The following is a 120,048-nucleotide window of genomic DNA, read 5'->3' as shown; positions in this document are numbered from 1 at the left end:
CTGGCAGCTTTTAAAGATTTCATATCAGCCCCCCCATTTAGTTCCCACTAAGCACCTCATTATATTTAACAGTTTCTTGTATTTGTCTATTAATTTCTGAATATGTACTGTCGATGTTACCCTTTCATCAAACCATAACCCCAGAAATTTAAAATGTTTTACCCTTTCTCATTCTTGTTCATATAATCTGACTTTGATTTCATCCCCAACTCTTTTCCTTGTAAAAACCATTGCTTTGCTGGCTGAACAGTTAGCAGCCTAGTCTTATCTACTGAGAATTTAAACCCCCACTTATATGACCACTGTTCTACTTCTGTGATTACCCCCTGTACCTTACTCTTCTTAAAAACCAGACAGTATTTCATACCGCCACCTGCTGGATCGGAGTGGGGTTTGTCAATCGCAATATATATGGTAAATGGCCTGTATTTATATAGCGCTTTTATGGTCCCTAAGGACCCCAAAGCGCTTTACATATCCAGTCATTCACCCATTCACACGCACATTCATACACTGGTGATGGCAAGCTACGTTGTAGCCACAGCCACCCTGGGGCGCACTGACAGAGGCGAGGCTGCCGGACACTGGCGCCACCGGGCCCTCTGACCACCACCAGTAGGCAACGGGTGAAGTGTCTTGCCCAAGGACACAACGACCGAGACTGTCCGAGCCGGGGCTCGAACCGGTAACCTTCCGATTACAAGGCGAACTCCCAACTCTTGAGCCACGATCGCCCCGTTATACAATACCCCAAAGAACCACTAGATGTCAGTAGCAGCAAGGCTGGTGACGTGTGTATAGCATCGCTGTCTTCTGTTTTATCCAGAAGTGCTGCTACTGCATAAAAGAACACTAATACTAATTTGCAGTGTTTTTTTTTTTTTAATAAATAGAATCGTTGCAATGGTTTCAATTATTCAAAGTAGACTAAAGAGATTCAAATAAAAATATTAGAATGAAACTTGTATAAAAATAACAACACAGCACAACACAACTTGATTTCTATTTTATTTCACCTTCTTTTTAACTTTTCAACAAATTAGTTGAAAATAGCATCCGCAATACAACAAGCTCAAAAAATTTCAGAGAAAAAAAATCACTAGTGTTGAAAATGGATAACAAAATAAATGCATAGATAAAACTTAGATATATAGTAAACAACATTTTACAACCAAGGTTAGACCTTCATTAGACACATATCTAGTTTGCCAGTTTGGTTTGATTAGGAAGAAGCAGTGTATCTAGTGGTGTTGACATCCTAGATTGACTAGCTTGCTTGAGGATTTCTGTAAAGTCGCATAAAAATGTAAAAGCATAAAATAAAGGTTTGTGACTGAATTTTTGCCATCAACATGCATTGTATCATTTTGGGTCCTCTCTGTTAATAGGACTTCACAATATTTGAAAGCTTTGTGCAAGGAAAGAGACAATAAAGGAGAGGCAGAGAAAGCAATGGTGTGGCACCTAGGTAAGACAAACCTTCATTCATTAAATATCAGTTTGAATATATACGTTTTGATTTGTATAAGTTTTCATAAATTCAACATTTTGTGCATTTTACTTCTCACAGTTTTATTTTAAAGATATACGGGAGTTAGGATTAAGAAAAAAAAAACACACACACTATCATGTCCTGTGTCATGGCCCAGCTTTTAAGATTTGATTTTAAGTTTTGTTATTTAACCGCTGTGTTGTCCTCGGGTCAAAAATTACTCCACGTGCATGGCAAACAAGTGTTTGGGAATCCCGAGGACATTACAAGGGTTAAATATTCTATCTGATTTGGGGGTTGTTTAGTCTTTATATTCTTTTCTGTATTTTCTCCCTCACTGTATTTATCCTTGAGCTTAGTTTCAAGTGGTTTAAGAGTTTGAAGAACCTTTGGGGGAAGATTTTTTCTTTGTCTTGTGTTTTTGTGACTAATCACAAATACACTTCAATACATAAAACTGACTTTCTATTTACAAAAATCTGGTTGGGCAAGTACAGATTATTTTTAAAAATGTAAAAAGAAAAGATGTTGATCCTGAAGCATTTATTGATAGTACTGAGCTGCTCGTTTAACTTCTCCATAAGTTCTCTGCTAGAGTTGGCCTTCAGATTGTGAATTTAGCATATCCTACTAAATAAAAGGTTTTTATTTAAGTTTGTTACAACTGTATCTTGAAAGAAAATAAGATTCTTTGCTAAGTGGCAGACATTGCATTCCATTGGCTCTATGGTGTGACGGATCAATGTGATAGAAAGAGTTTCCTTCTGTTGTAGCTGATGAATCACACAGAGTATCCACAGCCTCATTTACAAATTCAGGTTGACAATGGGCTCTTCGGTGAAATTGTTCTTTGCTTGTCTGACACAAACAAGGGTTAACTTATAAAGTTCTACAGCTGTGTACACCACCAATAATAAAATAAAACCATAAAAAATTCCAATGTACACCTAGGGAATTTCCAGAGAAGATTTTAGCACTTACTGGATGATGTAGTGGTGTGTTTACATAAGTAGCTGTCTCTGTTTAAAATGGATACATAAGCAACAAGTTTTTGATCAACTCAGAAGATCCTCATCTTTTCTAAATTTTGAGGTTTCACTTGCTAATTGCTTCTTTTACTGAGCATATCAAGAGAGCAAAGATGAGGGGTTCAGCAGACAGATCAGATGTTGAAACTAAACGTGGTCAAACATTTAACCAAGAGGGCTCCTATCTGAGTGAAAAGACCAGGAGGTATCTGGGCTGCAGCCATAATAAAAGCCACTTGTATTTATTACTAGATTACTATGCTAGAGATAAAGAGGTTATTCAACCCTTGCTTATTACCTCCTTTATCAAAGAATACACTAAACCGTCCTTTATGAAAGGAAAGAAGATAATGTCACCCCACAAGTCAACGGACTATTGGACCATCATTAGTAAGATGAAGTTAATAGATTGTGTAAGTGTTAATTATCAACATGTTTCTTTCATGGTCCTGGGCTTTGACCCAGTGTTTTAAGTTTGTTTTGTATTATGTGTTTTGCATCGTTTGGTCTTGTTTACTCTTTGGGGAATTATGTGATTCTTATGTTGTGTTTTCAGAGCCCTGATGCAAGTTGTTATTGCAGAGTTTTGTCCCCTTTCCTGTCCTATTTCTTTTGGTCTTGCCTCTGTGTGTCAAGTCTCTGTCTTGTCTCCATTTCGCTCTCGCTCTCCCTCTGTCCCTCACTCTCTGTATTTAGTCTCACTGAGTATTTTGCTGTTTCCTCTTTTAATGTGATATTCTCTTGTCCTCTGTGAATTATGTTTACTTCTACTTCCCCTGTCTTGTCAGTCAGACTTCAGCCGTGTTCCCCAGGTGTTTCCTCTCTGCCCCGATTTCCCTTTTGTGTAAACATTGTCTGTGTCTCCTCCTGTCTGCTGTCGATCGCCATCATTCTTCCAGCTGTGTGTTCTATCAGTTTAGTGTTTCCCAGTTTAATTTCCTTGTGCCTTCATTGTTTTGTTATTTGTTATTTGTTAGCTTTCATGACAGTTTCCTGTGTGTGAACCTTTATGAAAAGCTGAGAGAAACCCAATATATGAACTATACAGGGAGTGCAGAATTATTAGGCAAATGAGTATTTTGTCCACATCATCCTCTTCATGCATGTTGTCTTACTCCAAGCTGTATAGGCTCGAAAGCCTACTACCAATTAAGCATATTAGGTGATGTGCATCTCTGTAATGAGAAGGGGTGTGGTCTAATGACATCAACACCCTATATCAGGTGTGCATAATTATTAGGCAACTTTCTTTCCTTTGGCAAAATGGGTCAAAAGAAGGACTTGACAGGCTCAGAAAAGTCAAAAATAGTGAGATATCTTGCAGAGGGATGCAGCAGTCTTAAAATCGCAAAGCTTCTGAAGCGTGATCATCGAACAATCAAGCGTTTCATTCAAAATACTCAACAGGGTCGCAAGAAGCGTGTGGAAAAACCAAGGCGCAAAATAACTGCCCATGAACTGAGAAAAGTCAAGCGTGCAGCTGCCAAGATGCCACTTGCCACCAGTTTGGCCATATTTCAGAGCTGCAACATCACTGGAGTGCCCAAAAGCACAAGGTGTGCAATACTCAGAGACATGGCCAAGGTAAGAAAGGCTGAAAGACGACCACCACTGAACAAGACACACAAGCTGAAATGTCAAGACTGGGCCAAGAAATATCTCAAGACTGATTTTTCTAAGGTTTTATGGACTGATGAAATGAGAGTGAGTCTTGATGGGCCAGATGGATGGGCCCGTGGCTGGATTGGTAAGGGCAGAGAGCTCCAGTCCCACTCAGACGCCAGCAAGGTGGAGGTGGAGTACTGGTTTGGGCTGGTATCATCAAAGATGAGCTTGTGGGGCCTTTTCGGGTTGAGGATGGAGTCAAGCTCAACTCCCAGTCCTACTGCCAGTTTCTGGAAGACAGCTTCTTCAAGCAGTGGTACAGGAAGAAGTCTGCATCCTTCAAGAAAAACATGATTTTCATGCAGGACAATGCTCCATCACACGCGTCCAAGTACTCCACAGCGTGGCTGGCAAGAAAGGGTATAAAAAGAAGAAAAACTAATGACATGGCCTCCTTGTTCACCTGATCTGAACCCCATTGAGAACCTGTGGTCCATCATCAAATGTGAGATTTACAAGGAGGGAAAACAGTACACCTCTCTGAACAGTGTCTGGGAGGCTGTGGTTGCTGCTGCACGCAATGTTGATGGTGAACAGATCAAAACACTGACAGAATCCATGGATGGCAGGCTTTTGAGTGTCCTTGCAAAGAAAGGTGGCTATATTGGTCGCTGATTTGTTTTTGTTTTGTTTTTGAATGTCAGAAATGTATATTTGTGAATGTAGAGATGTTATATTGGTTTCACTGGTAAAAATAAATAATTGAAATGGTACAGTACTCCACCTCCACCTTGCTGGCGTCTGAGTCGGACTGGAGCTCTCTGCCCTTTACCAATCCAGCCACGGGCCCATCCATCTGGCCCATCAAGACTCACTCTCATTTCATCAGTCCATAAAACCTTAGAAAAATCAGTCTTGAGATATTTCTTGGCCCAGTCTTGACGTTTCAGCTTGTGTGTCTTGTTCAGTGGTGGTCGTCTTTCAGCCTTTCTTACCTTGGCCATGTCTCTGAGTATTGCACACCTTGTGCTTTTGGGCACTCCAGTGATGTTGCAGCTCTGAAATATGGCCAAACTGGTGGCAAGTGGCATCTTGGCAGCTGCACGCTTGACTTTTCTCAGTTCATGGGCAGTTATTTTGCGCCTTGGTTTTTCCACACGCTTCTTGCGACCCTGTTGACTATTTTGAATGAAACGCTTGATTGTTCGATGATCACGCTTCAGAAGCTTTGCAATTTTAAGACTGCTGCATCCCTCTGCAAGATATCTCACTATTTTTGACTTTTCTGAGCCTGTCAAGTCCTTCTTTTGACCCATTTTGCCAAAGGAAAGGAAGTTGCCTAATAATTATGCACACCTGATATAGGGTGTTGATGTCATTAGACCACACCCCTTCTCATTACAGAGATGCACATCACCTAATATGCTTAATTGGTAGTAGGCTTTCGAGCCTATACAGCTTGGAGTAAGACAACATGCATGAAGAGGATGATGTGGACAAAATACTCATTTGCCTAATAATTCTGCACTCCCTGTACATTTTTGCAAATAGTTACCGTATTTTCACGACCATAAGACGCACCGTACTAAAAGGCGCAGTCTCAGTTATGTGTGCCATTACTGTATTTAACACACACACATAAGGCGCACCTGATTATAGGGCGCATACAAGTATGCGCATTTAAAAATAAAGCGGGAGCAAAACTGAGTTTGGTACTCACATTTTTATTACCGGTAATCGTCATCAATCAAACCCATCGAAGTCCTCATCCTCTGTGTCTGAATTGAACAGCTGTGCTAAATCGCCATCAAACATTCTAGATTCACTTTCTTCACTGTCAGAGTCACTTTCCGTGCCGTGCGGCTCCTCGGAAATGATGCCGGCTTTTGCGAAAGCTCGAACAACAGTGCCAGCAGACATGTTAGCCCAAGCATCTACAATCCATTCGCAAATTGTGGCATAACTCGCCCGGCGCTGCCTAGCACTCTTAGTGAAACTGTGGTCTCCATCGGTCATCCATCGCTCCCACGCCGCTCGCAGCCTTACTTTGAACGGCCGGTTCACACCGATGTCCAGCGGCTGGAGTTCCTTTGTCAGGCCTCCCGGAATGACAACAAGCTCACAGTTCATTTGTTTCACTTGTTTTTTCACATCGGCTGTGAGATGGGCACGCATAGAGTCACAGATCAACAGCGATGGTGATGCGTGGAAAAAACCACCTGGTCTCCTTACATACACCTCCCTCAGCCACTCTTTCATCATTTCCTCATCCATCCAGCCCTTTTCATTTGCCTTAATGATGATTCCTGCTGGAAACTTCTCTTTAGGCAAAGTCTTTCTCTTAAAAATCACCATAGGCGGCAGTTTCTGTCCATTAGCATGGCAGCCAAGCACAACAGTAAAAGAAGACTTTTCATGCCCCGTTGTGCATATCGCTACCATGCTGGTCCCCTTCTTCTCCACAGTGTGACTCACCGGGATGTCGAAAGTGAGCGGCACCTCGTCCATGTTAGTGATGTGGCTGGGCTGGATGTGTTTGTCGGCGATGTGTTTGCTGCAGTAGGAGCGGAAGATGGCCAGCTTTTCATTATAATCCGCTGGAAGTTGCTGCGCTACCGTAGTCCTGGTCCGGATGGAAAAATGGCACCGTTTCATGAAGCACCAAGACGGGCCTCCTTGGAAATGTTCAATTTCCATTTCTTCTGCTAGCGAAACCGCTTGTAGCCGAATGGTGACCGTCGAAACGCTTCTCCCGCTCGTTCTTTGCTCGATGATCCACCGCTCGAGTCTTTCCTCCAACTCGAGCCACCTCACCTTATGTCCGCGGAAACTCAGCTGCGTTTTCTTGACCTGCCGGAGCTTGTTTTCCAGCTTCCTCCACTTGCGAACCATCGATTCATTAATCTTAAATTCTCTCGCGGCTGCTCGATTTCCATGTTCCTCTGCGTAGCTGATGGCCTTCAGTTTAAACTGTGCTTCATAAGCGTGTCTCTGCCATTTTCAGGGTTGTTAAAACAACGATGTTCTGCATAACGCACATACCTGTTCTTTTATACAGGTATTGTGGGATAAGAAGGGGTATTTTACTGTTATTTTATCATCAGCATTATCATTGCATCAGAATCATATCACAAGCATTGCATTAAAGCATTTATTGAAGCTATTGACATTACATTAAAGTTTGTATTACAGTGATTGTTATAACCTCAAGTTAATCTTCTATTTACAGGTGTCAGCATAATCATATAATCTTTCATTGCAGGGGTAACTGTGATCATCTTTATACATATTGCAGTTTTGTGCTTATTATAGAGTTGTGCTCAAGTTAGTAAGGGTTAAAAGCTATAGTCAGCGGGATGTCTGGCTGATCTATTGAGGGGAGTGACTTCGAGCATAGAAGGCCGCACGCGCTTACAAAACACTGATATCATGTTAGTTTTTGTGATCTTTTATTCAGTTATATCTTTTGTTAAGTTTTAAGTAGTGGCAGTTGATTAAACAACATTCATTTAATATTACATACCTGATTCAGATTATTACACACGAGCTAAGAGGTAAAAGAGGGTGCAGTTTGAGGTTAGGACACACACACACAGTTAGTGAGTTCAGGGTTAGGTAAGAGACCAACTAACAATCTGCAAAAACCTTGTAGCTGCAATGTTGTGTCTCCATAAGGGACAGTTGGCTTCAGGAGATAAGTGGGAGTCAGTGCCTGCCCTCGAGACGGAGAGAATGTTCCCTTGTTGTGTCAAGAGTTGTCAACATTGCTTGTACTGCACCTGCTTTACGCATGAGGGGGCGTTCTAATACCCTGATTTCATAAAACTATTGTTGTGTGGTTTTTTGACCAGAGATCTCATGCTGTCTGCGTACAGTGTCCATCTCCCACACGTGTGTTCATTAAAATCATCGTTTGACTCAACTCGGCCGGACCAGTGTTGTTATTGTGGTTTTCCTCTTGTATCCATCTCCAATACTTTTGAACCCGTAACAGTATGTATGTGCGATTGTATATACAGTCAACGCCCACACTTCACCCTTTAGCGTTCTCATGGTGTTCTCTACTACGTCCTCCTTACAACACACACAGGGCGCACTGCACTATAGCGCACCGCACTTTTTGAAGAAAATCTAAGACTTTTATATGCGCCTTATAGTCGTGAAAATACGGTAGCTGTTATTAGTTTTATTTATTAGATTTTTTTACGCTTTAAAAAAATTCTAACAGGATATGAATGTCCTTAAAGAGTAAGAGAAGTCTGGAATCTCTAAAACTGAAACTTTTCAAGGACTTAGGGAGGTTGTGCAATTTTTTGAAAAAAAAACCCCCAAAACAATCAAAAGTGAAGAATTATACACATACAAAAACTTCATTTAGAAATCTCGCTGGCAGAATATTCAGTGCACACAAAAAGGGCTGCATTTTATTAATCTCCACTGTTAGATTCCCCAAAGATACACTATGAGGGCCTGTAAGCTGGAACACATTCATAATGTGAAAATACATTTTGCATGGCATTGTTTAATATTATTTAATTAAATTAAAGTTAAATGTAAAAGTTACTGTACAAAAACAGTTGAGATGCACAGATTTTTCACTAAAAACTTGTGAAAATTAATTATAGCCCCTAATTTTCTTTTCTATGACAATGTTTTCACCTTTGCTGAAAGTGACCAGTGACTTTATAACAATAACTTCTCAAAAACTATAACTCAATATAACTATAACTTAATGAGTAACCAATAACTTATTCTAGCATAAATGCTATTGTGACTTCCAAACTTAAAAGTCCTTCTTTCATCAACAACATAACATTTATTTAATTTGGTTTGATTCTGAATTTTTGGAAACATCTGGCTTGAGTTCTTCTTATTATAGCCTACAATAGTAGTAGCAGTAGAATGGACTATGAGAAACATTAACAATTACAGGCAAAGCAATAACTATGAAAACATTGCTCTAAGTAAAACAGAGTGCAATATGTAACTACAACCAGTTCACTGATGTTCTCTTAAGGTCATCTATCCATATTTGATGCACTTAAGGTGGTTTTTGAAGAAATGAAGCTGCAGTTTGAATTCAGAGTCATCCTTTCTAGGATTTCTGAACTTGCTATAGCGAGCACTTCTGGCTACATGTTGATGGCCAATGGATACATCACCACAAGTGGCAACCAGTAAATAGCCCAGTCCATCCATAAAGAACTCTAGATTTACAAAAAAAAAAAAAAAAAAAAAAAAGAGTATTTCAAAATAAAACATTTTGTTATCATAGCTAAGCAAAACTGGAAACTTGCTGCTTTTGTCACTTGTAAACCAAACTGAAATCTGGACCTACCTGAATGTGCTATCCGCTGTAGCTTAGGGTCAAATCCCACCCTCTGTACAGCATCTGTACGGGCCAGGAAGAAGTTGACCACTCCACTGGCCAAAAAGCATTGTGGGTAACCAGGAACTGAATGGAATTTCTTATTAGACTTCCTGTATAAGCAGCCACCTTCAGTTTCTTCTCCTTCTTCATAGATAAGAGAGAAATAAAACTGATTCTCTTTTACTGACCCACCAACCTAAAAAAAAGAGAAACCGAAGATCGAGCTATAAATATTGTCATGAACAGAGATGGGCAATAACGTGTTGCTCTAATCCGATTACTTTTTTCAAGAAAGAGTAAAGTAAGGGATTACTATTGCAAACAAAGTCATTAGCACGTTATTGTGTTACTAAACCATGATTTTGTTTGTGAGAGTGGCTCATGACAATGACGTAAGAGCGTGCAATGTCCGTGGCAGCAACAGACATGTGTAGATCAACAATGAACAATATGGAGTGCGGGAGAGAGTACGACCATGCAGCATTTAATGCTGCATTGCCCACCTGCACATTGGTCACTCAATATAATATATGTGACTGTGGCTTATATGTTACATGCTGTACAGAAGCTTAGAAGAATTTTATCTTATTCCTGTTCCCGTAAAAGTGCAAGATTTATGTTCAGTCTTATGAAAAGGGAATGAGCCTTGGTGGTGATGGTGGAACGGGCGCATTAGGTCACACTTAGAATGCTAGAATCAGTTACATCTGATTTACCTAAAGAAGAAAACAAGTGACAAAATCACAGAGGATTCTCCAATTGATTTAGTGTAGCAGGAACCTACAGTCGTGGCCAAAAGTTTTGAGAATTACATAAATATTGGAAATTGGAAAAGTTGCTGCCTAAGTTTGTATAATAGCAATTTGCATATACTCCAGAATGTTAGGAAGAGTGATCAGATGAATTGCATAGTCCTTCTTAGCCATGAAAATTAACTTAATCCCAAAAAAACCTTTCCACTGCATTTCACTGCTGTCATTAAAGGACCTGCTGAGATCATTTCAGTAATCGTCTTGTTAACTCAGGTGAGAATGTTGACGACCACAAGGCTGGAGATCATTATGTCAGGCTGATTGGGTTAGAATGGCAGACCTGACATGTTAAAAGGAGGGTGATGCTTGAAATCATTGTGCTTCCATTGTTAACCATGGTGACCTGCAAAGAAACGCGTGCAGCCATCATTGCGTTGCATAAAAATGGCTTCACAGGCAAGGATATTGTGGCTACTAAGACTGCACCTAAATCAACAATTCATAGGATCATCAAGAGCTTCAAGGAAAGAGGTTCAATTCTTGTTAAGTAGGCTTCAGGGCGTCCAAGAAAGTCCAGCAAGCACCAGGATCGTCTCCTAAAAAGGTTTCAGCGGCAGGATCGGAGTGCCACCAGTGCAGAGCTTGCTCAGGAATGGCAGCAGGCAGGTGTGAGCGCATCTGCATGCACAGTGAGGCGAAGACTGTTGGAAGATGGCCTGGTGTCAAGAAGGGCAGCAAAGAAAACACTTCTCTCCAAAAAAAGAAAATCAGGGACAGATTAATCGTCTGCAGAAAGTATGGTGAATGGACTGCTGAGGACTGGGGCAAAGTGATATTCTCCGATGAAGCCTCTTTCCGATTGTTTGGGATATCTGGAAAAAGGCTTGTCCGGAGAAGAAAAGGTGAGCGCTACCATCAGTCCTGTGTCATGCCAACAGTGAAGCATCCTGAGACCATTCATGTGTGGGGTTGTTTCTCATCCAAGGGAGTGGGCTCAGTCACAATTTTGCCCAAAAACACAGCCATGAATAAAGAATGGTACCAAAACACCCTCCAACAGCAACTTCTTCCAACAAACCAACAACAGTTTGGTGAAGAACAATGCATTTTCCAGCACAATGGAGCACTGTTCCATAAGGCGAAAGTGATAACTAAGTGGCTCGGGGAACAAAACGTTGAAATTTTGGCTCCATGGCCTGGAAACTCCCCATATCTTCATTCCATTGAGAACTTGTGGTCAATCTTCAAGAGGCGGGTGGACAAACAAAAATCCCACTAATTCTGACAAACTCCAAGAAGTGATTATGAAGGAATGGGTTGCTGTCAGTCAGGATTTGGCCCAGAAGTTGATTGAGAGCATGCCCAGTCGAATTGCAGAGGTCCTGAAAAAGAAGGGCCAACAATGCAAATGCTGACTCTTTGCATAAATGTCATGTAATTGTCGATAAAAGCCTTTGAAACGTATGAAGTGCTTGTTAATATATTTCAGTACATCACAGAAACAACTGAGACAAAGATCTGAAAGCAGTTTAGCAGCCAACTTTGTGAAAACTAATATTTGTGTCATTCTCAAAACTTTTGGCCACGACTGTAGATCACATTAGTGATGCAAATGATCAGCAGACTGGGGAAAAACAAAACCTTACATCTGTTAACAGAAATAACTATATAATTTATCTACATAGTTCAGTTTATTTTACTTTTAGTGTTCTATTTAAAGAAGAAAACACAATCATGTAACATGAGCCATTTCATTCTCACCACATCCAGTTCAGGGACCGCCTCCATCACCTCCACAAGCTTCTCTATCTTTGTCTTTTCTGTAAACAAAAAGTCATCATCCACCCACAGGAAGTACTTGGTGGTTACCTGGGAAACAGCCAGATTTCTGCCTGCAAACCAGCCCTGAGGATGAAAAAACATCTTTTACAGTCTGTTGTAATGGTCCTTTGACCCCCTAAGGTGTAAGTAGTCACTTGTGACATTCATTACTTCTAGATTTGACTATTGTAATTCATAACTATCAGATTGTTCAGAAAGTTCCTAAAAACACTAATGCAAAACACTGGAGACTGATATTAAAAGCTGCAATCTTTTGTTTTTTACCCAAAAGCTTACAGGTAGGGCTGGATCAGGTCACACTTGACTATCCTCAGACTGCGGAAGGATTTCATGCGATGCACTGAGCATTTCCTCTCCACTCTTCTTCTTCTTCCCATTCAATTCCTCACCTTTGTATACCACTGGAGCATGTGATTACATTTTTTTCTTCTCTGTCCCTTATTCTGTGTTTTGTCCTGTCTGTCAGTGATCTCTTTTTCAATTCACTTCTCTTTATCTTCTCTTTCCACAGCTGGTTATGGCAGATGAGTGTCCCTCACTAAGGCTGGCTCTGTTCGAGCTGTCTTCACGTTAAAAGGGAGTTTTTCATTTTTATCATTGCAAAATGCTGACTGTTGGGATTTCTTCACAATACAATTTCTTTCTTTTTTATTTATATTTCTAAATTGTTCTGCATTAATCCCATTAATCTGAGTTTCAAGTGAGAATAATAGATAACTTGCAAACAAATTAAGTTTATATTTAGGGGAAAAAGAAAAAAAGAAAAAGAAAGAAAGAAAGAAAAAAAAGCATAGAATTTTATATTTTACTATTTGAATAAATCTTTCAATAATTATACTGCTATGTCTTAGACGTCTGATAAAACTCAGTATTAATTTTAAAAAAAACAACCACAACCTTAAGTTCTAAATGTCTATGCATACCTGTGCTGGAGGCATGATGTAATGCTGGATGTTTTCTCCGGTAATGTGTTCTGGTTCAAAGCTGTCATCTGCAACAATGACTTTTATGTTGCTATAGAATTTTCGGATGCTGTCCAACAAGACCTTCAGCTGTTCGTACCGCAGGAAGGTCTTTGTGGCGATGGTAACTTGAGAGCTAATATCTGACAGACAGAAGCCAAGAAACGTTTCAAGAAAATAAGACAGATCATCTGCTACAGAGTAGAATGAGTTATTGGCTTCATATAGCAGTGAATGAATGTAGAACATTTTCAAACCCAATGAATTCTGGTGTTCTGGTCACACCTATTATCTCCGACTGGGGATTTAGCTTTTGTTGAGTCAGCTAAGGCAAATAAAGCCTGACTTCATAGTACACCTCTCTGTTCTGCTGTATTTGGTCCAACTTGCTTTTGTTAGAGGAAGCTTGATAGTAGTTCTCTCCCACTAAACATTGTACGTCAGATAGACGTGCAGAACATGTCGATAATGAGTCCATCTTTTCATGACGAATGCTGGACAGCTATACAACGTGAACTTGGTCCACAATTTGGACATCAATATGAAGTTCAACATATGAACTTTACACTGGGTAATTTTTTTGGAAGTCATGTGGATGTCTATGACAGGTGGAGGAAATTTACAAAGACGCCGCCTGGTAACATTGGGTCAGAACGACCCATGTTCAGCACTTCCATTGCTGAAGCCACTGCACTGAGATGCAGCAGCAAGGTGGTTGTTGCCTCTTGTTGTGGTAACCCCCAAACCAATTGGTGGACACCAGAGGTGAAGGGAGCCACCAGGCTGAAGAATGAGTCCTATCGGGCTTGGTTAGTCTGTGGGGACTCCGGAGTCTGTGGGGCAGTGGAAAGAATACTTTGGAAGGAATACTCCTAGGACCACTTTAATCCCACTGGCACGTCTTCCGTGAAGGAAGTAGAGTCTAGGGACGAGGGGGACGACTCACCTATCTCGGGGGGGCGATGTCACTGAAGCAGTTAAACAGCTCCTTGGTGGCAGAGCCCCTGGGGTGGATGAGGTTAGCTGGAAAGGAGTCTTTCTGTTAGTCGAACCTCGGATACAAGAGTAACAATGGGGTTTTCGCCCTGTTCGTGGAACACTGTACCAGCTCTTTACCCTCTCAAGGATACTTGAGGATGCATGGGAGTTTGCCCAACCAGTCTACACGTGTTTTGTGGACCCGGAGAAGGTATTCAGCCGTGTCCCTCGAAGTGTCCTGTGGGAGGTGCTTCAGGAGCATGGGGTGTCTGGCCCATTGCCATGGTCCATTCGATCCCTATACAGCTGTTTCAAGAACTGGGTCCATAGTAGTCGGACTTGTTCCTGGTGGGTGATGGGCTCCACCAGGGTTGCACTTTGTCACCGATTCTGTTCGTAATTTTTATGTACACAATTTCTAGGTGTAGCCAAGAGGTGGAAGGCTTTCGCTTGGGTGGTCTCGGAATCTCATCTCTGCTCTTTGCAGATGATGTGGTTCTTTTGGCTTCATCGGGTGATGGCCTCCAGCTCGCGCTGGAACAGTTTGCGGCCGCTGTACCGATCGTGGTGAAGAGAGCCAAGTGTAAAACAGAAGCTTTCAATTTACCAGTCGATCTACAGACCCTTTCCAAAAAATTACAATATCATGGAAAAGTTTATTTATTTACATAATTCCATTCAAAACGTTAAACTTTCATAGATTATAGATTCAGGCCCCACAACTTAAATGATTACAAGTACTTAGTTGTTTATTTGTACATAATTTGGGCTTCCAGCTCATAAAACCCATGAAAACAGGATTTCAAAAAAATAGAATACTGTGACGACATCACCATTTACTTCTCAGTTTTTGCAGGAAAAAAAATAGAAATTAGGATCACATCAAATCAATCAAATGTGGTACTTTCAAAATGATACGTCAATCTTCAGTACTTGGTTGGGAATCCCTTCACCTTATTCAATGCCTCGATGCGCCATGGCATTGAGGCAATCAGCCTGTGGCATTGCCTGGTAGTTATGGAAGCCCAGATTTCCTTGATGCTTTCTGTCAGCTCTTCTTTGTTTTTGGGTCTGGTGGACCTCATTTTCCTCTTGATACCCCATAGATTCTCAATGGGGTTTAGGTCCGGCGACTTGACTGGCCAGTCAAGTACTGTGATGGCATGGCAATCAAACCAGGTTTTGGTGCTTCTGGCGGTATGGGCGGGGGCCAGGTCCTGCTGGAAGATGAAATCTGCATCTCCATATAGATCCTCAGCAGAAGGAATCATGAAGCTCTCTAAAACATTCTGGTAGACTGTTGCGGTGACCTTTGATTTCAGAAAGCAGTTTACCAACACCTGCACCAGACATTGCACCTCAAATCATGATTGACTGTGGATATTTCACACTGGACCTCAAGCAGCTTGGGTTCTGTTCCTCACCCATCTTCCTCCAAACACTTGGACCTTGATTCCCGAATGAAAGGCACACTTTCATCGGAAAAGGGGACCTTTGACCACTGGCCAACAGTCCAGTCCATCTTCTCCTTGGCCCAGTTGAGTTGCTTCTGACGCTGGCTCAGGCTCACAAGTGGTTTTGAAGCTTTGACTCCTGCCTCATTCCACTCTTTCTGGATCTCTGCCAGATTCTTGAATCTTCTGTCTGATAATCTGCTGAAGGCCACAGTCATCTCTTCTTATGGTGCATCTTCTCCTGCCACATTTTGCCCTTCCACTAGACTGTTCACAGAGTGCTGTATCCAAGCATATCAATGGAAAGTTGACAACTTGACAACTGGCCAGAAGAGCATCACTGGTACCCTCCATAAGATGGGTAAGCCACAAAAGATGCTCTTCTGGCCAGTTGTCAAGTCTGCAGTCTTCCCCATATTGAACCTAACTGAGAAAATTGGATCAAAGTGAAGCAATTTAATGACACCTGGGAAAACCTGTGTAGGTGCTTTGAGTTTAGTAGATGAGTTATGTGTGACACTCAGTTTAAAACATTCATGCCCTGTAAAATTTGGGCTGATGTCTTCATAGTATTCTAATTTTTTGAAATCGTGTTTTTGTGGATTTCATGAGCTGGAAGCACAAATTATGTACAAATAAACAACTAAGTACTTGTAATCATTTAAGTTGTGGGTCCTGAATCTATAATCTATAGAAGTTTTATGTTTTGAATGGAATTATGGAAATAAATAAACTTTTCCATGATATTCAAATTTTTTGGTAAGGGTCTGTACGTTACTAACCTCACCTATGATCACGAACTGTGTATAGCAACTGAAAGAACGAGATAGTGCGCAACATCTCTAAAATTAGAAATATCCTGTCTCAGAGTGACGCTGAAAAACTAGTTCACACATTTATTACTTCCAGGCTGGACTACTGTAATTCATTATTATCAGGATGTCCTAAAAACTCGCTGAAAAGTCTTCAAGAGTACTGCTGCAGCAAGAGTACTGACAGTACCTTCATTGGCTTCCTGTTAAATCCAGAATTGAATTCAAAATCCTGCTCCTCACATACAAGGTCTTAAATAATCAGGCCCCATCTTATCTTAACGACCTTGTAGTACCATATCACCCTATTAGAGCACTTCGCTCTCACACTGCTGGCTTACTTGTTGTTCCTAGAGTATTTAAAAGTAGAATGGGAGGGAAAGCCTTCAGTTTTCAGGCCCCTCTTCTGTGGAACCAGCTTCCAGTTTGCATTCAGGAGACAGACACTATCTCTACTTTCAAGATTAGGCTTAAAACTTTCCTTTTTGCTAAAGCATATAGTTAGGGCTGGACCAGGTGACCCTGAATCCTCCCTTAGTTATGCTGCAATAGACATAGGCTGCCGGGGGATTCCCATGATGCATTGAGTTTTTCCTTTCCAGTCACCTTTCTCACTCACTATGTGTTAATAGACCTCTCTGCATCGAATCATATCTGTTATTAACCTCTGTCTCTCTTCCACAGCATGTCTTTATCCTGTTTTTCTTCTTTCACCCCAACCGGTCGCAGCAGATGGCCCCGCCCCTCCCTGAGCCTGGTTCTGCCGGAGGTTTCTTCCTGTTAAAAGGGAGTTTTTCCTTCCCACTGTCGCCAAAGTGCTTGCTCATAAGGGGTCATATGATTGTTGGGTTTTTCTCTGTATTTATTATTGTACGATCTACTGTACAATATAAAGCGCCTTGAGACGACTGCTGTTGTGATTAGAAATGACATTTCATATTTTACAATATATTATTCCCGCTAATTTGTAGTAAGATACAAAATAAAACCAAAGAAATAATTGGTACTGCGAAAGAACCTTCATAAAATTCAAGGTTTTACTGCATTGCTCTCTCTCTCTCTCTCTCTCTCACTCTCCCTCTCTTTTTTAACCCTTGTTGAAAAGTAGACTCCTACCTGTCCCCATGTCATACAGGACTGGTATATGAGGCTGCTTGATGGCAATAGGGAACACAGCTTCATGGTTTTCAAACTGGAAAGTTACTAAAAACAGAAAAATAAAACATACTTATTGTACACTAAAAAGAAGATTCTTGGCTTAAAAGACAAGGCTCTGAGTTCCCAGACAATGCTGACCAAGGTCTCCAGTGTTGATATGGTACACTGTGCTAGTATAGGACACTTTAACCAGCACGTCGTTGAGCAGCTCCAAGCTTCTGGACTTGATTATCATTTCTTTCTCACGAAAACCTGTGAATTACAATTTCACAACATTTCATTCAAGTGTCTTCTTTAGATTGAAGTTTGATTGTGAAGGTCAGAACATGTCAAACCCATCATAACCCTCCATCCCCTATTCATATTTTCAGGACATAAATGTGCTACCATAGAATACAGTTAATGACTCAGAACATATTTGTTCCTGATTTGCAGTGACCCATCATTTGAAGGGATATATCAGACACAAATCAAGCCAACAAATTTACCTCCACAACATAACAGATTTGTTTAGTATAGGAGTTATAGCTTTTATTTGTCACCAATTTATATATAAACTGATGAGAAGTGGAATCTCACCTTTGACTGTGACCTCTGCTGGTGGAATATCTGTGGTAAGGATACCTTTAGAGACTTTTAAGACCACCTAGAATAGAAAAATCTGAATAAACAAAAAAAGTACTCAGAGTATTCATACTTACACAGACATCTGTGACATCATTCATTTTAATCACATTGATAATAAACTCTGGATATAAACTTACATACAATCATTTTTAATTTCCCTAAATTCTTGTGGTATTTGATTTAGATGTATTATCTTACATTTGAAAGCTGGCCCCAGACCACAACCACAAAACCAGACCCAGTGTCATGGCCTGATGTTACTGCAGGGCTTTATGTATACAGCTAGCAAAATGCTAAAGAGAGCCTAGGGGCCATCCACATGGGAAGGACATGACATCCAGAGACCAAAAAAAGTTAATAATGTAAATAAGTGACTTCAAGTGTCAATGAATGAAATAAAGCACTGGCGGGGCAACTGGATAGTTCCTGAGTTAGACTTTATACATTATAGTAAACATATTATTTGAAAAAAAGCTTTGGTTTAATAATCTTTTAACAAATTATAAAATTCATATTACTAACGTTCTGACTTTCAATATCAAAATCATATTCAGCAAAGTACCTAGGGCCTGACAATTTTGTTTACAGTATAGTTTCTGTCTTTAACTCAAACTCAACACCAAAATGGCTGCATTTGCAAATGACAAAGAATTATTCCTAGAACATAAAGAATGCAAATTCAGCATCCTTGTTTCTTTAAAATCTCTATGATAATAGTATTAAAATTAAAGTTACCAAGCGCTTCTAAGGTCATCACAATTAGTGTAAGGAAATTTAAAGTTTCACCAAGTAGAAACAATACAGTGGCAGCCTTGAAGTTCACTGTTTTTTAAATAAAACATACAGGCCTACCTTTGGAGTCTAGAAATATTTGATACCCATCTTGCACCTCTATTATTCTAACAGTTAGACTTTGGTGAGATTTCCCTATCAAGCTGAACTGTTTTATGACACTAACCTTGTAGCTGCTTCTTTTTCCTGCATGCAGCTGTAAACCTAAAATTAAAATGAACACACTGTGACAGCATCCCATGATGGAAAGAAATACATTCATCAGTGGGTATATTGACCTTATAACAAAGAAACTTAAAAAGGCAAATGATCAAGGAAGTGACTGAACATGTGAAAATCGAGATCCACCTTCCTTTCTGTAACCATGGTAACTGTACCCTGAAATTGTGTTTGATAATATATGTCATGCTGCAGTGCCTTTTTTGTGTATCTTATTTGTGTATGTATTTGCGTGATCTCTTTTATTACTCATTACCTCTGTATTTCTTCATGTCTCACCTGGTATGACAAAGGAGGACAAGGGCTGCACTGTATAACCCTGGATTGGATACTGCAGAGGAGAGTTGGGCAAAGCAAACAGCAGCTTGGATAGGACAGAAGTTGTCCTGTGGAAGAAATGAGGTGTATGCAAACACAGATCATTTTGACTAATCTGACTTCAGGTACAAGTCTCAGTCATGCCATCTGCAGAAATTCTCTGATGACTCTGCCATCGTGGGCTGTATCAGGGATGGACAGGAGGAGTACAGGAGTGTGGTGGACAGCTTTGTCGAGTGGTGTGAGCTAATCCACCTACAACTTAACATCACAAAGACAAAGGAACTGATTATGGACTTTAGGAAGCAGGCTCCTCCTCCTACCCCTGTCACCATTAGTGGGGCTGATGTGGAGATCGTTGAGGACTACCGGTACCTGGGGGTACACTTGGACTGTAAACTGGACTGGACCAAGAACACCAATGCTATCTTCAAAAAAGGGCAGAGTCGGCGTTTCCTACTGAGGCGGCTCAGGTCCTTCAATGTTGGTAGGAAAATGCTGACCATGTTCTATCACTCGGTGTTGGAGAGCGTCGTGTTCTTTGCAGCTGGGGAAGTGGGGTGAAGACAGCTGATGCCAACAGGCTGAACAAACTGATTAGAAAGGCTGGTTCTGTCCTGGGTGTCAGACTTGAGAACCCGGAGGAGGTGTCTGAGAGAAGAATGCTAAAAAAGCTTCTTTCTATCATGGACAACCCCTCCCACCCCATGCACGCCCCCATGATGGACCATCGGAGCAAACGCAGCAAAAGACTCATTGCCCCGAAATGCAGAACTGACCGCCACAGTAAATTCTTTGTGCCGGTGGCAATAAGACTGTATAACTTGTTAGAGTGAATTGTTAAATGTTTGTCATTTTTATGCTTACCATCCATTTCTACATTGTTTAACTGTAGGATGAAAGGAATTCCACTGTCCCCCTCCCCAGATTCTTGAGGTTCTGGGTGAGAGGCTGTAGTCCTTTATTACAGGCAACATCCTTGTGAAGGTCTTTTTGATGTAAGCTTCCTGCCCAGCAGGAGGTCTCACCACACACACACACACACACACACACACACACACACACACACACATTCCTACTTACATATAGAAGTTCACACATATACATACAATGCCTTAGAACCATGTGGGCGTTGCTTGCTGTGTTTTGTGTGAACTGTCTCTCAATAAAAGGCAGCGAGAGGCCATCGTTGGGGTCATTCGTGATGAGCTAAGATACCAACGAGGCCTCCCTTGCGCAAGTAATCGATCAATCAACTGTCTTGTTTTCTTTCATGATGAATAAGTCTCTAGAACTAGCGGGGTTTGTGGGAACAGACCCAACATTTATTTGGTCCTTCGGAGCCGGAACCTAACACATAGCATTCACTGAGGAGAGGGAGAGGACGCCACCGCAGTCTGCTAGCAGCCATCGTCTGGGACGATGGCAGACGACAGTTTGCGCCTGAACTCTCCTCGGGATGGATGGCGATTGACGGGACACAGAGACTCTTCCCATGAACGGAAACAACACGAATAGTGAGTACAGAAGGCCTTAGAGAGCGGCTACGTGCCCGTGCGTTAAAGCAGGTACGTGAGTGCGCAAGCTGTGCGTGTAGACGCAAGCTGCCTGGTTTCCCCGCCAGTGTTTTTGTTTTTAATTTTTTTGATTTATTTAAGGAGGGTTAAGTCGGTTTCTCCACCGAAGGAGGTTTAAAGAGGTTTCTCCACCGAATAGAAGGAGGGTAAGGACGGTTTCTCCACCGAAAGGAGGATAGAGCTCTATAAAGATAAAAAAGGTTCTCCGCAGTTAAGGGCATTGAGTGTATGGTTTCTCCACCAATGGTAAGGAGGAAAGAGCTCGCCGCGGTAAGGGGGATTATAGGCCCAAAAAGAGTGTGAATGAGCGTATATGTGTGTGAGTGCCAGTAAGTGAACGCAGCAGCACAGAAGAAAAGCGGTGTTAATGGATTTCGGTGACCTGTTGTGTACACGTAGCCTGGGTTTTGGTGTAAGTCGCGTTGCCTGCTGCAAATTTAAAAGAAGTCTGCCTTGAAAGAGGATGAAATACACTGCAAAGTATTTATTGGGCAGCACGTGGTGTGTGGATCGTTGAAGAATGAAGTGAAATTGTGCTCTAAGCAGAAGTGAGTGTGAGCGTGTCTGACGTCACGGTGTGTGTGAAAAGGTATCCAGCTGGGGCAGACGTGATTCTGCAGGTCACCTGCCCAGCGGACAAAGAAATAACATAGTTGTGTGGTGAATGATAGCACGAAGAGTGTTTGGTGTTTCTCAGCCTGAAACAGCTGTAATGCTACTTTCTGTTTTGGAGAGAAGGATAGTTTAAAAAAGAGAGAGAGATGTGTGTTGTTTTAAGCAGTGATGAGAATAATGAAAATGTGATGAGAGAGGCACACAAAAACATACAGAAAATGGATTAACTATACTAACCCTACATGCATATACACAATAAATGATACTCATGAAGACCAGACAGCATCTTAAGCATGAGATTCTGTTGTCATCTGTAGAATTACAGGGATTATTTTACATAACCATCATCTTTATCATTGCATTAATTATCATTTCATCCAAGCATTTATTGAAGTTGCTGGCATTATGTTATAATTTGTATTACAGGGGTTATCATAATCAAATATTAACATGTTTATTACAGGTGCAGTTATAACCACTTTAAATCGTTGAGTTAAATCTATAATCTTAAAAGCTTATATGCTGAGTATATTGTTACAGTAAAATAGTAGCTGAGCAAAGGCCTGAATGTATTCAGCTTCTTGTTGCATTTGAGTTTGCCTAGTAACAGGTGACAGAAGGAGGACAAGTCCATGGGGACCTCATCACCATATTTGGAAAAGGATGCCAGAAAGGGGAACTCCTGTCTCTGCATTTATCTCTTAAAATTGATCATTATCTGTAGAAGAGGCAAATAATGTTCTTAAGATGCAAGTTATGTGCTTGTAAACGCAAGAGGGGGCGTTATAATACCCTGATGTTATAAAAGCAATCTGAAGTGTATTTTTGGACGGGGATTTACAACTGATGTTTTGCAGTGTACATCTCCCCACGCTGCGTGTATTCATTAAAATCAATTGTTTGACCGACCTCTTCTGGACCATCGTTGTTTTACTCTCGTCCTCAATTTCGGACCCGTAACATTTGGTGCATTGGCCGGTGGTTGAGGGGGGAGAGAGTTGGAGATTGAGATCGAGAGGGTCCGAGGCGCTCGAATGGGCAGACACGAGTCAGTGGTCGAAGTGAGTGGACATAAGCCGGCTTATTCAAAGGTAAGGCACTACCTGTTGAATTATTTCCAAACTGTGCCAGATTGGATATTACAAAATTAAAAGTTTACTCACTGAAATTACTGGTAAATGTCTGTTTTGATTTTGGTGAAAATCTCATGAGAATTGAAATTGAAGTAATGATAATGAAACGTTAAGTGACAGTACTGATTAAATAAAAAGCAGTTGGACTGCTAAGTAAATTTAAAGCAGTTGGACTGCTAAGTGAATTTAGAATAATAGGTAATTGGTCGTTTTGTGGGTTACACTCCCAATTGGTTATAAGGTTGGACCTGCGTCGGTCATACACTTGTTCTGAGGTGTTGATTGTTGTTTCAAAGTATTATAAAAGATTCTAGAATGGCAGTTGGACTGCTAAGAAGTGCATTGTTCGGAGGTGACACTCCAAATTTCCTGGGGACGCTCAGGATTTTCCTTGGGAAGGGATAGTCCGATTGGCAATCGTGGGCAACTGGGGACGGCCCAAAATAGCTACTGACTAGGTCAGTTTACCGTCCGGGGCGGTGGTTTGCACTTTTTTGGGCAGTAAAGCTTGGAGCTTGGGCGTTAGACGCTTTTAAATTGTGTTAGGGACCTTAGGGATTCGACCAGCTACAGTTTGGAACTGATACTGTGTAATTGATAATAAAAAACTTGGAGTTTATCCCTTGGAGGGTTAACTTAAATTTATCGAAATTGTCTAGGTGTTAATAGGCCTGATAATCTCTGCAGTTGTAATTATAAGACGTCTGTGTAATATAAAAGAGACTTGTGTGTGAGAGGAGTCTGTGAGTCAGGCTGGTATTATTTTTAGACTGTGTGTGTGAAAATGCAAATAAGGCAGCTGCGAGGTCCCTAGAGTTTTAGGAAGTTTATAGAGACTGTTACACATTGCTAAATGCCTGTATTTAAGACGCTGGTTTTGTTTATTACAATACTGTAAGTAAAGTTTTATTTCTTGCCATGACTGTATGACTTTTTTGCTGGGTTTTGAGATAGGATACATAAACTGTTGATACTTAGGACCGTTATTTGGGGTCTGAAAATTGAAATTGACTTTGAAATAATTTCATTAATAAAAATGTCTGTAAGTGATGTCTCTTTTGGTGTGTTCAAGTAAGATGTTTTAGGATTCTTAGATGGGTTTTGTTTCAGTTTGAGATAATATATACAGTTACATTTGGTGTTTCTCAGGTATTGTGGTTGACTTTGAGTGATACATATAGGTGTAAGTCGTTTGATGTTTGTTGGGCTAAGGAGGACTTTAGAAGATTGTAAGTGGTTTTTCTTTTAGTCCGATAATATATAAGTAGTTAGATTTGACAGACTTGTTTACATTTTGGCTTTATGTTAATATAGGTTGCAGCGGGCACAGAGGAAACACAGCACAACATCTTAAGGGTTTAAAATAATAATAAATAAATGAATGAAGTTTCTTATGGGTTTTTGTGTGTGTTTTTAGGGATAGTTTTTGTGGGTTTCTAGGGGGAGTGTGTGTTTGTGTGTGTCAAACGGGAGGTCTGAATACAGCTAGTGAGCTGGTGACAGACGCTGTAACATGAAAACAGAGGAATTAGAGACTAGAATGTCCTAGAAAGCAATAAAATGCATTTTAGCAAGCTGTGAACGGGTTAAACCACGGTTGGTTTCACAAATAATGCTGGATAGAAAGTTGAATGCGTGTGTTTAAGACGCCATTTGTGTTTATTAGAGGACATAAATAAATAAATAAATAAAGTTCTGAGTTGCTGTAGTGGATGTATAGTAATTGACTGAGTTTTGATATATCTATATATATATATATATATATATATATATATATATATATATATAGAGTGCACTGTATATACCGAAGACTAACATATTACTTTCAATAGTAACTTCTTTTCAGAAATAAAGGCTGTGGTGTTTTATTTTTTCCAGTTATGCGTGTGCTGTGAGAAGGATTAGAGGTTTCAATTGTTCTTATTTCATTTGCTCCTTCTGAGTTTGAAAAGCATGCCTGTAAAATACTCTTAGGAAAGCGTATTTTGAGTGATTTTAACTGTGTGAATGCTGTCAGTATTTGATTTGAGTGACTCTGTGTGATTTGTACCAAATAGTAAATAAGTAATAATAACACTAGGGAGGTTTATAGTAGAATGAGTGAAAAAGTGGAAGTTTGAGAGAAAAGGCAGTGTGTGTGAGACGATTATGAAAGTATTGTGTGAATGATGTCACAAAAACTGACAAATGCAAAAACTTAGTATATTTAAAAGTGTGTGTGTGAGGAGAGGGTGTATTGTTTTTAGACCAAGACCTAACAAAACTAAAGAGGGTTTGTAGACTGTAAATATGAAAAAAAAAACAAGTGTTTGATTAATCTGTAGAAACAGGAAAGAGAAACAGAAAATACTGTGCTGCTGTGTGTGTGACAGGAAGGTGTGTGTGTGACTGATGATGTCAGGGGAGCACCCAAAGAAATAGACAGACGAGTTAAATTCCAAGAAGATGAAGCGAATGCATGTTTTAAGAAAAAGTAATAAAATTATATTAATTACAGGTTTTAGAAAAGAGACAGACCGAGAGAAATAAATACATGAACTAACAATTACATTAATGAATTGAAAACGCACGTACACAAACTGTTACATGTGAAATTATTGTTGGAAAGTTTAATACACACATGAAATAAAGAAAGCAGTTTACACTCCTTTAATTTCCAGAACAAGTGTGTCCCCTAGACCTGATAACACCCTTGCCCAGTTGGCCCCCGTATCAGGCGAGCATGGAAGGCTGGATAGCCCATGACGGGTAAGATCCCACCTCGAAACCCTGGGACAACCCAAGGCAGGCACAGTCACGACTGCTCCCTAGGTCCCTAAGTGAGCTTGGAGTCACTGGAGGAGACGGGACTTCAAGGGTAAAGCCGCTGGGCACAGGCAGAGGGGAAATGTCATTAACAATGACCAGTGATGAGCCAAAGAGAGAAAACACACCCTGTCAAAAGGAGTCTGAAACACTGCAAAAGAAACATTTACAAGATCACAAAGATCACAAAGAAACATTTATAAAAATCACACATACAAACAGAAAATGCACTAACCCTACAGAGATAAGCTCATGAAGATTAATGCATAGATAGTGATTAAAACCTGGCTAAGAACACAAACATATGTAATTAAATCAGCTTGCTAATTTCATGAGTGTTAAAATGGTGTGAATGTTGAAGAAAATACACTTAAAACACACTTGGATAAAATAGAGTTGTGGAATAACTCAAAAGAAGCTGTATGACAAGGGAGTGAGTTATGGAAAAAAAACAAAAGAGAAGTGATTGAAGTAGTTTAAAAGGGTGACTTAGGAGTGCTCTTGCACTGATTGATCAAAGCAAGTGATTAGTATAGAAAGAAAATGAAAATAATTGAATAATGTGATAAGGTTTAAACATGTATTTCTCTTGCCAAGTTTACTTGTGGAGATATGACTCAGTATGCAAATTAGTTGGAGTGAGTGACGACAGAGGAGCTTCCTGTGTGTGTGTGTGTGTGTGTGTGTGTGTGATTGAGGCCTTGAGGAAAGGAAGCAAAGTAGACTGTTCAGAGGTGCAGATTTGGACAAGAAATTTATAATTTAGTGTTGACACATTGTTATAACGTGTTTATATTTCAGGCTGAATCTAAGTATGGTGAAGTGTCAAAGGGGACATGGTTGTGTGTAAAACGGTGCAGCTTTTTACAAGGTTTTCAGTGCATTGAATGGGTGAAATTTAAGATTGTTTAAGATTTTTTGAGGTTGTTGTTTTCATTTTAATAGAGGGAGTTTTAATAAACATGGACATGTCTAAGGGGGCCCATTGGTTTTGTAACAGTGCACTTAGAAAAAAAAACCTGACAGGTGATTCTGTTTTGTGTTTTGATGAGCTAATAATCAGTTTTCTTTTTCTCATTTTTGTTCTGAAGCAGGCCTGGAAGAGAGTGAACTAACAGTGCTGACAAAATTCTTGGGAAAACAAACGAAAGGTGGGCTTTCCAGATTATAACTGGCTGAGGAAGGCTACCTGTGGGGACCTGATTGGCTGTGAGTCTCTGTCTAAAAGGATTGTAGCGAGCCAATCCAGACAAAAGCGTAAAGAACTATTTTCTAAAAAAGAGAAAACAAAATAAAACAAATGAATGATCTCATTTTGCTGATGTGGAGAATCTGATTATTCGTGCAGGAGTCTCGAATATTGGAAATATGATGTGTGAATGCATGTGAGTGAGTGTGTGACTGGACCAAGGTGGGGATGAATAAAATGTTGACAAACAGGAGGAGTGGAAGACTTAATTCTGGGGATGCTGATGTTTGCTTGGAGGAATTTTGTTTTATTTACTGGGGTTGGATTATGTTATTACATTATGAAATGCTAAATGCTAAAAGGAAACATTTTTGATATAACTCATGTTACCATTAACTGAAGAAACACATGATTGATAACTGTTCTGTTTTAAGTTTAGTTTTTGTTATAACACAGATTGGATCATAAAGGGGGAGAGTTGAGTATGAAATGTAAAGTATAGGTTTTGTTTTCAGGAAATTCCAAGGATCCAGACGTTTGCATGGAGCAAGGAGTTTGAGAAGATTTGACATAATGATTAAATTGATTTTATTCCTTAAACACAGGTTTACAGGGCTGGAGCAGATCTACCGGAGAGGAGGATGGCTGAGGAGTTTGGAGAGATGATATGACTAACCTTTTTCCTTTAATTTACTAAGCCCGGTGATGCATTTTGAGTTTTTGAGTTTTATTTATTTGGACACATCTGGTGTGTCCAAATATAAAGGGGAATTTAAGGGTAATTTGAAATGGGTTCTAGGATCATTTTATGACTTTTGGGGTTTTTGATAATTTAGATATGGTAAAACTGAGGCAGAAATTGTTATTTTTAAATAAAGTTAATTTTAAAGTAAAATGAACTGAATCCTGTTTAGAAGATAAAATGCCGGTGTTCATGAGAAGTTGTACACCAAATTTAAAGGAAAATTGTGGGACATTTTTGAATAAAAGATACGCTTTGGGGAAAACTAGTGAAGATTTTAGGAGTAGAAAATGTTTGATTTCTTTTTTATTTTTAGAATAAGTGGTTATAATGCAGGCTTACACATACAGATATTACATAGATTTATTTCTAGGGTAGAGGAGAGAGTTTCTTAAGAGAGTGTTAAAAGTGTCGCTGACTCAAATGAATAATATTGGAGATTATATATGTAGAAATGATTTTTTTTCTTACACATTGCAATCGTGCTCATTAACAGAGTTGATGTTCGGTCCATTTAAGGTCATAAGCTTCGACGAGCGCGATGTCTCAGTCGATATATTGCGGGGGACTTGGAGCAACAGAAGGATAAACAGCATTCACGCTTACGAACACACATGATTTAAATATAGGCGAGGCCAAAGGCCTGGACTTGATGTAGCTTTTAACTGTACAGCTCCTAACTTGCAGGGATGGTGTGGAGTGTAATGAATGAATGCAAAACATGCTTACAGACACAAACATGACATAGATTTATTTTATAGGGTAAAGGTGGAACACATGTTGCTTTGTTTCTGCTTAGCAACTACTGAGGCGGGTGAAACAAAATGTTGTAGATAATGGAAACTTGTCTAACTGGCATTAACAGTAACTTCTGCATGTTATGTATATGCTTGAAGCAAAAAGAGGCGTAAATCCTGATAGAAATTTTGAAGTGTGCTTTCTAGCGGAGAGTTAGGCTGACATGGGGATGGTATATATTTTACCCTGGGTGTGTTTAATAGAACTAAAAGCATTGGTCACACACATAAAGAGCATTGAGATTAAGTAAAGTTAATATAAAGGATAGAGCCCAGAACATGATATTGTGAACCAACTTTGAATAATTAAAGGAACATTAGATGAATACAGTAGATTAGTGAGGTGTAGCAGAGAGAGGCTGTTTGTTTTCTATCCCTTACAGGAGAAGATTTCAACTAGAGAGGGACCCAGAAAAGGAGCAGAGACCACTTAAGCATGAAGTGTTTTCAAGTGGGAGCTGGCGTTTTATTACTGGACCACCTAGATGACATGAGGCTATTGTCTGATTTGCCGAGTCAGGGGACGGCTAGAGAGGGTCAGAGCGAAGGCAGTGGACCTGGGAATGGTGGTTTCGGTGCCCATGATGCCATTAATGGATCTAGAGGTGACAGAGTGGGTCGAGGAGTGACACAAGAAAACGGTGTGGAGAGGGAATTGTAGAATTACAAGGATTATTTTACATAACCATCATCTTTATTATTGCATTAATTATCATTTCATCCAAGCATTTATTGAAGTTGCTGGCATTATGTTATAATTTGTATTACAGGGGTTATCATAATCAAATATTAACATGTTTATTACAGGTGCAGTTATAACCACTTTAAATCGTTGAGTTAAATCTATAATCTTAAAAGCTTATATGCTGAGTATATTGTTACAGTAAAATAGTAGCTGAGCAAAGGCCTGAATGTATTCAGCTTCTTGTTGCATTTGAGTTTGCCTAGTAACAGGTGACAGAAGGAGGACAAGTCCATGGGGACCTCATCACCATATTTGGAAAAGGATGCCAGAAAGGGGAACTCCTGTCTCTGCATTTATCTCTTAAAATTGATCATTATCTGTAGAAGAGGCAAATAATGTTCTTAAGATGCAAGTTATGTGCTTGTAAACGCAAGAGGGGGCGTTATAATACCCTGATGTTATAAAAGCAATCTGAAGTGTATTTTTGGACGGGGATTTACAACTGATGTTTTGCAGTGTACGTCTCCCCACGCTGTGTGTATTCATTAAAATCAATTGTTTGACCGACCTCTTCTGGACCATCGTTGTTTTACTCTCGTCCTCAATTTCGGACCCGTAACACATCTTGTCCAAGTCACTAGTAAGATGAAAGTGATACATAGACTAGTGGACTGAATATTATAGGAGGACAGATGACTGCATCATAGAGTAAAACAGAATGCTGATGAGGGGTCTTAAATGAGTGAGCTGATTGTGAGTTTCTGGTGTGTGAAGAAGTTTTACCATGGCACACATTTGGATACATGAGAAGAAACTTATTATGTGATGAGACAACAAGGTTATGCTGTATGTTGTGTGTGGCTGATTGGATGAATGTTTGAGATTAAACTGGCTGTTGATTTGTCTTTTGTTACTAAGTTGAGCCTGCCAATTGGGTTGGTACGATTTATCCCCATGGCATGAAAAACATGTGTCATGACTTAAACCAGGCCTTTCTTTCCTTTGCTTTCCTTTGCTTTCCTTTCCTTTGTTTTTATTTTGTTACTTTCATGGTGCACTGAAAGTTTCGGTTGATGATCTCTGTTTGAGCAGATCTGCACGATTAGAACAGAAGCGCTATACGACTCGTCGTCGAGAAAACTGTTGCAAAAGTGAGTTTCTCCAAAAATTAAAATGGGCTCGGGAGAAAGCCACTTATTTGGGACAATCAGAAAACAAGTCCCTGCCAAAAAGGATTCAGCGACGTAATCCAGTCTAAATTCTTTTTTTCTTTTTTTGAAATGACGTCATTGCTGGCAGTAGAAACTTATTGCGCCACGAGAGGTTCTACTGTCAGCAAATAAAAAATGAGTGGAAAAACTGACTGACAAAAGCTGACAAGACTGACTGACTTAACACCATTGTATGAAGTTAACCCCCACCTGACAAAGGTGTGGATGCATCTCTGTGTGTGTCTCTATTGCAGGAGCAGAAGGAGACCACAGGAGGAAACTTGGGTCACATGACTATGTGAACTCTGCAAATTTAACCTTTTAGTTTAAAATTTTCTGTGTCTGTGAATTCACCATGGGTGTGTCATTAACTACTTTGTGTTACTCACAGAGATTACTGTGAGAAAGAGTGTATACAAATGCGCAGCGCTAACATTTACATTTCTTTTTACAGCAGATGGTTAATCATGTGATTCGATCATGTGATTTATAGCAGGACACATCTTAATGATGTTTTTCTATCACAGGATTACTAAGATTTTGTGTGAAGAAAACTGTGGTTACAGGCTGTGTGTTGATGATGAAATTACACTGTGTTGTGGAGAAAATATGAATGTTACAAGGGAGAAGTGAATACAGTGTGACACTGTGTTTGAAACCAGTGTTCTTTTTACAGCAGAGTGTTAACTTTATGACCTTTTACAGCACCTCTGGAACCTGTCGGCCGGCACCTGACCACCAGGATGAACCGTGTGTTTGGCTAATGTTTGTTTTTCTTTAAGAGTGCTTGTAAAGGATTCAGCACAGACAGACAAGTGACAATTGAACAATGTGCAGTGGTTACAGAATAGTTGAATATGGGGCTCATTAGCTGGCCACTATTGAGCTCACAGTGATAAAATGAGTGGAGTGACATTGCTTAAGGAAAGTCACCGATTAAATTGTGGAATAAATTGGGATGATTCATGATTTGGGACAAATTATGATAATAATAGTGATTTAATGATTTGAGAATATCTGCATATGATATTTGTCTTTTATGCTGAATACTTTATTACTCTTATGATCTATAGTTGGTTGAAAATGTGAAGTTTGATTTAACAGACGTTGTCTTCCAGGATATAGGCTCCAGGTGGAGCTGAGAGTTAGACAAGCTAAACATTTAATTGCTGACTGATGTTTTTACACAGGGTTACAGGTTGGAGTGAAGCTGCTCCAAGGGACAAACCCTGGAGATTGTTTTAGGGAGACTGTGCAACATTCTTGTACAGGTCTCATTGGGGTGTTGACACATGGCGGAAGCCATGTGGTGAGAGGAGTGTCATTTTCCTTTGCAGATGTCGCGAGGTGCCATGACAAGAAGGAGTGACTGAGGGGATCGTCCACAAGATGGAAGCTGAGGCCAGGAGAGAGTCTTCAGGAGGATCAGAGATCACCTTCAGCACAGAGAGCTGTGCTACTGGGCTTCCAGGAGATCGTCATGAGGAGACTTTTGCACAGCAAAATCTTAAATAAGATGAAAGACTTTCGACGTTGATGTTGAGGAAGACAACTAAGGTGTACGACGTGCTCTGCCTTTAAAATCTTCAGCAACGTTGAATCATGAGAACTTGAGGGAGCGTGCCAGGCTCCAAAAAGTGACACCGCAGAGGAGGTCCAGCGATGGATTTGTGGTTCTGTGAACAGCACAAATGCCAGGTGACTGTGAAATAACTAACAGCACTTTTTCCACAAGTGAAGCCAGTAACTTCCTATCCTAAAAGATTAGCTCTAGTTGCTTGTGCTTTACCTCCATGCGTGAGATCAGTATGTGCAGCAGTTTAAGCTGTACAATGTTTCAGGATATAGTTTTTCACCTTTTTGACACTGTTAGTTCCACACGAGGTAGATGTCTATTACTGCAGACTAAAATTACATTTCTGTCACCTACAAGACGCTTGTCTTTAATGTTACTGTTACTCTCACAACCACATATTACCATAAAGTGATGCACAATTCTGAATCCGTCAACCCTTTTTGCCAACGAAAGAAGAGGGCACTTTTCATGAGTGTAGAGACCACGTAGAGAAGGAGTTTAAGCCGAGGGATGACTTAATAGATGTGCCACTTGGTGGGGGACAGGTTTGGTTTGTTGATGGTTTGAGTTTTACAACAGTAGAGGGACAAACTAAAACAGGTTTACTGTAGAAGATAGTGAGAAAGGTATCTGTGCAGGACAACTAGCATGTTTCATATAATAATAATAATAATAATACATTTTATTTGAAAGCGCCTTTCAAAACACTCAAGGTCGCTGTACACAGTAGAGTAAAAAGCAACATAAAAGCAAAGAGCAACATAAAAACAAAGAGTTTACACAATCATAAAACATAAACAAATTTAAAATAGCCGAATGGAGAGGTTATGTGGGATAAGCTATTTTGAACAAGTGGGTTTTGAGTTGGGACTTAAAGAGAGAGAAGGTAGAGATATTTCTTAAATCAGGAGGTAGGGAATTCCAGAGTCGAGGAGCAGAGCAGCTGAGAGCCCTGCTCCCCATGGTGACAAGACGGGGGGAGGGGACGGAGAGTGAAAGGGAAGAAGAAGATCTGAGACAACGAGATGGGGCGGTGATGTTAACCAGATCAGAGAGATATGAAGGAGAGAGATGATGAATAGCTTTAAATGCGTACAAGAGTATTTTGAAATTGATACGATACTTGACCGGGAGCCAATGAAGCTGCTGCAGAACAGGAGTGATGTGGTGGATAGAAGGGGTCCTGGTGATGATACGGGCAGCAGAATTCTGGATGCGTTGAAGCTTATGGATGGATTTTTGAGTAAGACCAAAAAGAAGTGAATTACAATAATCAATCCGGGAAGTAACAAGGCTATGGACAAGAATGGCAGTGGCATGTGAGGTGAGAAAAGGACGGAGACGATTAATGTTGCGCAATTGAAAATATGCAGACCGAGTGACATATTTGCTTGAGTAGCAGAGATAGTAGGTTTAACAGAAGTGTGTAATGCTGAAGAGTATCAATATACACTGATAGCCAATATGCATTTGCTACATTACATTTCTTTGTAGTGCAGTGGGTGAGACGAGGTGTGACAGCCTCTACAGGGAAACCTGTAGAACACGCCAAACTCTTGCAAAATCTGCTGGAGGCAGAGTTTTTACCCAGTAGGACTGCCGTTTGTAAATGTGTAGCACACATGTGAGGGAAAGATCCAGTTGCATTAGGGAATGCTTTTGCAGATGAGATCGCGAAAGAGGCAACTTTAGGAGAACATGGTGTTAACATTTTACCAATGCAACACCAACAGATGTTGGCTATTATGCGGGATGCACTGGTAGACATGTATAGCCACTCTCCTACTGCAGGAAAACAGTTGTGACTTACGGAAGGAGCGGGATTGTAGGATGGTTTTTGTTATCTGTGTGATAACCCAATACTGCCTTAGAATTTGTATAAGACTGCTGCTATTTTGCGCCATGGGCTTTGCCATGTCGCAACAGGAGGGAGATAATGAGTAGTTTATACTTTAAGATTAAATACCCTTTTAAAAAAAATTTTGCAGGTCATGTATGATATGTTGCAAGCATAATTCTCGGGGTAATTTGAGACCTAAGAGAGGGAAATTCCCCAGACCCAGTCACCCATTACAAGTTATTCATATGGACTATAGAGCTGTCCAACTGTAATAACTATAAGTACTGTTTAGTGATAGTGTGTCCTTTCTCAAAGTGGGTAGAAATTGTACCAACTAGGGAAGCAGATGCCATTTCGGTTGCCAAAGCAATATGTAAGAATATCATTTGGAACATGGGATTCCCGAGACCATTTATAGTGATAATGGTCCACGCTTTGTAAATGAAGTGATTGGATTAATGGCACAACATCTAGGGATAACACTAAAACATCATTGTTTATATCACCCACAAAGTGCAGGGTTGATAGAGAGAACCAATGGAACAGTAAAGCTAAGACTTAGGAAGTCAATGGAAGAGACAGGCAGGACATGGTTAAACTGTATAGAATTAGTTAAGATGTACATGAGGATTACTCCAACAGAGAATGGTCTGATTCGTTGAGATTGTATATGTTAGAGCATTTAGAGTTCTAGTCTTCTGTAGTGATGATAGGAGAGCAGAAGAGAGAGCATATTAGCAGATTAGATGCTTTAAAATGTTTAAAAGTAAATAAGTCATGAGAACAAATGATCTGCCCGATGATTCTGTTTCTCCGCAGGAGCAGAGTCTAAAGTCTGGAGATTGGATGTTGTCAAAGGAATTTGCAAAGAAAAGCGTCTGGACTTCTTGAGTTGCTTGAAGATGTTTCACCTCTCATCCGAGAAGCTTCTTCAGTTCTAAGGTCAAATGGCCGAGAGTCCCAGATTTAAACCCAGTGGGAGTATCCCCCCAAAGAGGGACAAAGGACCCCCTGGTGATCCTCTAATCACATGAGCCAAGGTGTGAAAGCGGGTGTGGTACCTAATCAGCCAGGGTTTCGGGTGAGCTCATTGTGAAACAAAAAGGCCATCTATGTCCACTGTGAGCGACCATCTTTGAACAGAGGTGGTGGTTTACGACACCAACTGTCTGCCATCTATAATCCAGTTTTGAGTTCCCTCCCCAGACGCCTTAACGCCCACTCACATCCTGGGCCATCTGACCTCAGGAATTCACATGACAAGGTGGGGCCAGGTTTCACAATGAGCTCACCCGAAACCCTGGCTGATTAGGTACCACACCCGCTTTCACACCTTGGCTCATGTGATTAGAGGATCACCAGGGGGTCCTTGTCCCTCTTTGGGGGGATACTCCCACTGGGTTTAAATCTGGGACTCTCGGCCATTTGACCTTAGAACTGAAGAAGCTTCTCGGATGAGAGGTGAAACATCTTCAAGCAACTCAAGAAGTCCAGACGCTTTTCTTTGCAAATTCCTTTGACTACGATGACCTGGATGACTGAGAACCTTCACAGACAGATTGGATGTTGATAAGGCCATGGAGAGGAAGTACTGGTCCAGTCCACGGTGGGAAGGTCCATATCGGATGCTGCTGACGACGACCACAGCAGTGAAGATTGCTGAAAGAAACACTTGGATACATCAAGCGCACTGCAAGAAGGTGACACACATCCAGGCCAGCTCGGGGTAAGTGGCAGGAAGACCGGGTACAAAGGGGGGGGGGGGAAGCCTCCAGGGCCCCTCGTCTCAATCCGGTGAAGAAACCAACTGAGCCACAGGTACTCATCAGAATGGCTGGGAATGTGCTGTGCGCCTTCTTGTGCCTGTGGACCCTGAGTGGGATGACAGGAGCGCACTGGGACAACCGCTCACATAAAGAACAAGACCAATGGTTATGCTTGTGATGCCACTGGCTACACATTCTTCTGGACTGTGGCCATATAGCATCACTGAGAGTGAGACAGTTTGTTTGGTTGCCTTGGCAACACATCCAGGAGTAAACGTACTTGGAACACTGCCAACTTTTCAACTCCTCTGAACCTGAATGGACGGTTGATTCACCAGTAGCTGGGAAGGTGAACTGCTCTGGTAAGACAGACCTGCTAATCCGACTCCAAGTATCTGACTTGCTGCAGGACATTGGACAGCTAAATGAACTGGAAATAGGCCAGTTGCCTATGTGTATGAAGGGCAATGGATTAGTCCAAGTTGGAGATTTACCATGAAATCTGAGCAACATCACCTATTCTTTGTGTCCTCTGCAAGAAGGATGCAAACAGAGAAGCCTTTTATCTACATTTGCATCATGAACACTTTTCTAAGCTGGTTGAGGTTGTGAGCCAAGAAGATCAAAACACCTTGATCCAATTTCCTTTACAAAGCTTTTCCTGTGGTGACAACAGGACAGGAGAAGAGTTGTAAATGCAGATAATTCACCAGTTGACTCTAACCCCCACAGGATGCCTATAGTGAAAAGATCTGGGGGGATTGATAGGAGTCATAAAGAAGGGTGTTGACCAGGCTACAGCTTTGAAGTTAGCTGGGAGCCACATGGACAAACGATAAAGTCAACTGATGTGTTTGAATGTCTATGTCTGTATACAGTTGGATTGTAGTGACATATGATTTTTGAGTATGTTGATTCTTCTTGTTTGACTGTTACATTCAGTTGTTTACTTGCAGGAATACATAATGAATCGCACAACAGGAGTAGATGCACCACAAGGCTGGATAGCTTGGTTAATGTCTGGTTCTTGGTGGCATCTTCTTTTGAAAATATTAATTCCTGTTTTTGGACTGTTGACATTGATTTGCTTACGTATAGGATGCATTTTACAGTTTATAAGATCAATGCTAACTAAAATGATTTCTAATACATTTGTTAATTATGTACTTTTCTAACAATATGAATTGACTGGAATGAATGACATGACAGAAGCCTGTGTATAAATGACGCCTGCGCTGAAATTGTCAAGCAAGAGGTGCAGGGCTAAGAATATACTACACAGGAATAAATTGGAGCATAAAAATCACAAAACAGGAGGGAATGTTAGAGTGAATTGTTAAATGTTTGTCATTTTTATGCTTACCATCCATTTCTACATTGTTTAACTGTAGGATGAAAGGAATTCCACTGTCCCCCTCCCCAGATTCTCGAGGTTCTGGGTGAGGGGCTGTAGTCCTTTATTACAGGCAACATCCTTGTGAAGGTCTTTTTGATGTAAGCTTCCTGCCCAGCAGGAGGTCTCAGCACACACACACACACACACACACACATTCCTACTTACATATAGAAGTTCACACATATACATACAATGCCTTAGAACCATGTGGGCGTTGCTTGCTGTGTTTTGTGTGAACTGTCTCTCAATAAAAGGCAGCGAGAGGAGGCCATCGTTGGGGTCATTCGTGATGAGCTAAGATACCAACGAGGCTTCCCTTGCGCAAGTAATCGATCAATCGACTGTCTTGTTTTCTTTCATGATGAATAAGTCTCTAGAACTAGCGGGGTTTGTGGGAACAGACCCAACATAACTCTTCCTCACTCTGTAGGTGATTCTCCTGAGACTATTACCTATGTTATTCTGTTCCCTCCCAGACCGTGCAATATTACCCAAGAGTACTTATTGAATATTTGTTCTCATCCCCCCATCATATGCTGCTACTCCCTTTATTCTATTGCACAATACTTTGTCACTTTCTAGAACCGCCTGCACTGATAGTTAAGTTATTTATTCACCAGGATATAGTTATATGTATTACTTTGTTAGTGCAGGACATAGTATCGGATAACTGTATCCTACTGTATATTACTGTATACTATTCTTATTGTATATATTGTATATCTTATATCTATTTCATCTGTTTCTCTGTCTCTCCTGCTGCTTTGAGCATGTACATGACAAAAGAATTTCCCTCGGGATAAATAAAGTTGTTCTTATTCTTATTCTTAATCAAGTATAATGGCTACAAAGCAACAAATAAGTACTATGAGGCCAAAGGTCAATCTAAGTAGTGACATTATTGGATAAGCCATACATTCATCCATATGGGAAATAAAGCATGTAATCATGTTTTCAACAGACATGGAATCATTTCAGTGTGCCCCCCCCCAAAAAAAATGCAAATAGTTAAACACCTCTTGAGATTTGGTTTTTTTTTAGCTTTTGAGATTCAGTAATATTAGATTGGTTCCGCCCCAACTGCTGGTCCTTTGCCTTGGATACCTTCCATTTAGATGGTAGCGTAAGGTTGAAGTGCTTCTATGGTATGCGAACTCCTTTTTGCAGTTTGCACAAAATCATGCATTTATCAAGGCTTCCATCAGAGAGTCTTTTGAAATGAAATTTGCCTGCGATCAGTCCTAACAACATCCTTTCTTCTGATTCTTCCATTTCTGTAGCTGTGTGCATCAGTGTAATCGGTATACCAGGAAATCGTGTATTGACAAAAGTTCCCCTTTGCTTGGAATGCAAGTGCGATTAAATGGGTTAATTTTTTTTTTTTTTTTACTCGTTAGCCTTAAGCCAGCAGGTTGGCTGCTGCCTTAAGCCTGGTCAAGATGGCGCCGGGTGTCATGGCATGCCGTCTCTCAGTTTTGAAATGTTTATGTATTGTGTTCATAGTGGCATTCCTGCTAGCTTTAAAAACGCGCTCCTTGTTGGTGTATGAGCGACAGATGCTTCTAAATATCTGTGACTCACTGCTGATGCTTCCCTGCGTTAGCGAGCAATTTGGAGGAGTCCTGATCCAGATCCAGATCTTGGATGCGGCGGGTCCTTGCCATCAGCGATCATGACTGTTTAGAACTTTTTTTTGCCGTCAAACAGCGCTGCCTTCTTCCTGTTTACCCGATGTCATCGGAGCATGCTCACCTGATGCAGTTTTATTGGTCGCCATGCCAACGGGATAGGAGGGGAAGTAATAAGCTGGATGTCATGTTCCTAACTGAGACATAGTTTCGTGCTGGTAAGCGGCACCTTTGCTGGAACTTTGTCCAGGTTGTCTGGGAGGGGAGGTGGTATAGCCTCTATCATCAAAGACTGCTTTAAATGCAAACAGATACAAAGTCCTGGTGTTTTTACCCCATTTGACTCCCAGGTCCTGACTTTAAGCTGTCCTGTGGTTCTAATTATAGTCATCTATCATTCACCTAAATATAATGAATTGTTCATTTCAGAATTCTCAGACTTCTTGACATTTTTTATTGCTCATTACGAAAGGATTCTCATAGTGAGCGATATAAAACAACATAGACTTTAATATTCATCTATGTTGTGAGGATAAACCCCTGGTCAAAGATTTCTTGAATATAATTGAGTCCCTAAATTTGACACAATTTGTGTCTGGGGCAATATGTAAGGGACACACCTTAGACCTTGTCCTGGGTTATGGACTGAATGTATCTATGACTGAAACCTGTGTTTTACCTATTTTAGAACATTCAGCAATTTTATTTGATATTTTAATTCCTACATCTCCAGCTTCTGAGAGGGAAAAATTGCCTCTCAGGTCATCTTGTCACATTAGCCCTGAAGCATTGCTTAGAGTTAATTTACCTGACGAGTTGGATCCCATTTTTATACATGAAGTATATGTGGACACTTTGACTGTGAACTTTAATAATGCACTTCTTGAACCGTTGCTCCTGTAAAGAAGTTAAAATGTTATAGCAGGAACCCTATGCCCTGGCTAAATGAGGAACTGAAGAAGTTGAGAAGAAAATGTAGAAAAGCTGAGCGTCTTTGGCGATGTTCCAGATTAGAAGTATTTCTACAGGATTGGAAAGACACTTTTTTTTTTCAAATCATTGATGTCTGCACCAAAAGCAAATTACTATTCAAATCTCATTATGATTTGAGCATAACTCAAAACTTCTATTTAACATGGTGTCTCAACTTACAGAAAGTAAGTCAGCTAGCTGCTGTTCAAATTCAACAGCTCACGACTTTATATTTTTTTAGAGACAGGGCTGAAAGACTAGAAATCAGATTACTCCCTCCTCGGGCAGTTCGTTAGACTACTTAGCTGCTTTGCCTTTGATGTTGATCAGTTGTTCTCTGGCTTCAAGGCTATTTCCCTGTCTAGATTAACCAAGGTTGTAAACACAGCTTGATGTACAACCTGTTCTTTGGATCCTCTACATTTTATAGGAGCTGTGGTAGGGGTGGGCGGTAGAAACGGTATACGGTAGAAACGATATAAATTTGGCCCACAGTAGAGATTTTGATTATACCGATGGTGGTGTCATCAAGCTGCGCCTGTTTTGGTCGCAAGCAAAATCATCTGCAAATTATGCCGGGTGACAGTAACAGCAAAGAGACGAATCACTTTTGGAATATGGGGAAAGCCAAAAACTGCGCTTCCTCCACTTCCCTGCCATTGATTCATTAATGCTGAATTCCCTAACAACTGCTCTATTCCCATAGCAGAGCTGTACATTTTCAGGACTGAGAGATTCAGGAATATCTCAGTCAGAACATGCTATATCATGTTTAGGTAACTAGCGAAACTAGCGAGCTAACTTCCACTAACTTCCTGCTAACTTCTAACTCCGTTAAATGTAATAAATTCTATTTTCATGGATGCCTGGACGTTAAACTTAATTGTTACACCTGGTAAAGCAGCAACGCTGATCATTTTATTAAAGAAAGTTGTACTAAAACATTTTTGACAGATTTTTGAGCGCCATGTGCTACATAAAATCGGTTCGAGGTCAGTAAGCACAACCAGAATTCATACATATGGTACACTGTCGATTTTTTTAAAAATTAAAGGATTTTAAGTGGGCCTTATAGTGTGTAAAATACGTTACACAGAAGAAAAGAATATATCGCGATATATATCGTTACCACACATGCTTCAAATTATACCGTGATATGGATTTTAGGCCATATCGCCCAGCCCTAAGTTGCGGGAAATGTTTTATCATGGCTGAGATCCTACCTGTCTGGGAGATATCAGACTGTTAGTTTTAAAAATGACCTCTCTGAGACCTGTGCAGTGAGGCACAGGGTCCTTCAGGGTTCTGTACTTGGCCCATTGCTGTTTTCTGCTGCCTTTTGGTGTTCTTGTACGTTCTTTTAATGTAACCTATGTTACTGACCTGCAGCTTTATGTTCCTTTAACCACTGGAAACTGCGTTGACTTGTCTAAATTAGAAGCTTGTCTATCTGCCATTAGTAGCTGGTTATCTGATAATTTCCTGCTTCTTAATACTGATAAGACAGATTTGATGGTCACTGGACCACAAAATTTTAAGTACTTGTCCCAAAATTTCTCCTTGAAAATTGATGACTATGTCATAAATTGCGGGGACAAGGTAAGGTGTGTGGTTTGACACAGTGCTCTCCTTCGAGTCCCATTTGAAAGAGACAACAACGACTGCCTTTTACCACCTAAAGAACATAGCTAAAATCAGGCATGTTTTATCATTGGACACTGCAGAGGTACTTGTCCATGCATTTGTGTCTTTGCACATTGATTATTGTAAAGCTCTTCTTTCTGGGTTACTGAAGGAAAGTTTTAGAGGTTTGTAAATGGTACAAAATGCAGCTGCTCGCATTTTAATCAAAACTGGGAAATTTGAGCACATTACCGCAGTATTGAAATCTCTTCACTGGTTGCCCTGTCAGTTTCGAGCAGATTTTAAGGTCCTGTTGTTCACCTACAAGGCTTTAAATGGTTTGGCGCCTTCATATCTTTCTGACCTTTTGCACCTCTATGTTCTTTCCCATGCTCTCCGATCTCAGGATACTGGCCTTCTAAAAGTTCCTAAAGCCAGAAAAAAAAGACTATTGGGGACCGTGCTTTTTCTTTTCATGCTCCATTTTTGTGGAACAACCTCCCTGTTTTTTCTGTACTGGTTTTATTTTATTTATCTTTTTATCTTCTAATAACTGTTCAGCTCTTTGTTTGAAAGTACTTTATTTATAAAGTTATTAATATTATTCAAATTAATTAATCGCAATTAACATGTTAATTTCCCACCTCTAATTTTTACATTACTCCTAAATCCATTTTTAAAAGTATGCAGTCATGAGTATGTTACTAAAACTGTATTTCTGCAAACTTTGTGATTTACAACCAAGTGTAACTTAAAAATATGCAGAAGTAATTTCTACTTGATGGAATGATCTGACGAGGCAGAATGCATCATGAAATTACTTGTTTGTTTGCTCGCATTCCCAAAGACCTAGCCCAGCATCCATAAAATGCAGCTTAAACAACTGATATGAGTTGCACACCCACCACATCTCTCAAGTTAACACTGGTCTAACACATTTTCTATGGTTGAAAGGTTAAAAAACATTCTCTTTCAACCATAGAAGAACTGGACTGAAAATGATTTAAAAAGCATTCAATGTTCAAAGAACAATACTAAATAGCCTTTATAAAGCCCAGTGAGCACTTAAAGAAAGAAAAACTAAAGAAAGAAAAAACAAAGTCTGGCTGCTCTTGTGCAAAATATAGAGAAATTATGGTTGGCTCAAAATGTTTGCACAATATAATAGTTTAAAGACGTGATAGTTCTTGTGTGCAAGAACATTCTACTTCTGTAAATTGTATCTACTTATTAGATTAGATTAGATTGAAATGGATAAATGAAGAACTGTTTGCTGGAAATAGTTTTGGTGTCTGAATGTCTAAAATTCATAGTTTATCAAGATACTCCTTTATATTAACAGTTTAGTGAGCTCCATCCATCTACCTGGCTTTGTACTGCTGGAATTCCTTAGTTCGCCGTTGCGCCAACTCCTTATATTGATCCTTGGGGAGGTGTTCTTTAAGAAGGCTTGAGCCAGCAGGACAGGTGCATGGGCCAGATGAGGGAAGATGCGTGGGGAGAGATGAACTGGAAGGGTAGAAGGGTGAGGGTATATCAGATGTCTTTAAAGCCTAACATTCATTTCTATGCCACACAATTGTATAACTATAATTAGTACAGAGATTATTATTATACTTCATTTGGTTTGCAGATGTATTTTCTAGAGTTGGATGTCTCGAGACCGGTCTTGGTCTCGAGACCGGTCTCGAGACCACTTTTACGTGGTCTTGGTCTCGTCTTGGTCTCGACGGACTTTTGTCTTGGTCTCGGTCTTGGTCTCGATGGACTTTTGTCTTGGTCTTGTCTTGGTCTCGACGGACTTTTGTCTTGTCTCGGTCTTGGTCTCGCTGTTTCGGTCTTCCATTCTCAAATCGACATAGTGTTTGGGAGATTTGGAGTCAACCATTAGCGGAGCGGGGGGGTGGCTTACTGGGCTTAAGCCCGGGTCATTTTTTTCAGAAGCATGGGGCACCGTCGTAAATTCCCCTAATTTTGGTATGATCCGAGCTCAGGCACTAGGTGACTGAGCACAGCACGCATGTGAGCGATGGGAGAAGCTGCTGCCTGCGAGTTTGCTGCAGACAGAGGACAGCTTAAGTTTGACCAGGTACCAAAGCAAATCATTCGTACTGAACTAATAATGTAAATATGATTGTATCACAAAAGATTGATATCAAACTGATCAGTTGGTTGCGTTACTTGCTCTTCGAGTGAATCAACAAATGGATAAATAAAAAGCCGAACAACAATGCTGATTTTTAGAGAGTCTTAGCTTACATTTCATATTTTCAGTTGTTACCCTCCACGGCTAAACAAACTCTCTAAATCGGTTTCAATTGTGTACTGATGAACACAACAATGGACATAAGAAGCTTCTTTCAAAGAAAAACTCAGGTAGATGTTATTTTATATATTATGCTTTGTATGTTGTTCACTATATCTATGCAAAACAAGAGGAATTTCAATACACAGCAGTATATTCACAGATGAAACAAGATATTTACATACACTTTAGGTAGAAAACATAAAAACTATTTTTTACTGTTAAACATTAATTTAGAGTAAACTTTTGTTTTAGATAAATAAACTAATCTTTTGAATTAGTTTAATGACAGAATAAAGAGAGACAGAGCTGTCTATTTTTATCCCTTTCATCAAATTTAGGAGAACATATACACTAAGTTTATTGTTAATTAATAAGAAAAACTCCAGACGATTCCATTCTGAGCTTAAGAAGCTTCTGATAGGTTAGTAGAGTCCATGTGAGTAAATTGGTGGCACAGCTGTGGATGCATATAAGGCAAAACACAGAGCCTGTTTCTGTGACATGTGAAAATCAAGAGATGTCAACCAAAACACCAGGAACAGAATTGTGGAGCTACATAAGTGTGGCTCAATTTTGAATACAATTTGGTGCCATTTGCAATTAAGAAATACATATAGTTTTTCTCTTTACTCTTAAAGTTAACAAATATGTTTTTATATTTATCAATCTAAAAAATAAACATTTAGTCTGATTTGATGTTACAATTAAAAAGTGTTTGTGTTTTTATCTGAAGAGTATGTAAATATCTGGTTTCAACTGTATATTTGATGATGTTGGTGTTTGGCTTGATTGTCAGCACAAAGAGGGAGAGAGAGGAACAGAGAGGGAGAGAGAGGAGCAGAGAGGAGATGGAGAATGAGGACAGAACAGAGATCGAACAAGAGCAGGTGAGACACACATGTTAGTCAAATGGTTGTTTGCCAAAACTCATCAGAACATGTATCTAGTACCTGTTTCTTTTAGATACCATTTGTTACTTTTCAAATTCTATATTTATTAAGTTATGCAGGCTTGTTTGCACAACAAGGCTAAATAATTATATAAACTTTTCAGAATCTAAATAGTGTACTTTGGTAGAATTAAAAAAAAATAAGTGTAGTGCAGGTCTATGATGATTTTCAGTGCTACTATCATCTAGTTCTGATTCTGGTTCCGTCTTGGTTAAGTCCTAAGTAGTCCTGATTTTGAACTGTTGTAGTCCTGTTTTAATTCCAGATCAGTTCTGGGTCTGGTTGAATTGGGGTTTAGTCCCTGTGTCTTGATACAGGCCCGACTTTGTTCTGCCTTGCTGCTTAATTAAAAACTAGTTTAAGGTGTCCTGCATATGTGATATTTATTTTTTTCCTATATGAAGTCATTCTTTTTGAACAAAACTCAAAACAGAGCCTAATAATCTTTCAGTCATTTCTACCCTCACTTAATTTCCTTTCGCTGCTCAGCTCTCACACAGTGGCTCAGTTATGCTCCAATCCTCCATATTGTTGCCAATCACATGCGAGGATATAGGATAATATCATTATGTGAAAAACAGAGAGGGTGAGAGACGCGACAGTCAAGTGGAGCGTGCGTCTGTCCTCTCAGCAAGTGAGTGAGACAGTAGACAGCGGTGAGGAGGGCTGTGCGAAAGCAAAACACATAAATATGCCTGACACCTGTAAACGAAGCAGCATCTGGCTGCAGTTTAAAGACTTTTTTTTGTCTCGGTCTTGGTTTTGGTCTTGGTCTCGCCTCGACTCGGTCTCGGTCTTGGTCTCGTCTCAACTTGGTCTTGGTCTTGGTCTTGTCTTGGTCTCGATACCCTCTGGTCTTGGTCTTTGTCTTGGTCTTGATACCCTCTGGTCTTGGTCTTGTCTTGGTCTCGGATTAGGCGGTCTTGACTACAAGTCTAGTATTTTCATGGACTGATATTTTTAGTTTAACAGTAAAAAACCTTGCTTTATGAAACAAAATTACGTCCAAAGTGATGATAGAAATAGGCTATAATTGCTTTTATTATTTGTGTTTTCAGTAAAAAAGCATGCCATATTCCAGAGTCTTGTGGCTATTCGTAAAAAAATCTACAAAATTTCTTTGTTTCTTTATATTACCTTTATTTAAAAAGTACAACTGGGTTCTTTACAAGGGAGACCTGGCCATGATAACAGCAATGCGAAAAAATACAATAAATACAGCTTAAATCTGCAGATCATGTAATAAACAAACCCATAACCTGAAACACTAGTGCTCGCTCAAGGAAAACATTTACTTCTCTCTTAATCGGTTTTAAGTTCACAGAACAGATATAGATGTGTTTAAGTTTAGATCTAATGATAATAATACACTGTTCTTTAGATCTATCACAATTCTAGGCACATCAGAAAGCAGCATTTTGGAGGAGAGTACCTGGTAACAAATGGCACTGGACAGTAAAAAGGAAAGAGGTAAACTGAAAGTTTGCCTAGTATTGCTCTGTAGAGAAACATATCCCCGTGCTGTTCTAAGCAAGTGGTCCATGATGGCCAAATCATAAAGAATCTAAATGTGATTCAGAAATTTTGAATTTGAAATGAAACTTGGAGATGCATGGTACAAAAGACTCTACACATTAATTAATCACATTAATCAGTCACTGGCAGAAAATCTTCCACAATTTTTTGCTGGAATAAAAACTTAAGCAAGAAATTTTGCTAAAGTCAAAGGAGTTTGCAAAGAAAAGCGTCTGGACTTCTTTAAGTTGCTTGAAGACGTTTCACCTCTCATCCGAGAAGCTTCTTCAGTTCTAAGGTCAAATGGCCGAGAGTCCCAGATTTAAACCCAGTGGGAGTATCCCCCCAAGGAGGGACAAAGGACCCCCTGGTGATCCTCTAATCACATTAACGCCGTGGATAAAAACATCAAGTTCACCAGGGAAGACACAAAGGACAACTGCTTGCCTTTCCTGGACTGCGCTGTGCACATTGATGAGAATGGCAACCTCAATATTGAAGTTTACCGGAAGCCCACACACACGGACCAGTACCTCCTCTTTGACTCCCATCACCCTCTGGAACACAAACTTGGAGTAATTAGGACCCTACACCACCGGGCAGAACATGTTCCCTCTAAGCCTGAAGGGAAAAAGAAGGAACACACACATGTAAAGGAAGCACTGAAAACATGCGGTTATCCGAACTGGGCGTTCATAAAGTCAGCAAAGAGGCACAGAAAAGAAGATCAGACACCAGCGAGGGAGGATAAGAAAGACAGACGCAACAACGTTGCCATCCCCTATGTAGCCGGTGTATCAGAGAAACTCAGGAGAGTTTTCTCCAAGCACGACATCCTAGTGTACTTCAGACCCAGCAACACACTCAGACACAAACTGGTTCACCCGAAAGACAAAACTCCAAAACACAGACTTAACAACGTGGTGTATGCTGTACAGTGCAGCGAGGAATGCCCAGACCTCTACATTGGCGAGACCAAACAGCCACTTCACAAGCGCATGGCACAACATAGAAGAGCCACCTCCACAGGACAAGACTCAGCAGTCCATCTGCATCTTAAGGATAAAGGACACTCTTTCGAGGATGCCAATGTTCACATATTGGACAGAGAGGACAGATGGTTTGAAAGAGGAGTGAAAGAGGCCATCTATGTCCACTGTGAGCGACCATCTTTGAACAGAGGCGGTGGTTTACGACACCAACTGTCTGCCATCTATAATCCAGTTTTGAGTTCCCTCCCCAGACGCCTTAACGCCCACTCACATCCTGGGCCATCTGACCTCAGGAATTCACATGACAAGGTGGGGCCAGGTTTCACAATGGGCTCACCCGAAACCCTGGCTGATTAGGTCCCACACCCGCTTTCACACCTGGGCGCATGTGATTAGAGGATCACCAGGGGTCCTTTGTCCTCCTTGGGGATACTCCCACTGGGTTTAAATCTGGGACTCTCGGCCATTTGACCTTAGAACTGAAGAAGCTTCTCGGATGAGAGGTGAAACGTCTTCAAGCAACTTAAAGAAGTCCAGACGCTTTTCTTTGCAAACTCCTTTGACTACGATGACCTGGATGACTGAGAACCTTCACAGACAAATTTTGCTAAAAAGAATCTTCATAGAGCTTCCTAACAAGACACAATTTCCCATTAAAGCATGATTACACTGCAGGTCCGTCAGCAAGAAAAGAGCAAAATTGTAACGTACCTATACATATAAGAGCTGATGTGAAACAGAGTGTTAAAAACAACGAACATTGTCCAATGAAGCCACTGTATGTGCTTTTCATGCTGTATTTTTTTTTTATCTTTGAAGTCCCTTCCCCCTTCTCTATTTCGATCCACTTGTCAACCAGTGAACATTGGGCAGACAATTATGTCATCCACATCCAGCAATCCACAGTCAGGACCTTGGGTGACTGCGTGGGAAAGCATCTGGGCAGGTGAAAACTCCTCTCCCCTTTCTGTCCGACCAGAATTGTGTACATGTACGGAGACATTTGCACAACTATAAAAACAGACAACACCTATGGGCAAAAAATAAAAAAAATAAAAAATTACTCAAGCTCCACTAACTGCACGTATTTGGACTGTGGGAGGTAACCGGAGAACCACAAGAGGACCCACGAAAACACGAGGAGAACATGCAAACTCTACACAGAAAGGTCCTGGCCATAGGATGGATTTAAATACCAGGCTCTGGATTGCTGTGAAATTCTTGCTGTGAGGCAAGAAGTGCTAACCACCATGCTACTCTGCTGCACTGCTTTGAATTTCAGCAGGAAGGAACCAGGAATGAACAATTTAGTAGAAATACTGATTTAAAAGTTGCTAAAATGCATAAGGAGCATACTGTATCTACAAGCACATCAAGGGAGGTTGAGTTTTACCTCAGTTTTGGTGTAGTGGTAACATCTTTCGGCAGAATAAAATAGGATGTCGTCACGATGATCACACACACAGCAGCAACCACCTGGAGCTTCCATCTGTCAAATACAGACATCTGTAGAGGTGCACAGACACAGGCACATCCATTATAATCTGGAAGAACATTTTAAAAATCTATAACTGTAAATAAATAAACAAGAGCGTAGAGAAAGAGCACAGTAACAATTCATAAAGATTTGAAGTTAGATCAGGATATCTATATGGTACTGTGCAAAAGTCTTCATCCATCCCTCATTCTTTAATATTTTGCTGTTAAGCATCCAGTAAGTGATGCCAGATGTTCTTGTCATTTTAAAGTGATCTTAAGCAATAGTTTGCCAGACATTTCCAAGGTCTTTCCATTTTGGACAATGGCTGCTTTTCCGCTCATTTTCAGTCCAGATCTTGACCTGACCATTTTCAGAGGATTTTTTTGTTGGATTGTTTACTTGTTAAAAATAACACTAACCTGTGAATCATCCAAGAATTAAAAAAAAGCTCAAAGGATGAACCAGTGCCGTGTCTACACAGAACAGACAACTTAGCAAAGAAACCACTTTAAAGTGTATCTTTAGGCCCTTTGTTACTACGTTTGTGTAGTAACAAAGTGCTATGTTTGTGGAAGGAATAAACATCGGAACAAGTTGGACAGTTCTATAGTTTAATCAGCATCCTAAAAGAAAATCCTGGGCAAACACAAAATGTTGCCAGTTAATTGACACAGCGTGTAGCGTTAAAAATATTAAGTTAACACAACCTTTCACTTTTAAGTTAGTTCGACTTATTTACTTTTCTCCAAGTAGACGTTTTTTTCCAATTCTTGGTTCCACTCATTATTTTTCCTACTGCAAGTTCTCATTACATAATATTACTAATGACAGCAAACAAATATCACCCACAAAATGTGCTGAACAATAAAACAAGCCTCAAAGCATGTAACAAGTCACACTTTCATTTTTTCTACAGAGGACAGGATAAACAGAGCAAAATAAATCACCAAATGAAGGTCCCACAAACAGTCTGATATTCCTGTCAGACAATGAATGTTATCCAGACCATGTTGAAACTGACAAATCACATTTTTGTGACATTACGTGACACTTTGTGACTCAGGAAAGAAGGACTGGAAAAATGGTGAACCCAAACTTAAAGGGGACATTAAAATTCTACATATATAAAGGCTAATTTACACCATTGAGCACTGCTCTCAAAAACTGACAAAGCTGTAACTCTGTCTGTGAAGCTCGATTTAAAAAAATAAGTCCTTGAAGTTTTAAAATCATATTTAACGCCATCTTCTGCCAGTACAGACCGTGACATCATGTGGTTGGTGGCTAATAGACTTTAGACCTCAACTTAGAGGAAATCAGTTTAACAGGATCCCTTTAGTGTTGTCCCTGGCTGCAACAATGAGTTTTATGCTAAGAAACAGAGATATCCTCTTCTGTATCCTCTGTTGTCCTCGTTCACTGGCTGTCTCTTAGCGGCAATTCGCCGCTCGCTGTTTGGCTAGCTGCACTACAACGGGAAAATCCAGCAGGTAGTTGCAATGTTCGAGTTTGTAAAGCACTCTATAGATGAGGACTTTGTGGAGGGGACACAGTTTGAGTCACAAGACCGACAAAGTGTAGTCAGCTTCTTCGGGCTGGGTGTACCAAGCCATTGAAGTTACTGCCTTTCGGCTGTAGACAGTGGCGGTCCTAGCCTGTTTGGCGCCCCGGGCGAGCACTCCCTCTATTTTTTCTAAACTGAGCACATGATGGCTTTGAAAGTTTCTTGTCCATCTTCTATTGGTTTTAATTTTGCACTCCAGTACGAACACAAATCCCCCAACCCAAGGATCACCACAACATAACCTAACAGACCTACATCTTAGTTCACAGATTCACATTGTCTAAGGTGTATTTCTGATATTTCACACAACCCAGGATTCAAATCATGAATACATAATGGGCTTGGATTGACATCATTATGAATGAAATGCGCTCTATTTGGAAGCAGCCGACCCCCTCCCCTTTCGACAGGTTGTGTGTGAGACTTAAATCATCAAACTGTAAATTATAAATTTTAAATTGTTATTGATCCCTTTGTCCCTGATCCTTATTTTCTTACTCTTCTCATATTTATTGTTTGTTTCAAGGGCGTCGATTTGGCATGGACGGAGGGGACACGTCCCCACCAATATCCAGCGATTATTGAATTGTCCCCACCAATAATTTGATCGCTTCTTGTAAAAAAAAAAAAAAAAAAAAAAAAAAAAAAAACGATAGAAAGAAAAAAAATCGATCTGTCAGCGTCTCAGTCACCCAGCGGTGCAGAAAGAGTTAAATTACGTTCTCTACTGGAGTCCGACCTCATGTGACAAATATGGCCAATGTGATTGGCTGAGCTTTTCAGGGAGCTCTGTTTAGTTTCAGCAGCGGCAAGCCTGCGCTGCGAGGAGGAGAGGAGGATGGCAGCAACGAGGAAGAACGTGCATATAAGAAAGTATTTTTCAAAGAAACCTGTAAGTCACTTAAAGCCAAGTTCACTCATGAAATGTGTCCGTCATAATAACGTTACAGGCTATGCTAGGCTTTGGCCCACATCAGTCTAAAATTGTATGCAACCATGAATTACGTGTTTTGGACACTAACTGCACAACAAGCAGCTCTATTAGTTCTCCCAGTCTCAGAGCAACATGTCTAATTTTGACTGAAACTGTAAGAAAAAACGGCAGCCTCGAGCAAGCCAGGATATTAGTTTAAAGAGGCTGTTAGAATTATATGTCTCTCACGTTAAAATGTTGGTGACACAATAATTTCATCCTAGTGGCACTGACATATTCATAGGGTTCATTTTTGAGACAAAATATCATGAGGTAGTCATGATTTTGCAAATATTCCATACCACTTATTGTAGTGCAGTTTGCACTACAATTGTTTGGCTGCTGATGTAAATTGATTGATTAGTGTAGATTTGACAAAGAATCTGAATTGTCTCACTTTTTATATGGCACGAATCAATGTGTTATTTTATCAATATGTCCTAGTGCAGTCAGAGGGGAAAAGCCAGGGCCAAAGGTGAGGCACATCAAGCACAGAATAATAATTTTGTGGTCATCTTAGATGAGTTTTATGGACAAAAACCACCAGTTCATTTAGTGTTCTCTTAGTGCTAATGTATAAGAGAAGTTGGTGTACTATAACTGAAGTAATCGTGTTAAGATAAGATTACCTTTCATTTTGTCACAGCAGAAAGTGGACAGTGCAAAGTTATATAGCAAAATTAGAATACAATAAGAATAATATACTGTACACAACTGTAAAGAATAGAATAAAATAGAATAAAATATACATTAGGATAAAAATAGAATACAAATGTTATATACACCTGAGTAAAAATACAACTTACAACGTCTTATGTGTGTTTGATCAGCTGCAAAAGTCCTTGTTGTGAGTCTGACAGCAGTGGGGAGGAAAGACCTGCGAAAATCGCTCCATCCCACATTTAAGTCCTTAAAGTCATATTCTTTTATTGTCTTGACTGTATTTGAAGCTATTTTTATTTTTGTATGATACCTGATTTATGTGGAATATGGCTGAAGTAAACTAAAGTCTAAAATACTTAGTCAGTCATTTGTTTAATAGTAATTTAACATTATATAATTCACATATAAAACTATGAATTGTAATTTTACATGTTTTAATAGCATGTAGAATAGCATATGTAGGCAAGTATATTTGTCCTTTTTTATCAAGAAGCAAAGACGAAAAGGAGAAAAAAGAAAGAAAAAGGGCGGGGTTCGGTGGTTGAAACACCCGTCCCCACCAATGCCAAAACCAAATCTACGCCCTTGGTTTGTTTACTTGTACTGCTGTAACTGGAGCCTCGTCCTCTCGTCTCTCTATATACTGGACTGTATGTAGCGGAGATGACAAAGTTTACTTTGACTTCAGCAGAGAGCAGGCCACTGACGGCTCTCGCGCTCACTTTTCGCGTATAGAATTTTGAAAAAACATCGGTGCAAATTATAAGTCGGTATCATAATGTCTGGTGTTTTCGTGTTTGTTGGTTTGTTTTTATTTTGTTTTATTTTGCGAGTTGGTTATTAGATGCTGCTCCAGCCAGCGAGTGAATCCCCCGCCGCCCCGCCCTCTCCTCCCTGTGCCGCAAGCAGCCGGCGCACCTCACTAACGGAGGGCGCCCTTACAGTGCGTTCACACCGAACGCGATAGGCGCGAGCGAAAACGCCCCAAACGCCCCTAATTTGACATTCGCACCTCGACGCGTGTCCAACAGAAATCCATCGCGCGTCAAAATTGCATATTTTGACGCGCGTGAACCGGAAATGTGGGCGGGATGTGGGAGGAAGTTGTGCCAGACGGTATCTTTGCAAGATGGCAGCTGTCGAGCTATCGCTTGAAGAGAGAGTTTCCCTGCTTTATCTACTGTGGAGAGCAGAGCAGCGGGGGAAAAGACGTCCTTGCCGTACCTAGGTCCATCAGGTCCTCCAGAGGCGTGAGCAGTTTGGTGAGTTTCACCACTTGCTCCAGGAGCTGCGCCTGGATGACGGCCGATTCCAGCGATATCACCGTCTTTCACTCGGCCAGTTTGAGGACCTGCTGTCCCGCGTCGGTCCCAGAGTCGCCCGCCTGGACACCAACTACAGGCGCTCAATTCCACCTGCAGAGCGCCTGTCCATCTGCCTGAGGTTAGTAAAAGTGTTTAATACGATCGTCCTTTATAGATACCTGTGCTAATATATGCTAAACTATCGTTTATACACTGCTAACATGGATGTGCTATGCTAACAGTGAATGCTCTCGGTGTTTACTGAAAGCAAACTGTGGTACGGTGACGACTGTATTTTTAATATTTCTAGTGATACTCGAAAGTTCTCATCAAGTCCCGATTTAATTCGATTTATGCTGTTATCAGTGTTTGCAATGATAGCATGGCTGTGGTGTCTATCAGTGCATGCTCTCTGTGTTTGCTGATATCAAACAGTGGACCACTGTGCGCTAATCTTTGTTGTGATACTCTCCTTTTTTTATTTAGACCTGGTTTAATTCATGTATAGCTGAAATTTTATATAATCCCGCAGACTGTTTTAGATATTGTCTAATAATTATAGTGTATATTAGATAATATCTAATATATTTGTAATTGAAATCTAACATCACCAAAGTGTTTTGGAATCTGAATAATGTATTTTGTAACTGCAGTACACATCATACTAATTTTAAACAATTTTGTCCAGGTTCCTTGCCACCGGGACTCCTTCAGGACCATTGCGTTCAGTTTTCGAGTTGGTGTGTCTACCGTGAGCCAGATCATCCCCAGGTAGCGACAGCCATCTGGGACTGTCTAGTGGATGATTTCATGGCTGTTCCTTCACCAGGAGACTGGCAGTCCATTGCAGAGGAATTCCAGGAGCGCTGGCACTTCCTCTCTGCTGTGGAGCTCTGGATGGGAAGCACGTCCAGATGAAGGCACCCCCCAACTCAGGATCCATGTTCCACAACTACAAGGAACATTCTCCATTGTTCTCCTTGCGGTTGTGGATGCAAGGTATCGCTTCCGAGTTATTGATGTTGGGGGTGCGGGAGGACCAGCGACGGGGTATTTTGGCCAACTCCACCTTTGGTCAGGCTCTTCGGGCTGGGACTCTCCATCTGCCTCCTGACCAGCCTCTACCTGGTGGAGAACACCATGGAGCCCAGCCCCATGTGTTTGTGGCTGATGAAGCGTTCCCGCTTCGGCGTGAGCTCATGAGGCCATTCCCTGGACGCCTCCTCCCTTTAGAGAAGAGGATTTTTAACTATCGCCTTTCCAGGGCCAGGATGATAGTGGAGGGTGCCTGTGGTGTCCTCTCCTCACAGTGGAGGATGTATCGGCGCTCCATGGAACTCCGTCCTGAAATTGCAGAGAAGTGTGTGAAGGCAACGTGTGTTCTCCACAATTTTCTGCGCTGTTTGGACGAGAGAGGGCACCTGCTGTGAGGAGTGTGGCACCTGCTGTGGTGGAGCCGTTGCAAAGCCTGGGCCGTGTAGCAGCAAACAACTCCTCCAGAGAGGCTGTCCTGGTGAGGGAGAAGTTCATGGCCCACTTCTCGGCGGAGGGAGCTGTGACTTGGCAGCCAAAGGAGTAACCTTGTTTGAAGTCCGAGTGACTTCCCCACAACGGCTCTTTTAAGAGCCACCCACAAACCTGTAAAGAGTGTTCCTGCCTTTTTAACATTTTCTTAATAAATGGAGCTCTACTCCAAAATAAAATAACCTCTCTTTACTCTCTTAAATAACTTCACTATGTTCCTATATACTGTGTGATGCAAAATTTTGGGCAACCTTATTAATAGTAATTATTTTCCTGTATGAATCGTTGTTACAATTGAAAATGTCACTTGCATATATCATATAGGAGAGACACACATTGATATACACTAAATTTTCATTTCATTTGTCTTTTTTAAGTTGCCAATTTATGCACCTGCTTGATTTTGTTTAAACAATTATTCCACACTTTATGTAAATCCAGTGAACTTAATTTCACTTCTCAAATATCACTGTGTGTGTCTTCCATATGATATATTTAACTAACAATTTTTATTGTAACAACCAACGATTTCTACAGGAAAATAATGACTTTTACCAAGGTTGCCCAAACTTTTGCATCCCACTGTATTAGTATATTTTGTCATTAGTATAATAAGAAATACATTCTACATGTGTCAAGTCGGTGCGAATATTTGCTGTGTAGTAAAACTGAGACATTAGTCATTAAAAATGTTTATTTGAAAAAATATATAAATTCAATAACAACAACATTAAACATAAATATATAAAATTTAACTATTTACAGAAAGACAGGAACAAAAAGGACCCAGCTTGGAATAGAAGAGTCTCAGGAGAATGAGGAGAAAAATAAGAACATTGTTTCTGCCCTGGAGAGCCTGCTGCCTCATCAGAAAACTACTGATCGCTAGGGTCCAATGTTTCCAAATTTAACACAGCTGTGCTGCTTTCAAAAAGTAATTTGTGCATTTGGAATTTCACGAATTCTCGTGTCTGAGGCGGCAGGCTCTCCAGAGCAGGAGCAAGGCCAAGGAGGAAATACTCCGTTGGAGACGGGCGTGGCCTCTTCAGTGACTCCAGGATGGCCAGCTCCACCGCCGATGGACCATCCTGGGACCCGTCCCTCGACCGCTTTTGAGCTGTCCTCCTCTGTGGGCCTGTAAAACACAGCACAAAACGCAAAGAATTGAGAAGGCTGCTACTAGATTTTCATTTTCAAAATTGAAAAAAAACAGGATATGAACAGATTGGTTGTGAATATTTAGTAAAGGTGATCACCAGGGAATCCAAGTGACTAAAAAGCTATCAGTGCTTGATGTACATACCTGTGGGTGCAGCAGCAGGAGTGGAGGGACCAGGGACTGTGGAGCTAGGAGAAGCAACAGGGATGGCTCTGCTGCATAATCAGTTGACTCTATCAAGACAATATTAAATGTTAACAGGTTGAAAACAATAGTCATTCGAAATTATATACAGTGGTCCCTCATTTATTGCAGCACATGAACAATAGTCGCAGTTCTCATAAGTTCATTCTCAAAGTGCAAACCTTTGTCGATTTTTAAACGTAAAAGTATTATTATGCCGCGCTTTTTCTCCGTCTGTGGCGCCACTTTTGTGCGCCTTTTTCCCTCGCAGTGCAGGTGTCTATTTCCGAATGAGGGTCATAGTTATGAGTGTCTTTGTGCTGTGTTTTCTATTGGACGTGATGGTTATCAAAACCAAACATGGTAAATTTGGCGCAGGAGACACGACACGGAGGAGATTTGTCAATCAGGCTGCAGAATGCAAGGCACATTGTTGAAAGCTGTACAGTGCACTAAAAAAAATCAGCAAAAAGGCGAGGCATTGACGGATGAACTGCGGGACTACTGTATACTGTTTATTAATAAACAAAATATATTCCTATATGACAACACGCATAAATTAACTGCCTACATTAATTCATTGTAAACATACCTTCAGACTGAAACTCCCTGCTGCCCTCTCCGGCTGTCCCTCGTCCTCGGGGCGAAGTTCTCCACAGTCCGCACCATATTGCCACTAGTCTCCCGTGGGGTGAGGAAGGGGTCCAGAAACCCCATCACCGCGTAAAATTTCCATCTCCTCCCCGATCCTGCTGCAGACCCACTCCTCTTCTCCTTCCATGTCCTCTTCTCCTTACTATACGTGTCCCTGAGGCTCTTCCACTTTTTCCTGCAGATGTCCTCTGAATAAACACATTATCTTGTTATCGGAAAGGTATTTGTACATCAGTGGGGAAAATAGCGGGACAGTAGGCATGCTTGCCAGCTTTTGCGCGGACTCATCGGGTCAGTCTGAAAATTAAAAAGAAAGAAAAAAGAAGAACAAATGAACTTACCAGGTTGCCCGATCTCCTCACTTATGTGCCTCAAGCTAGGTCCTTTTTATTCCTGTCCCGGTAGAAGTAGCAGCTAGCATCGTATAATTCTGGACGATTAGCCACTGCGCTGATGAGTTTTTCCTCCATACTGAATGAAGAATGAAGGGCTTTGGTTTGATCTGCCCCTTTGACCTGGTTACAGCCACGTCACCAGGCTCCTGATTGGTTGACGCGCGCGACTTGGACGCTGGAGTTCAAATTTTTCCAACTCGAGCGGTGAACGCGAAACGCAGCGTATGCACAAAATGCAACACAAAACTGACGCTGCGGTTTTTTTCGCGAGTCAAACGCGCCAGACGCGGCACCCTGGACGCTGCTTTCACGCTGCTTTGGCGTTTCGCGACGCAAATCTGCTTCCGAATTTTCGCCGGACGCGCAATCGCGTGTCATCGCGCTTTTCCATTGACTTTACATGTAAACCTGACGCTCTGGCCGCCTCTATCGCGTTCGGTGTGAACACACCGTTACTCCCAGCAAATGGGCGATAGAAAACCGATCGGTGCCTATGTCATTCCCAATATGCGCTGGCTGATGTCTGGGCAGCATGAGTACGAGCATTTTTCATTTTTTTATTTTTGCCGATGCCCGTGATGCCGCCCCGGGGAACCGCCCGTGTCGCCCGTATCAAAAACCGCTACTGGCTAGAAATTATATTGGTCCAGTATGAACAAGTTTATTAAAAAGATGTATGGACTTTTTTGAGTTTGCTTAACTTCATTAAAATATAGTGATGGTGAACGTGAAGGTCAGAAAATGTTTCGGTGTGTTCCCCCTAAAATTTAAGTGGACATCAAGCATGTCTGTGTTATTCCCTGGATTAATTAGCTTAATTTGCTTTTTAAGCTAACAAGCAAGTTAAACTAATTAATGTACCATCTATGTGTACCACATTTGAAATGGCCCGTTTTCTACCTGCTTACAAACCGTACAACTTATATTATGCGACAGTAAAATTAGACCTGTAATTTAAAGGTTTTCGGGTATGGTTTTTTTTTTTTTTTTTTTTTTTTTTTTTTTAATGGGGGGCTCAGCATTGTTACTGGCTAGCAAGTAAATCAAAGCCTGGTCTGAATGTAAAATTTGAACTAGCTAAGCTTGGCTCCCTGTCATAGTTTTCATATAGTAAAGACCACATTACATATATATTATAACTTAAGTGAATTCAAGAAATGAAGGGACATTACACCGACTGTTTTTTTTTTTTTTTTCAGAAAGTATACATCCCTTACCTTAAGAGTGCCTCCCATTTTCTGCCAGCTGTTACAGTGAAGTTTGATTGGACCAATTTAGAGAGGGGCGGGTTTGCGGTGCTGTTGCCAGGCAAAGTGCAAAGGTCAAAGGGAAGGAAAATATTTAATGAAAATGACAGAAGGTAGTGTTGGAAAAAAAAAAATTATTGTAATTCATTCCACTCTCTAGCTTTCAATGCCCATGATCCTGTGTTAAATTAATTTGGAATTTTTTTCTTTTTCAGGCTGTCTGTTAATCTGATAATTTCTATAAACCTAACTAAAACTAACTATGTTTTTATTTTAAAAAAATGGTGCTTGTATTATTAAAGAAAATGGGTTGTAGTATCTACTTATGAAAGGCAGAGTACAAAAACATCTGAAAAATGTTGGGAAATAATTGACTCAACTTACTTGCTGTCTCATTTAATAAGTTAAAATATTAGATGAACTAATTCAATGCAACATTTTCAGATAGCTTTTATGACAGCAGGCTGAAAAATGGCAAGATTAAACAAGAGGGAGAGGGGGAGAACCCATAGCTAAAGATAAATGCACTGTAAAAAATGCTGCAAACCTTTAAAAATACAACTAATGACCCACACAGTGAAACAAAGTTGAAGAGTATTTCAAAAAGTTTAGGGAGCTGTAACTCAACTAGATGCTGTGTACATGTTAGACAGGCCATGAGTCCATTGCAGTGCTGATATGAAGAGACAGTCAACCATGCTTATGTTCCCACTAAAACCCATTAGCCAATCTAGAATTACCAGTTAATGTAACATGCATGTCTTGAGACTGGGAAGTGGAACACAGAGTACCTGGAGGAAACCCAGACACTAAGAGAACACACAAACTCTAAACTGAAAGGTTTCAGTGGAATCAAACCCAGGACCTTATTGTTGTAAGGAGAGTTCTATTTCTCATAGTTTAAATAAATAAATTTAAAACAGATAATTGTGGCATTACATATGCGGCCACTTCTTGATTGAGTGTAAAAATATGACAGCAAGTTTTTTATCCATGTTTGGGTGGATGCTTCATTGCACTTTAATTCAGGAATCAGCATGCGCTCCCATTTATTATCATTTTCTTTCTTTTGTTCATTTTTATGTAGCATTTACAAACCTAACAATAAATATAATAAATAAGATAAGAGGCACTTTAAAAAAACAAAAACAATAAAAAAAATCACTTCAAGCTATTTCTATAGCAGTTCAGAAATAATTTAGCACTTATTGAGTTTTTGGTCTTGTGTGTTCTTTTCTGTTTATGAGTTTTAAACAGTCATGTTCTGGTAAAAGATACATGTGTTTTAGGGGCTTGAGGAGTTGCACCAACAACCACAGCAATCAAATGCTACAATCTCTAATGTGATGTGTTTAATCTTAGCCAACATTACCCTGTCAAAATGAATGAGTTATGTTAATTAGTGCAACATGGAAGCTACTACAGTGAAGTGAACTAACAGAAGTATCAAATTTAAATGAGCTGTGCGCCATTGCTGGCACTGTCATCCAATGTAAGGGCCACTTTAGTGTTCAAGTAGTTCAAAAAACCCCACAAACAAACAAGAAAACAGCAACAAATATTTCCAAAAATGTAGTGTGTATGAAGCCTTTAACTGAAATACAAAATAAACAAATTGGTACTCTCTTTCTGACCAGATACATGGCAGCACTTCTGCTATAATTTTGTTCATATTTAACGAAAAAAAAATTGCAGCCATAAGTGTACATATTAGCTTTTGACTGCTAGTGAAAAATGTTTTCTTTACAAATAACTCTCTCCCTGAACTAACACACCAATCCGTCCACATGTTTGTACTCTCTGCTCATATTGGCTTCAAATTAAGTAAATTTTTTGCTTTTTAAAGAACTTAAACACTCAAATGCTTCTGTGGACCAACATTCAGTTACATTCACCTTGAACATGTCAGAACTTACTCTGAGCAACCTGCCATGTGTTCTGCAGAGATGTTATAGAGGGGTAACTGCCTCAAACAGCTACGCAATGAACTTGTACCTCTTGAACTCTGAGCTCAAATGAACCAGGGATTGAAAAAAACAATTTTCAAATTGAGCAAAACTGAAGAACCAAGTGCAATTTTTTCATACTGACATTAAGTCTTTATAACCTGCTTGATTTTATTCTTGTTTTGTTTATTAGCTTGTCTAAGAGCAGTTTTTGATCATTATGTAAAAGATTCACATTAGGCAATCTGATTTTATGAAAGCACACACCTTGTTAAACATTCACTAAAGTGAATGCTAACCGTTTATATTACCCACCATGAAATAGTCATCTTGGAAGACAAAGTTGTTGTCTTTTTGTTACCACGGAAGTAATGGTGAATTCAGAATTTAGTCTAAATACCATTATCTAATTACATTTAATTTAAATTTTAGTAAAAAACATTAGATTTGCTACATTTTCAACTGTAATTCTTATATTTGAATGAGAAAAACCAATTGATATAGCAATATTAGTAGGGGGAACAAATCAAATAGCTTCTTAAGAATCTCTAAGTTAATTTACAATAAAAATTTTCCAAAACAATAGAATACTACTTTCCTTGAACAACAGTGGAGAGGGGAAAAAAAACTAAAATACAAATAGCACCAAGATGTCTTGAATTCTTGAAGGATACAACAAAATGTAGCCGTCAAGGAATAATTAGAATCCGAACCTAGGCTGTAAAAATATGACTTTTTAAGCTGCTTTCTTTTACACAAACTTCTGGACAAGAAATGTGGAATAGTTTTAGTATTATAAGAAATTATAAAAAAAATGTTTACTAGAAAACGTAGAATTTTCGGCTGCTCTGCTTCTTGTAAAGTGCCAATTTGTAATACATAGAAACTGAAGTTAGAGAATACACTGAGAAAAAAATATAATAGCAATAGTATAGAAATGTCTTCTTACTGTTTCCACTTTTTAAGTTTCGCTCATCAGCAGCAATCACTGGAACCTCTGAAATCCTGTGGAAACTGTTTAAGAGGTCATCCACCATCGACACTGTATACAGGAAAGAGGGCTGTCTTTTTTCCTCCAGTAATCACACACCGCGGCAAACCTTTGGCTTGGACAAAACAGTGACTCCACACTAAGCTGTCATTGGGCAAAAGGCTGTGTGTGTGTGTGTGTGTGTGTGTGTGTCTCTCTCTCTCTCTCTCTCTATATATATATATATATATATATATATCTCATATCTCTCTCTCTCTCTCTCTCTATATATATATATATATATGTATATATATCTATGTTGGGATTCAGAGATTCTTTTATTGCTACGATATAATCTGCCTTATGATGAATGCATTAATAACATGGTTTACAGTATTATTTTATCAGTAATATTCCTTACAGGGTTCATATTGCATTGAATATGTTTGTCATCACATTGACCTTTCTATTCACAGGTAGAGTTCATTTTATACACAATGCATATCTGTGCTTGTTTAGAGTTGATGTTCCATCCAAGAGGGTTTTAAGCTTCACTGGTGAGAGTGTCCAGGTGATACATGTTGAGGGAAGATGAGAACATAGCAGGTTAATTGCATACATGCTTACAATACACATATTAATCTAGTAGCAGGCCTGAGCGAAGGCCCAAGTGTCTTCTGCTTCTTTTTGAGACCTGCGCCAATCCTGTCTACTTAGTGATTGATGACGAGGGTCCATTATTAGCTCTCAGAGACTCTGAAGCTTGAAGTTTATTACCTTAAAAGGCAGGTGTTAAAGATAAGAGAAGTTACATGTCTGTTTATAGTTATTAAGATGTACGAGATGTGCTCATGTCTGTAAACAATGTATTTTTGACCTGTATTTGACGTGTAATGTGGGGCGTGATCCTCTATGCTATAAAACCAGAACCCAGTGTATTTTTATCAGAGCAAAACAGGGCATATGCTGATGGTTGTTCTCCTGTGTTAATAAACTCATCGTTTGATTGCACTTGTCTGGTGCCTCCGTCGTTTGTTGTCTGGTCTGCAGTTGATCGATCTCGCTTCACTATCTATCTCTCTCTCTATATCTATATATATATACATACATACATACATACATACACACACACACACGTACACACACACACACACACACGTACACACACACACACGCGCGCACACACACACACACACGTGTACACACACACACACACACACACACACACACACACACACACGTACACACACACACACACACACACGTACATACGAACTTATTAGAAGTTGAGAGAGAAAATAATAGATTACTCACAGACTGAATATGGACAAAATTTACTAAAGTAGCAGAAAAATCCGCTGGAAAAGGCACAAATGAGATGATAGGTTTTGTTACACCCCACTTAAAAATGAAGTATTATCTGGGGTGGGGGATAACACAAAGTGAAAAGAAAACTACTAACTGACACAAAGTCGACATTATTAAAACACTGTTTATTTCGCGAATCTCAAACACAATTAGGCCCAAAATAAAGCACAGGGAAGATCTATACATCAGGGGTCCGTTCTTTGTACCTTGCTAAGTAAGTTAGCTGGATTTGATTGTTGACGATTTCGCGTGATCTTGGATCATTCGGTTCTCCGAAGCTCATCCGGGACTTGCTGTCATAACAACAGATCCGTAAGCGTAAACCTGCTTGGGAGCAGGTTTACTTTATGTAAACAGGATTAGATCGCGGCCACTCAGGTATGTCCGCTTCATTTATACGAAAGCAACAGCAATATTTCTCCACTGTTTTTCCATAAATAAATATTATCAATGTAACTAAAGATAATGCAGTATTTGATTCTTTTATTGATTTCATACAGATACATACAGGTCATTTCCTTACCAAAAAAACAAAAAAAAAAAAAAAAAAAAAAAAAAAAAAAAAAAAAAAGGGGGAAATGTACTATTAATCATTCTATTTCATGTATTTGATTATTTCAGATGTAATTCATATTTTAGAGTAGTAATAGTAAAACACTTCGTGTAATCAAGATGAGAGACCACGGCTATAAAAGCGAAGGTGGATTTGGGAAGTCTGTCGCAGCCATGTCCTGTCCGTTTGTACGCGAGCAACCCATTGCGGAAGGTGCAAGATTGATAAGGAGAGTTTTCCAGAATAAATATATATCTCTATCTATCACTATCTATATATCTATATCTATATATCTATATATCTATATCTATCTATCCATCCCAACTTACTGTGCATGCTTCACTCACCCCTTGCATGGGAACAGGTAAAAGTGATGGAGTGTTATGTAAAACTACACACAAAAAAAACCCCACAATGTCAATAAATGTCACAGTACAAAAAGCCGGGGTGTGACGAGGGGGTGCAGGACCACCACCTGTCTTTATTTGCTCTGCCCTTTACTTGGTTGCTGTTATAAACAAACAGATTATTTCAGGGTCTCTTTTCAAGAGACTAAAAGCAATATAAGTGATAAATATTACCATTCTGTAGAATATTCTTATATTTCACTTTTACTTGTTCCCATGTTCTAGAGGGTCCTGTTGTGGCTCTAATGTGAAAGAGGATATGATGTAATATAATATAATAAATTACTTACGAGTTTAATTTGTCAGCAACTTTCTGCCAGCCCTCTCTCCTTGCTTTCGCAGCCTTTGCAGTGTTCCCCTGCGTTTTAATTAAACTCTGAAACTCCTGATATCCCTCAATCAAGAGTTCTTGCTCTGCTGCCGTGAAATACTGAGCGCGCTCCTTCGACATCCTCGCCGACCAATCACAGGGTTGCTGATCAATGTTTCTACTATTGATGCGTAGCCCCTTTTAAGCCACCCAGTGATCTCAGATTAATTCATCCAGCTATACTAATCGTCAACAACAGGTGTGTTCGGAGAACCGGATTAGCGAGCTCAAAGTTGGCGCGATGATTTGATCTTGGATGTGTCATTTGATCTTGGATGTAGTAAGTGAGGTACGAAGAACGGACCCCAGGGTCTCTGAGGCCAAAACAACAAACAAAAACCCTCATTCTAACTGGATGGCCATGAGCCGCCTGGCCTTGGTGGATTCCGGGGAGCGGGGGTGCCTACTGGGGTCAGCGGGGGAGCTGGCCCCATTCCTTCCCTCCCCATCCCCAACTGTCTCCCTCTTCCCGCTCCATCTCACCCACCCACACATTCAGGGTCTTGGGGTACAGGTGTGTCACTGAGGTGCAGGGGAGGCATTCCACCTCTGTCCCCTTCAGGCCACCTTTGCCTCAATTTTACTCCGCAACCTAGACATCCACATTACTCACACTCTCAAAACACATACATGTAGGTACTTGGGGGTGGGCACGTTATACGCCGTCCAGAGGATGGTTTGTATATCCAACCTAACCTCTGGGGCCGGTGTCCACCTCTCAATTTTAAATGCATTTAGACATTGACGGTTCTCGGGAGGGGCCGTGCTGACACCTACTGCTCTCTGGCAGGAAGCACAATGCCCCTCCCATGTTTTAAATGCACTTTAGAACAGTTTTGATTGTTTGATTTTTCTTTTGCCTGGGAGATCAGCGACCTTAACAGGTTTCATCTCTCATTTGCGCTTTCGCTCCATGTTCTAAAGTGTACAGGCTCACACAGCATTCGGCAGCCCACTTGCCCTACCCCCAGCTAAACATCCAATCACTGTTAATATGCAAATGACCCGGTGTCTGGTTTCTCAGTAGGCAGGGCGGAGCAAAATGAAGCAGCAAATCTCTGAAGTCAAAATCATAGTGAGATAGTTAACCATTAAAAAGAAGAAAATCATATTATACAAACGTACAGAACTTGAGTAAGTGGCTTTATGGCTTTATGTAACAGAAGTTCCTTCTCAGCTGACAATTTTTTATGCCATAGGATGCAGTACCACTCTTCTCGAGGACGCCACAGAAGCCGTTAGTCGGGCAGCTTGGAATATTTTCATATTGCATCTGTTCTCCCCCCACCCACAGCCACTCACCAGCCAGGTTATACAGGCCTGTCCACACCTGCCAACATTGAACAGAGAGACAAATGTAAACATGGTGTATGAGTTTCTCAGCAACACAAATAAGCTGTAGAAAACTGTCCAACCTCATCAGTGGTAGCTTGTTGTGATCTCTCCCGTGCGTAGGTGTGGTCACCAGTAGTGATCAATGTGGCCAGGTCATAGTGATGGTTCCTGTAGGGAGAGTTGGGATCATTTGTGTCCACTGCACCCAGAGACCTGCAGTGGTCTAATGCCTCCTCCCAGGTCTTATTCTCCTTCACTAAAACCAGTTTCTCATCATAGCACATGAAAGAATGTTTGAAATGGCAACCGTGAGTAAACCATAAGCCATTATACTTATATACACAGTCTCCATTCTGACTTGCCCCTGAAAAAAGAAGCAGAGAAGAGATACTGTTATTTACTGTTCCCAACAGTAAATAACACAGTAATGTTAATATCAACAAATGTCATCTTGCAAAATCTAATAAGAATCAATAATTTGCACTCACACCTAAATAGGTCTTATTCTAAGATTAATATTTGAGCTTTAAAACATGTTACTTACTATAACTATCCCACTTGGTGAAGCTAGCTATCTCGTCTCCTCAGGACCATTTCCATGTACTTGTATTAGCTCGATATAATCCGATCCAGCTTCCAGAACTGAAAAATGTGTTCTCTTGTTCATTTCTGATTGTGACCAGGTCAGTGTGGTACTTCCTGCAGAAGGTCTGTGCTTTTGTCCAATTGTCATGTAAGACCCAGAGTAAAGTTTCAAGTTTAACAGATCCCCACAGAAAGAAAAGCAGCAGAGGGATGAGAATGCTGAGGATGCCTTGACACTGTAACAAAAAGGTAAAGGGTCACAGAGAAGAAGACTGGAGTTTTTTGCGCTGCCATGTTTCACTGATGAAGTAGTCAAGTGTCTCTCTGAGCAACTTGAATGTAGGACAGATAATGATGTTAGGAAATGTGGATGAGTCTTGGATTAAACAAGAACTGTATAAATGTTATTTACATTATTCACAGCAATATTACTTAATCAACTTAATATTTCACCTAATGTACTTGTTTGATGTCATCCTATGAGAATTTCACATGCCTTAATCATGTATGGTACAAATAACTAAAACAGTAAATTAACTTAAAAAAAAATCTGGTTAACAACTTGAACAGTCTTTTCTAGTGAAGTGGGGCATTCATAGGTGATATACTATCAGCAGGTTAAACCATTCATTACACTGTATCAGTTCCTACAGCAGTACTCTCCTTGTCAGCAGATAATGGGGAACCTTTGAAGCTCAGTTTCTACTGATGACGCTTTTTCATCAAGTCTGTGAGATACTCATATACTGTGATACTTGTGAAAGCTTTTCTTTAGCATAAACTTGACATTTGTTCGAAGCATTTGAAAAGCTCTGGCTTTCTATCCTCAGTTTCATTTAAATCTTTCTGAATTCCCCAAAAGATGCAAAGCAGCATTCAAATGTGGTTTTGTGTTGGGGATCTTTGTCCTCTCTACTTCTATTTTCGGTCTCGATCCTTTGAGAAATAATAGTTTTGCATCTCTTTATTGTAAGGATTTATAAAAATATTTATGTTTATAGAACACTTTTTGGCAAGTTTCAAACAACCTGTCAAATCTTAGTGTACTCACTTCACTCTTTCATTGGTTTTCTCCACCTGCTGCACTTTATAGCTTCTAAGTTTACCTCCTAGCATCCATCCATCCAGCTGGGAGATATAATTTCTTCAGTGTGTCTTACGTCTGCCCTAGGGCCTTTCTCCCTGGGCAGGCATGGCCCATTCTCTGGCAGATGCCCGAACCACCTTGTTTTGGAGGAAGGAAGGCTCAGGGTTTAAGTAGGCATCATCATGGGCTCATCCGATTAGAATGAGAATAAGCAGTCATCAATCATTTGCAGGTTTTGTCGTTTTATTGATTAATGGGTAAAGGAAAGACACACATGGACTGCTATCTCTGAAAGGAAATAAAATATGATTTAAGTAACTCAAAATAATACATGAACTCAGGAGACTCAAACAGAAACTCACCTCAGCTGCCACCCCATGTGGGAGTGAAGAAAGAGTGAGCTGTAGGTGAGTGCAGTCCTTATATAACGAGTGACAGGTGAGTGCAATTAAGGGCAAGCACCACCCCCAATCAAAGGTGGGGAAAAGAAACAAAGTGCATCTGGTGAAGTGAATGTGCTGAAAGGTGAGCCTTTATAACACACCTCAAATGGTTTCTTTCGATGTGAAGGAGTAATCCCAGAAGAAATTTTGTTTTTCCAAGAGTTGTTCCAAGACAGTTGTTCCAACAAATTTACTTTGCAAAGTGGACCGTTACAGCATTTGCTATAATGATCCACTTGATAGTCATATTTAGAAGTTTATAAGAATTTTTTTATTTTGCGTTATTACAATCACAATGGATGAGACCGGGGGACGGAAAAGAAAAAGAAGAAAGAAACAGAAGTTGGGGAGAAAGTTAACAGAAAGAGATGGATACAGAAAGGGAGAGAGAGAAAAAACACAGAAAATCTGCTTCAACCACTGCTGAAAAACATGCACACACATCAATAACAATGAACAAGCGGAACAAAACCGCGACAACCCCCACCCCAACTAGGTGATGGTGTCAGGGGTCGTGTGGATGAATCTGATTAAAGATACATGGGAAGAGAACTAGAACATAATGCACACAGACTAAGGCTAACATAATAAAACCGGAAAACAGGAAGTGGAACATATGGAAGATAAACAGTGAACATGAACTGAAAACACTGGGTCAACGACCCAGGAACCCTGACAGATGGAGCCGATCAAAGGAGCTCTGTTGTGGCAGCAGAGACTGTATCAAGGCTAATGTGGTCCAACAAACGGTCTCTATATTGGTTAATATTAAGATTCTTTTTATTTTTCTAGATCAGGTGAGTTGTCTTAGCAATGCATAAGGCAGTGAGAGCCATGTGGACTGTATTGATCCCTGTAGTGACCTCATCTACGTCACCCAAGAAGCAAATTAAGGCAAGGCTGGCTGTTACATTTCAGACACTTTGATAAGACTTCACATATGCAACACCAAAACCTCAGAACAGGTGGACAGAACCAAAGAGTGTGGTTGTGATTGTCCGGTGTATTGCCTTGACATTGTGAGCAGGTGTTGGATGACATAAAATCCATACTGAACATCTGTTGACCTGTATAGTGCACTCTATGCAGGACTTCTGTATTCTATTAATTGTAGATTGGGATTTCTAATCAATTCAAAACCTTTTAAACATGTCTGAGAACAGAAGTTGTGGTCCAAGCTATTTCACAATAGGAAGGGATATTAATTCATCTATTTTGAGAGTGTCCTGTATAGACAATAATTTGGGGGTTTTGAGATTAAGAAATTGTACTACACCTCATGGTGTTTGTAATTTGACTTGACATTGGTCGTATTGGTCCATTTGATGGACCTTTGTTGTTATTATTATTTATTTTATTTTATTTTTATTTTCAGTTGTTACAGACGGGACAGACATGGCTGGGGGATAGGAAAGGGAGAAAGAAAGATGAAGGAAAAGAAAAACAGAGGGGAACAGGGACAGCGAGTAACTTAAACTTAAAAAGAGAAAAAAAAATCTCCCGGATCACCTGTTGAGAGGAAAAAAAAGAAAACAAGCACAAAAAGAGAGCAGCATAATAAACACAAGACCATTGCAATAATCCAGCTAAGTCAACACGTTCTCACTCCCAACTCGTCAAATGTGTGACGCATGGTCAGGCTCCCTCTGCTTCACTTATCGACGCGCAGGGTACCCCCCTCGCGTCGAGAATTGACGTGCAGGGTCCTCCTATTGAATACTATAGAGCTCCCTAAACGTTGTTTATTGACGACAAGAGATTGCCGCGGAAGAGCTTGTTGTCCATATATTTATATATTTCCGAAATCACATTGTAGTGACGTGTACTGAACACAATATATTATATAATGTAAACAACTACCTGAGAAACAGCAGATACAGCAGATAAATTAATTATAGGCCATTACTTTTGTATCGTTTATTGCATTTACGGAGGGAGAGGTGTATGCTGGGTAATGGCACAGCTAGCCACTGGGTGACTTTATTCACCCGCTTCGGCTGTTATCAGTCCATACAATGGGCGTTATTAGCAGAAATCAGTCCCATAGATATGGGCCATCTCCACCTGCTAGATTGTTCAGAAGGTTGTTATCATCCATCCAGATGGAGGATCACTAACTGGAGCGTGGGAAGACTCCAGAATCCACTCTGGCTGGAATCCGGTGGATACAGCAGTGTTACAGGTAAGGCCATTTAAACGGACGGCATTTATAGAATGACTATTAAAAGTCAGCGAGTGTCAATAATGTTAATGTGGTTATGTTAGTAATACACAGAGTGCTAATATAACAGCTTTAAGATGCATTTGTAGATATTATTACGTGTTTTACCGTCTTTATGGTGCTAGCTTAAAGTTACGGTGTAAACGTTAGCTTATATTGTAGTAAAGCTGTTACTGTTTAAACGATGTTAGCACAGAAATATTAGCTTCTGTCATGACTGATGAAGTTACTAGTTAATAAAGTTTCCAGTAAAGTGTTTAATCGCAGCCACAGATTAACAGTAAATATCTCGATTAGCTTCAATGCATCTGTTATAGATATGTGCAAGTTTCAGTGCTTCGTTTAAACTGTATGATACTTATACTGACCCAGGGTCAGTGTAAAATACAATCCTAGCTGTGTGAACAAAGCCTGGCTCCTTTAATCCTGCATGACAAACCTCAGGATGCAGGTTATTATTACTCTTTCCTGCTGGCACACCTGTCACACCTGAGAGTCAGCTAGAAACTTACAGTGACGTGGACATCATGCAAAGACTGCCAGACTCTGTAATACTGTAAATGATCAGTGACTCAGGTTAACACTAAACTTTAAACAGTCCCTCTGTGTCTCTGTGTGCTGAACATCTAGGATTGAGTCAGGCTGCATTGACTGTGGGACTTTTCTCTGTTAAAAGCAGGTTGAAGACGGCTCAGAAACATTTGAAGATTAAAATTTAGCATTATGGCCGCTGGTGGTGTGTAAAGCTTCTACTCAGCTGTATTTTTGTTACTAATTTATGTTTGTTGTTGCTTAACACAGATTTCAGAAGAGCAAAGATGCTTGATAGTTTAACTGGATTGGAAATCAAAAAAATCCAGATTCTTCTTCCACAGAAGTTTCATTTGTCAGTGTGGATCTGCTGAGTCACCTGAAGAACTCATTTCATTCTCCACGATGTTGATTTACAGAAATATTTCACAGGAACTGATTTCTCCCAAAGGGTGAACTAGTGTGTTTCCATAGATTATCTCTGTATGAATGTACTTCTTAAATGAAGGCAAGTGTTTGTCCTTTTTTGTTCCTCAGGTACAGTACGTGATATTAAGGGCAGGCGGTCATCACTGGGGGAAGACAAGAAGCAGACGTACTTCCAAGAGGGAGCTGCAGTGAGGACACAGCCTGGTCACTGAGGTCAGAGGTCAGAATCTGAAACAGCTCAGGTTTATATTTTAGGGGTTATAAAAAAATCAAAATGTATTTATAAAGAAACCTTTAAATAATAGTCATAATTATGATTATTATAAGAAATATCAAACATTTAAGTGGATTTTCTGTTACACGTATTGTCTTAGCCCTGCGATAAACTGGCAGCCTGTCCTGTCTTTGTCCTGTATCAGCTGGGATAGGCTTCATCCTCCCGCAACCCTGAATTGGATACATGAATTGTATTGAATTGTATTCCAATTATGTAATCTCATCATTTACAAACTCAAGGTATCTAATCAAAATGTAAGTAATAATTACAAAATGGGAAAGCAGAAATAAGTGTGACATGAATGTAAATGTGTTAGCTGACATAGAGGACAGCTACATGTAGTCTGAAAAACCTTTGTTGTCAAGTTTGCAGGTCTATCACGAGACATTCTTACATAGAAGAGTCTGTTAAAGTCTCTAACTCAGTGAAGCATTATTGGTCCAGTCTGTTTGGATAAATATAGTAAACTGATGTATGTGCATTTATTGACACATTTTCTTAAGTGCTTATCCAGTTCAGGATCACAGTGGAGCTGCAGCTGGATATGTTCACTAAATAAACCTTACAAAAGTTAACAATAAACCTGCATCTCTGTACGTTGTTGTCCACAGGATGAGAAAATCGAACTGGAAGACTGTGGAACATGTTAATAAATGTTTGTGTTTATGCCTGTGTCTTTCACAGGAGGCGCTGAAAGGTTTCCCTAATAGTTCCTGGTGAATCAAAGCAGGACCATAAAGGTTGCTGGACTACATGATGGCCTTACCCCTGAGAAGTCATCCTGTTAAAGGAGGAACCAGTTAGAAGCTGTTTTCAAAGTAGCTGAGCAGATTTCATCTCAAGTAAGCGATTAACTGTTTGTTCGTTTGTTCTGCCACTTAAAGAACATTTAAGGACGTCTTTTGAGTGTTTAGTTGAATTAATTCTACTGGCTCTCATGGTCATTTGTGATTATGGACATATTTTTCATGTTTTCAACCATTTAGTAAATTCTATCTATTTAGTAATATCTGTCAGCTATAAAATATAATATAAATATAAAAATATCTAAATATCTCCTGCCCGTTATATTTTAATGATGTAAGACCAGATGTCTGTTATCGTGTTACATTGGCATTCCTCACATATCAATGAGATGCTGTACAGTACAATCCTACTGACACAGCAGAGGGATAACGACGGCTATTCAACATCGTTACACGACACATTCAAGCTGCATGATGCAGACAAAGTGACTAAATCATCTTTTTTGTGGTTTATTGTCTTCAAACCAGCAGACAAAGCCGATGGCAGAAGATGTTTGGAGAAGAACTTCAGGCCGTGGACTGAAAAGGTATTTTTTTCTTGTTATCAAAAGACATTTGGAGTGACGGCTTCTACAACTGTGCTGATGTGAAGCTTACAGTCTAAGAAATCACAGTGTTGATATTCAACACAAAGAGAAAAGCTCACTTGTTTGAATTTATTTACAATCATAGTTTTTATACATTCTGACTGTAAACAGCTTTTACAGCTTTGATATTGTTTGACACTCGATATCAGGTGATGGGATATAATTTAAAGGTTTCTTTGTCCCAATGAGCCATTTACACTGACCAGTGTCAGTTTGACTGTAACACATTCATTATTTAGATCCAACATTTCTAAGAGAAATAACTGAATGTAAAAAATGGCAGCCCTCAGGCCAGGTTTATAGAGATATATGCATGCATTATGAAATTTATGTATCCCAGATCATTTTTAGTCATCTAGTCCTGGCAGACCCACCCCTTCCTCCCAAGTTAACTGCAACCCAAAAGAACTAGTGGGGCTATTTACACACTCGCAACCAGTGTGGGGTAAAAAGAGCCACTAAAAACCTGTCAGCCTGCACAGCTACAGATGTGCTAAAAGCTATAAGAGTTAGAAGCTCTGCTTATGGAGAAACTTTCTAAGTCTAACAGGGGACAGGTACTCCTGCCCAAATAACATGATATAACCCCACATACAGCCCAGACATGAAGTGAACCAAGTCATTTGGTTAAAGACAGCATGGGAGCAAATGCCAGCCTGCACCAACCTGACATTTCTTCCTCCTGAATTAAATGGATGGATGGATGAAAGTTAAATGACTACAAACCTAAAGCCACTAGTTCCCACACTGGAGTTCCCTGACACTGTGTTAACTGTACTGAGCTTGTATCAACAGTTGCAGCAGGCTAAGCTATGTGAGACACTGCATTGAACGATTGTTTCTATCTTAATGGTTTCAGCTCAGATGTTCTGCTTTTTCCTTTCAGTAGATCAAAGCAGCTCGTGCTCTGTCTGCTTCCATTCTGATGGCAAGAAGAAGAAGAAGAATGCTTCAGGGAAGTGGCGTTCATGGTCTCAGTGGACAGTCATGGTCACACACTGCATGTGGTTTTAAAAGCAACATTGTTCACCACAACAATGGAGATGTGTAATATTAGTGCAGCTATGGTTTGTTCTTGAACATCAGTTCTGTTTTCTACTTTGACCACTTAGACCAAAAAAAGTGTTGTTTTCAGATTCTTTCTTATAAATCTGTAAAGCACCTGTTCATTTTTTATTACAATTAGTTTCACATAAATGTTAGTGTTTCCTTTATGATCTTTTAATGCTTACACTACACTGTGCACATCTACATTAGAGACATTTCTGTTACCTATGTATGAGACTGGGCAGCTTGACTACAATTTGGAAATGGATGCAAAATCACACGGATTGTGCTATTGTTTGTTTTTTAATATGATGGACTGAACACAGGAGGTATCTGACTAAGCAAAGATTAATCTGAAACCATTTCTACCTGTCTCTACTGTTTCAACATTTCACTGAAGTTTGCTCAACTGTAACTGTCAGGATATATATTTATTCCAGCTCTCATAGGGCAAAGGAATGACTCAGACTTGTCAAATGTTCTTTGACTTGATACACAATATGAAGTTCACAATTTTCTTACAAATAAAACTATAATGACAAACATGAACAGCTGTGCTTATTTCTGAGACATGATTTTTTTTGAATGTGTTCATATTTAGACATTTGTATGCTGAAACTGTAATGGTGAACCTGAGGTGATGGTCAGCAGAAGGCAAATATATATAAATATAAAACAATATTGAAGTAATGTCTTTACCCTGTGCAGCGTGTGGACGCTGTGCACACAATCACCTTATTCACTGTAGTAAACATGCACCGCTAGCTCACGTGACTGACTGTCTCCATGGTTACATCAAATATTATTAGCTATGTAAACAGCTTCCAAAGATACCGCCATAGCTCTCTGCAACACTTTCACGCTTTACAAATCATTTCACGTTTTTGATAGTTATGAATAAAGAATGTGTTTTAAAGACATGCTAGGCTGTTGCTATGGTGGTTGCTGTGGACTGGGGTGGACCGCGCGTCCGATTCCTGTTATTAGCTGTCCGCCGTAGGAAGGCTGCGTTACATTTAGAAGTAGCGACAGTCTGCCGTATACTCGAACTCAAACCCCGCTTTGTTCTTTAATTAAAGGGCTTTTACAGCCGTTCATGACACGCACGCACACACACACATAAAACACTTTGCCTCACCATGAGAATGCAACTTTACTAAAACCTTTAAAGTATCTGAGATAGGATAGAAAAATGAAGCAACCACAGATTTAATGGTGAAGACTCTGGGTTCTGTAGTTCACGTTTTACAGTCCTGAATGACTCACTGCACATCCATATAATTTATTGAAGAGGAGTTTAGAATGCACTTTACATTTAGACTGTTGCTGTTTAATTTTTTACATTGTTACCATGTCATGAATAAGGTTCACCTGCTGGGGGTTTGATGGATCAGCTGGACAATACAGTCAAAGACAGACTTCATTCATCATATGCAAGAATCCTAGTTGGATTTTTGTTTTCACTCATATTTTTGAACCAAATATTGAAAACAACTGTGACAGACTGGATACCTGGTCAGGGTGTACATTACCTTTCACTCAAGCATCCCAGGACAGAGCCCTGCCCCACCATGAGCCTGGGTGGATACGTGGTTATAAAATAAAATGACTGATACTGAATATGAATATTTCATGAAAATCAAATTATAATATGAATTCCTAGGTGTTTGTTATATCCAGCAAGAGATTGATTACATATGTCTGAATTGTTAACCCTAACCCTAGCTCAACAGACCACAATGCCCTGGACTGTCAGTATTATTACATGCTGTGAACATAAGTAGCTTTGATCACAGTTTATGTTGTAAAAGGAATATTAAAAAAAGATCAACATTGTGATATTATTTCTTCCAAACTGACCAGAAACATGCTTATCAGACTCTCACAGCACAGGATCAGACTCACTGTGCATGATGGCTCAGGCCAATAATGTTTGTTAGATTGTCAGTTGTTTAGTGCTTCTGTACAGTTAGGGTCACCATCTCTATTTCAGTATAATTCATATGCAGAAAACACTAAAAGTTGATTGTCTTCCAATATTCTAGCATAATTAAAAAACTTTGACTTTGTAAGTACATATTGTTACAGTCCTAATGCCAGTATGATTCTTCATAACTCCTGCTTTGAAATACTGAACTTTAAAATGTACCTGATGAAAGATAATTTACAGTGGCACTCTGTCAGGATAATTCTGACTATAAGATCACTGTATTAATCTGAATCCTTCTGAAATGTGCTGTGAATGAATGCTGATGCAACTCACTGTGGGAAAGCTGTTAATAAAATGAATCTGTGACACATGCAACAGATTCACAGAGGAAGAGGACACAAAGGGAGGACACGCAGAGGCTGTGTTAAAGTCAGAAATCCAAATCTTTAGTCAAAAACAGGCAGCGGTTACAAGACAAGCAGTCCATTAAACAGTCTACAGGGTCAAACATGCAGAGAATTCAAACAGCAGTAAAAAAATAACTGGACACTGAAAAACTTAAAGCAATGTGTGATGCAATTAAAGGAAGCAGCGCAGTATATTCACTGAATTATCATCAATTACAAAAGAGAAAAACGACGATTTCTAAGGATTATTTGCTTAATTGCGGGTAGAGTGTGGCTGGTAAAGATGGAAACATACAGAATGTAAACTGTGTGAGTTTGGTGAACTTTGTTAGTAACAAATGAGGTAAAAAACAAAACAAAACAAAACAGACAAAACACAGAAAGAGGCTCTCAGTATTCATTAATAATTAGAAAGCATCTAAACATTCTGGTCGTGGATTTTTACAGTCTTAGTTCCGCTTGCTGTCATCATTATAATCATCATGATCAATGGCGAGGTCCTGAGGTGGGCGGGGCCGTCTCTGGTGATGAAACCATGAAGTTACAGCATCTGGCACGTGTTGGTGAAACATCCCAGTACACTGGTGTAGTTTCCTCTCCAGCTGTTTGACATTTGACACTTCAAGATTAAGGGGAAGAAGAAGAAACAGTGTTAGGTCAGGTGACCACATGGTTTCTAAAATAACTGACAGGAAGTAACCAGGCCGTTAGAAATGGATGACATGTGTTTAGAGTTACTGTAGTTAGGTAACTCTACTTACCAAAAGCAGAAGCACACAGATGGCAGATCAGATGCTGAATGTTGCAGGAACATGCTCATGTGTGGTGGTTATTCAGTGCTGCTCCTGCAGGTTAGACAGTCCAAGATTGATATCCTTCCCATCTGAGAGTTTGAAAACACACATGCAAAGATTTAATTGTATTACAGTCAAAGTTGGATGTTCGTTTTTGTCCTTTAAAAATGTTTGTGTATTTGAAAGCACTAACATTTTATGATGACTCGGATCGTCTCTCTCTAAGAGTATCTCCTTTAAAGGAGAGACAAGTGTATCCACTGATCCACGTCACTTTACCTGGATGATGACTTCTCTCTCCCTCACTCAGAAACACTCCTAATATAACCAAGCAAATAAATAATATTGAAGGTTTACTTACATCATTACAAAAACATCAAAAACATCTCCCTTTGATTCCATTTCTCCATTCCTGCTAAACATCAGGCAACAAATGTCCCAGTAAATCACAGTAAAATGTAAAGCACATATTTTCTCTGCTTTGTCTAACCTCTGCAGAGCCTCTGTCAAGAAAAACAAATCTGTAAGCATAAAACAAATATACATTTCATAACACTGCACTGGACAAACCTCGGTCAGTTGATTTCCTCTGTGCAGTGCAGACGAGCATCAGTCAGCAAGTCAAGGTGGTGAGAAGGACTCGTGCCCTTTGTGACTCTGCTAGTTCTTCTGAGGAAACACCACCGTCTCTCCACACCGTCACCATCTGTGAGCATAGATCAGAATATATATATATATATTTTTTTTCATTTAACAATTGCAACTGAAAGAAATTAAATATTGAACAAAAATATATTGTCACATTCTTCATTCTCAAATACAAATTTCACAAAGTAAATTTTTAATTAACAGAAAAAATATGAATTACAAAAAATAATTGTATATTATTAAAATATTATGCAACTGTGACCAAAGTCAGAATCATCATTACAGTATTGTGGACTTACTGCTTGATAAACTTCAGGGGAGATCATGATGACAGAAAACTGTAAACAACACTCTGAAGTCAAGCTGCTTTTCTTGTTTCTGTGACCTCAGCACGCTGACAGACCTGAAGTTGCCAAAGATTTTAAAAAGTGATAATTACAGGGAAGAAACTTCTCTTTTTCATCGCTTTAATCAAACATTTGATGCCTCAGCTGTCTCAGTCCTAAAGCATGGAATATCATGGAATTTTGTAAATAAAGTCTGCAACACAGAAAGAGCTGTGATCAAGCTATTTATTACTGCGCGCAGGAGAGCCAACACACATCAAACATCTAAGTTCACAGTCATGTCAGCTCTGCCACAGAAGTCGTGCTCCTACTCCTTTATGAATTCCAAGAAAGAGAGAGGAAGTTACAAACTGATCATACCACACTTCACGCGTCTCGCTATGAAACCTAACGGATCAATGGTTATGCTGTTTTGTGCCCTTGGCCTTATCAGCACCTGTAAAGGGAGTTGTTTTCTCAAACTGCTGACGCTGAAGTAAGTTCATCTAGTTTTAGAAACGTTCACTGAACAGTCTATAACAGTGTCACAACTAAGCATATGCATAAGCACTTAAATACTTTAAATGAGAATAATAGAAAATTTCTATTACAGGAGCTAGAGCCTGTCCCAGTAGTCATAGGTAGAGCACACCTGGACAGGTCACCTGTCTGTCAGAGGACTAACACAGAGACAGACATCAGAGTAACAAATCGTTTTAAAATTAATGTAAGCTTGCTGCAGCTGTATGTATGAACATGTGTTTCTGTGCTCACAGTCCCACCTCTCAGGAACCTGCAGTTCATTTTAAGTCTACTTTAAACAGACCTCACAAAAGGCTGATGTGGCTGGATCAGTAGTCTGATTTAAGTACGATACCTTTGGCCAGGGATTAATCTGGCGCATCGCTTCACTGCAGTCTTACATATTATCCCCACACCTGAATAAAAAATATTGATATTTACAAATAACAGATTCAGCTGATGCAGCCTGACTCAATCTGATTCCAGATGTTCAGCACACACAGAGACACAGAGGGACTGTTTAAAGTTTAGTGTTAACCCGAGTCACTGATCATTTACAGTATTACAGAGTCTGGCAGTCTTTGCATGATGTCCACGTCACTGTAAGTTTCTAGCTGACTCTCAGGTGTGACAGGTGTGCCAGCAGGAAAGAGTAATAATAACCTGCATCCTGAGGTTTGTCATGCAGGATTAAAGGAGCCAGGCTTTGTTCACACAGCTAGGATTGTATTTTACACTGACCCTGGGTCAGTATAAGTATCATACAGTTTAAACGAAGCACTGAAACTTGCACATATTTATTACAGATGCATTGAAGCTAATCGGGATATTTACTGTTAATCTATGGCTGCGATTAATCACTTTACTGGAAACTTTATTAACTAGTAACTTCATCAGTCATGACAGAAGCTAATATTTCTGTCCCAACATCCTTTAAACAGTAACAGCTTTACTACAATATAAGCTAACGTTTACACCGTAACTTTAAGCTAGCACCACAAAGACGGTAAAACACGTAATAATATCTACAAATGCATCTTAAAACTGTTATATTAGCACTCGGTGTGTTACTAACATAAGCACATTAACATTATTGACACCCGCTGACTTTTAATAGTCATTTTATAAATGCTGTCCGTTTAAATGGTCTTACCTGTAAACACTGCTGTATCCACCGGATTCCAGCCAGAGTGGATTCTGGAGTCTTCCCACGCTCCAGTTAGTGATCCTCCATCTGGATGGATGATAACAACCTTCTGAACAATCTAGCAGGTGGAGATGGCCCATATCTATGGGACTGATTTCTGCTAATAACGCCCATTGTATGGACTGATAACAGCCGAAGCGGGTGAATAAAGTCACCCAGTGGCTAGCTGTGCCATTACCCAGCATACACCTCTCCCTCCATAAATGCAATAAACGATACAAAAGTAATGGCCTATAATTAATTTATCTGCTGTTTCTCAGGTAGTTGTTTACATTATATAATATATTGTGTTCAGTACACGTCACTACAATGTGATTTCGGAAATATATAAATATACGGACAACAGGCTCTTCCACGGCAATCTCTTGTCGTCAATAAACAACGTTTAGGGAGCTCTATAGTATTCAATAGGAGGACCCTGCACGTCAATTCTCGACGCGAGGGGGGTACCCTGCGCGTCGATAAGTGAAGCAGAGGGAGCCTGACCATGCGTCACACATTTGACGAGTTGGGAGTGAGAACGTGTTGGCTAATTGTAAATAACAGTAAATACTAAATATTGAATGTTGTTGTGCAGCACGCAGGACCGACAGTGCACAATGTGCTTTAGGGTAGCAGCCAAGTCAGGCGTAGTTTGTGTCTGTGAACACCCATGTCTTCACCTGTGTGCACACAGGGTTGCACACAGGCTCATCCACACCTGTGTTTCTCCATGTAACGATCTGCTAGAGGGTGTAGGGAGCCATGGCCCTGTCCCCCAGGGCATGAAGCAAGCATGGAGGAGATCCAGGCCACAGACATCCAGAGGAACCAGCGTGCGAGAGCCCAAGGAGGACCACCGGAGATGTTGCTGTCATTCTGTATCGCTACGTCAATTGCTACGGCCGTCTTCTTCTGTTTGTCTACCACCACTATGTCCTGTTGGTTAGCCACCACCATTTTGTCCGTCTGTATCTGGAAGCCCTACAGGATCGTAGCTCGGTCATTCTCCACCACCCTAGGGGATGTCTCAGATTTTTAACCTGGCGACTTCTAGGCCATACTCAGTACAGATGTTTCTGTATACTATGGCGGCCACTTGGTTATGGTGTTCCATGTATGCCCTGTCTGCTAGCATCTTGCACCCTGCTGTTATGTGCTGCATTGCCTCAGGGGCATCTTTACACAGCCTCTGGGGTCTTGCCTGGTGTGATAGACCCCAGCCTCTATGGATTTTGTGCTCAGAGCTTGTTCCTGTGCTGCCATGATTAGTGCCTCTGTGCTGTCTTTCAGTCCAGCTTTGTTCAGCCACTGGTAGGATTTCTGGGTGAGCAACTTCCACTATCTGCCGGTGGTACATTACGTGCAGGGGTTTGTCCTTCAATGATGGCTCCCCTTTCTTGGGTTTCTGCTGCCTGAGCTATTCACTGAGCACGCGGATGGTTGGGGCCATCTTCTTGATGTATTATTGAATGTTTGTTGTCTCATCCTGGACTGTGGTACTAACACTCCCTTGTCACCGGCCTCCTTCCTTCTGCTTAGCATACAGCCTCAGGGTGCTGGACTTTGGCAGAAACCCTCCATGCATGGTCAGGAGCTTCCTAGTGTTGATTACAGTGGCTTCTATCTCTTCCTTTGGCCAGCTTATTATCCCAGCAGGGTACCTGATCACAGGCAGGGCGTAGGTGTTGATAGCACAGATCTTGTTCTTACCGTTCAGCTGACTCCTCAAGACTTGCCTGACCCTCTGCAGGTACTTGGTGGTTGCAGTTTTCCTGGCCTCTTGGATCCCCAAGTACTTGTAGCTGTTCTCTATGTCTTGCAATGTTGCCTTCTGGTAGTTCGATCCCCTCAGTTCTGATTACCTTCCCCTTCCCTCTTTTTGTTATCATTCGACTACATTTCTCCAGTCCGAACAAAATTCAGATGTCATTACTGTATATCCTAGTGGTTTGGATCAGTGAATCGATGTCCCGTTCACGCTTGGCATACAGCTTAATATCATCCATCTACAGGAGGTGGCTGACAGCTGCTCCATTCTGAGGTTTAGGACTGTCCAGCCTTAGATTAACCACTCTGGATGTCTCTCGTTGACTAGCAGCTTGTTCATTTGTGCTGCCATGGAGTGCAGTCCTGGCTCCAACATTCCAACACCATCCTATTTTCGTCGCTTGCCCACTGATACCTTCTTGTTCCTGTACACCTGAAGTGAACCTTTTTGATCCAGGCGACGTCCGAGTAGAAAAAAAAGATTGTTTCTTTGCACTACTGAAGTTTTAATATAAATAGTCATTTTCTCTTTTTTTTTTTTTAACCATTATTATTATGTGAGTAAGTTCAAAATTATTTTGCAAATTAATTGTTCTTTATCAATTAAGTTTTTAAGATGGGGGCAAACAATACACACACACACACACACACACACACACACACACACACACACACACACACACACACACACACACACACACACACACACACACACACACACACACACACACACACACACACACACACACACACACACACACACACACACACACACACACGTTTTCCCATCAAACAGATCATAAACTGGAACAACATGATTTCCAGGAAATGCTTGAATGGCCCTTGTTTCCAAGCTTATACTGAAGAGACAAAGAGAGGACTTTAACGCAGTTTTTTTTCATCTCACTCTTAACTAACTGAAGCCTTTCACTGAAGTACCAAATAAACAAATTTGTAATCTCTTTCTGGCCAGACACATGGCAGCACTTCTGCTATAATTGTATTTGTATTTAAGAAAATAAAAATGCAGACATAAGTGTACACATAGTTTTTGACTGCTAGTGAAAATTGTTTTCTTTACACATAACACTCTCACTGAACTAACACAGCCAATCCCTCAACATGTTTGTACTTTCTGCTCATATTGCCTTCATACTAAATAATTATTAGTTTTTTTTAAAGAAGTTATTTTAACATTGAACTCAACAACAAACAAATCCTCCAAGCAAAAGAAAAAAAATTGCATTATAACTCTTCACGTCAATATATGGGCCACAAGTAGGGGTGAAGTGGGCAGGAAGTGGCCCCCTGCCTCGAGTTTGAGAGCCCCGATGGACACCCTTTCATCGAACAGTACTCCCTGAGTTCAGTTACTTACATTTTCACAGACAATAAAACAACAAAATTTTAAATAAAAGCAATAAATAAAATACCAGTGTTAAAAATTTTGAAAAAATTGTTAACACAATGGAAGTGACATTACAATTTTCACATAGTTATCCAAATTAACCACTTAAACGAAATGACAGAATTACAAATTGTCATACATGGTGAAAGAAAGCTGTAAGTACCAGAGTATCATTGTTTTTAATTCTCTTTAATTGTGGCAACAACATCCAAAACAAAGGGAACATAAAATGTTCTAAAACCAGTGACGCTCATTTTTTTGGTACTCTATCCATATTTAATGCATTTAAGATGATTTTTGTAAAAGTGAAGCTTCAGTTTGAACTCAACATCACCTTGTCCAGGGTATCTAAATTTGTTGTACAAAGGACTCTTATTTTCTGATGTTGTGAGTTGATGGTCAATGGACACATCACCACATGTGGCAACTAGCAAAGTGCCCAGACCATCCATAAAGAACTCTGGAGAAAGAAAGAGACATTTGCCCCATAAGGTAAAAAACTTTAATTGCCACTTAGAGCTCAAACTTTGATGAGGTCTGGACTTACCTGAATGTGCTGTACGCTGGAGCTTAGGGTCAAAGCCCACCCTCTGCACGGCATCTGTGCGAGCCAGGAAGAAGTTGACAACTCCACTGGTCATAGAACATTGTGGGTAACCAGGAAGTGATTGAAATTTCCCTCCAGATTTCCTGTATAGGCAGCCACCTTCAATTTCTTCTCCTTCCTCATAGATGAGAGCAAAGTAAAACTGATTCCCTTTCACCGACCCACCAACCTAACAAGAACAGAGAACATTACATAACAAATCTACATCTTGTCTAATAAATACTCTGATGTAGATATTATTGTTGATGACAACCCCAAGGTTGCTGTCATGATTAATTATCTAAAACCTTTATGTATTATATTCATATTTTAACCCTGAAAAAGTAATTATTCCCCAAGTCTAATACAATCTTGAAAAAACAACATGGTATTTTCATAATACACAGCCTGTTCTCTTTCTCAGACCATTAATAAATATAGTTTTTCATGTTAACAGTTACCAGCAAGTGAATGAAAATATAATTATTATTACATATATATTATCTCAAGAAATATATGCAAAATCGTGTGGTTCTCTAGGAATTTTAAGCCAAACCAAATCCAACCTGTTTGACATTGTTTAGCACGAGCCATGAGCTATATGAGACGTTATGCTATCAGGACTACCATGGTGTGCAGGACAAAAGGGCCTAAATGCAAAGGCTCAAAAGCAGGCAAAACAACTCAGAATGCACCATTAAAGGGGGTTAATAAACAGACCAAGAAATATAGAGCCCATAAGTGGAATGATAAAGAGAGACTTTAAAGGAAGTAAGGGTCAGTCAAGATATCTGGGGAGCAAAAACAAACCTCAGCTAAATCAAGTTAATTACAAATTTTAACCAAGAATGAAAACCTAATTTGTGTGTGTGTGTTTAACTTAACAACAGCCTTAATGTTTGGCTCAGATTTAAGTCTCAAAGGGTCTTGATAGATGCCTTTCATTCACTATGTTAAAAAGAATAATGAAACAAATAAAATACTGAAGACAACCTGGTGCCTCACAAAGGCATCTTGCTAGAAAGCTAATGTCTCCTTCTGGTGTAAATGTAAATGGAGGTTTTGCTTCTGGCCTGCTTAGTGGCGAGCAACTTGAACAGCAGTAATCCATCTCCATCTCTTCATGTTTACTCACTTCAACCGCCTGGTGGTTTGAAGAGACATTAATGCACAAAAACATGCACTTTAAACTCGGCCTAAGAGCCAAACCTCCGGGAAACATATGTGAACAGTACTTTGCAGAAGAAACAAAGGTCAGTGCCATCACCAGGATATCACATCTCTGCTTGGTTTTACTTTGCTAGTAGAGAAAATACCCAGAATTTTATCTTATAAAATAGAACAAACATGTAACACATGTGGGAACTATAGATAAGCAGACCAACATCCACAATGATCTGAAAGTACCTGGTAGCTTAGTGCTATAATATCATTAGAAGAAAGTTACTTACAGTGGCTTGCAAAAGTATTCGGCCCCCTTGAACTTTTCCACATTTTGTCACATTACAGCCACAAACATGAATCAATTTTATTGGAATTCCACATGAAAGACCAACACAAAGTGGTGTACACGTGAGAAGTGGAACGAAAATCATACATGATTCCAAACATTTTTTACAAATAAATAACTGAAAAGTGGGGTGTGCGTAATTATTCAGCCCCGAGTCAATACTTTGTAGAACCACCTTTGCTGCAATTACAGCTACCAATCTTTTAGGATGTGTCTCTACCAGCTTTGCACATCTACAGACTGAAATCCTTGCCCATTCTTCTTTGCAAAACAGCTCCAGCTCAGTCAGATTAGATGGACAGTGTTTGTGAACAGCAGTTTTCAGATCTTGCCACAGATTCTCGATTGGATTTAGATCTGGACTTTGACTGGGCCATTCTAACACATGGATATGTTTTGTTTTAAACCATACCATTGTTGCCCTGGCTTTATGTTTAGGCTCGTTGTCCTGCTGGAAGGTGAACCTCCGCCCCAGTCTCAAGTCTTTTGCAGTCTTTTGACTCCAAGAGGTTTTCTTCCAAGATCGCCCTGTATTTGGCTCCATCCATCTTCCCATCAACTCTGACCAGCTTCCCTGTCCCTGCTGAAGAGAAGCACCCCCAGAGCATGATGCTGCCACCACCATATTTGACAGTGGGGATGGTGTGTTCAGAGTGATGTGCAGTGTTAGTTTTCCGCCACACATAGCGTTTTGCATTTTGGCCAAAAAGTTCTATTTTGGTCTCATCTGACCAGAGCACCTTCTTCCACATGTTTGCTGTGTCCCCCACATGGCTTGTGGCAAACTGCAAACAGGACTTCTTATGGTTTTCTGTTAACAATGGCTTTCTTCATGCCACTCTTCCATAAAGGCCAACTTTGTGCAGTGCACGACTAATAGTTGTCCTATGGACAGATTCCCCCACCTGAGCAGTAGATCTCTGCAGCTCGTCCAGAGTCACCATGGGCCTCTTGGCTGCATTTCTGATCAGCGCTCTCCTTGTTCGGCCTGTGAGTTTAGGTGGGCGGGCCTTGTCTTGGTAGGTTTACAGTTGTGCCATACTCCTTCCATTTCTGAATGATCGCTTGAACAGTGCTCCGTGGGATGTTCAAGGCTTGGGAAATCTTTTTGTAGCCTAAGCCTGCTTTAAATTTCTCAATAACTTTATCGCTGACCAGTCTGATGTGTTCTTTGGACTTCATGGTGTTGTTGCTCCCAATATTCTCTTAGACAACCTCTGAGGCCGTCACAGAGCAGCTGTATTTGTCCTGACATTAGATTACACACAGGTGCACTCTATTTAGTCATTAGCACTCATCAGGCAATGTCTATAGGCAACTGACTGCACTCAGACCAAAGGGGGCTGAATAATTACGCACACCCCACTTTGTAGTTATTTATTTGTAAAAAATGTTTGGAATCATGTCTGATTTTCGTTCCACTTCTCACGTGTACACCACTTCGTATTGGTCTTTCACCTGGAATTCCAATAAAATTGATTCATGTTTGTGGCTGTAATGTGACAAAATGTGGGAAAGTTCAAGGGGGCTGAATGCTTTTGCAAGCCACTGTAGGAAGGAGAAGAGAAGGAATATGGAGAGCCAAAGGCTTACAGCACAATAGAAATATTAGTGAGCAGTACAGATATAATGAGCCAGCCCTGACAGAAGAGAGTAGTATAACGGAATTAGATTATTAACAATAACAGCAATAACAGAAGTATTAGCTGAGGATAAACTTCACCATCTTTACTGGACACATTTTTGTAGATATTAAATGTATTTGAAAGTTGATCGAACACACAGTTTATTTAACAAATGTCAGTACCTATACTTGTTTTTATATGTTTACCTACACCCACCCTGGGAATAAATGCCAAAATAATTTTGAGCCTTTAATTATTTCTGCACACTGTTGTTTTAACTGGGTGGAATGACTGTACAGCTTAAATCTTAATGACTTAACTAAAGAATTTGTTTGACTTTAATTTTTCTCTAATCCACAGATGGTCAGAATTATTCACACATATCCAAATATATACAAAGATTCACTTAAATCCTTTGATATGTGGTTCTACAATGTTCTGTAGAGTCTTAACCTGCCATAACCAAGGCCAATTAACTTCTTGCTAGTGCTAGCACTGACACATTTTAACCAAGAATAAAAACCTGATGTGTGTGTGTCAGCTGGTAGTTTCTCTTTGTCAGCATAAAAAGGATTTGTTTGACAGCAGTCACTGGACCGAACAGTTCTGAGAACAGTTGGAAAGTCCAATGGATTTGAATGAAGATTTAAGGAGAACTGTAGATTACCACAAGCTGGGAAAGTCTCTTGGAGACTGTAACAATACCACGGCAGACATGATGTTTGCATGCTTTTCAGCATCTCTTTATTACACGCATAGGCTACAGCTGCAGCTTTCCAGCTCGCAGCTCACTCTCCGCCAAACAACCACACAACAGCAGACAGTTTTTCATTAACGCCTGTGATACTATTGGTCCTTGGGTTGTAAATCTTTTTAATGTTTCTCTTCAGACTGGGGTGTTTGCTTTTTTTAAACATGCCATTGTGGAACCAAGGCTCAAATAAACCTCCCCTGGATCCAACACTACATCAACACTGTTCCATTTCCAAAACTCCCTTTTATATCAAAACCTTTTGAGAAGGCTGTTGCAGTCCACCTTACAGCGTATTTGGATAATCTCAACATCTATGACCATTTCCAGTCTGGTTTTCATGAAATGCATTCCACTGACACAGCACTACTAAAAGTTATCAATGATATTATGATGTCAGGAGACACCTGACAATACACAGTCCTGGTCTTCTTGGACCTCTGCAGCTTTCAATACAGTTAATCATACCATCCTGATAAACAGACAGATCTGGTTGGGTTGTCTGGCTCTGTTTTAGAGTGGTTTTCTTCCTACACCTGATAGGAGTTTTAATGTGTCTGCAAACCAGATTTAGTTTGAATATACAGAGCTGCTATGTGGAGTTCCTCAAGGCTCCGTGCTGGGACCTAGTTTATTTTTAATATACATTCATTTAGGCCTGATAATACAGCAGTTTCCTGATGTTTCTTATCATCATTTTGCAGATGATAATCAGGGGACAGAGAAAAAGGGGTTAGAATCCGGAGCTGTGATAAGAGCCCTGGTGGTGACCTTTTAAATAAAAAAAGCTCAGAAAATTACTGCACATATTAGAAGAAACTTCCAAACAGACTTTCAGTGGAGTATTAGGAAAAGCGTCAATGGTGTTAAATAACACACCTGGGTTATGACTGTTGGAAGAAATAATATTTGCAAAGTACTCCCTTTTTGCCTCTTTGACAGTGTTATGGTAGCGATACCAGCAGTCATTAAGAATTTGTAATGTCACCTGCAGTTTATCCTTTTTCCATCTGTGTTCTGCTCGATAACATTCCCTCTTAACAGCACAATTGGGCATAATCCCAGCTAAAAAAAAAAAAAAATCAGAGAAGTCGTTTATGAAGTTATTGTATTTTGGGGAGCAATAGGTGACAGTGCAGAAAACCTGGTTTGTGCGACTTTCGTAAATGATGGTCAGAAATGATATAAACAGAAACAGACTTGGGAGTTACAGATGGCAGCCACACATTTGTCCTTAAATTTGTATGGTAAAACCTTTTTACCCCCCATATTACAGTTTAAAAAGAAAAATTAATGTGTGCGAAAGGCTTTGTTGGTTGTTAATACATACAATGATGGATGAAAACCTGTAATAGTAATTGTAGAGTGTGGTGTATTACTCACTAGCCACCACAAGGGGGAGTATGGTCACAGTTCAGGTGTTTCATACAGTTTGGAATGTTATACAATACGTTCTTTTCTATTTTTTGTACAAGTATCCTGTCTCTTTTTAAAATATTAATTTCTTCTTTGTACTCAACTGTATAAAGACCCAGAGGAGAAGAAAACTCACCAATAAAAGAAAGAAAATGCAAATGCCTTCCTAAAACAGAGAATAAGGCTCACTGATCAGTCTGCTGTGAAACCACCATTACGGTTAGAGAATGCTGGTGGTTTAAAGGTTTCATGAAAACACACATATGCACGCATAGCCATGCTGACAGCTCAGTGAGCCTCATAGCGTGAGAGGGTTAAGGAAGTGGCTGGTTTGAGAATGCTACAGCACTGTGGGAGCTGACATTGAAGCCTGCGGTTGTCTCAGCTCGACCCAACATCCTCTGAAACTTGCTGTAATCTGCTTTCAACTTCAACTACACACTTGCTGTTGCGCGTGTTCAGCTTTTAACTTCTGTAATTCCACAGAAGTGATGCAAATATTTGCAAATTTCATAGAAGTATCTTTTACTCACCCTGGTTCTTGATTATTGTACTGTTATTTATATATATATATAATTTTAAAAAATGAAGGTAATGAGTTTTAGTTTCTCCTCACAGACTTTCATTTTTGTTCCTAAAGGTACCAATTTACCAATAGAGTAATCTCTACACACGATGACCATTAGTATGGTTAATATTCATAAAATATACTTGTTTGAATTTAGCTATGTAAGAGAGCAAAATGGCCTCTTGCTAATACTAATACCGAATATAATGCTGCTGGAGCTCTCAAATACTCAAATGTGCTTGCAAAAATGTTTAAGTAACATTCATGGCATTGTTCAAGAAAAAGGAAATGAGTTGAGTTTCAGTTTTCTAATTCTGTGTTCATGCGTAAGCAGCAGAAGCGAAAAACAGGAAGGAATATGAGATTTAAGACATAAGGATGGGAGTGCAGTGTGAAGTGGTGCATACAGTCAGCCACCAATTGTGCAATTCTCCCACTTAAAAAGATGACAGAGGCCTGTAATTTTCAGTATAGTATACCTCAACTATGAGAGACAAAATAAGAAAAAAAAAATCCAGAAAATCACATCGTCTGATTTTTAAGTCCTTAGTGTTCCACTATAGACTGGCCGGACAATAGCAGGCACCTATTGAGCAGTGAGTGTGCCCTAAGGCGGCCTATTAGCTGTCAAACAAACTTGTTACAGAAGAGGGCATTCACCACATTCACTTTGAATTCGAGATTGAATTCACCAGCTCCCTCGAATTCAAAAAACTTTCTGGTGGGACATTTAGACCCACCAGCTTTAGTGGCTACATATGTGGCTGGTATAGCTATAATTTATTTTAATTTATTTTGTGCCAAGTAATAAGTAAACATTGCAGAATGGATCAAAGGACTGAATATGAAACTAAGAATGGCGATCTATTTGAGGATAGTAGTGCCACAAATGTACAGCAGTCACGTGAAGAGGAGCCATGAAGAAGTCAGAAACCTCGAAAGCTTACTGAAAAGGCTCAGGAACTGCATCATGATAAGTCAAAAAAACTTCAGCATCGTTTCACTACAACTTATGATAAATGGAAAGCAACCGCCAAGCAAGCTAAGAAAATGATAAAGGGAGCGCCCTCTGTTGAGGTTGTGAAGGATTTGATGTGCAAGTTAAGTTGTGCATCAGCAGATGTGAAACATGCATATGAAGATTTGTGCAAATGTGCTTCCCCAGACAGTGAGATCCGTCGTAGAGTAGACACCTGTGACGCGGTATCTAAAATAATCTTGGAAAATGCAACCACTTATCTTCAGAATAAAGGTAACGAAGATGTTCAGACAAAGGATTTAGTCTGGCCTGAGTCTAGTTCAGTGTTTTCATCTTCAGCTTCTCAAGGCACAAGTAAGGGCTCTCAAAGAAGTTCAAGCTCTGCAAGCAGTTCCAGCATAAAGTCACGAAAGTCAAGCCTTTCCTCCATTAAGAGACAAGAGGCCGTAGCAGAGCTGGCTGCCACACAAGCTGCACTAAAGGTCCTGCAGAAGATAGAATGTGAACAACAAGAACTTGAAAGCCTTGAAGAAGAAGATAGAAAGAGGATTGCATTACAAGAGGAAGAAAATGTGGCAAAAAAGAAAGCACTGGAAGAGAAGCGCAGACAAATAGAGCGCTTACAGACTGTTAAGAAGCTAAGTGCGGCAAAAGCACGGCTCCAAGTTTATGAACAAGATGCAACCTCAGATGAGGAAATAACAGAGTTACTTCATAACCATGCAGCTCAGCAACATAGATCTCCAGAAGCTATAAGGATTTCACGTGAGCATCCCGTGATATACCAAACAGATCATGTCACAGTCCTCGCTGAAGCAATAGCAGAGTCTATTAATGTGAGCCGTCTCCCAGCACCTGAACCGTCTGTCTTCATGGGAGACCCACTAAGATACAACGATTGGAAGATGTCATTTCAAACCCTAATAGGCAGGAAAAACATTCCAGTAAATGAAAAGGTTTATTACCTTCGTAAATATGTTGGTGGACCTGCAAAAAGGGCCATTGAAAGTTATTTCCTATTAGGAACGGACACAGCTTACAACTCAGCATGGGATATCCTGGAAGAAAAATTTGGAAGCTCATTTGTGATAGCTAAAGCTTTCAAGGATAAGCTTGCAGCATGGCCCAAAATTGGACCCAAAGACAGCGTTGAGCTGAGGGATTTTTCAGACTTCCTTAGAGGCTGCCAGGCTGCAATGTCCCAGATTAAGAGTCTGGAAGTATTGAACGACTGTGATGAAAATCAAAAACTTCTAACAAAACTGCCAGATTGGCTGGTGGCCAGTTAGAATAGGAAGGTGATTGAGATAGAAGAAACTTGTAATATGTTTCCTACTTTCAGTCAGTTTGTGGAATTCATCACAAAGGAAGCAAAAATAGCTTGCAATCCAGTAACTTCTCTTCATGCCCTGAAGTCCAATGATGGTGAAAAAATAAAGACAACAAAGGCACGAAACATTGGTGCAAAGGTGCTTGTGAGCAACTCGGAAGAGAATGCAGAACGCAAGAGATGCACCTTTTGTGAAAAATGCAATCATGGTATTCAGACATGCTGGAAATTCAAGGAAAAACCAGTTGAAGAATGTTTTAAATTTGTCCAGACAAAGAAGTTGTGCTTTGGATGTTTACAACCAGGACATCATTCAAGGACCTGCAAAAGAAGGAGTCTTTGTGAAACATGTAAGGAAAAACACCCAACATGTTTACATGAAGATCGCGAAAGAGCAACCAGAAGAGAGAAAAGCAGTGATGAGCATGGGGAGAGTGTGAAAAACTCAAAATATGCTAAGTCAACGGAAAGAACAGAGAGCAAACACACTCCTGAACCATCAAATGAAGCTACATCAAACAGAGTAGTGCAAGGCATGGACAGCATGTACTCCTCTACAGTTGTCCCAGTTTGGTTATCTACATCAAGTAACCCAGAGAATGAAATTCTTGTATATGCACTACTTGACAACCAAGGCGACACCACATTCATTATACAAGACAAGGCAGAAGCTCTGGAAATGAAAGGGGAGGCTGTGCAGTTAAAACTCTGTATTTCTGGATGAAAGTGTGGAATTATCCCAAGTCAAAGGTTAGTTGGACTGCAGGTGAGAGGTTTCTATTCATCAAAGAAGATTTCTCTCCCTGTAACCTATTCAAGAGAGTTCATCCCTGCCAATCTAAGTCACATTCCTACACCAAAAACGGCAAGAGCTTGGCCACACCTAGAGCATCTTGCTGAGGAGATTGCTCCATTGATTGAGTGTGATGTGGGGCTTCTCATAGGATACAACTGTCCACAGGCTTTGCTACTCCGAGAGGTTGTCCCAGGTAAAGACAATAAGCCATTTGCTCACAGGACAGATCTTGGATGGAGCATAGTCGGTTGTGTTAGCCCATGTGTCGACTATGGTGATGCTATAGGAAGCAGTCACAAGATTGTCATGAAGTCAGTGAGACCTCATCTCCAGACATCTAAGAAACTCACAAATGAAGTGAAATCTTCATCTTTGCGTGCCTACCTTTATGAGGTCATGGCAATCATAAATAGTAGGCCCTTAATAACTCACCTGCTGAATGATCCCACTGGTCCACAGCCTCTTACGCCAAATCACATCCTGACCATGAAGTCTTCAGTAGTTTTACCACCACCTGGTGAGTTTGTGAAGGCAGACCTTTATATTCGCAAGAGATGGCGCAAGGTGCAATACCTGGCCAATGAATTTGGAAAATGGTACAAAACACAGAGAAATGCCAAGATCAATGACATTGTGATGCTGATGGATAATAGTCTACCCAGAAATGAGTGGAAGTTGGCCAAGGTAACCAAGGTGTACCCTAGTGAGGATGGAATCATTAGGAAACTCGAGCTGCTAATCAGTGATGGGGCACTGGATGACCAAGGAAAAAGAGTTAATAAGCCAGTCTATCTTGAGAGACCCATCCACAAAACAGTTACCCTACTTGAAGCTGAATAGTTCAGAACTCCTGTTTGACCCAAGAGACTATCTACATGTATTTTTCCCTTTGCAACGAGGTTCACTTGAAAATCACCAGTGATTTGGTGGGAGTGTGGCTGCCGTCAGCAGCAGTTATGCAGTTTAAGATAATTTTATGGTTTAAGTAATAATAAATAAGTTAAAAATACTTTATTTTAACATATCAGATTTAATGTATACATTGTTGGTTTGAAAATACACATTTAAAGGGTTTACCGAATGTTTCCAGGGTGGAACCAATGTTCAGTCTGTTGTTTGGGGTTGACAGTATTTTCAGTTACACGCCACACTCTAAGAGCTATGTAGACACGTGCAACAAAGTTTTCCAGCTGTGGGAAGGAGTGCACACTGCAAGATGCGTTTTCATTAACCCCTGCAAGTTAATGCGGCCAATGAGGTATGCAATTTGTATTTTATATGTCGTGGTAGAAAAATAAGATGTTTGTTTGTGACAGAACTGGCGAGTTTATGGTAGTCACGTGCAGTGTTGGGGAGTAACGGAATACATGTACAGCCGTTACGTATTTAGAATACAAAATATGAGTAACTGTATTCCGTTACAGTTACCGTTTAAAAAGGTGGTATTCAGAATACAGTTACTTTGTTGAAATAAATGGATTACACGGCGGTACTTCCCTGTTTCATATTGTCGCGGGTCAGGATTATTTGGGTTTGTTTGACAGCTACGTAATGGTGTTCCAGGCGGCAGCGTTACGGTTGCCATGGTTACAGGGTGACGCGCTCTCTCTCTGCGTGTTTCCTGGGTGAGAGAGCGCTTTTTTGTTGTTGTTGTTGTGCTAAGCTAAAAGGCAGAATGCTACAGGCATGGCCCTAAAGAATGTAGCCTGATGGGCAGTGTAGTCCGTGCTGCAGCGAGAATGGACTGCCATACAGGTTATGTGTCTGTGAGCGAGGGAGGGAGAGAAAGGAAAAGTCCGAGCTGTCACGGAGCAAGAACGGGAGCTGGAAGCATGTAAATATAATAATAACCACCGCAGCCAAGAAGAGTGCCTGACGAGCCCAGCTGTAAGTAAGCTATTAAGACTGAACTGTACACTGTGTTCGTGTAAATAAATTCCGTTGGAGCAGCCTTTCAATGCCTCTCTCTGTCTCTGGCAAGCAAAGTTGACCCAGACAACAAAGTAAAGCTAGTTTTCGGCTACCAGCCCGACACGGAACCCACCGTGATAGCCAGAGGTCCCTTTACTACGGTTCGGAGCATGGACCTTCAGTATCAGTAATAAATCACAGCAATAGTACATTCACGTAGTTGTAAACAGCATGATAATATATTAAGTAATCCAAAGTATTCAGAATACGTTACTCTCATTGAGTAACGTAACGGAATACGTTACAGAATACATTTTGGGGCATGTATTCCGTATTCTGTAATGGAATACATTTTAAAAGTAACCTTCCCAACACTGGTCACGTGTAATTTGTTAACAATTTGTAAAGGTCAAATTGTGAGTGTTTATGTTGTTTAATAATGTGCTTTATTATTTATTCTCTATGAGAACAATTTACTGTGGAAATTAATTATTTTATGTTGTTTGTACAGTTCTCACGGCATCGTTGGTGGCACCTGTGTGCAATAAATGCCAGTGAAAATCAAGAACGCCTTGTGTCCGTTTTTCAACTTGGAGGGAGTTACAACATATATATACTGAACATATATCTTGTTCACCACTGAGAAAATCTGAGACAGTGTGTATGAGTGTAGACTTGTAGCCTACGCCCAAATGCACTGATGTATTTGGATTTCTACAGTGAAACTAAATATTCATCATTATTAGTTGGTAGTACAACACTGAACCCTGTTGACAGCACATCGATTTTCCTGGGTATTAATTATATTATCCATTAATTAGGAATACTGCTTACACAAAGTTACAGTTTTTGTAGTGATAATATGCTAGAATATTATACATGGAAAAACACTAGAAGACCCCATAGCCCCTGTGACATTTTCATTAAATGCATTAAGACATCGATTCAGTAATTCTGTGTGTATACAGTTTGTTTGTTTTTTGTGAAACCAAAAACAAGCATATATAACAACCTACTTTCTCAATTCCCCATCTCTGTCAATGGAAATTTTTGCATAGCATTAGAAGATTTAGGCTTAGATCTGTTAACTATTAGAAATTCTGGAATGGTATATTAAAACTGATTTAGCTAAAAAATGCATCAAAATTTTGGAAAAAACAAAATTAATTTGATAATGTTGTAACTGGATCAGATAAATCATTGTCAAGGAAAAAGTAAAGTCCATAAGAACGCCAATCAGTGCATTAAAAGGGTAAAAAGAAACCACGAGCCATTTGATTCTCACCACGTCAAGTTCAGGCATCGCTTCCATCACCTCTACAAGGTTCTCTATCTTCGTCTTCTCTGTAAGCACAAAGTCATCATCCACCCACAGGAAGTACTTGGTGGTTACCTGGGAAACAGCCAGATTTCTGCCTGCAAACCAGCCCTGAGGAAGGAAACATCTTTCATATCTTAATGGTCCTAATAGTCATTGAAGGTGATTGCAAATAATAAGAGTTCTAATTCTGATTTCAGATTTTTCCTTAAATTGTGGTGGTGACCAAATGTGCCTGCAGTCCATTTATTTTTCATGTAGTTAGTTGTATCATGTTAAATTGCTGCTAATCTAAGTAACACAAGTTAAGCTAATAACATTTTAAATGCATCTGAAATATACTCTTCTCAGATTTTATATAACTTTTTCTACAGAAAATTTCAAGAATTAAAGTAATGTGACCTATGTTCTAAATTTTGTATATCCGTTTAGTTAGTTTAGTCCATAAGAATGTATGTCTATACCTGTGCTGGAGGCATAATGTAATGTTGAATGTTTTCTCCAGTAATGTGCTCCGTTTCTAAGCTGTCATCGGCAACAATGATTTTTATGTTGCTATAGAATTGCCGGATGCTGTCCAGCAACACCCTTAAGTGTTTATAGCGCTGGAAAGTTTTTGTTGTGATGGTGACTTGAGAGCTGATATCTGAGAGACAGAAGCAAACAAAGACTTATTTCAAGAAAAAGTAGGGTAATCTGCTACAGCATAGAATCAGTTATCTTCTGACACTTTTCTCTATGTGCATGCTTCACTCACCTATAGTGCCATGGAAAAGTATTTGTCCCCATTTATTACAATCAAATGTTTCAGATCTTCAAACAAATTTAATATTAGTCAAAGGCAGTAGCGGTTTTTGATAGGGGCGACACGGGCGATTGCCCAGGGTAGCATCGTGGTGGGGCGGGCATCACGGGCATCTCCAAAAAAAACCCAAAAAAACAAAAAACAAAAAACAGTTGCTCGTACTCATGCTGCCCCGACATCAGCCAGCGCATTTTGGAGATGGCATAGGCACCGGTCGGTTTTCTATTGCTCATTTGCTGGGAGTAAGGGCGCCCTCGTTTGCGAGGTGCGCCGGCTGCTTGCGGCACAGAGAGGAGAGGGCAGGGCGGCAGGGGATTCACTGGCTAGCTGGAGCAGCATCTAATAACCAACTCGCAAAATAAAACAAAATAAAAACAAACCAACAAACACAAAAACACCAGACATTATGATAAAGAACTTATAATTTTTTTTTTCAAAATTCTATAAGGTGAGCGCGAGAGCCCTCGGTGCGCCTGCTTGCTGCTGAAGTCAAAGTAAACTTTATTGTCATCTCCGCTACATACAGTCCAGTATATAGAGAGACGAGACGACGAGGCTCCAGTTACAGCAGTGCAAGTAAACAAACAATAAATATGAGAGGAGTAAGAAAATAAATATACACTTCAGGACTAGGGGTAAAGGAATCAATAACAATTGAAAATTTATAATTTACAGTTTGATGATTTAAAGGGGGAGGGGGGGGAGGGGGCTGCTTCCAAATAGAGCACATTTCATTCATAATGTTGTAAATCCAAGCCCATTATGTATTCATGATTTGAATCCTGGGTTGTGCGAAATCCTGGAAATAAAGTAACCCACATAATTTCCTTAGGGATTAATAAAGTATTCTGATTCTGATTCTGATTGTTTCAGGATGACCTGGCATTATCCAATGACACATCTGCTTACCTCTATCTTTTTCTCGTTTCTCCTCCTCTTCTTTTCTCTTTTTTCTAAACTGAGCACCTGATGGCTTTGAACTTTTCTTGTCCATCTTCCATTGGTTTTAATTTTGCACTCCAGTATGAACACCCATCCCTCATCCTGAGGATCACCACAACATAACCTAATAAATGTACACCTTAGTTCACAGATATGCTTTGTCTAGGGTTTATTTCTTCTTTTTTTTGTTCAAATCATGAATACATAATGGGCTTGGATTTACAACATTATAAATGAAATGTGCTCTATTTGAAAGCACCCAGCCCCCCTCCCCTTTCGACAGGTTGTGTGTGAGACTTTAAATCATCAAACTGTGAATTATAGATTTTAAATTGTTATTGATCCCTTCACCACCACCTAGCTAGTGGGTAACAGACGTCTCTGAAAACGTCAGAGCACTTTTTGCAAATATGTGATGTCTTGATAAACCGAGCAGATGTTGACACAGCTACATTCTCGCCTGACAATATGTTAAAAGTTTATTTTGTGACCCAGAAAGAGTAATATTTCAAACACTTCAGCCACGCTCCTCAACCAAGTGGCTGCCGCCATTGTTGGAAACTGGAATTGGCTGGGCTGCACTATGAATTCTGGGATAGGTTGGGCCATGAAGGATATACCTGCCCCATCCTTCATATCTGGGGAAAAGGAGGACGCATTTGTCAGCCGCATTTGGAGGAGTATTTGAATTTGGACATGCTTTTTCGCGTCGCTGTAATGTAATCGACCTTCAAATGCGGCCTCAGGAGGATGCAGCCCTTGAATTGGGACACAGCCATGTTCTATTTAAGTTATTCCTATATTCAGCAGGTGTGGTAGTAATCAGGCCTAGGAGTGTTTTTTTTTCAAAATTAAAAAATGGTCAATCACAGTCAATTCATAATTTAACAATGAGGAGCAGTTACTTTTTCAAATAACACCAAAAGGGACTGGATAACTTTTTTCAATAATGAAAGAGCTCAACATTTACAAAATTGCCTTTTGTATTTACCCAGATTATTTGTGAATAATGTTAAGATTTATTTGATGATCTGCAACATTTAAGTGTAAGAAATATGTAAAAAATATTCAATAAGAACTCAGGAAGGGTGCAACTACTTTTTGAAAGAACTATACACCTCTAGTGAGGAACCTTGAAAACACAATTAAGTTAAAACCTATTTCAATAAATCACTTCATTCATTGTAGGAAGGCAGTCTAAGTTGGCCATGATTTCAGGAATCAATGCATGGTACCATCACAGAGACAAAGCTTTTGATTTAGGATTTGGAATTACTGAATGACTTTCAGTTCCTAGGAAGAACAAACTACCTGTTCCCATGTCATACAGGACTGGTACACGAGGCTGTTTGATGGCAATTGGAAACACAGCTTCATGCATTTCAAACTGGAAAGTGGCTAAAATAAGAAAACAAAAGCTTAGATTAAATATGGTGCATAGGAGACTGTTGTATAAAGAGACAAAAAAAACAAAACAAACAAAACATAGTCACTGAGTTGCCAATAAACCTCAGAACAGCACACAAACTGCATAACTGTAACACACTTTGTCTAATTTCACTTTTGCTTTCACTTATTTTGCTTGGACATGACACACGGAATTCAGAAACAATCAAATTTCATGCAAAACTTTATTTTATGTAATGAATTTTTTCATATAGAATTTCACATTTCTAGCTCATTTAACATTGCTTAAACACATACCAAGGTCTCCAGTGTTTATGTGGTAGTCAGTGCTGGTATAGGACACTTTGGCTAGCAAGTTGTTGAGGGTCACCAGGCTGCGAGACTCGATAATCAGTTTGTTCTTGCCAGATCCTGTTAATTCAAGTCACAAAATTTCACAACAGCATTAAAATGACTTGAGTAATAGTTTAAGTTTTAAAGTCAATAAATAACACAAAGTGTACACTCTACAAGCTATATAGGCTATATAAAAATGAATTCAAACAAAAGTCTATTTATTTTGCCTGTTTGCCTAGCTGAAATCATACTTTCTTATATTTTTTAATTAACTACAGATGGGACACATTTTCAGGAAAAAAAAAGTTAAAAAGCAGTCAGTGAGTTCATAGTAAATCTGAGAAAAATACACAAATTGTTAGTGTGTTGTGTAGTTAGTGTGTTGTGTAGTCGTTTTGTTTTGTGTGTCTGTGAGGTTACTAACGACTGTCATAAAGGCAGATTGCAATGTAAACACTGTCACCAGGTAGAAAACCAGAGGAGTGATACACATCCTGTTGTCAGGCCTGCAGGGTTTATCCCTGTGGTCTTCTTCTCCGTCTTGTGGCGGACAAACATTTCTTTTTACTGGCAAAAATAATTTGTGGGGCATCTTATTTTGACACCTGGGCCCTGTTTCAGAAAGCCGGTTTAGTGCAAACTCTGAGTAAGTATACCCTGAGTTAACGAAAACTCTGGGTTTTCGGTTTCACAAAGCGAGTTTAGATTAATTTTGAGTGAGTTACTATGACGACACACTCCGTGAAGCTAACCTGCCCCCTAGCAGGTTTACTTCAACTAACCCTGACTTTCTCCGCCTCTTTGTCGGAAACCTGACTGTAGGAAGTGTCAGACATGGCGTACCCTTTCCTTGAAGAGCCAGTAGATGTTGAAGCCCAAATTCTCCAGAGCTCTCCGCCGGAGAGAGTGATTAGAGCGCGCTTGGACATTTTATCATTTCCTGATGATTTTCTGTGTGAACGTTACCATTTTTTCAGTTATTCAAATAAATCTATAATTTATTTGAATAACATCCTCAGGCCTTATATTGCTCATATAGGCCTGAGGATGTTATTCAAATAAATTATAGATTTATTTGAATAACATCAGCCCCACCTGTTTTTTCGGGCCTCCGCTTTTTTTCTGTTGGCACGGGTCACATTTGAGCATACAGAGTAAGCAAATATGTACTTGTAATGTGCTCAGATAATTTCAAGTGCTTACAGAAAGAAAATTAATGTAGCCTCTAACTGCAATTGATTTACATAGGACAAACAGACCAAGCACTATGGCTCATAATACAATTACACCTTACCTGTTTGGACTATATTTTAATATTTCATTTTACTTGCTGCCAGGAACGTTTGGGGCCTGTTGGGTTGCACCTGCGCTCACATCACATCACAAAATAAAATGTATAAAATAAAAATAAAATGAAATATAATAAAATAACGTGTTAAATGGGTGGAAATCCCTAGATCAATGTTTAAATTAACACTCACGCATTGACTCTGTCGGCTATGTATTGCCATGCATGCTCCCTTTCTTTTGCAGCTGAGGCTGTGTTACTTTTTTCATAAAAATTTGCATGTTATCGGCATATGCTGCCATCAAATTTCGGCCTCAAAGCGCTGTAAAATACATTGACCGCGCCTTCTTTCCCTCCGTCTCCATGGTGACTCGCTTAATCTGTGCTCCACTAATCAGGGCTTTATCGCTCGCTTAACTTGGGGTTAAAAGCAACTCCGTGTTGATTGAACTAATTGTTATCAGCCTTTCTGAAACCGAATATTCGAGTTGGACAGTTCGGGGTTACTCAACCCTGAGTATCATTTTAACTCTGAGTTTTCTAAACCGGCTTTCTGAAACAGGCTTTCTGAAACAGGGCCCTGGGCCCTGTTTCAGAAAGCCGGTTTAGAAAACTCAGAGTTAAAAATGATACTCAGGGTTGAGTAACCCCAACTGTCCAACTCGGAATATTCGGTTTCAGAAAGGCTGATAACAATTAGTTCAATCAACACGGAGTTGCTTTTAACCCCAAGTTAAGCGAGCGATAAAGCCCTGATTAGTGGAGCACAGATTAAGCGAGTCACCATGGAGACGGAGGGAAAGAAGGCGGTCAATGTATTTTACAGCGCTTGAGGCCGAAATTTGATGGCAGCATATGCCGATAACATGCAAATTTTATGAAAAAAAGTAACACAGCCTCAGCTGCAAAAGAAAGGGAGCATGCATGGCAATACATAGCCGACAGAGTCAATGCGTGAGTGTTAATTTAAACATTGATCTAGGATTTCCACCCATTTAACACGTTATTTTATTATATTTCATTTTATTTTTTTTTTATATATTTTATTTTGTGATGTGAGCGCAGGTGCAACCCAACAGGCCCCAAACGCTCCTGGCAGCAAGTAAAAATGAAATATAAAAATGTAGAGGAAGAGGGTCCAGCCACTTCTCCAACAAACCTTTCCTCAGTAAGATGTTCAGCACTGATTTACAACCAACCTAAGTAGGCATGTACTATGAATGTCAATGCTATTTTCTGTGTTTCAATAGCTCCCTGTAAAAAGCAGCTGTACAAGACCTGTTTGATCAAGAAAATAAAAAATGCTTTTTGAAATGGAACACTTCAAGCAGCAGAATGGAATGTGAGTGCCATCTATACAGCCAATCACGCCTGGGAACCCTGAAAATAAATGTAAAATCTAAGTAGTAGTTCAAGTATCACCACATCATGAATTAAGTTTTGTTCATCCTGATACCTGCAATTTTGTGGAATCCTCTTTGATAAATCTTGTGGGTCTATGACCGGGAACACCACAAACGAGTACAGGAGACGTTTCAGTGCAACTGTAACATTCCTGACTGCCCGACAGACGGTAGCCTTGGAAACGTGCTCAGCGTCACCAATATTATACAGAAAGCTCCCGTTTGCAAAAAAACGAAGTGCAATACAAATAATATGTACAGAACTGAGAGAATGTCTGCGATGTGTCACATGAGCAATATAAGGCCTGAGGATGTTATTCAAATAAATTATCGATTGTGCTGAAAAACGGTAACGTTCACACAGAAAATCATCAGGAAATGATAAAATGTCCAAACGCGCTCTAATCACTCTCTCCCGGCGGAGGGCTCTGCGGAGAATTTGGGCTTCAACATCTACTGGCTCTTCAAGGAAGAGGCACGCCATGTCTGACACTTCCTACAGTCAGGTTTCCGACAAAGAGGCGGAGAAGTTCAGGGTTAGTTGAAGTAAACCTGCTAGGGGGCAGGTTAGCTTCACGGAGTGTGTCGTCATAGTAACACACTCAGAATTAATCTAAACTTGCTTTGTGAAACCGAAAACCCAGAGTTTTCGTTAACTCAGGGTATACTTACTCAGAGTTTGCACTAAACTGGCTTTCTGAAACAGGGCCCTGATTGTTCTCTCATTTTAGTTATAGTAGTATTTTTAAATGGTTGTTCAAAATTAAAAAAAAAAAAAAAAAAGCCAGGTGTATTGGCTGCATTTTTAGATAAATAGTTGTAGGAGTTTACAAAATGTGTGAAAAGGATTTTATGTTTTTTTGTGATTTCAGATCAGTTGTGTTAATACAGTATGTCAATGAAAAAAACAAATTCAAACGCGTGAGGTTGAGCTAAAAGAATAATACCAAGCAAGGCAGGAAAAAAAAATAAAATGAAACCATTTAAAGGTGAAATACAAATTTAGAATCAAAAACAGTAAAAAATAGCCAGTAATATTTTGGACTCAGCAAATCATGAAAAATTTGGTTTAAATTTTTGTTCATGACAGTGCAGATTTCTGACATTTTGTGTAAATTAAGCATGTAAAAAATGAGATTTTTTTCTAACAAAAAAAACAAAAACAAAACACAAACAGTGAAACTTCAGATAGACATGTTTGGAAATGAACCGCCCATGTTGTGCAGTTTTCTGGATTTTATAAGTATTGGGCTACATATTTATTTATTATACAGGCTATACAGTACATAAAAAACAAAATTCACGTTTTATCTGAATTTTATGAGAAACTAACATGTTTAATTATGTGTATGTATCTAACCATCTGCATGTGTTTGAAAAAAAAAAAAAAGCTTTGATTTTGCCACCCTATTTGATTTCTCTGCCACCCTCTGTTATGTGAAGGCTGTGTGCAGGCAGGAGTGGTAGTAGGAGGACCCAAAGTGCAGACACTCGATGGCAAACCGTGAACTCAAAAGGTAACAAACTTGCAAATAAACTTACTCAGCCAGAACACACAGCAAGAAGAGGGTAGATCACAACACAGACACAGAGAAACACAGGGCTTAAATACACAGAGGGAGCAATCAGGGAATGAGTAACAGGAGGGAAACACAGCTGGGGCAAATCAGGCCTAACGAGACAAAGGAAGCACAACCAGACACATTTACATGAGACACGGACTTTCAAAGTAAAACAGGAAACATAACACAGACTGAACTTACAGACACAGACAGGCACTACAGAGGGAACAGAGACGTGGGACCAGGGCAGACACAGACACTGACTGGACACGGGGATATAGCCGACAGGGGAGACAGCAACTAAAGATTACACAGAGACATAAACCAAAAGACAGAACTCTAACAAAGAAACCAAAGACTAGAAATGATAAATAATATAATAAACTCAAAACCTCTGGGTCAACGACCCAGGCATCCTAACAGTACCCCCCCTAAAGGGCTGGCTCCCAGACAGCCCAACCCGAAACACCAAAACAAAACAAAATCAACCCAACCAGGGTGGGCGGCGGGGGTTCAGGATGGAGGGACCAAAACAAACTAAACACAAGGAGCGAGAAACAAACAAACAAAAAAGTGCAAACACTGGAGCCTGGAAAGCAACAGAACAAAAACAGGCTCACGACAGGCGCAGGCGGCCAGGAAAAACAGTTCCCACAAAGTTCAGGGGGCCGGCCCGGAGGCTGACGGCCCAAGAGCCCAGAAAACAGTTCAGGGGGCCGTGCATGACGGCAATGACGTCCAGTCATCGGCCTGGAAAGTGGCCGGACTGGACCGGGCGAGGCTTCAGCCTCACCCCGGCCTGCTCGTCCTGCGCGTCCTGTCCGGCCACTTTCCAGGCCGATGACTGTACGTCATTGCCGTCATGCACGGCCCCCTGAACTGTTTTCTGGGCTCTTGGGCCATCAGCCTCCGGGCCTGACCCAGGCATCCTAACTAGTGATGCGCGAATCATGAACGAATCGTTCAGTACTCGAGAATCACTTTACTGACTCATGAATCATGATTCACAAGCGCAACTGACTCACTGACTCATCCCTGTTGCTGTTAGCAAACTAATTTCATTAGTAGAAATATATCTAGCTTATAATTCAAATTGTGAAGAAAAACACAACATCCAGTATCTTAACAAAAACATTTCTGCTCTGAACTGGAAGAAAAAACCCTAAGTAGAAGCTCACATCAAGACAATAGCTCCTCGGTTCACAGTAGCATCGCTCTGCTAACATGCTAACAGCACATTTGAGCTACTCACCCCTCCTTCCTGCGCTGAATCGTAGGGGAAGCAAATCACTCAGGACTCACTAACCCCTCCCTCCTGTGCTGAATCATAGAGCGAGCGAATCACTCATGACTCGCTAACCCCTCCCTCCTGTGCTGAATCATAGAGCGAGCGAATCACTCATGACTCGCTAACCCCTCCCTCCTGTGCTGAATCATAGAGCGAGCGAATCACTCATGACTCGCTCACCCCTCCCTCCTGTGCTGAATCATAGAGCGAGCGAATCACTCATGACTCGCTCACCCCTCCCTCCTGTGCTGAATCATAGAGCGAACGAATCACTCACTCACTCACTCACTCACCCCCTCCCTCCTGGCTCGCAGCTTCTTCTTCTGCTTCTTCTTCTTGGTTGGAAACCAATGTTAAGGCGCACTACCGCCCCCTGGCTCACAGCGCCAGTGGACATTTAGATGAGAAAATATATATTTGACACATGTAAGGAAAATACTAATAAAATAAAAATAAACAAAAGAAATGTTCCCTTTAGAAATTCTTTTGCTCTTTTTTGCTATATAAAATAGTTGTTTTCTTTAAGAATCACTCATCTTAGCAGTAGGATTTACATTAAAAGAGAAACAAATTAAGTTTGAGTGAAAATGTACATTTTTTGCACTCTCTGGTCAACTGACTCAGTGACTCAAATGACTCAAAAAACCCGATTCACTTTGGTGAGTGACTCATTAAAACTCGATTCAGTAAAAAGAATCAAATTTACCATCACTAATCCTAACACCCTCGTGCCACCCTAAGAAAATTTCTTTAGATCCACCTCAGCTGATTGTGCGAGAGTGAGAATGAGGACCCAGGTTTGGACACAGAAGGAGATGGAGCGGAGAGTTAAACCAAAAGCGAGCCATTTTATTTTGGCTGATAAACATAAACACAAAATAATGCGAGGCAAATGGGGCGACAAACTAAACTGCTACCTTCACTGGGAAAACTAAACAAGATAACTGTGACTAATTAAGATGACTATTGTAACTATGATTTCTATGATGACTGTGACTACTATGAGTGCTATGACTAGACGTGGTGACACAGACGTTCTGACAAAGACAAGACAATGGAACAATGGAATGGACAATGGAATACAAAGACTAAACACACAAGGGGGGATCAGGGGAAGTGGAATCACATGGGGAAACACCTGACACACATGAACCTAATAACGGGACATGTGGTGGATTTTTGTTTGATATGTATAACTATGTAACTATATACACTATATATCTATCTGCACTGAACATATATATTTTAACTTTCATGTGGAGTCTTAAACACAAGACATTTTTGCTTCACCGAGGTTTATTAAGTTGGTACAGTAACAGGGCAGTTAATGTAAGGGGAGAGTTCTCTTGAATAATTTACTTAATAATTAATTAATTTAATGTCTTTAATGCAGCACAACCAAAACAGTAACATTGTAATAGAGATCCAGATCCTGAACACATCACAATAAAATATCATACGATATAGCCACACACACACACACACACACACATACACACACACACACACTTTGAACCTACACTGAAGTGTTTTTATATATGAGAAAGCATGTAACCTATGTATTATATGTTATAAGATTGTGCCACTTGCTGTATAAGATTTAATAATTAGGATTAATGTGTGACCTTTGACCGTGTCATGACCTATTGTGATAAGCCAGAGCAAGGGGTACTCAGAGTCCTGACTGGCCTTTGGCCAAGACCTTGGCCGCTACCTGACCCCTGCAGCTGTGTTGGGCGTGTGGGAAAATTACCCAGCAGCAGGGGGCGGGGATACTGGTCCCTATATTAGGGGACCAGAGGACACCCCCAGAGCTTTTTTCCTCCTGCTGCTGCTTCCTGTCCGTCTCTGTGTCGCTCTGTTGTCTGTGCTTAAGGCTGTACACCCCGGGGTTTTTGCTTTGCTTTTCTGCTATGTAACTCTCTTGCTAAATGTCTGTTTGTATTTTTCCTGCTGTTCATATGATTCAGTGTATTAAACTCTGTTCCGAGAATTCTACTCTTTTACAGAGCATCTTTTTGAGTGTCTTGATTTTAATTGGATCTAAAAGGATTGGATCTCCACATTGTTGGTGGGAGAAGGTTAGCAGGATGGCTTCAAAATTTGTGACCACAGACAGGGGAAGTGAAACTACATACAATGAACAAAGAACACCAGACTCTTTCAAAATAAGACAGGAGGCAGACAATACTGACTTGATAACATGAACAAGGGAGACTGCAACATAAGGGGTGACGACACAACAGGATGTAGATAAACAAGGACTAAAGACTGAGCAACTAAGGAACTTTAAGATAACTAGATGACTTAACGTAAAAGAATGTCAAAATACAAAGCAACTCAAATCCTAACTAATGATAGAAACAACAAGAACTTAGCACGTCTTCAACAGTACATGTCAGTGATGCAAAATGAACAGAAAATGCGGGGTCCCAGACCCAGCCCATGACATGACTGTTGTAAATGTTATATATTTCATATTTGTAAGAGATTGTTTTTCTTCTCTATTTGCCTTGAAAGTTCTGACCCTTCCTGCTAATCTGGCATGTGGTCCAAAAACCAATCCAACAAAAGTACCCCCTACAATATAGCCACTTATTTACTGATTTATAGGATCCAGGGTCTATTAACATTTTCTTTCTGTTTATTTGTTATCAGTTTGTATATAAATTGGAATCTCACCTTTGATGATCGTCTGTTCAGGTGTAATATTTGTGGTCAGGATGCCTTTAGACACACTTAAAGATACCTACAAAAGAAAGGCCTGAATAAATTTAAAGAGCACTATTTTATATAGTCGTCTACAAAAAAAATAAACTGTGTATGAAATTATAATGCTATGTCAGTGTAACATTGAAATACCTATTGAAGATGGAAAGAAAGATACTATTTTATACCGTACATCAGACCATAAGTAATGTTTGTTTTTTTTCTTTCATTTATCCTAAAGCTGAATGAAAGTCAGCCCCACACATTGATCAGAAAATCAGAGAATCAGGGCCCGTACTGTTTAAAGTTTGAAATGTATATGTTCAGGAAGCGTCTTGTATGATCCAGCCAACCTGTACAATTCATATTAATAGATTTGAGGGAGAATTGTCCGCCGATCTGATCTGGGATATCACACCAACCTTGTAGCTGCTTCTGTTTTCTGCATGCAGCCCTAAACCTGAAATTAAATTTACATTACTTCAACACTGTCCTTCTATGGAAAGACTCCATGACTTTATAACAGACACGTTTTTGAAACATAATTGATCAACATGAATTCCTCAAAACCTGCCATTATCATTCTTGGTTAATTATCTTTTAATTATGTTTTAAATGTAATTATTATACATGGAAAATACCAACAATTGCATGTTAATTTGACTCACTAATGACTCTAAATCAGAGGTATTAAAGTTTACTTATTAATCTGAGAAATACCACCAAATTTAGACTCAGATCAACATTTATTCACCATTTTTCTAATAGTGGAAAGGAATATACAGCACATATACAACAACACTGGTAAACAATTGTGCATATATTAGGCTTGGTATACCTGGTATGAGAGTAGAGGTCAAAGGCCGTACTATATAACCTTGAATAGGATACTGCAGAGGAGAGTTAGGCGAAGCAAACAGCAGTCTGGATAGTTCAGACGCCATCCTGATGAAGAGATGAAATGTGGGTAACAAACAGGTATCACCTTTTTACTAGCGCTGTCAGTGTTAATCTCGTTAAAATGACGTTAAGGCCATAGCCCCATTAATGTGACAAATCTCCGTTAGCAAGTTAGCGCGTGCATCGGGGTGCACGGCGTCAACGCGTTAACGAGCTAACCCCGAAAACACATTGACGCCATGCAGCCCCACGCACTGGATGGAATTCTGCTGACTGCACCAAGCGAAGCAACTCTGGTGTTGAAGTGCAATACGTTCTCATTCCCAAAGCATAATATTTTACGCTAGGTGACAAATCATCAGCATATTATGCATCCGGGTGTAACAGTCTTTATGTGTTATTATTCCACTTGCTACAAATGTCAGTGTAATGGGGAAACAGCGCCCCCCTCTCGGTGTGGCTGGTTAGGTGAGGCTGGCTGCAATAATTGCTGCCAGTCTGCTGTAGCCATACGAGAGGTGAGTTGTATTGTTCCGCACACAATGTAGCTAAGTAGTACAGACACATAAAACATGTTTGGTTACACGGGCACCCAACACGTCTCTAAATGCAAATTAACACTGACAGCACTACTTTTTACATATATTCAATACAACAAGGACAGAGCAGCAATAGAGCATTTGAATACATCTGAAACAATTAGGGGATTTGCATAGCCAAAATATGAAGAGACTTATAGAACAGAGCATCTCAATAGGAACATGGTAAATTGCCTAATAAATTAATTTTGTGTTTATGTTTATTTTGGTAAGAGTTAGTTATAAAAACCAAAAATGGGTCGGGGACAATAAATGGTGTATTTGTTTATGGTTTCCACATTCATTGGTTCGGATATTCAATGTATGTACAACATGACGGTAAGTAGAGGACAGCACAGTGCTTGCTGTTGGACTGACTTGACATAGCCAAGGCTGATCAGTAAAAATTGGTTACCCAATCCTTTCTTATTTTTTGATTAAGAAACCAACTTACCTTATCTTACTGGACCCAATGATTATAATATCAAAAAATGCCAAACGTGTCTACATTAATTACAGTTTACAAAGATGCCAATTGATTATGTTCAGTTGCAAATGCCATTGCATTACTGTTAAAGTACACAGCATTCATTCATCCAGCCTCTACCTGGTTTTGTACTGTTGGAGCTCCTTAACTCGCCGTTTAACAAGCTCTTCGTATTGATCCTCGGGTATATAATCTTTAAGAAGTTCTGAGCCTTTAGGGCAGATACATTGATGACCCAATGAAAAGTTGCTAGGAGAAAATGACCTGAAGAACAGAGGAAATACAGAGCTCCTAAAGGGTCAGAATTCTCTTCTATATCACATTGTCATTTAAATCAAGTAGTGTTCAATTCTTATGGGAATGTGGGAGACTAGCCTAAAAAGTATTTTCATGATGCATTAAGTGTAACAAGACTGTTGCTTCGTCTGGATAGCAGTATACCAACGTTCCTCAAATAAAATGTAGTTTCACCTCTGGTCAACAATAAAAAAACACAAAGTGGTCATACAAAGCACTCTACGTGTGTGTGTGGTGTGTGTTAAGGATTTGAAACTTGAAACAGAAAGATAAAAACAATTTAATGAAAACATTTTCAAACACTGCCAAATATACAAGAGGAGGGGTTTCTACACACATATATATGTACACAATTGTTATTACCTTAGTTTTGTTGTGCTGGAAAACTTGAACAGATTTCCATGAAAGTTAGAGAAATGTATGACATAGAATGCCGTTAGGATGATCAGAGTAACAGCCACCAGCCGGAGCCTTGTGCTACTCAATGACATCTGCAGACATACACACACACAAACTCACGTTGTAGACAGTTTGCTAGCAAAGGACCTAAGGGCAAAGATGGCAGTTCTAATGCTCCTGCCCCCAACAGCTGTCAGGTGGCAGGATTATTTCTATTTATTTTCATAATAAAGATGCAGCTAATGTAATGCATATGCAAATACATATGGAATTGGTTTACCTAAAAGTTTTGCAGTACAAAGTTCGGAGAAAAGGGTGATTGCTTCATATATCAAATACTTTTAAAAAATACACATATTCTTAAAAAATGGTCCATCAACCAAGTTTAAAAGCATTTTTTTGCACACTGAAATCTGAGACAATGCTCGAACATCTAATAATCCAGAAATTTTTCACTTACATTACATTTATACAATAAATATTCACAGCACAAAAAAACGACTTTCTTCTTTTTCCTTGATGTATCAAATTTGTATAGTGTCACTAAAAGGCCCTCCATTATGTTGGTATGTGGCACTGAAGAAAATATGAATCAAATCAAATATAATATATAATCGTCTGCAATTGTCTGCACAAATTCTTTCCTTTTCCTTTTAGTGTTAACTTCCACGTGGATGATATCTACAACAAAACTCTTATTAGTATACTTTTTGGCCTAAATAAAATAAAATGACACTATATATTTTACTTGTGAAATCAGGAGTAGTCATCTAAGAGATGAAAATAAATTAACATTATAATTAATATCATAATTAACTGAATTAACATTTACATTATAAGTTTATTTATGTTATATGTCATTGAAATTTTGTTATTGTGTTAATGGTAACAGAATGAACAAAAACTAATGATATTTAACCACTGGCTACAGTATAGAAATGATCCATGTCTTACCATTTCTTCCTTCTAAAGTTCCACTCTTATCTCATTTATTCAGCATAAATATCCAAGAGATTAAGGAGCCACAAAATCAAACAGCCGTAAATTAAAAAAAAAAAACTCCAAACAAAACTCTTGAGAGTTGAGTGGCTGAGCACTTGTGTACAGTGACTGAGGGGGTGTCCTTCTTTAAAGTAGTTAACGAAAAACAGTCTGGTGGGGGTGGAAACCTTGAGCAGCTTAACACTGCTATGACTGATTTTATCAGCTAATAAACTTATGTGCTTATAATATATATTAACAACTGCATCAAAGATTCTGGATATCTCATAAAAATTCATATTGCAATGCATGTAACTTCATAAAACACTTTGTTATCAGACATTAATAATCCTCACAATATTACATAAATAGCAAGTTCCTTGATTCACATATGAATGTAACATATAATTTCTTTCATGTCTTCATGCATGAGGAAAAAATGAATTCAAAGTGTGCAACACATTTTAGTGACATTTTCTGTTTCATCTGCATGCAACACAGAAAAGCCAAAGTGCTTGATGACGCTGCAACCACAACTCTGTTTTTCAGGACAACATACTGCAAATCTACCACATGTACCACTAAATGTTTCGTAAAAAGAAAAACTGTCTGGTACATCAATAAAGATGTGAAAACCACGTCTAGAAACTGCGTCACCTTTTGTCTGAAAGGCTTTTGTCGAAATGAATTTCACTAAAGGAAAAAGCAAGAGTTTTTTCACATACTGTTGTTTCACATGCTTTACAGTATTACGGTGGCCCTGAGAGGCAAACGGACTGCAACTTCAGAAAACACTTGCAAAAAGAAAAACGCTGCAAAAAGAAAAACACCTGCAAAAAGAAAAACACTTGCAAAAAGAAAGACACCTACAAAAAGAAAAACGCTGCAAAAAGAAAAACACCTGCAAAAAGAAAAACACTTGCAAAAAGAAAGACACCTGCAAAAAGAAAAACGCTGCAAAAAGAAAAACACCTGCAAAAAGAAAAACGCTGCAAAAGCACACAAGACACAAAAAGTTTAATACTTCATGTAGGCTATTGTTATAATGTTTTACTCCTGGATTATGTGGGCAGTCCTTTTCAGTATCTATAATTGGGGGTGTGATTCTATTCATGTGAATGCCCTAACTTTAAGCTGAGATATTTGTCTTTACCCATTCTGGAGGACAATTTCTGGTTAAATGCTTTATTGTGATGAGCTCAGAGAAGGCCGTGTTTTTAGAAGTGAAAACAACTTCCTGCTTTTACAAGTTTACACACAGTAGCTCTGGGGCTCCACCAAGTGGATAAAGATAAAGCTGCAAATCCAAACCAGCATGGCCAAGTGTGGGGGAAAAAAGTGATTGCCCCCTGAAACATAATAACCCTCTGAGGTCCAAAATATAATTGGCCATTATTGATTACTTTTGATTTTACATGTTTATTTCACCTTCAAAGTGTTTTATTTTTTCCTTGCCTTGCTTGGTATCATTCGTTTCAGCTCAACCTCGTGTGTCTGAATTTACAGATATTTTTTCATTGACATACTCCATTAAAACAACTGATCTGAAATAACACAAAAAACCAAAATCCTAGTAGTAGTTATATTTTGATTTTAACTGTAAAAACCACAGACGTGTTTAGTAAATTATTTTCATAACTTGAAATTCAAAAATAAATTGTAAATTTTGAAAACGTTAGCAAAAATTTTGTAAACAAATTCATATACAAATATTTATCAGGTGTATCACTCCTGTTCTCCACCTGGAGACAGTGTTTACACTGTAATCTGCCTTAGTGAATGTACTAATGAATGTCACAAACACACACAATAAAACAACGAATAAACAACACACCAACTATTCACTCCACGCTAAAAGTCACAAATCCGGTGAGGAGAGGAGTTGCAGGGGTGATGGGCTTGCATTTATTTTGTACAGGAGGAAGACGTTCGCAACTGATTAGGCCCGCCAACAATGAGGATAGATATTACGAGATCTGTAATTTTATTTTAAAGAACTTAACCTCTTAAGCACGCACGCCTAACCCTAAATGCGATCTCCTCCCTTTTGGCTCCATATCTGGGGGCGTTGTTGCTTAACAGGTTAATTTCAGTTCTTGGATAATAAATGACTTGATTTTGTTTTGGGGTTTTTTTTGCAGATGAGCTTTTGTACAGTGAATGAATGGCATTTGCCAGTCAGCAGTTTATTTATTAGGTCTGATCTTCATTACTCTTTCCACTGTAATGTTTAATTGGCTAATTTAAACTTAACATACAATTGCAGGTTTATTTGAACAATTTATATACATGTCACTAGGGATGGGTATCGTTTAGGTTTTATCCGATACCAGTACCAAACCGGTACTTTTGAAACGGTGCCGTTGCTTAAACGGTGCTCGAACCGGTGCTTAAAGAATGAAGAACACACACTTTGTGCAAAAACCTCTCATTTTTAGCTGTTTTTTTGTAAAAGGATAACAATGTTAGCCTTTTCTGCAGCTATAGGGCATATATGGTATCACTTTTGGCTGGAAGCAGTGCTTAAACAATGGAAAAACACAACTTTGTCCAAAAACCTCTCATGTTTAACTGTTTCCCACTTTGTCTTTGGTCATTTTAGCTATTTTGTCCAAGGCAAAGGGAGTATCTGTCATCAAACAAGAAGACAGCCACATGTAACTACGACGGTGTTTGCTAGTTCACCTTACATGCATTAATGTAATAATGTGGTTAGCCTACTCAACGTAAATTACACACGAACAACATTAAGCTACTCACGCAGAGGAGAACGGCTGCTGCTGCCATCATCATCCGTCATCATTTCTGCTACGCTGACAGGGCTAGGGGCCAGGACTCTCCTCTTCGGGTTCTTGGGGGATGTTGCTAACTCCGGGTCCGATAACAGGCACCACACCCACAGTAGATGAGCACTGTGTGAGGTCTTGCAGCAAGCTACCAAATATGGTGCATTTCTCGGCTTTTAAAAAAATGCTATACGTCGCCAGGTGTTTCATCAGATTCGAGGTGTTACCTCCTTTGCACAGTATCACCTTAAAGCACTTGTTGCAGGCTACTGAGTTTGCATCTTTTGCTGTGAAGTACAGCCAGACTTTTGACCGCTTCGCCTTGGGCATTTTTAATCTGTAGCTCTGCTCTAAAAGAATGGACGTACCTGCCATAATGGTACCGGATACCAGTACCCATCCCTACATGTCACTGAGGAAGGTCTTAGACATGCTCCTGGCGGAGAGGGCAGGTGTGTTTGGTATTGTGTACTTGTTTGTTGTCTTTCACTATGTAGCAATTGTGTCATCAAACATTTCAGTTGACCTCATGTTGCACTCTTCTGATGAGCTAGGCCGATGGCCTGTATAGGTCCAGTAATTTTTATTAGAAAAGTGACAGAGTACTTGCAGTTTCCTCGGACCACTAAAACAGGTTTAAGAGAGAAAGACCATCCCGATCGAGTATGACTCCTGTGAAGGATACCAAGGAGGGACATGAGACTTTCAGTTGGATTATGAATTTACATCTTGAAAGGTGTAAAAGGAATGAATAGTTGCAATTTATTTTTTTATCTCTGAGGTTAATTTCTCACAATTAGCATTACATATTGTGTTTTGTCTTTTACTGCACACAGTGTAATGTTGAGAAGTTTTGGAGGTGGACTGCTACTCTGATATTATTAGACATAACAGAGAGAGGCCCTGTTTCCAAGGAATTTGAGGGGGAGGGTTGCCTCACTAGTGAAAGCACCAGAAGGTAAACATGGTTGTAAATTTCTGGGCTTGGAGAAGCTCTCTATATCTTTATGCAGGTCTCATGGAGGACCAGAGATATTTTGTTGGCAGAAGGGTGAAGTGGCGTTTCCATATAATGAGATGTCCAGAAAGCTGCAGAAGAAGAAACATGAGCCGGTACCAGACCTAAGGCTACTCTAAACTGTTTTGACCAATCATGTTAATACCATGTTTCTTTGACATGCAATAAAACAAGTGTTTACTGCAGCCTTTTGTTTCTGAGCCAGAGAGAGGAGGTCCGTGGTGCCATGAAAAACGTATTTGAAATTCTAACCATTTTGATAATACACTTTTAAAAAGTGTAATTGGAGCATATAATTGTCTTCTCTCTCATAAAAAAACATCTCCCTACAGCTCCTGCCAAATTAAAATATTCTTAATAAAAAATATTACTTAAATTAATACATTCAATAGCTCTTATGAGATGAACTGGCATTTATGCTATATCTCTTCCAACACAGTGAAGTCACATGTAATTTAGATAGTCATCATGATAACTTTTACCAAAGGGTTTTGAAATTCTTTTCAGTACTGTCAGTACGGCAACTGTATATACTTGGATTTTTAGTTTATTGAGGTTAAACTGTACATTGCACACTGGCCTTGAAGAAACGGTATGTAATACACAAGTTAAAATACATTCAGACATGTTATTTAAGCATATTATGCATATTTTGAACCACATTTATTTCTGAGAAAATGTACTGTATAGAGTTTCCTCTTAAGCTGAATGTTTTGGTGGGACCAGGAGTCTGCAGCATTTTGCACTTTCAGTAGACTGACCTTCACCCTCACCATTTCATTTCACTCAGAGTGAATGGTTTGTGAATGTCTGAGAAAAGGTAAAATATCATCAGCATAAAGACTGATTTTATGTTCTATGATTTTGTTAACATGGAGAGAAAAGATGAAAGAAAATGATTTGAATCCAGCTTCAAAGAAAATATTTGGGTAATGTGAATTGGATCAGTGGATAATCTTGTCTCCACTTTCAAATGAGATACTCTTAGAGAGACTATCTGTTATATAAATTATAAGACCTTTAATTTTTAAAGGACAAAAATTGCGGTCTGACTTTGACCGTAACACAGACCAATTACTGCATGTGTGTTTTCTGACTGTTCGCCATCAGAATGTCCAACTGCTGCCAACTCCAACAACAGAAAATACAACAGCATTCAGTGACCACCACAGATAAGTGGGTTCCTGTAACATTCAGCATCTGATTCTGTTTAGAATTTCTGCTTAGCAAGTGTTAATTGTTAAACTAAGTAACTGATCATTTGTATTTCACAGAGTCTGACAGTATTTTGCATTATGTAAATGTTATTTTAAGCTTCTAGCTTAATCTCAGGTGAAATAGGTGTTTCAGTAGGAAAGAGGATCCAGTAAACCTTCATCCTGAGGTTTCTAATGCCCCCTCCCCCTAGAGCAGGGGTCTCAAACTCAAATGAGCTGTGGGCCACTTCTGGCACCGTCATCTCATTGGAGGGCCACTTTAGTGTCCAAGTAGTACAAAAAAACAAACACGAAAACATCCTCTAATATTTCCTAAAATGTAGTGTTTTGTTTGTTTTATTTAATTCTAAATATTGTGTAACAAGACAAAATTGCAAACATGAACGCAATTTTTTTTCTCACTCTTAACTATCTGAAGCCTTTCCGCTTCAGTTTTATTTGTCATATGCAAGTTAGCACAGGGTCAACATTGCAATGAAATGTATTTAATGAGCAGCAGACAGTCACTCAGCAGTATAGTACAGTAGTTTCATTGAACTACCAAATAAACAGCTCTTTCTGGCCAGACACTTTCCAGCACTTTTGCTACAATTTTGTTTGTATTTAACAAAATAAAAATGCAGGCATAAGCGTACACATTAGTTTTCATCTGCAAGTGAAAATAGTTTTCTTTCCAAATAAATCTCTCACTGAACTAACACAGCCCTAACCATGTTTGCACTCTCTTGTTACCTCGGCCAGGTCCGCAGCGCTGAAAAGTGGTAAGGAGACCTTTGACTAATACTTTGGGTTCCGTGTCGGGCTCGTGGCCGGGAACGAGCTTTACTGTCTGGGTCAACTTTGCTAGCGAGAGACAGAGAGAGGCATTGAAAGGCTGCTCCAGCCAAGGGCGTAGATTTGGCATAGACGGACATGTCCCCACCAATATCCAGTAATTATTGAATTGTCCCCACCAATAATTTGATCTCTTCGAGTAAAGAAAAACAAAACCGATAGAAAGAAAAAAAACAAACGATCTGTCAACGTTTCATTCACCTAGCAGTGCAGAAAGAGTTAAATTACGTTCTCTACTGGAGTCTTACCTCATGTGACAAATATGGCCAATGTGATTGGCTGTGCCTTTCAAGGAGCTCTGTTTAGTTTTAGCGGCGGCAAGCCTGCGCTGCGAGGACCTGCAGGGAGGAGAGGAGGATGGCAGCAAAAAGGAAGAACCTGGATATAACAAAGTATTTTTCAAAGAAACCTGTAAGTCACTTAAAGTCAAGTTCAGTCATAAAATGTGTCCATCATAATAACGTTACAGGCTATGCTAGGCCATACATGCCAACCCTCCCGATTTTTCCGTGAGAATCCCGAATTTCAGTGCCCCTCCCGAAAATCTCCCGGAGCCACCATTCTCCCGAATTTCCCCCGTTTTTCCACCCGGACAACAAAATTGAAAAACCATATCTCAGATTGGCACAGCCAATTCCAGTTTCCAACAATAGCTACTACTACTGCAGCTACTTAGTTTTGATATTACTCTACTGTTTCTGGGTCGCAAAATAAACGTTTAACATATTTTCAGGTGAGAATGTAGCTGTGTAAACTTCAAATATCTGAGCCGGTGAGAACAGCAAACTCCTGGCACATCGTTTTAGGCTTTGGTCCACATCAGTCTAAAATTGTATGTAACCATGAATAACGTGATGCCATGTCCACCAGGAGAGACTGGACAGTATAGATGTAAAACAAAAATGCCAGCAGTTCATCTCAGTTAACGAGAGGAGAAGACATGTGTTTGGCTCCTTCACATAGTGGACATTGAGTTGTTGTGTGGGGCAGCAGTAGTCCATGTCTGTTGCCGTAACAGTAGTTCATGTTTAGAATAAAAAATCCCAGCTCACTGATTTGATCAGGGCAATAGTGCCTAAAATGTTGCATAATTTTGCTGAGAGATCTTTTACTTTGTGGTAATCTTAGATGAGTAGTTTTATGGACAAAAACCAGCAGGTCATTCAGTGTTCCCTTAGTGCTAATGTATAAGAGATGTTGGTGTACTATAACTGAAGTAATGTTGTTAAGTCCTTAAAGTCATATTCTTTATTGTCATGACTGTATTTGAAGCGATTTTTATTTTTGTATGATACCTGATTTATATGGAATATGGCTGAAGTAAACTAAAGTCTAAAATACTTAGTCATTTGTTTAATAGTAATTTAACATTATATAATTCACATAAAAAAAACTATGAATTGTAATTTTAAATGGTTTAAAAGCATGTAGAATAGCATATGTAAGCAAGTATAATTCTCCTTTTTTTTTATCAAGAAGCAAAGACAAAAAGGGGAAAAAAAGAAACAGGGCAGGGTTCGGTGGTTGAATCATCCGTCCCCACCAATGCCAAAACCAAATCTACGCCCTTGGCTCCAGCAGAACTTTATTGTTTTGGAGGAAAACACGAACACGGTGTACAGTCAAGTCTTAATAGCTTACTTACAACTGGGCTCATCAGGCACTCTTTTTGGCTGCAGTGGTTATTTTTATATTTACATGCTTCCATCTCCGTTTCTGCTGGGTAGCACCTCGTACTTTTCACTAGTGATGCGTGAATCATGAACAAAGCGTTCAATACTCGAGAATCACTTTACTGACTCATGAATCATGATTCACAAGCCCAACTGACTCACTGACTCATCCCTGTTGCTGTTAGCAGCAATATATCTAGCTTATAATTAAAATTGTGAAGAAAAACACAACATCCAGTATCTTAACAAAAACATTTCTGCTCTGAACTGGAAGAAAAAACCCTGAGTAGAAGCTCACATCAAGACAATAGCTCCTCGGTTCACAGTAGCTAACATGCTAACAGCACATTTGAGCTACTCACCCCCTCCTTTCCTGTGCTGAATCGTAGGGTTAAGCTGGGCATACACTGTGCGATTTTTCCAGCCGCGTTATTCAGCTTCAGCTCAAACTGCACGATTGACTCGCAGGGGTTAGAAGTTCATCGGTCACGATGCAGGGTCTCACACTATACGGCCCGATGCTCTGATGCGACCTGAGTACTCACACTGTGCGTCCATAAAAATGAAGGTTATAACAGAAAATCTGTCGCTCCCTCTCTGTCTTTCACTCACACAGACTCACGCCACCACCATCAACTTTGCTAAATTGCTAATGAAAAACATTGATCAGGCAACTGTGATTGAGCAGCGGTGTAGATCCAACTATTTTCACGGTTGTTGTGGTCGTGATAATTTTGTGATGCCACATCGAAAAGACTCAGATGGGCTTTCCAAAGTTCTACAAGTGCCTCCATCGCTTGTGTCCAGATCACACGTTGCACTGCTGTGCTACTCCGTCTTTTTCACCAACATTTATGTGTTTGCATGTGCGCAGTGTGAGCGGCTGCGGTGACACTCTCACGATGGTCGGGAGGAAATCCTCCCGACCAAGCGATTGATGATCGGGAGCTGGTCGTGAGGTGTTAATCGCTTCTCGTTACCCCATGTATACTACACGATGAACGACGCACAATGAAGGCCAAACTCGGGCCGATCAACAAAACGGTCGCACGACTGAAAAATCGGCTCAAAATGGGCCAAAAATCGCACAGTGTAAGCCCAGCATTAGCAAATCACTCAGGACTCACTAACCCCCTCCCTCCTGTGCTGAATCATAGAGCGAACGAATCACTCACTCACTCACTCACCCCCTCCCTCCTGGCTCACAGCTTCTTCTTCTTCTTGGTTGGCAACCAATATTAAGGTGCATTACCGCCCCCTGGCTCACAGCTCAGTGGACATTTAGATGAGAAAACTACGGTGGCCCTGAAGTGCAAACCACAAAAACAAATCACAAAACGCACAACAAATTGAAAAGCGCAAAACAAATTGAAAAGCGCAAAACAAATTCACTTAACGCAAAAAACAAATTGAAAAGCGCAAAAACAAATTGAAAAGCGCAAAAACAAATTCACTTAACGCAAAAACAAATTGAAAAGCGCAAAACACAATCACAAAACGCACAACAAATTGAAAAGCGCAACAACAAATCACTTAACGCAAAAAACAAATTGAAAAGCGCAAAACAAATTGAAAAGCGCAAAAACAAATTCACTTAACGCAAAAACAAATTGAAAAGCGCAAAAACAAATCACAAAACGCACAACAAATTGAAAAGCACAAAACAAATTGAAAAGCGCAAAAACAAATTGAAAAGCGCAAAAACAAATTGAAAAGCGCAAAAACAAATCTCTTAACGCAAAAACAAATTGAAAAGCGCAACAACAAATCACTTAACGCAAAAACAAATTGAAAAGCGCAAAAACAAATTGAAAAGCGCAACAACAAAAACCAAACCGGAAGAGGTAGGTACCAATGCTGCAACAACAGGCATCACTGATTGGATGATGGATCCGGTAGCCTTTTGAACCGGAAGTTGTTCTGCCGAACGTGGTTATGAGAAAGAGCAGTCAACGGCTGTATCCCAATTCAGGGTCTGCAGCCTTTAAGCACGCAGCCTCAACGATCCTCAAGGGCACGTGCTCAAAGACCGCTAAGGCCGGAAGTGCGAGGCTTGTGAAATGGGATGGTCTAGCCTCCGTCAGCTGCCCAGGTTGCCTAGCAACCATAACACCAACCGCTGGAAACGTTTCATACAGCTTTGACGGAAATGAAGGAGAACATATTTTGTTCGTGTGTTTGTTTCTACACGAGCTTTGTGTGATTTAATACGTATCTGAGGCTGAGACCACAGGACTGTAAAATATGATTGCTGGCCTTCATATCTGTACTGAACAGTCATTTAAGATTAGCTAGTAAATAACAATTAGCTAATGTTGTTCATGAGACTAAAGTCAGTGTAAATATGATATGGCCAATATTATAGTTATTATATTAATCATAAGTTATTACAGCAGTGAGTTTGAACTCTCAAATCAAATCACTTCTATTGTCACATCACATGTGCAGGTACACTGGTACAGCACATGTGAGTGAAATTCATGTGAGTGAACTCTGTCTAATACTGAGCTTCAGTAAAG

General features: G+C 39.9%; 2 protein-coding genes and 4 long non-coding RNA genes across 10 annotated transcripts; 2 read left to right on the top strand and 4 right to left on the bottom strand.

Moving 5' to 3' along the window:
* Window positions 1-9,147: 9,147 nt before the first annotated feature.
* Window positions 9,148-48,409, bottom strand: LOC116335537 (beta-1,4 N-acetylgalactosaminyltransferase 2-like). The gene is made up of 12 exons (XM_039611596.1): window positions 48,389-48,409; window positions 48,124-48,236; window positions 42,331-42,474; window positions 19,372-19,478; window positions 19,040-19,077; window positions 18,034-18,100; window positions 17,593-17,706; window positions 17,413-17,499; window positions 13,014-13,195; window positions 12,010-12,153; window positions 9,464-9,692; window positions 9,148-9,332 (listed from the first exon to the last, which is right to left on the bottom strand). Exons 1-12 carry the CDS (start codon window positions 48,407-48,409, stop codon window positions 9,148-9,150), a joined length of 1,431 nt encoding a protein of 476 aa, XP_039467530.1.
* Window positions 48,410-58,962: 10,553 nt separating this feature from the next.
* On the bottom strand, window positions 58,963-77,925 carry LOC120439744. 3 transcript variants are annotated; one of them, XR_005612718.1, is made up of 7 exons: window positions 76,917-77,905; window positions 76,540-76,675; window positions 76,163-76,287; window positions 75,937-76,058; window positions 75,240-75,794; window positions 64,420-64,422; window positions 58,963-58,974 (listed from the first exon to the last, which is right to left on the bottom strand). It is a non-coding gene; the product is annotated as an uncharacterized LOC120439744 (long non-coding RNA). The 3 variants fall into 3 exon arrangements; XR_005612717.1 differs by lacking the exons at window positions 58,963-58,974; window positions 64,420-64,422 and having other exon boundaries at window positions 75,193-75,794; window positions 76,917-77,925; XR_005612719.1 differs by lacking the exons at window positions 58,963-58,974; window positions 64,420-64,422 and having other exon boundaries at window positions 75,193-75,794; window positions 76,249-76,287; window positions 76,917-77,925.
* On the bottom strand, window positions 64,502-66,615 carry LOC120439747. The gene is made up of 4 exons (XR_005612724.1): window positions 66,462-66,615; window positions 65,370-65,646; window positions 64,906-65,189; window positions 64,502-64,820 (listed from the first exon to the last, which is right to left on the bottom strand). It is a non-coding gene; the product is annotated as an uncharacterized LOC120439747 (long non-coding RNA).
* On the top strand, window positions 69,062-71,163 carry LOC120439745. Of its 2 annotated transcripts, none has more exons than XR_005612720.1 (3): window positions 69,062-69,122; window positions 70,230-70,341; window positions 71,083-71,163. It is a non-coding gene; the product is annotated as an uncharacterized LOC120439745 (long non-coding RNA). The 2 variants fall into 2 exon arrangements; XR_005612721.1 differs by having other exon boundaries at window positions 69,096-69,122; window positions 70,037-70,341.
* Window positions 71,201-72,713, top strand: LOC120439746. Of its 2 annotated transcripts, none has more exons than XR_005612722.1 (3): window positions 71,201-71,240; window positions 71,676-71,731; window positions 72,678-72,713. It is a non-coding gene; the product is annotated as an uncharacterized LOC120439746 (long non-coding RNA). The 2 variants fall into 2 exon arrangements; XR_005612723.1 differs by having other exon boundaries at window positions 72,681-72,699.
* Window positions 77,926-81,997: 4,072 nt separating the features above from the next.
* Window positions 81,998-110,109, bottom strand: LOC116335536 (beta-1,4 N-acetylgalactosaminyltransferase 2-like). Its single transcript, XM_031759261.2, has 12 exons — window positions 109,975-110,109; window positions 108,985-109,112; window positions 108,445-108,588; window positions 107,198-107,304; window positions 106,782-106,819; window positions 106,333-106,399; window positions 98,071-98,184; window positions 97,678-97,764; window positions 95,084-95,265; window positions 94,587-94,730; window positions 82,377-82,605; window positions 81,998-82,289 (listed from the first exon to the last, which is right to left on the bottom strand). The coding sequence occupies exons 1-12, from the start codon at window positions 109,975-109,977 to the stop codon at window positions 82,096-82,098; spliced, it is 1,437 nt and encodes a 478-aa protein (XP_031615121.1). The 5' UTR covers window positions 109,978-110,109; the 3' UTR covers window positions 81,998-82,095.
* Between the last annotated feature and the right edge of the window lie 9,939 nt (window positions 110,110-120,048).

The sequence above is a fragment of the Oreochromis aureus genome, linkage group 4 (assembly GCF_013358895.1).
Source record: "Oreochromis aureus strain Israel breed Guangdong linkage group 4, ZZ_aureus, whole genome shotgun sequence".
In the NCBI taxonomy this organism is placed as follows: Eukaryota; Metazoa; Chordata; class Actinopteri; order Cichliformes; family Cichlidae; genus Oreochromis; species Oreochromis aureus.
This window is presented reverse-complemented; position numbering and strand designations above follow the sequence as displayed.

Excerpts from the sequence above, each read along its gene's own strand:
- LOC116335536 (XM_031759261.2), bottom strand. Across the intron at positions 95,266-97,677 it reads CCTGTATGACATGGGAACAG|ATATCAGCTCTCAAGTCACC; the intron begins GTAGTTTGTTCT and ends TCTGTCTCTCAG. Across the intron at positions 82,290-82,376 it reads CCAGCGTACAGCACATTCAG|AGTTCTTTATGGATGGTCTG; the intron begins GTAAGTCCAGAC and ends TTCTTTCTCCAG.
- LOC116335537 (XM_039611596.1), bottom strand. The coding sequence starts at position 48,409 with ATGGATGAAGACTTTTGCACA. Across the intron at positions 13,196-17,412 it reads CCTGTATGACATGGGGACAG|ATATTAGCTCTCAAGTTACC; the intron begins GTAGGAGTCTAC and ends TCTGTCTGTCAG. Across the intron at positions 9,693-12,009 it reads CGGTCCCTGAACTGGATGTG|GTTGGTGGGTCAGTAAAAGA; the intron begins GTGAGAATGAAA and ends TCTTTTTTTTAG.